At 39.0% G+C, this 144,179-nt stretch overlaps 1 long non-coding RNA gene across 1 annotated transcript; it reads right to left on the bottom strand.

Annotated features, from left to right (window-relative positions):
- Positions 1-77,162: 77,162 nt before the first annotated feature.
- LOC120596888 (uncharacterized) lies at positions 77,163-131,525 on the bottom strand. The gene is made up of 3 exons (XR_005651247.1): positions 131,439-131,525; positions 130,774-130,852; positions 77,163-77,308 (listed from the first exon to the last, which is right to left on the bottom strand). It is a non-coding gene; the product is annotated as an uncharacterized LOC120596888 (long non-coding RNA).
- Positions 131,526-144,179: the final 12,654 nt, after the last annotated feature.

The following is a 144,179-nucleotide window of genomic DNA, read 5'->3' as shown; positions in this document are numbered from 1 at the left end:
TTTAAACATTATCTCCAGCACATTATGAGAATGTCAATGTAGGCTCTTCACCTTGGAAAACAGTCGCCAGTACAGAAGACCAGAGAAGGATCTCAGGAGCTCTTAGATGTCAGTGAAAGTTACCAGTGGTACAATGTGCATCGGATACACTCCACTGCTTGGAAAGAAGAATGCTCCCTCCTGATCACTAGGCTTATGACTTGGTGCAAAGGAGAGAAACTGAAGGCTGTCAGCAACTCAGGAGAATCCCCAGAAAGGCAGGAACGTGGAGAGGGGAGGAAGGACACGTGCACAGCTGTGAGACACAGAGTGCGTGTCATTAGGAGCAGAATCCAATGGAGCTGTACTCAATAGCTACCAGATGTGCTCCTTTGTCAACAACTTTATCTGAAAGAGCTTTAAACTGAATATAATGAGGTCACTTTTTCAGTGCTGAGAGCTTCATACCAGTTGAACCAAAGAACTACTATTTGAGAGAAATCATTCATTCTCATGGGAGCAGTTCTTCTCAAGAGAAGTGTAGAAACCAAGTCTTTAGCCTAAGAGATGTGAGTATAAAGTGGAATAAGGAATGAATCTTGTTGGCAGGAGACTGGGGTGCCTGAGGCACAGGGGACAAGAGCAATGTGAGCACAGATCCGAAGTACGAGGGATACATTACCCCACAGATCCAAAGACCACAGACCCATGACATCTCTTCTTGTGAGAAATCAGGGAGCATGAATATTTTATTCCTTTAGCACTTGGAGAAGCAAAAATCACTGCCCTGAAAGACTTGTGGAGATGGAATTCCCATAAAACTGATTGAAGAGCTGATTGAAAACCAGGTCCCTATATTTTCCCCTCACTAATATAGTCTAGAAATCAAGGCCTACCAAAATTAAACAGTATTTTCTCTTCCTCAAAAAAAAAAAAAAAAACCTACAGAATGAAGTGCCAAATTATTATATTTTGGAAAAACTGTCATTTGCAACATATGGGTAAACAATTACAAACTCAAAAACTGATGTTAACTCTATCAACTGCAGTGCACGCACTTGGCAGGATCAACATCGGTATATATTTATTTGAATCTTTCAGCACCACTGTATAAATATACCCTGTCAGTGTTACCACACACTTCATGCTGAATACCATCTAAAGCCCGACCTTTAGTTTGCTGACTCCGTGAACCGTGAATGCACCGTCGTGTTCCAGAGGACATAAGGATGTTAAATCTCTCCTACATTTTAAGGTTTAGATGGATTTAACTTCCCCTTCAGCTTGTATTCATTCCAGCCATGCAGATTCTGCACAACCCGATGGAATGTGTGAGGAAAGAGGTCAGAGAGAGTGCGTCGCGGTGGAAAAGCAGAGTGAGCTGCACGTTTTGAGAACTAGATTTTACCTTTTCTGTTTCCATTTGGGTTCACTTGGGCAATCCCGGTTTCTGGGGCTTACTTTCTTTCTTGGTAAAGTGAGAAAGGGTAAACTCAACTAATGGGCTACGCTTTAAATTTAAAGGTCTAAATTCTCAAGAAAACACACGTGGGAATGTCCAAATGAAAGATCTGGAGGAGCCGGATTCTAAACGCTGCAGCCGAAGTGAGTCAGAAGAGATGTGAGTCATCAAGTATGTGCTCACTAGTTTGCGAAGTTATCTTTAGATCATCCTAAAGATTTTTTTAATCTACAATCCTATGACCACGATATGATATATTGCTAAGTCACTGCCTCATGAATTCTTCCAGTAACATAGGAACAGATCTTTACCACCAAAAGACTGTGTTCCTCATGTGTTGTTTGTTTGTTTGTTTTTGTTTAAATCCGTACATCCGATGCCTAAAATAACATCCAAAATTTGGAAGTGGCTCTTTGTAAAGGAAATTCTAAAAGTGGTCTCTCTTTTTTTTTTTTCCTATTTTCTTTTACTTAGAGAGGAAATCAAAGTGCACTACATCCTAACTAGTTTGCAGATGCCACTGAGATTGTCCCTTTTAGGTAGTTTACTTATAAATCAAGAGTTCTAATTTTATTTTAGCAATCTAAATGGTGTTTGATCTTGATTTGAAATTTATAGAAGAGCGGAAGACAATTCTATGTGTTTTAACATTACTAAATCGCGGATGGACCTAACATTCTCCTTCCTGTCCAGTCCACATTATCTTTGTCCTAGGGCAGGGGACCTTCACAATATCATTCTTTCTCCATTTGCCCATGATTTCAATACTTATTCATTCATTCCTTTAACATCTATTACTTAAGCACATACTGTGTGCCAGGCACTAGCCTTATACTGGAGATATGATGGGTCACAAATCTCTAAGAACAAGAATTCCAGTGAGCAAACCCAGAATCCGGGGAATGATACCAACATATGATAAGAATCGGGAAAGTAAAACCACATAGTGCTATGGGAACCCAGAGCAGATTCACCTGATCTTCTCTTAGCAGGCCTAAGTAGGTTTTCAAAGGAAGTGATTCATAAAATGAGAACCAAGAGACAAGTGGAAGTTTAATTCACTGGGAGTGGAAGGAGCTTTTCAAGGCAGCACAACCTAAGACACGAGACAAATAATATGGTATATCCAGTAATATAAGTACAGTATTTAGAGAGGCATAGTGCTTAAGATACAGGGGGAAAAGGGATTTGATGAGATAAGCAGGAACTAATTAAGGTAGAGCCACTTGTGTATGACATGATACAATCAGTCATACATTAGAAAGATTCTGCACAGGTTTCCACAAGACTGTTCATCTCATATTTAATATCAGCGATATTTTTCCACAATAACGCTGAGGAACAAACTGTCTCAACTCTCAGTGACTTAAAACATGAGTATTTATTTGGCTCATGAGTCTTTAGGTGGATGATTTAGGCTGGGCTATGCTGCAGATTCTCCTGATCAGAGCTGGACTCTCTCTTGGACATGCTTGGGGTCAGCTGGTCAATAATTAGCTTATCAGGATGGCTTTGGCTGGGGCAACTGAGGCAAGTGAACTCTGCTTAATGTGTCTCAGCTCTATCCAGGTATTTTCTCATGGGAAGGTAGATAAATAAGAGGAGAAGCAAAAATGTGTAAGAGCTTTTTAAAGTCTCTGCAAGAATCATATTTGCTAATGTTCTTTTGTCCAAAGCAAGACACAAAGCTAATTTATAATGAACAGGATGGGGAAACAGACGTCACCTTTATCATAAAAGACACTACAAGACACATGACAAAATAATGCTTACAGGGGTAACTGAAGAATCATAACCATTAATTGCCATTAACTGATCAAACATACAGTCCCTGGCGGGCACAGGATTCTGTACTTCCTGGGATGACATCTACTCTAAAAGATGACAGTATCAGTGAATGAGATCATTTCTTAAATAGTTTACGCACACACACTCCACAACCAGCACACACACACAGGACCCACGAAGCTATATGCTTTGTCTTCGACCTTTCTGAGACAGTGGCCTGCCTTCTTCCAAAAGAATGAGGATAATCATTGCACTTTGGAGTAAATTAGAGAAAGAGGAGAAAAGTAAGATCTAAGTGAAAGGGAAACATAGCCAAACAAATAGATTTGTTTTAGCAAATTTTAGAAAACCATTTCACAAAATTAAACCTAAATAAAAGTGTTAGCTGAGAATAAATAATGTGCCAAACACTGTGATAAGTACTTTTATGTCGCTCATCTCTCTCTCTCTCACACACACACACACATCAGATAAGTACTATTATCATATTATCTTCCCAATTTTACTCTTAAAAAAAACTGAAGCTTAGCATCTGAATTTGAATCCCAGCAGTTTGATTCCAGAACGAATTTGTTTAAATAATGTATGTCGAATTGTTTTATCCCAAATGTTCTAAATTCTGCCCTTAGAAAATAGTATGTTAAAAAAGACATTTCCAAAGACTATCTATCTATTATACACTTTTAAAAGTAAATGCCAAGACCCACGAACACTTTCTCTAAATGAATAATGCAGTGAAGACTTCAGAAATGTATAGACTGGTGTTGTGGAAAGTCTGCTTTCCTAACGAGTTTATCTTTGATTAGTGATTCATTCACACAGATCCTGTCTGTGTGTCAATCCTCATGATGTGTGGCGCTGCATATTTTAGAACTTGACATATGCATTCTTTTCACAAGCCACTTTACACGGCACCCTCCATTGTCTATGATAACGAAGAAATCACGTCGGTGATATAGAAAGTCAGTTTCCTCCCAAACTCCATTAGGACATTCAGGCAAGTCTAACACTAGCTCTACCCTCGTGTGTGTTCACCAACCTGCCATGTGGACTGTCCGTTTACCTGTGGATGAAATACTTATTCATTCCAAAGCGTATCGATCGAGCATCCATTCCGTGTCATGCCCTGTGCTAAGTATAAGAAATACAATGGGGAACGGGTCACAAATTTACAGTCAAGTGGAGAGAGAGACCAAAAAACAAGTAAACGAATAACTAAGAATAATTACTACTTAAAATAAGACCTACAGGGATCAACCTATACTATATACCTATACCTGTATACCTATAACCACTTAACTTTTATTAGCAGTTATAAATGCTTTCTAAGGAACTAGTATCAGGGCTCAGTCTCACAAGCTGAGAAAAATAAGCAGGCATGTGTAAAGAGTGTTCTTTCACCAAAATGCTCTACTCAAAATTAGAATCCAGGTTATTCAAATGTTCTGAAAATTGAGAGTTGACCAGGAAGCCACTTTTGTTTATTTTTAAAAAATATATTAGCCTTCTTTTCTTCCTTGCTTACACATACTCAAAAATCAAGATGAAGTGTGTTCTGGGTAGTCAGGAGCCCACAATGCCCAGTGTCATCATTCGCATCCTGGCTGGGCTTTATGATATCTCCAGGTCGAAGGAACCTTCAGAGTGACAGCTCCTTCCTCCTGCCCAATGCTGGGCTCTGGCACAGATTTAATGGCATAGTAGGCAGAGATGAACGGAGGCTCATCTTGGGCCAAGGCACGGAAACTGTCAGCATTTCCAAAATCAATTCTTAATATAGGACTTTTTAAAATAGCTTCAGTTACTTGAGTTTGGGTTCATTTTATATGTGATATAAATAATAATATAAATAATAAAATGAATCTAAACATGTACGCTGATCAAAATTTTAACTGATTTTTTAAAGTAACAAAAGGAGGTGTTTTGTTTTTGCACATTTACAAAAATACATTATAATTTTTAACAGATTCTTCTATTCACTGCAGTATAAATATAGTTACATATAGTAACAGAAAACATCAATTCAATGAAAACATAAGAGACAAGTAGCAGGAAGCATTTTACCCAATTTTTATTTGTCATCAAATTTTTAATTTATCTATAGGCTACTGTTAAAATTGTACCTAATTTCATTTAGTTCCAGAGTCTTATAACTTGTGCGACTAAGTCTCTGTAATCTGTATACTTTTTAAAATGAAGTTTAGTTGATAATAATGCGATACAACAAAGGGAAAGGAGAGAAATGCGGTATGCAGAACGTCACTGCTGAGCTGTGTGCAGGCTTGCTGGGGAGGAGGAGAGATTTATGTCGCTTTAGACGGCTTCTCTTCGAGCTTCCACATCCTCTCTTGACCACCCTCTCTTGCTCTCTGCCCAGGGGTTTCTCACCTGCACGGAATGGTGTCTGATTGGTTCCACCAGTCGGAGGCATCAGCATGAGGAGTGGTAGAGCAGGACAGTTGTCCCCGGGGTCGTCTTAGATTAGTTGCATCGCTTGGCCAAGGGGCGTGGCTACACTCGCGAAGCCCCCTTGCCTTCCTCCCTCCTTCCGGATGTCAGGCCAACACAGCTGGGGTTGCTCACCCCAGAACGCCGCACTATCTCTGATAGCTCCATCACACTTTGCCCATATTTTCCTAAATAGTCCTTCATAAAGCCCTACAAAAAATTATCTTAATGTGTGTCCATCTCTTGCTTAGTGGGTTCCTGCCATATGTATTATTAAATTTTTCAGACAGGTGCTTCCATTTTCTTCAAACATTTTGACAACCAAAATGCATAAAGTTAAAATAATACTAGCTTATAGTGGCAAGAAACTACGTTTTCAATTTACTTTCCTAGACATTCCCTTATGTGATTCTCAAAATGTCTCCTTCAGCTTGGTAGAAGACTTATCACTGGCTCCATTTTACAATTTAAAAAATTGAGTCTTGGAGAGATTAAGTAATTGGACTCTAGTTTATCTATGTGCCCTGGAACCTCTGAGTTTGATTTCTTCTCTAGGGCTCTCTTCTTTAAAACATGCTGGCAAGGCAAGCTATAAACAATTAAGCAACATTCGATAATGACCCCAAAATAACAACCATAAATTCTGTTTACACAGAATTTAAATAAACCAGGGGTCTGCGAACTATGGCCCATGGGCCAACCCACTTGCTGTCTGTTTTTGAAAAGTTTTATTGGAACACAGCCACATCCATTCTTTAATTATTGTCAATGGCAGGTTGTGCTGCCTTTTTGAGTAGTTATGATAAAGACCATATGACTTGAAAAGCCTAAAATTGTTGCTATCTGGCCACTTGTAGAAAATGTTTGCCAGTCTCCAATCTAAAAAATCAGAAAGTCCAAAATTTCTTCACAGCTGTCTTAACTATTATGCTCAAATTCAAGAATATACATGTGTCTAAATTTACTCCCAAATCACATACAAAAGGTTCAATTATTGAAGACCTCATGTTGATAAAGAGAATGAATGAGAATTGGCGAGTGGAATTTTTGGTAACTCCAAGTTAAGCAGAATATTAAATTAATCATAACATACCATTCTATAATTACTCTAGGAGACAGAAGCTTTTCTTACCTAGATGATATTTTTTTTAATGTCCCTTTAAATGATGTTCTGAAAATAAATTGATTCCAAAGGGATACTAGAAACAGGAATAGCTTAATTATTTTTCTACTGCCAGAAAACATACCAGATAAAATATGGGGCACTGAGCCCAAACACCAGGACTTCCTAAATTAAAAGCTGATAGCTTGAAGGAACCCAGAGAAAACTGATCTGGATGGTACTTTTTAGACAAACCATTACCGTATACTGCTTCAGTTTTTTTATTCTATAAAGATATTCATCAGTACTAAGCAGGGATAAACACTGTGGTTTATCGCTGCATGCAAATTAACATTATCTTTCATTCATGTTTTTCTTAAATTTATTTTTATTAAAACATTTTTAAATTAGTGAAAATAAATAACAGAGAGAGATTAGAAATATATTTCTGATTATGAAACTTCTAGAAGCCAAGGATTCCAACGAACAGCTTTGCTTTTTCCTCTGCCCCATTCTCACCCAGCAGTCCTTGAATCACGAAGCCCGGCCTTCCGCATCCAGAGAGGCCAGGGTGTCATTCCCAATGGCCAATCAGAATAACTCACTTCCCCAGCCATAGTGATTCACTGGGTGCCTGTTACCCTACAGATCAGAACCTTTTGTGGGTCTTGGATACTGATATGAACAAGATGAGAGTTTTTTTGTCTTCTGAGTTTTAACTCTTAAGGACCAGGTGTGTCTGAAATGTCCACTGGTCATTTTTACCATGTGACAAAAACTTGCCTGAGCATAAAGTCAATACAAAGGCAAGCAAAGTAGACAGACATGGAAAGAGACAGCATCCTGGTGGCCTCATCTAAGTATCTGAATCAAGGCCAAAATGGAAAATAGCCAGCCTGTATACTTCCCACGTATGTGAGTCACTACTTCTCCCTTCCTCCCTGTTATTTTTGATAAACGTATAGGAATTTGTCACCAATAACTGAAAGAATTTTAATAAGGCAGGAAAAGACAAGTGTATGAACATATTCATTCATTGAACAACTATGTATCCAATGCCTACTGTTCACATGGCCTGAAAATTATACCTGTCCACCAAGGCGAGTGCTTTGGGAAGGACGCAGAGGGAGGGCCCCTGCCAGACAGATGGAGCATGCTACCCAGAGATTATGACATGTGCTGAATGGCACTTTGTGTCAAAGAGGCTTATTCATTCAATTATTCAGCATATAGTTCTCAATACCCACTCTGTATTCTTGGCGTGAGGAGACTACAGGAGGCCATATGAGACATTGCTCCTTCCATCATGGACCTTCCTGTCTAAGAAGGAAGACAGATGTTAATCAAATAATCTCACTAGAATAAGTACAACGCAACTGGCGAGCTAGAAAGGAAAAGTGTGCATGCCATGAACATGTGAGCATGGCGATTTGACCAGGATCGGTCAGGAAAGGTTTACGGCCAATGACTAGGTGAAGACAAGTGTGAAGAGCATATGGGAAGAGAAAAGGAGTAGCAGGGGTGAAAGAAGGCTGGTATTTCTCAAGTATTGTGCAAGGGGCGGGGGGTGGTCTTGAGAGTGCGAGATGACAGGAAAGGCAGGAGGGTATCACCACCCAGGCATTGTAGATAGAGTGATCTGGAACGATCACATTGTACGCCTGCTTCCCATGGGTCACTATTAATAGTGTCCTCTTTCTCAAAAATATCCAAGATTGAATGTTAAATTCTGTAGTCCCCTTGGTCAAAAACGAAATTAGGCAAACTTCAATGTGATATATATACTGCATGGGATGTTGAAACAGAAAAGGGACATTAGTGGGAAAACTGATGACATCGTAACAAAGCCTGGTGTTTAGTTAATAGTAATGCGTCGATGCTAATTTGTCAATTTGTTGACAAGTGCACCACAGTAATGTAAGGTGTTAGCATGAAGGGAAACTGGGTGAAGAGTAGGGACCAGCGCGTTGCCCGTAGTTAGCAGACTTAGAAGTGAGAGCTTCTAAGACACACACATGGGGTGTGAGATTTTCTTCCTGTGGACAAGGCCTCAGGTGTGTCATTCACCACTCACCACGTGTCTCTGGCACTAGGTGCATTGCATGCTTCATAAGGAACTGACACGTGGTTTGTTTACTTAGTTCTTTCCTGTAGCCTACAGAGTGTCTCTCTTCAGTCTTCAGGAAAGTGACCACTGTCATTTTTTTGGTTGTGGGTTTTTTTTTTTTTTTTTTGGCCAGGCTGTTTTCTTCTCCAATTATAGTGAAAGTAAGTGGAAAGCACTGGGTGTCTCTGTGCCCAGAGGGATTCTCTTACTTCAATGTCATGGTCCATCAGTGACCAAAATGTGCCTTATAACTGCCACAGCTTTTCCCCAGCACAGTGAATAAATGAACTGTCCTTTGGGAGGGTTGTGTAAGAGCCGGCCTGTTCCAGGAATAGCCACATCCAGGAGAAGCAGCAGCAGCTGTGGGTGGCTCTCGGTCACTTGGCCTGGACAGTATGGAAGACTGAGAGGCATAAATTCTGAGCATGGATTTAGAGCCAGTTAAGCTCTGAAGGGGAAGCCCAGTGAGTGGAAGGAAAGGGCATTGATCTATTGCTGCCCAGAAGGAATATGAGTTGGGCTCCTCGGAAGCTGGAAGCCTGCTTAATTTACCTGTCAAATAGCCTGATAAATCTGTCCATCGAGTTTTTAAATAGAAGATAGAGTTCTCTACTCGGTGAGGCTCTGCCCGCAGTGGAGAACATGTGCATCGCTTGCCCAGATTGATGTGGCTAATTCAGGGCCTTTCAGCCCCATCCCACTGAGAGCTTTATCTCTCCTGTGTAACTATAATTATTTGGAGCGGAACATAAAGATTGCCCACTGTGTGCTCAGTTTGTTTTCCAATGGAGGCTCCAAGTCAACGGTCACCTCTAATGCTGGTCTGCTGGCGTGCCCCGTGGCAGCGGTCTGGCATGCCACCATCAAAGATGCCTAGCCTTAGAGACCCGGAAGGTCAGGGGAGCAAGGAGAGCTTACCCAGGTGGGAATACTCAGCCACAGCATGATTTCTCAGTATTTTTCCCACTTCCCTAAGGATTCTGTACATTCTTATTCTCTCATTAGAAATCATGCTTTGGGGCCAGGGGTTAAGAAATGGACAATTGCTAGGGATTCCTGGCCACTCCTCTCCGAGAAACATAAGGAAGAAGAAACATTATTAATTATAGGTGCAAAATATCTATTAATTTGTAACATGTGGATTATATCTTCTCTCATTTCTAGATTATCCAAAAAAGATACTGAAGAATCTAGTATAAAATCATTAATAGATTCTGAATGTGCCTGATTGATTCATGGTTTTATAGGAAGTATAAGCACTAATGTGAATTTATATAACATCTTCTTCATCCATCATTTGCCAGCAATAACGAATATTTCTATTCATCCCAGCAAGGTGAACTGAATGCAAAAATTTACACATTTAATAAAATATTATATTTGCCTCTTTTAAAAACTGCTTATTTTTTTTCAAAAATAGAAACAGATGATTGAATTCAGTTTCCTCTGACAGAAAAAATACTGAGAACGGAGCACTTATATCCATATGACTGATAATTTTTTTAAATATCGACACTACAAAATGAGAGAATTCAAAATAGTTTTTCTCCTCCTCAAAGAATAAAGAGGTGACAGAGTTCCCTGAAAACTGTTCAAATTTTAAAATTTCATTTCAATTAAAAATGAAAATATACCTGGTTCCAAGACGAGAATTTGAAGTCAACTGCTCACATAGTTAGCCCTCCCCAAAAAGCACTAGTATACTCCAAAACATACATATATGTTACTAAATACAACATAAATATGAACTAAGATGGAATTTTTCTTTTACTATATTTTAACATGACACTGATACCAGAAGTCATAATAGAAAAGACTACTACATTAAAATTAAAACTTTTATAGAAACAAAACAAACAAAAAAACACATAAAGACAAAAATCAAATGACACAAAAGAAAAAGCATTGGCAACTTATGATAGAGTGTTCATATCTTTAATACACAGTTAATTCATACATATCAGGAAGAAAACAAAAATCTAGAAATTATAACATGCAAATAGCACAGAAAGGTGAAAAGGCAAATCACCACAGGAGTGTAAATGGTTTATATATTCCTGAAAAGATGTTTATACTCACTGAAAATTAAAAATAATAAAAATAAAGTTCAGACACGCAAAATGTTAGAGAATGATATTAAACAATATTAGTACATGTGGGGGGTCGGTCACTTTTATGCATTGTTGATACAAGTTAGATTTGCTAGGTTTCTGGAGAGCGCTTTAGAAAACTGAACTAAAAACTTTACCTATCCATACTGACACAGCAATTTCAGTTGTAGGAATCTATTCTTAAAATAAACATTTAGACAAATAATATTCAAGGAAGTTCGGTAAAGTATTATTGAGTACATGATGAGAAACAATATAAATATTCATTAGCAGTGATTTGATTAATTAATTATGTTACTATATAATGATACAGGGGGATAATAGGTAGTAATTTGAAACGTCACGAATCTATAAATATTGAAACATATTTTGGTAGGGTTGTAATATAAAAAAGCAATTAAGGCAGCATGTATTGCTTTCAGTTTTAGAAATTAAAACTTCTACTTACCAAAAATATCCAAAACCTTCAAAGAACATAAAGAAAATGCCAAATCCAACTGATTTTTGTTTCTATTATAGCCCAACTTTGAATATACATGTATAGTTATTTACATATTTATATATGCAAGTTGTCTTCACGTTATCGATACCTTATTTAAAATATATTTACTCATCTTTTTGGCAAGGACATTTTTTACAATGAGGTTTTTATTTGCTGCTTGTTAAAATTTCACTTTTATTCCTAAGGACTGCTAATAACAGTGCCACGCTTTCCAGTTCAGAGTGACCCTCCCTCCCCCAAACGTTATCCTCAGGGAAGGAAAATCAGCACAGATGCAATTATTCTACTCGTAGATTAAAGTTGATTCACTCCCTTCTCTTAGACATACGCATACATGCATAGCTAAGTAAATGAATAGGGTAGCTAGGGTATAATAAGGTGATACATATTACGGAGAAAAAGACAGTGAAGAACGTGGAGACTCAGGGCATATAAAGGCAATATTTAAAAAGACGGGTTGATATATTCCCTAAAATATGTGAAGCTGAGAGGGCCTAAAAGCAACAATATCCCAGTAGCAACAAGCATATTCATAGCCAAGATCTGGGTTTCTCATCTCAGTTTTCAATTAAAGGAACCAAGGCTCCTTAGAGAAATGGCTGACTCTAGGGCCAGGGTAGGGAATACATAAAATAAGCTAGAGCATCCTTTTGTGTCAGAAAGTAAGGAAGTATTAAGCATTCTAACACACACACACACACACACACACACACACACACACACACACACACACACACACACACAATGAAGAACATATCTCAAAGGGATATGGAAGCCAACTGAAATAACTCCCAACCTCCACAGTGGGAACAATTTGAGCAACAAATAAGTAACACTATGACGGATGAGAAGCCATAAAATACAAACTAATGAGTCCACACTGATGTAAACATATGATTGTATAAGTTAACAAATAATAAATAGAGAGGTGAATACTCCCATGCAAAATTCTAAATAATTTATGTAGGAACTGCCTCCTTAAGAGGATAGAGCGTAACTCCCCACTCATTCGGTGTGAGCTGAGTGTAGTCGCTTCTCTCTGAAAAATAAAGTTTGGAAAGCATGAGAAAAGAGTCGTTTTACATTGGAGAAACCTGACAAACACTAGCTCAACCAGGTGTTCAAGGTCAACATGAGACACGACAAGCCATGTTGATAGTATGTGCCCTTGGTATGATGTGATAAAAAAAGAACTTTACATCTATGGTTTTCATCCCCAAAACACACTACTCCAGCCTAATCATGAGAAAAACAGCAAATACCAATTAGAAGACATTCTACAAAGTCCTTGACCAGTATGCCTCAAAACTGTCAAGGTCACTGAAAATAAAGAAAGTCTGAGGAACTCTCACAGCCAAGAAGAGCTTAAGGAGGCATGATGTCTACATGTCATATGGTATCCTGGAGGAGATTCTAAAACAGAAAAAGAGCCTTAAGTAAAAATTCAAAAATCTGAATAAAGTATGGACTTTAGTGAATAATAATATATCAATACTGGTTTGTTAGATGTGACAAATGCACCATACTAATATATTAACAACAGAGGAAATTGGGTGCAGGGTGTGTGGGAATTCTGTACTATCTTTGCAATTTTTCGGTTAATCTGAAACTATTCTGAAATAAAACAGTTATTTTGTGTTTAAAAAGAGTGCTCATTTAGGCATTCACACCGAGCCAAGACTTAAAAAGAGTGAGAGAGCCAGTCACGTGCGTACCTAGGGACCAAAATGGGCTGTGTAATGGGAGCGTGCCACTCAAGTTCAAGGAGGAGCAGAGAGCAGTGAAGCAGCAGTGGTCAGAGGTGCGGGGAGGTGGGGAGGCTAGTGAAGGAAGAGGTCAGAGTGGACCAGAGTGGGGGTGGATGGCTGGGTATGTACATGACCTGTAAGATATATAGACTTATGGGCCATTTTAAAGTCTTTGCCTTTCACTCGGAGTAAGATGAGTGGCCACTGGAAGGTTCTGAGCAGAGGAACATAATCTGCCTTCCTTTGGAAAGAATCACTCTGGCTGATGCGACTCTGAGAGACACAGGCAAAGGCTGCTTTGGTAATTCAGGTGAGGGGAAGGTGGCTGGGACAGGTTAGACCATGGAGGTGACAAGAAGCAGTAATATTCTGAGAAGACTTTGAAAACAAAGTTAACATGGTTTTCTATCAGATTAAATGCAGGGTAACAGGGAGAAGGAATCGAGATTAATTCAAAAAGGTGGTTGTCCTTTGTGTTACGTGTTTATAATTTAACACATCACAGTAGGTTTTGGGAGCTGACCGACGTCATGAATCGTTAATGCTGAAGCCCGTTAAGTAACTTGCTGGCAGCTGCACTCCCTCGGCTGCCCCACCTCACGGCGTGAGTTCTCCCACCTTGGTCTCAGGACCTTCTCCTGGACGGCTCTTTCTGTCCTACCACTTGTCATTTCAGCTCACTCCTCCAGGACTGCCACAGGCGGGCTGAAATCAACCTTCCCGCAGAGGAGAAAGCTCTGGGGGTGGGCGACGAGATCTTAGTGATGGGAAACTTCAGTTCCTAGCAAGGGAAAGCCCATGCAAAAGGCATGTTTTCTGCAAAATGTTTCCAAATAAAACCATAAATTCTGTTATTTTTTAAAATGCAAAAGACTTGTGTATGTGTAATTTCAATAAACTGCATTTACCCATTGAGCACACAGGTGAGGTTAATAACATCCATCCTTATCTCAATTACCATAACAGTAAATTCTCTATTATTATTATTATTAATATTATTATGATTAGCAATGGAACTTATGTTTTTCCAATTACTTTTTTGTAACATAAATTAAAATGAAGATGTTTCTGAAATTGAACTATAGATATACACTTGGCCCCACTGTATTATAGTTCAAAATGTTGACTGACCACTGAGAAATTCACGTCTGAACTTGACATATGAAAAATGATCTAAGGCATCAATGAAAAATGTAAAACAGTAGAGATTATACAAAAGGAAGATATGAGAAGTTGACGATCTCCTATATAAAACGCCGGAGAGAAGGTTATCTTTAATAACGCTAGGTGAAGCTTGGCTCCTTCCTCAGACATATTTGCTTCCCCTTGGGCGTGCCTGACAAATTTTGATTTGTCACATTTACACTTTCCAGGGTCACCTTAACATAAAGAGATTAATGTAACTTTTACTTTAGAAATAAATACAGGTAATAATACCCAGTTTTTAAATCATTGTAAGGATCAAGTGACTTAAAGCACTTAGCACCATGTCTGGCACATGTTTAACAAATGGTGACTATTATGAGTAGTAGTTATTATTTGTGAAATTTAGAGCACCTTGAGAAGTCCAAAAAAGACTTTCAAAACATACTGCATAGACAAGCGCAAACTCTTTCTAATTATAAAACAGTCCTAAAAGAAAAAAAAAAAAAGGACTGTCCCTAATATCAACTACCACCCCTTGTCCAGCTGTGAAGGACACAGGTTGGCTCCCATCATCACGGGAAGAGTCATATGAGACAAATGTTAAGATATTGTGAATATGGCCATCATTCCTATTTTTGAAAATCCTGATTTCAGGCATCCTCTTTGCTTGTTTCCAAATACCATATTTTAGTGTCAGACGACTCTCCCAGCTTGTCTCTGACACTAAATTTATATAAAACGTCTTTGTCAGATCATATACTCCAATGTCTAATTGTGCAACACGATATTGAGTTTAATGACTGCACACCAAGTCAAGTCACCTGACATATCTGTGTTCCAATCGACACCCCATTGTCTCTACAATGCAGAACTAGGCTCCAAGGAAGAAAGGCACTCAGCCCACATGGCTGAGCCACCAGTCCAAAGGCAGAGCAGGCAAGCAGGAAAGGTGGCAGCGTGTTACTCACAGCTTACAGTAGTCAATGCAAGTCTATGCCACAGTAGAGTGTTTTTATTCCAATAATACACATCCTGTGATTGATGACTCTTTCACGGCCCTTTCCATGTAGCTGCTTAATTTAAATCGGCTGGCAGAGGTGGCTGCATGCTGCCACCAGTTTCCAACTGCAGCGTCTTGTGCTCAGCCTCCAGCATGAAAGGGTAGCTAGGCTGTCAGCTGGGACACCTGAACGTTGGTGTGATGTCAGTGCCTGATATGATCAGACAAATTCCATCAGCTTATTAAAATCACCAGTCAAGTGACAAATAGAGAATGCGTTGGTGCCTCATTCTTTGGTCGTTTCTGTCTTCCCTTTGGCATGTCACCTAGAAATGCTTCCCCAGTGACCACAGATTAATCCTATGGAAAGGTCTTGTCAAGAACTTCAACTTCCTAGTCTTGGATGATGTTATGACCACATTCCCGGCAGATTCTGTTTTATTTTAAATGACTATTGTTTGCATGTAAATTTATTTAGGAACTGTCCTGTGCTTCAGATGAGAGAAAAATTTGGTACAGCCATTTTGAAAAACAAACTTGAAAATGCATATATATGCCTTGAGCCTTAGAAATTCCAAGTCTTGCTATCTATCCCAAAGAATCTAGTACAAGTTCACTGGGAAATGTACACAGTTGTTCGTTGGAGTATTATCTATACTGCAAACTTGATAGTAACAAAAATTTGGAAAGAATCCAAGTGCTTGTCATTGGAGGAATGGATAGGTAAAACTGTGGTCTAATTACACCATGGAATACTATTGCAGTTAAAAAAATCAAGCTCATCAAACTAAATTTATCGACATAGACAAATGCCAAAAGCATAATGCTAAATGAAAAAAATCAAGTTTTGTTATAGAGTCGATACCAAAAATTACCTGTATAAACATTAAAATTATATATTAAACAATATTTGTATGTTGATGGACAGTTACATATTTTAAGTCCCTGGCTGTAGGTGATTTCAAAGGGTATGCATTAGGCATTAATGCACAGGAAGGGGATGGAGCTGCAGGAAAAGTTTAAAGGGGACGACAAGAGTCATAGAGTGATGGCGTGAACAACCATAACACGGGGCTAGTAACGGGATATAACTGAGTTGGTCCAACTCTATGCACCTGAGGCCCAGCTTGGCCACTAAATGTTAATGAACGTTTTCTGAAGAGTGTGGCTTTAAGGACAAAAGCGACACAAGGAACGCGGGCTCTGCCTAGGCCATCCCAGCCACCTTCCCTCCTGTGCCTCCTGCAGTCTGAAAGGCAGCTGGTGGCTCAGACCTTATACATGGTTCGAACATCAGCCTCTCTGTGACATTGCAACGAGGACTAGTTTCATGGACAGTTACTTGTGTGCTGCAAAGGCATCAAAAAAATCTACTTACTACCTAACCTGCCAACACTGAAGACACCTCGGTGGCTATTAGACTGGACTCAGCCACTTCCTCCTAATTGATTATGCCATCCTGTCCTGTGTAATGCCCTCCCCTTTTGTCCTCTCCTCCTAAAAATAGGGAAAAAAATGCTTCGATGCAACTATTTCAAATTGAATAGTTCTTCTAAAAATGAAATAGTTTTTTTCTAAAAATGACTACAGTGGTTTAGCAGCTGGCTTTATTCACCTTTTCAGCAATGCAGACTTAATGCAACTGACATTCTCGTTGAGATAATTGGAGTGTAAATTACTTTCAAATACTTCTTTCTTAAAATAGAGAAGGGTCTGTCCTTCATATTTGAGCATGCCATTAATTGCAGTTATCCACAGACAGTGTGGTGAAGTAACTTTATAACACTTGTCATAGTTCTATTCCAATGTGTGTTTAACAGTTATGCTCTTGTAAAAAATTAAATGTTTTTAACTCTAGGTCCTTTCATGGAAACTTGTTTGCCTCCAAAATAAATTTGTAATGGGGAACAGTGAGAGTACTGACTGTGGACACTCGTGGGGGATCTCCGTGGAAAGGGCAGGGAGTTCAGAAGAGTAACCACGGGTCTGTAGCTTCTGTGTGTGTCTTCTGGGGTTCTGCGTGGTTTGGAGGGGGCTCTGCCATTTTACATCATGCATTCGGTAACGCTCAAGTTGGGGTTGCTCAGCACCACATGGAGCTTACCCAGAGGCACCTCCTCTTAGCTGGGAGGATATTTCTTAGAGCCTGCTCGCCCTCAATCGCTCGCAGCTGGCCCGCTCTCTTTTAACCGCTCCATGACTGCCAACTTAGCAGACTTTTCCTAAAAGGAGGCCGAGGAGATTCCTGCAGTAACTGGACGAGTAGAAACGTTTTCACAACAGTCGCTTCTCTTGCTTTCATTTTTGGCCCCTTCTGATTTTGGTAAAGTGCATGTAACCTCATGGTACAATCTCTATGACACCCGCGCTGCTAGTTTCCTGACCAAAACCGAGACCTTTTTCATTCCTCCAGGTTAATGCTAAGTCAGTCCAAATCGTGATGGTCTCAAATCATCCAGGTGAAGGAGCAGGATCAAGGCAGGCAGAGATGCAAGGGCCTTCGGGCATGTTCACCGCGGCTGCCAGTAGGAAGACAAGTTTCTATTGCAAACGAGAGCAGAACATTTACAGCAGGCAAAACGTCTCGGAAATGGTCAAATTAGCTCTGCACATTAAAAATAATAATGATAACGTCCAGTTAATCATTAGTTCTGAATGATAATCAAAATAACAAAGCATTATACAAATTAATACTAATTGTCTTTCAGAGTCATCAAATACATTTCAGTAAAAAGAACAGAAGGGCATTTGATGATGAAAAAGAGGAGAGTTTAGAGTATAAAACTTTTTCCAAAAATTGCTTCATGCAATCTTACTAAAATAACTTCGTGGAGTTCAAATTCTTGAGCAAAATCCGGGTGACTGACTCCCACTGACCACCAGTAAGCATGTACTTTGTATTTGAATAAACTAAAACGGTTTTCACACAGGATCAGGGACTCCCCGACCATTCCTAGTTAGGCTCCCAAAATTAAAAACCTCCTGAGATGAGTCATAACTTGCTCATTTATTTTAATCTTCTCTAAACAAAGAAATAGCTATAATTTTGTGTATATTCCAGAACTTTCCCATTTGCCACCTCTAAGACAGGCATACTATTAAATAGGTTAATATTCGTTAATGCATTATTAACAAGATTTAAGAATTTTAATAAAGGCCTTTTTAAATTACTGAACACATATAGCCCTTCGATATGTTTTGGGGAGTCTGGATGATGCTAACTAGAAGGCGAAGAAGGAAACCAACGAGGAGAGGTTAGCACTCCAGTTGAATGAGAAGAAATTTAAAATCAACCAAAATCAATGAATCCAATGTTTCCAAAAAAAAAAAAAAATTATGATCTACAACTCAGAATTTTGTTGCGCTGATGGTTATTGTGGTAAAGAGTTTACATCCCTTGCAAGGTTCATACTCCAAAGAATAAGATCTGGGTAATGAACAAATTTATTATGCAATCCACATTCCTCCTATAGGAACTGATTGTGACATGAAGAATGGCGAGAAGAAAACCCTTATACTTGGGAAGTATTAAATGTAATATATAGTATAGAATTTTTTGACATTTTATCTTTCCCAAGGAATGGCGGCAGGGGAGGGGGATTACAGGGCAGTATGGTAACCAAACTGTTGCTAAACCATTCATGAATTATTAGTCTTTGTCTCTATCTTTAGGAAGAGAGAAAATGCAGGTAAGATCAGTCATGCTATGTGCTACATAGCCACAGACATCTTGTCAGCCAGTTAACTCATTCTCAGTAAGAATATTCTCTCTGTAATCATCCCAAATATGAATGTCTTCTCTTTTCGAATCCATGGCTTTGCAATTCAAGAGTAAGAGTTGAAATAGGGAACAGGCACTTATAGAAGCTGAAACATATAATTCTGCCCCAAAGATATACAGGATGGTAATTCTACTAAGAAACACATATTTTAACTCATCACTTGAATTATAAAATAACAGAAAGAATTAGATTCCCCAGGAATGCACAAACTCAAATTGAAAATAAAATTGTAGAGGATAATGCAGATTTTAAAAAGAATATTATCCTAGCCCTCTAATCAATAGTGTGAACATTTTGATTTCTTTATGGCAGCTCAATATGGTGCTGCTTTAGAGAAGTGCTCTTATCTACAACAAGTACAAGCCCTAACCACCAACATATCCAACCACAAGTTAAACCTAATTATGGAATATTAATGAAGTACTCGTAGAAGGAGTTATTGAGTTTTCACACATTTCCATATTCAAAGCTGTCTCGATTTCAACAGAACTCTACCATCTGTCATGACATCAAACATGACTGATCATTAGATAAAGAAACGATTGAGGAATCCATCCAATTAATTCCTTCTGGGCTCCCACACTGTAAGAGGCAACCAAGCCAATGTTAGTTTGCCACAACCTCTAGCTTCCTATTGTTCTCACTGCAACTACGTTTCTGATAATTACATGTTCTCTTATCTTGTTAGATCTAATTTTGTGTTTATTAGTCATGAACTCTGAACTACAATTAAAGACATTCAAGGTCATTTAGAAGTGCCTCACACTGTGCGAATGGTGGATAAATCTGAAATGATAATTAAGTACTGGCTCTCAACTCCCCCCCAACACACACACACACACACACACAGAGGCACAGGCACATGCACATGCATTATAATTACTGACTACATTAAATAAAATACACAAGCTGGGTCAATTAAATTTAAATCTCTTATTCCTTTGGATGGAAACTCAGGAAAAAATCGTATGATAAAGGATGAATTTGAACCATGAGAATATCTTGCCTTGAGACCTCATATGAGGTGACCACGTCCACCAAATTACACTGGGTGTCAGGCCATGGGCCTCTTCCCAGGATACTCTTCATTTTTACCACTCTGTGTTGTTAAGAACATTTTTCATGATATTTCACAAAGGTCTCTCTGTGACGAATCACTGGAAAATCTTTCTCATTTTAAGTTCCAACGATAGTAGTGTTTCTTCTAAGTTACTAGCTTTTTTCTTACTCTATGAATGCTGTGAGTCGTAAAACTGAACATGTTTCCCTTTTGGTATTTACTGCTTCGAAATAAGTCCAGAGAAGTCCATGATCTGTATCTCCCAGAAGTGGCCTCAGGACCAGGGCGAGGGTGAGGACAGTGAGGCGCCTAGAACACGAGAAGCCACACGTCACTCGCCTGCCTCACTTGACCCCCTCCAACTCCAGCCCTGCAGAGCCTCACGGCATGCAGCGTGCGGCATGCAGGCTAACTTAACCCTTAGTTCACTTCATGTTTAATTAGTTCATCGTATCCTCACATACATGTATGTGTATCTTGTACGTGGTTTTAATGCAATATATCTACTTTAATATGAAGAGTAAAAATAGTCTAAAGTTATAGAAAACCTAATGCTCATCAAATTTGCCCAATAAATTGTATTTGCTATACTATCAGGACTTTCAGGGAGATGTGTGTGTCACTGGTATTTATACAACATTTGCAGGTTTGTGCACCTTTTGTGGTGTTTAGATGACAAAGAAGAGAGAAGGCATACAGCAACGTTTGACGAAGCAGGCTCTAGAAGCAGTCTACTGGGGCCACCTTCCAGCTCTGCCATTTACCAGCTGTGAGACCAGAGGCAAGTGACCTAACTTCCCTGTGCCTGAGTTTTCTTATCTGCAAAATGAGCATAAGTAGTAAAAACATGTTCATTACAATAAATGAATTAAAGGAGAATACTTAGCACACTGCCTGGTAGCTAGGAAATAATAAAAAGCATTTGTATCATCGGTGCACCAAATCTGAATTTTTCCTAAAACAACTTTTTAAAATTCTTGCCTTTTTATATATGCATCATGGTAGATATTTCAAAGATTTTAAGAAAGAAAACACAGCAAAAGTAACCTACAGATTTCTGTATTCAGTTCCAACATGGTAAAAACCTTGGAAATTGTCACCACCATTCTCAGAAGAAAAAAGCTGAACAAACTTAAAATCCACACCTGTGCTCAGATCCACCAGAAAACAGGCTGCAGAGCAAGCTTTCACTCCAAATCCTGGAGAGAAAGGTGAATCCAGAGTAAGAGCCGCTTCCTTACAGCAGAGAGATGGGACTGCCGGAGTCATAAACTAGTGGGAAGATACTTTGAATAAGGTGCTGAGGCTACATGGATGAGCATGAGAATGAGCAACTCCTGGGATAACAGTTAAGGGGATCCCCACACTTTGGTGGGTTCCTCCAGGAACCACACCAGGTATAGTACAAATCCAGAAAGATCACCTCCTGACGCTAGCAAGGGGAGGGAAAGAACAATCATTGTCAAATTCACCAAGAGAGTTCTCTGCAAAAAAGCCTACACTCCCAGAGGAGGGCTGGATGGAGGGGAATGCGCTTCCTGACTAGGATAAGGTTCTGGTAACTTCCACCCCCTCCCCAGCTCTCACTTGGTTCATCATCTGAAAATCAATCAATGTAATCCACCTCATTAATAAGCTAAAAATGAAAAATCATATGATTACACCAATTGATGCAGAAAAAAGCATGTAGCAAATCTCAACATCCATTTATTAAGTAAAACTTCTTAGCAAACACGGGGGGGATTTCCTCAAATTGATAAAAAGACATCTATTTAAAAATCATCTGCTCATACATATTTAGTGGTGAAAAACTGGACACTTTCTCCTTAAGACTGGGCAAGGATATTCTCTCTCACCACTCCTATTAAGTACCATATTAGAAGTTCTATATATTATAAGAGAATAAAGGAAATAAAAGTGCAAATTGGAAAGGAAGAAATGAATCTGTCTTTATTTGCAGATGACATGATTCTCTATGTAGAAAATCTGAAAAGATCAACAAAAATCTCCCGGAACTAATGAATGATGACAGCAAGGTCGTAAGATAAAAGGTTAATATAGAAACATTAATAGCAGTTCTATATACCAAGAAGAAACAATTTGAATTTGAAATTCAAAAAAAAACCACTCTTTAAAGTAATACTAAAAAAAATGAAATACTTAAATACAAATCTAATATATATATATATAGACAGATATAGGTATAGATATCTATATATAGATACATAAGACATATATATCTACATACATAGATATATATAGATGTAGGTATAGATATAGATAAGACCTATATAAGGCAAAGTACAAAACTATGATTAAAGAAATCGAAGATCTAAATAATTGGAGAGATAATCTATATTTATAGATTAGAAGACTCAATACGAGTAAGATGCCATTTCTTCCAATTTGATCTATAGATTCAATGCAATCTAAATCCAAATACCGGCAAGCTATTTCATATTTATTGACAAACTCATTCTAAAGTTTATATTGAAAGGCAAAAACCCCAACTAGCCAACACGAGACTGAAGAACAAAGCTGAAGGATCCACACCACCCAATTTCAAGACTTACAAAAAACTACAATAACCAAGACAGTGTAGTAGTAGTGAAACAGAATAGAGCTTGTAGAATGAGACCCTCACAAACATGGATCTTTGACAAAGAAATAAAAGTGAATCAATCGAGAAAAGAAAGTCTTTTCAACAAATGGTGCCCAAAAACTTCAGACAAATCCCAAGTGATGGGCATTCTACAAAATACCTGACTAGCACTCCTGAAAATTACCAAGGGCATCGAAAACAAGTGAAGTCTGAGAAACTTTCACAACCAAGAGAGGGCTAAGGAGACATGATAACCAAGTCTAATGGGCTGCCCTAGACAGAATCCTGGAACAGAAATGTGAACTTAGATAAAAACTAAGGAAGGCAAAATTAAGTGTGGATTTTAGTTAATAATGTATCGATATTGGTTTATGAATTGTAACAAATGAACTATACTAATATGTTAATAATAAGGAAAACTGATGTGGTGTTTATGAGGACTTTTTATAATATCTTAACAATTTTTCTGTAGTTAAAACTTCTAAAAGGAAAAGTTAGTTTAAAAAATATGATCTAAACATCAATAAAAATCACTTAACATTTTGGTATATGTATATTATTCATTTATTATTTTAGATGTGTGCACACTTTAAAAATAAGATTTGGCATAATTTTATATGTATGTCCATGTGTCTATGTTTATGCACATTAATATATTGACTATATAATGATTCTATCAGGAGCTACTTTCTTATTTGCTGCATATATTACTTGTGAGGTATATGTACTCTGCTAGGTGATTGAACTCAGGTGTTTAAAAGCCAGTTTGTCTTGGTTCATATCTTAGTCTCATTACTCAATAGTTATGTAATTAACTCCTGTAGTGTCAAGCTACTTCACTTTCCAACGCCTCATTTGCATAACCTATAAAATGGGGACATCCTTTCGTGATAAAAATTCTCAACAAGCTTGGTATAGAATGAACATGCCTCAACATAATAAAGGCTATCTATGGCAACAACACAGCTAACATCATGCTTAATCATGAAACACTGAAAGCTTTTCCTTGAAGATCAGAAACAAGGCAAGGATATCTATTATCAACACTTATTCAACATAGTACTAGAAATCCTGGCCAGAGAAATTGGCAAAAAAAGAAGTAAAAGTTATTCAATTCAAAAAGGCAGATTAAAACTTGATATATAGAGAGGAAACGATAGATTACATGATATATATATATATAGAAAGTGCTAAAGACTCTACCAAAAAACTGTTAGAATTAATAAACAAATTCATCAAAGTTGTAGGATATAAAATCAATATATAAAAAAGTAGTTGCCTTTCTATATGCCAAGAACAAACTATGAGAAAGAGAAATTTCAAAAAATTCCATTTACAGTTGCATCAAAAAGAATACCTAGGAATACATTTAACCAAGAAGCTGGAAAAATCTGTATACCAAAAACCATAAAACATTAATTAACAAAAGAAATTAAAGAAGATAAAAGTAAAAGGAAAGATATTTTATCCCCATGGATCTGAAGAATTAATATTGTTTAAAAGTCCATACTAGCCAAAGCATCTATATATTTAATGCAATCCCTATCAAAATTCTAATGGCATTTGTCACAGAAATACAAAAAGCAATTCTAAATTTGTATAGAATCACAAAAGACCTCAAATAGCGAAAGACATCTGAATAAGAACAAACCTGGAGGCATCATACTTTCTGATTTCAAACTATATTACAAAGCTTTTCTAATTAAAATAGTATGGTATTGGCATTAAAAAAAAAAAAAGACACATTGGTCAACAGAACATAAAAAGATCCCAGAAATAAACCCATGTATCTATGGTCAATTAATTTACAACAAAATAGCCAAGAATATACCATGGGAAAAGGATGATCTCTTTAATAAATGGTATTGAAAAAACTAGATCGTCACATGTGAAAGAATGAACCTGGACTCCTATTTTATGCTCTACACAAAATCAACTTGAAATTAACTAAATATTTGAACATAAGTCTTGAAACCGTAAAACTCCAAGAAGAAAATACAGGAGTAATCTCCCTGACTTTGGTCTTGTCAATAATTTGAACAAGATAGCAATAGCATGAGAAACAAAAGCCAAAAAAAAAAAAAAGTGGCACTACATCAAACAAAATATCTTCAGCAAAGGAAATGATCAACAAAATGAAAAGGCAACCTATGATATAGGAGAAAATACTTGCAAAACATATGTCTGAAAAGAGATTAATATCCAAAATATAGAAGGAATTCATGGAACTCAATGGCAAAAAAAAGAACAAAGAACAAATAATTTAAAAATGGACAGAGGAATGGAATAGACATTTTTTCCAAAGAAGACATACAGATGGCCAACAGGTACATGAAAAGATGCACAACATTACTAATTATCAGAGAAATGCAAATGAAAACCACTACGAAATATCACCTCCCATCTGTTGGGATGTCTGTCATCAAAAAGACAAGAAATAAAGGCTGGCAAGGATGTGGAGAAAAGAGAACCCTCGTACACTGCTGGAGGAGATATAAACTGGTACAGTCACTATGAAAAACAGCATGTAGGTTCCACAAGCAATTAAAAACAGAACCACCATATGATTCAGCAATCTCGCCTCTGGGTTATTATCTAAAGGAAACAGAATCATTATCTTGAAGAGATAGTTCTATTCTCATATTTATTGCAGCATTATTTGTAATAGCCAGTGCATGGAAATAACCTAAACATCTGCCAATACATTAATAAATAAAGAAAATGTAATATTTTCTGAAAGCATTACATTAAATGAAGTAAGCCAGAAAGAGAAAGACAAATACTGCATGGTACTACTTATATGAGGAATCTAAAATAAATAAAGAGTCAAACTCACAGAAACAAGGAGGAGAAAAGTTGGTGTGGTTGCCAGAGGCTGGAATGGGGGCAGGGAAATAGGAAGAGTTTAGTAAAAAGGTACAAACTTTAAGGTATGAGATGAACAAATTCTGAGACTCTAATGTATAACATGGAAACAACAGTAGCTAACAGTGTGTCATATAACTAAAATTTGCAAAGAGAGTAGAACTTAAATGTTCTCACACACACACTCACTCACACACACACACACACACACACACACACAAGTAAATATGTGACATAATGGATATTAGTTAACCTAATAGTGGGGGATGATTCTTTGACAATATATCTGTATATTAAATCACCACACTGTACACTTTAATTATATTTCAATTTTGTCAGTTACATCTCAATAAAGCTAAAAAAAAAGAAAAAGAAAAAGAAAAAAACGAACTCTGGCTGAATGGTGAAGTGTCCCACCCTCAAGTCTCATTATTTCTCTCTCCCTCACATTCTCTATCAGCATCTGGTGAATACAATGCTAATAAATGCAAAAGTGTTCCCTCTCTCTCTTCTGAGCTTGAAAGATCCAGGAAGGGCCCACATAATATCTGTTAGAACAAACCAGAATTTTCTATATTAAATGACTTTCAATATTAAATAAACACATAAAAAGACTTTAATTTAAAAGAAATGAACCAATCCAAAAAATCAGCCAAGTATTCCTCAACTTCAGCAGATTTACTGCAATAAAAGGAGACAGAGCTGGGGGGAAAAGTTATAAGAGGACATGAAATTAATGAGAGAAAAGATAAGACACACAAAAAAGGTGTCTCGGGCTCATGACACGCATGCAACAACACTTTCATAAGGAAAAATACGGGCGGCAACACTCAGAATAACATAAAAAACCTTTTCCGGAACTGAAGATGGTTTTGAGGCATCAGGTCAAAGTGGCCCTTGACGGCCAGACAAAACAAATGGAAAAAGCTATATATTCTTATGATATGTTTTTTACTTCAAAAATAAGGGAAACAACATTCTGCATGAATACAGACTGAATAATAAAGAGATTTTCTTTATTATTAATGAATAAGTATTTTTTTATATTAAAATTCTTTTCATAACACAAAATGACAGAAAGCAAGGAAGCAACGTCCACAGAGTTCGATGAAAAATGGCTGCGAAATGAGAAATTTACGGCGAGATGGAAAAAGAGAAACAGGAAGATATTGTTAAACATGGGAACTCTCAGAAGGTATTTTAACCAAATGCATTTTCTGGAAAAAAAAAATTATAACCTTATATAGTAAAAGAAAATACAAATACAAAACCTCAGGTGTTAAGATGTTCAGGCTGCCATAACGAAGTACCATAGACTTTCCGGCTTAAAGACAGAAGTTTATTTTCACACAATACTGGTGGCTAGAAGTCCAAGATTGAGGTGCCTGGCAGAGTTGTTTTCGTCTGAGACCCTTTCTCCTTGTTTTACAGATAGCTGTCTTTTCTCTGTTTTTCCATGGTTTTCCTCTGTGCATGTTTCTCTCCTAATGTCCTCTTATAAAGGCACCCGTCACACTGGGTTAAGACCCACCCTAATGACCTCACTTTAACTCAGTCACCTCATTAAAGACTTTATCTCTACATACAGTCACATTCTGAGGTACTAGACATTGGGACTTAGGATTTCGACATATGGATTTGGGAAACGATTCAGCCCATAATAGGCAAAAACAACTATACACAAGAGAGGAAGTTTAAGACTGCCATTTCGGTAATGAACAAATTTTTAAAGAAAATCTAAATTTTAACATTTGACTCAAAAAACCAGAAAACTCCAAGGAGGTTGGTTAATAATAATGTAAACATGTATCAGGTTATCAAAATATTTTAAAATGAAAATGGAGGACTTTATTGGTGCTTTTTGTTTTTTGACTTTTAAATCACAGGTAATTCTTAAATAACATAAACCGTTCCAGATTACAGAATTAATAAGAAAGCTGCAAACTTCATTCAATAAAATGAGCATAAACCATGTCCCAAACTGACCAGAATGTGCTAGTGGACCAGACTGTGCTGCCCCAGGCACAGCCATTCAGAGTGTAGGGTCTTCATGGCCATAGTGATTGGTTAGAAAAGGTTAGATGACCCAGTCAAGGCCAACCAAGCCTTCTAGGGGGGACTTTTACTGTAAGGATAGGAAAAAGCACTCTTATCCGACATCCAAGACAGTAAGGCAGATTAGAGCCTGGAATTAGCTGTCCAGAGCCAGGATACAATTTGTGGAGCTCAGTGTAAAGAGAAAATTATGAAGAATTTCAAGATAATGACGGTTATGGGTTGATTATGCCCCCCAAATTCATTATTAAAGTCCTAACCCCCAGGATCTCATAATGTCATCTTATTTGGAAATAGGGTCAGTGCAGATAGAATTAGTTAAGATGAGGTCATTAGTGTAGGCCCTGATTCAATATGACTAGTGTCCTTATAAAAAATGGAAAACTTGGACATGGAGACAGGGAACACCACGTGAACAGAAAGGCAGAGATCATGGTGACGCATCTACAAGCCAAGGGACACCAAGGACGACCAGCAAACCGACAGAGGCTAAGGAGGAGGCACAGAACAGTGCCTCACCTTGCAGAGGACTCTGCAACCAAGCTAGAATTGCAGCTCTGCCTTCAGTAGGCTATTCTAATGTGCTATCAGACTGTCTTTCAAGATGGTATGTGATATAATCAATGGATCCACGGTCACAGGCTTTCTCCTACATCCTCTTGGCTGGGATATCGGTGTGCTGGTTGGATTCTATGCTATGTGGCATCCCATATCTGTGGATCAGGCATTCATAAGTGCCACAAGTGATAAGGACAGAGATTCTGCGGGTGAGAAAGGCAAACTCATGCCAGAGGTACCTGTGCCTGTCAGAATTAACCACTGGCCCTCTAGAATAGGAAATATCCCATGAAGTCAACTTGCCACCAAGTAGCTAAGCAGGTCCTTGGAGGAAACTGATATTGGGTATCAACACTGGTCTCTGTTGCTAGTAGGTGGAATGATCAGAGACAGCTGTAGCTAGAGTGACTATGGGTAACTATGGGGAGTAAGAGTCCATGCACAGCTTCTATCAGCCGCTCAGTCCAGATGCCCACCCTGCCGGTTCTGGGCTGCCCAGTGACGGAGGCTGGCTAACATAAACTGGTTAAATCATCTGGCGCCTTCGTTTTTTAGTGCCTTTTCAGAGGTGGGTGCTTTGTGATGGGCTCACAGGAATCTTCACACTCCACGTGTACTCCTACCCACATGCTTCTGCCCAACCTCCCTCTTTCTAATTTTCCAATTCTCTTCCTTACAGACCCCGACCACCTTGACCTTCTTCTCATTTTTAGTTCTTTCCCTTTCCACACAGAGCGCTGCCCACAGCTCTGTCTTTGGCATACTCTTCTTCTCTGATGCTCAAGGTGACCCCTGATGATAGCTGTAATGCAACCTCCTTTCATTTAGCTTGCCTCACCCCACTCACACAGCTGTAAATCCAATTTGGATAGGAAACTCTCTCTACAGTGTAGCCACAGGGACAAACTGGGGGGACGGGGGGTACTGGTGCAGCTCTGATGGGAAAACGGGGATCTGACCCACTTGCTAACACCACTCACTCATACTGTCTGGTCCTGCTCAGCTTCTGCCTCTGATGTATGCTCTCCATTTTACACTGGATTGCTGCTGTGCACATCTGACTGTATTACTCAGTGGTCCAACAGGACCTCGCTCGTAATGGGTAGTCTTAGATGCATAATTATTTGGTGCCCCAGAGTAAAGTGTTTTGCCTCTTCTAGGGCCCAATAAAATACTGAGACCCGGCTTTCCAAAAGCATGCAATTCTTCTCAAGTGGATGTACTTGCTCTAGAATTTCAGGGGCTTTCACTGTAATTCTCCCTGTTAGGCTCGCCATTAGCTCCACTCTTCATCTTTCCCTGTCACTAACACTTCCGATGTCACGTCAGCTGGATACTATGGCCCAAACAGCAGAGCTGCTCACACCACAGCCTGACCTGCAATGGCAGAGGCCCCTACTTCAAGGCCACTCGAAGTCCGCAGCCTTCTACGTCATCCAGAGCATGGGACAGAGCTCTACAGCTAGGGCCACGGTGTAGGATGTGATGCTTACAGATCTGAAGGAGTTTAAAAGGAGTTGTGTTCCCTGCTTTCTTAGTAGCAGGAAGTGCAAGATGCAGCCATTTAGCTTTTTCTTTGGAGGTTATGTCTTGAAAATCTCCTGACAACTGGATTTCTAAGTATTTCCTGAAGAGATGGGTCCCCGATTCATCATTGAGTTTGCCTCTGCCCTCTGGAGTGCATGTAGCTTGCCAAGGTCTCCAGCACATTAACAACTTCTTGCTCAGCCCAGCAGAGCGACACGATACCACTGATATATAGTAGCAATGTGATGTATTTTAGAATATGCAGAGAGTCAAAATCTCTTTAGCATTGCTATCTGGATTTATTATGAAATAGACAGAGTTAACATAGATAGCCATGGGGCAAAACTATAATTATTGTTGTATAGTCTCATGGGGCAAAACTATAATTCATGAATGTGAACTGTTTTCACCCCTCATTTCTGATGGAAATAGAAAAGAATGCATTCACTAAATCAATGGCCACATGCCACGTACCTGAAAGCCTTATACATTTACTCTATCACGTTCAGCACAGCAGCTGTGATCAGAGTGACTTGATGGTTTCTGGCGGCCCACAGTCCTTCAGGATTCATCCAGGTTCTTCAGGGACCAGACTGGCGAATTAAACAACGATGTGATGGGAAGCACTACCCTGGCGTCTTCTAGATCTTTAATCGTGGCATTAGGTTCTGCCATTCCCCTGAGCTGCGAAATCATTCTGACTTACCCTCTTGGAGGTGGACGGGAAGGAGCAGAGTGGCCCAGCTCTAATCCACCTGCCATGCTCAGCGAGAACAGACCGAGAACAGACCAGAGAGAGCGTGGCCACAGCGTGAAGGCAGAGCTGGATCCCAAGTGGCAGCAGCTGAGGCTGTCTGCCAACTGCTCTTCCCAGCAGGGTCTCTCAATGGGAGAACTGAACTTCACCTGTATGGCCACCACAGCTAGATCAATCTACATTTTAGCAATCTCTCTGTCTCTTTCTATATCCAAATATGTAACTTTTCGCCATACACAGTAGAACTTATCCTAAGAATCCAAATATATGTGTTCATATTGTAAGGCGTTTTAGAAGAATTCACCAAATTGCCAACTTGGAGGTAGAGGGATATATAAGCAAATCAAAAGTTGGCAATAGTCTTAGTATTCTTGCATGTTTTTTCTATATATTCAGATATTTCAATATGCAAATCTTTTGCAAGTGCATAAGAAAAGATTTAACAGTTTTTCTGAAAGAGAATTAAGAGCCTTCTCTGCTGAATCTTGGCATCTAGAAATAATGTTTTCAGAACCTACTCATGATCATAAGCTGGATAACCTTTAGAGCTTTGGAAAATCATATCAATCAAGTCTCCCAGGTCTGTACAATTCTACCATTCTACCATGTCATGTGCACATGACATGCCCAGCACTGGGCTACTCACATCTGTTTTACTTTGCAGCATCCCAGGACCTCAGTGTGACCTCTGTCTCTCTGAGCAAGAATGGAAAGAGTCGTGATGTATAAGAAAGTAGTCATATACTTTGAATAGCCAGGAACTCTAGAATCTGGAACAATGCTGCCTTCACATAGACAATAAAAATACTTTATAGATTTAATTTATTGTTCCGGAGTGCAGCCAACTATTTCTCTTAGGATAGGATTTCTTCAAACAAGGCAACTCAGGCAATTTCATATATACAAACCAAGAGAGCCTGGAATGTTCGACGAGCTGAATATGAGCTGACCACAAGAACAAACTAGGCACATTTAAAAATAACAATAAGGATAATAAGGATAATAATGATAATCCCCCTGGTGAGATAAAAGGTCACTGTGACCATCAGATAGCAATGCTACATATCCTGCCTGGCATGGAACTTCCTTGGCCCTTGGCATTTGTAATTCCAGAGCTCAACTGAGGCAGCCACCAATCCCATTTCACTTGCTTACCCTCCAGTGACTGCCAATGGCTCAGATTGCAAAGTGTTTATATTTAGATGAACAGGTGCGTGACTCAGACACTAAATCAAGTCAGTGTCCTGCTGGTGTCATCTTGATGCATTTTATAGAGCTGGAATGATTTAATATGGAAAAGGGCAATGATCCTACCCTGACTTACTCACAGGGCTGCACCTAGGCTATGAGAATGTAGTCATGACTTTTATTCTCTTCAGATTCTGTTCACTATCTCCTCTTTGCATAAATCTGAAAGTTCTTGTACAAGTGGTGGTTTCCTTCGGGAAAAGGAGTCAGAAGCCCTGGATTCTAATGCTGCCTCATTAGAAAAGCAAGTTACCTCTTACCTGTGTGACCTGGGGATGCTTTATAATCACTGATCTTCAGTGGTTCCCTCCCTCTGCCCCACTTGAATACACCAAGATTGCTGCGAAACTCACATACCACCATGTAGGTGAATGCACTTCATAAACACTGAAGTACTCCACATACGTCAAAATATGAAGACGCATGTAAAAGAACTTTATGAAGCAATATATATCCTGAAAATGCAAACTAGTGGAATGGATGGAAGCATGTTGTGAGCAATGCTATAAATATCAGATATGTAACAGAATCTAAGATCAGGTGACTTTGAGGACGGCAGCTTTTAAGCCACCTCTTTCGATTGCTATTTCTATTAAGAATTCTGATGAAAACATGATGTATGAGGAAGTGGAGATGGTTACAGTTATCCTGCTAATGATTCTGACTGATACTTGTCCAGGCTTCCATCTTAATTCTGTTCAGGATATGGTGGGACAGTGACAGACTATGTATCATCTTGTGGCTACTCTGAATGAAGCAGGTACCAAACAGAAGGCTTTTCAGTGGGGAAGGAAAAGGGAACTTTGTTTCCATTTCACTTTTGTTTATACTATAATGGGGAGGATTATGTGCTATTAAAACCTATATGAACAATGATAACATATTTTACAGAAAAACAGTTCTTACTTTTCATAGAGTAGCTTCGTCAAAAGTACTTCTTAATAAAAAGGTTCCTGTCTACCAAGTGAATCTTTTTCTTCATTTTATTTATTCTGGACCTTCCACTAAATAAGTGAATAAAAATTAAACAACGTATACTTTCTCAAACACTGGGGATAGCATGAGCACTTACAATGTATTTGAGGTCTCCTTAGTTGCTCTGAAATATAGACAAGAAGAGAAAAAAGTGTCCCTCCAAATATGCTGATCTAAAAGACACAAGAATCCTACTATTATAAGCTAGAGAACATGCTGCGAGAGGGTCTCTATCCTCCTCCCCGTAGATAGGAATTTCCCCTGCCACATGCCTGGTTATGGCTGCCGTCCACCCTCCACTTGGTCTCAGTTCTGATCAGTGGCTGGAGCTGCCTGGGGCACATGGCTTCAGACCCCTGCACACCGCCCAACTTCCCGATTGCGTGTCTGAGTGACATTCAAACTGCAGGTGCTATAAGACCCTGTAGAAGCCCAAACATTTTTTTCCTCTCTCTCTCTCCCCGCCTCTCTCCCTCCATCCCTCTCTCTCTCTTTCATTTCAGGGCAAGGAAGTTATTGATGTTTTACCATGATGAAAGGGAAGAAAGCTTTGTTTGTTATTGCTCCACAAATCAAAATATCCAACCAGGGCAATGACATGCATAAAATAATTTGTTAGTTTTCAGGGGCCTTGTTTTTTTAAAAAAGTGAAACATTTTCCTTGCCTACTTGTTTCTTTAGAGTAGAGATATAAAGTTTTTAATTATTTAGAAATGGTAAGTAATGAAATGTATATCTTAAACAGATCATAACAAGCTGAGGAAGACACCAATGAATGAGATGGATGGGAAGGGAAGGAAGATGGGAAGAAAAAATAAGGGTGGGAAGACAAAGACAATGGAGAGGGCAGATGATGGAGAGAGAGAAAGCAAACAGAAAGAGACAGAATGATAAAGAGGAAAGAAGAGAGTGGGGGAGGGGAGGGAGGGAGGGGTCTGAGGTGAGTACACTGTTCAGAGGTAAATCACTCATTAGCATCCAAGCTGCCTGTGCCCTGTGACTGTACCAGCAATAATAATAGTTATTAATAAAAACATTTAGCGAATGTTTACTCTCTTCCAGTTACTATTCTAAGTCTTTTAGATGTGACCCTCATGATAATCCAATGAGTCCATTTCTATTATTATAATCATAGTCCTCACCCTCAGACAGCAGAAAGCTGCATGCCCCAACTCATGGGTAATGAAGGCTGGACCAGGATCCTGACTCAGATAGTCGCCACGCTCCCGGGCCACCTGCTTCCAAGCACCTGAGGTCGCCTCTTTTATACTCCATGTTGACATTAGCCAATTTCACCATTCGCTGAGATTTCTACTTGCCCTACAGAAGTTAAAAGTGATACTTTCTGCATCTAGAGACGTGTTATATTTCAGTACTATTAGCAAACTGAAAAAGTCCATTTTAGACTTAAAGTTTTTTTTTTTCTATGATGTTTCAAAACGCACTTTAGAAGTTTACAGATGTTTGGCAATTTTCTAACTGTGTTTCAAGCTCCTTTGACAGTTCTGAACATTTTAATTGCCTTATTGTTTTGTTTCAAGTGATCAAAGTTGCATTATTCCTTGTTAATCAGAGGTTTTAATTAAAACTAGCATTTATTTCTGCTTTTGAACAAATTGTTTTATAATCTAGTTGAGACTAAATAAGAATAAGAAAAACCTGTAAAATCTAGGAATATTAGATTGTATATAACTCCGTGCACATTTAACGAATAAATGGAATTAATTATTGCTTGATAACTTTTAAATTGCTTTTAGCATACCTCTGGAAGCCCCTTCTAAAAGTTCTCACCAGCAGAACAGTTTTTAAGTGACATCATTAAGATAAAAAAAAAATGCCATTATTTATTGAGTCTGCTGAAATGAAATGTGGGATCCATTCAGAAAAACTGAATATTTTAGGTACTTTAAACAGAGGGGCACTAATGCAAGAAATTCATTGTTTAAAGGGGTGTTGAGCAAATATGAGATAAAGGGGGAGAGAGATGGGTAAAAAGGAGACAGCGTTGATGGCCAGAGAACAGGAGCATACTGCAGCCCCTGGGCTGGTTTCGCAGACTCACTGGCTAGCTGCTGAGAAGCTGGAGGGGCTGTCAGGTGCCCTAGAGCAGGTATAGAAGGCGAGTGAGCCAAGTGGCCCTTAGATCTGATCTATACAGACAGTGCCTAAAAGAGGTGTTACTACAGCAGAAGACACCACTCTTGTCAACCGACGTGAAACCTTCTTGATCTGACTTTGTAAGCAGCCTACACAAACCAACTGTTCTACCAAACAAATAAAATAGAGGAATTTGGTTAGAGGCATTCTGTAACTCTCTAAGTATTGAAAAATAAAAATAGGACGCATTGTCCATTGTCTGTAGGAGTTTTTAAACATCCCTTTGTTCTTTTGTCTATGTTTGGTTTTTAACACTGTTTTCGACATTATTTTTTCTTTTGCTTTAACTCTTAACACTTTACATTCAGCAATTTGCAACATTTTCTTTTCATTATAAAGGTAATAGTATATGTTTGTCTGTTAAATAGACTGTGAAATTAATTATTGAGTGAGGGGTGTTAAGTTGTTGAGAAGAGTTTATTAAAGAACAATGCCAATTGTAAAGTGCCACCAAGACTCTTAAGAATATCATATTAAGTCACTTATGGAGAACAGCGATGATGTTCACAGGTTTTATTACAGCTCTTATAGATAGCAGTTCTTGCAAGAATATTGCTTTCTTCTGATCCCTGCAGTCAATTTTGAGGTTGATGGCATTTAATTTTATGTATGCATTCAGAAAGAAATGAGATGGCTTGGTGGTGGCATACATTTCAGGATTTTTCTTTTATTAGATTGAAAAAGCAAGTACTTAGGCTTACATTACTCGTTTGAAGCAAAAAAAAAAAAATCATGATTGGCCTGAGTTTCCGTTAGTTGTTGTAGCAACTTTTTTTTTTTGCCAGGGGGGGATTAGCAGATGTTATCTGGAAGTACAGTCGCATTGCATTAATTTTGATCAAATGCCGAATGTCATCAACAGCCAAGTTCATTACACGGAGGGTCAGGATGATGGTGCTACATGTAAATGGGAATAGTGGAGTGACTCTCGTCCATCAGCACAGTGGGGAATCGGCAGGCTCGTGGATTTAAAAATCCTCAAAATGACTTATCTCCTTAGAGGTTCTCCCAAGTACTCAGAGCCTCCTGGTGTAGGATTCACACTGACGTGCCTCCTCCATGGGTCCGGAAGGGTGTCTTCCCTCTCCCCTCCCTGGCAGTTCTCAATCTGTGTGTTCAAATACGTCCCACGTGAGGGCAAGGATTCCGTTAGCTCATGGAAGGCATTTAGGAGGAAGGATCGTCACCTGTGGAAAGTCAAGTTCGGGAATCGCCCTCCCGTGTGAGATAAGCATTGGCTAGCGGTCAGGAAGGAGGCCACCTTAGTAAGATTAGATTTACAACACAGCAACCTCGACAGTATACAATGGCGGCGACTCTCAATTCTCAAACTTTCCTTGAGAGCAGCATAAATCACCATTAAAAACATGGAATCTAAGGACAGGTATCAGGACTTTACAACCTGGCTTTATCAATCAGTAACTGTGAGATGTGGTGCAAGTTACTACTTATCGTAGAAAATGAAAATAATAATAGTGCCTATTTCACTGGGTTATTGCAAGTATTAAGTGAGTCAAAATGTGTAAAGAGCTTAGACTGGTGCTTGGCACACACTAATAACTACATATGTGTTTGTTAAGGAAATAAATTCTTTTCTTGAACCAGGAGCGTCACTCCAAGCTCTGGGCACACAACACACACAAGCTCCAATGCAAAAGCAATAAAACCTTCTAATAGAAAATCGCAGATGCCCAGAGCCTTATTTTCTGTACTGCTCATGTTGCTTCCAGACATTGGCTACTTCTTCCAGAACAACTATGGGAGAATTTATGCAAATAAACTTCTCCTTTTACAGAAGAGAATGCTGCTATGCAGGAAGATCGAGTGTTTTCCTTGAAACGACAGAAGGAACTCAATGCCTACCCCACATTTATTGCTCTTTGAGAGTCACTCATTATTACCCTTAATACTAAATTGATAGGAAATAAAAATTTAAAAATGTGTAATGTGAACCAGTTTAAGAAATAAGAGTACATAGAGAGAAATGAACCCACTGGTTAAAGTTTATCAACTTTAAGAACTGGACCTCTTCCTCTCACTGCTTCAGGAAACTAAAAAGTAAATACTGCTGAATGGACTTGATTTTCCATTCCAATTTCCTAAATGAACAGAGAGCTAAAATATGCAGCTGGCTTTTAAAAAAAATAACCAGTTGTGCATGTAAGTTATGTTTAAATTCCTATGAATATGATTTGACTCTGCCAGGCCAGAAAAGAAAAAAAATGTGATTAGGGTGAGTCTGGGAGAGTGGACAGCTGTGATGCCTCTCGTGGTGGTGGATGTCCCACCTGGTCAAGGTGCATAAAGGGAAGAAATAAATGTGAGAAGAGGCTCGGGTGGGATGATGGTCACTTTCAACCTCCATTCCCCTCCCCTGCCACCTGCTTCCTTATGAGTTTTAAAGAACAATCGCCTTTCCCTATAAAGGTTTCTTCATGCCGACACCTGTTTGTGCAATATTCTTTGGATTTACTTAGTTCAACAAAGTGTCTTACGTCTTAAGAGAAAGCAAAAGAGAGGGAGAAGACGACACAGAGGGAGCAAGAGAGATTTTCAGTTAATTCCAGGTTAAGCCATGACTTAAAAAAATTTGGTGACTTCTGGTATTTATATTGTTTTCCCTGATACCAAAACAATATACACTTATTGCACAAAATTAGGAAATTTAAAAAAAAAAATATATATATATATATATATATACACACATATACAGAAGAAAATAAAATTCACTATGTAATTACTCTTCTGTGTGTATCTAAGTATCTTGGCTATATCATTGGCCCTCTCCCAATGCCCTTATGCATATGAATTCACATCAATATTTTAAAATCGAATTAGCATCTAAGTTTATGGCTTTTTAGCTTAGTTTTACACTTTATTATGAGTCTTTTCCTATACCTATATTCTTTATAGATTTTGATTGTTTGGCTCTGCCATAATTTATCTAATGAATTATATAATTTATCTATTTAGTTACATACTAATGGATATTGTTTTTACTATTTTCCTAAAATAAATAACACATATATTTATGAATCTTTATGCACTTCTGTGATTATTTCCTCAGTAGAATTTTCTTTAAGTGGATGTTCTAGGTCAAAATATGTGAATATTTTAAAGCATTTAGTATATAATTTGTGTTTTGTGTGTTCTCCAGTTTCGGTTACATTTAAATACTAGGCATTTTTTTCCAATATAAAAATGCCTTGAGTTTACTAAGTCAAATGTTTTTCTGATAAATTCATAATCTTTGCTTTTGTCTGCATTATACCATTTCCCATGCTTTCCTTTGGGTTATTTTCTACTGTTTTATTTAAGAATTAAGTGGGGTTTTTTCATTCTTTCTATAGAAACACTGATAAGCACTTTAAATGACATTTCTCATTTAACCCTACCAAAAGTTCAGTAAATACCATTAATTAGCTCCATTTTACAGATGAGGAAGGAGAACCGAATAAGTTAAAATTTTTTCAAAGATCACAAAACCTGTGGATGATGAAATCTGTGCTTGGCCTCACCACATCATGGAGGTCTGGAGACCAGTGAGCCTCCTTTCCTGAGAGCACAAATCTGTGCACATCCCCAGAGGTGGGCAGGCCCTGATCTCTCTTCGGTGGAGGAATTTGCATGTTCTACACAAGACATTGTTTTCTGTTTTATTTGCTTTGAAGGGTCCAAGTGATAGCAAGCATTCATAGAAAATGGAATACCTATTCCTAATATTATTGTATGAGAAAATGTATCAAGGAGTTTTTAGTTGCATTTTACATTCTTATGAATGATTATTATGAATAGTAGAGGAATGTTTGGAAAGACTGCGCTTACTTTTGTCATTCCCTTTGTCTATAATGCCTTTGCTGCATTTTTTCACCTGGCTAACTTTTATTGCCTTTACCGAAATCATTCTCCTCTAAAAGATTTCTCTGAAATATCCTCTGAACCTTCTAGTGTGTTCTGATACAAGAGCACCCTGCATCCTTTTGCTGGGAGCTCTACCAGAAGGCTTTTTGCAAGAATAAGTTTATAAATTATAAACGAATGACTGCTGGGGAGTCCTCTGTTTAGAACTGCATTATTTTTTCATGAGAGATTTGGTAATTTACCAATAGATTTGTAGAGATTTCATTTAAGCAAAAAAAAAAAAAAAAAAAAGAAAAAAAGAAAAGCTGTTGTCATTTAGGCTTACAAACAAAATCTTTCTATCAATTCAGACAAGAGACATTATCACAGTAAAAACCGCAAACACAGCCCAGCAGAGAGAGACACTGACTTCTGTAGATGTATAGAGGACAGCATCTCCCATTCACCAGAATGGACTCACAAGTCCACCTGCCCGTTGAGACAATATATTGAGGTCCAGAAAGGCGATGTTTTGCATTATCCTCAAATAGCTCCAGTCCACTTAGTCACCGATCATTCTAACAGGCACTCGGCAGCTGTGTCAGAGGTGGGCAGCGAGAAATCACATCCATGCCAACATCTTGGCTCCAGGATAAACAAGGAAGCCCTGAGAAGCCCTTAACTTTTTCTTTCATAGTTCAGCCATGGCTCAGATTATGGCCTTAGCTTGGCAAATGACACTCCCAAAGCAGAGGCCAGGAACTGAAGCAAAAAGAACGGATGCTGCTGCTTCTTCACGAAAACCCTCCTTGTGACCCAGGCTGCTTCAGGCAGGTGCTGTCCGCACACAAGGGCAGGTACGCACGCTGAATGCTTTGACTTCTTTACAGCAAAAGTAAAATAGACCCTCACAAATCTCCACACCCCGAGGGAAACAATTTGAAGAGTCTCGCAACTTGGCAAGCAAGCTCAGAACACTGCTGTGTGCGCTGACAGATACCACCTTCATCTGCATGACTGCTACTCTTCAGAGCAACAGTGAGAAACATTTGCAGCTTTTGAGAGAGTGAGAGCAACTGTCAAAGCAAGCACAGAAAGAGTAGGAAAGCAGTTCAAGGGCCATATTAGAGGACACCCGAGATTGGACTCAATCAATCAGAGCTGGAGGGATCTCGAGGGGAATGGAAAACACTGGACACACCACATGCTCTCTGGACAGAAGGCAGAAGATAGCAGTCTGTATGCACCACAGCAAGGCTGGCATTTGCAGAGACCAGTCAGGGGACTCTGCTGTCCTCACTATTTATATGTGGAATTGTTTCTCCCTTGTTCCAACTTAGAATTCTTTGGATTGTAAGTGATAGAAACTGCTATTTAAACTTGTTCAAGCCAAAGGAAGGAAGGAAGGAAGGAAGGAAGGAAGGAAGGAAGGAAGGAAGGAAGGAAGGAAGGAAGGAAGGAAGGAAGGAGTGGAGGAGGAGGGAGGAGGGAGTGAGGGAGGGAGAGAGGGAGGAGGAGGGAGGAGGCAGGAGGAGGGAGGAGGAGGGTGGAGGAGGGAAGGAGGGAGGGAAGCTGAATGGGAAGGAGGTAAATACATTGAGGGAAGGAAGGAGGGAAGGAAGAAAAGAAAGAAAGAAGTAAGGAGGAAGAGGAGAAGAGGAAATTAAGGAGGGAGGGAAGGCTCATTCAAGTGACAAGTCTAGGATTTAGGTCAGACTGGAGACACAAATGACATCATTAGGGCTCCACTCTCAGCCAGGCTTTTCCCTTTATATGGAAATAAGCCTTTAAGAGTTACGCACCATATTCTTAGCAACCTCTAGAATACAAGAATACTTTTTCTCTGATACAACCAAGAGAAATCACAGACTATAAACTCCTTGGTGTAAACTGGCCTGGCCTGGGTCTCCTATGCATACCTGGGACTCCACTCACACCAAATGGAAGTACAGAGAGTTCCCCGAGGAACACTGATACCTGTGGGGAAAGTAGATTCTAGAAAGGCAAAAATAACAGTGCAAACTTGTGGTCACTGTGGTTTGAGGAAGTTACCCTGGTTGCCTGCCCAGTATCTCCTCCCTGTGTTTCGATAACACTACCATTTGTGGAATTACCTTACTCCGCATGGTTTAGTGGACTGGATGACAAGGATGAACATGTGATTCAAGGATGCCAATCATATCCACTCTCCTGGAACACGCAATCGTTAGCTCTGAGATACAAATGCTGGTTAGACATGCATCATCCATCCAGTGGCAAAGCCCTAAAAAGATGGCCGGGAGAGCCTGTTTCTAAGATACCCAAAGTACCCTTAGAGGTCTCGGTTGCTGTGCTTTTGGATGTCTAGCTGCTCAATTCTTCCTTCAATTCTGTGGTCTAATCAGTGTATACTTATAGTTTTTTATTTATTTGTTTGTTTGTTTATATTTATTTATTTTTTATTGCTTTCATTAGTCAGGGACAGTTTCTGTTGAATTCGGCCCCAGAGTCTGATTACAACTGGGCTAGTTCGGAGGCACTCCTAACAGTCCACGTCACCTTAGATGAGCAGAGGTAAAGTTAAGTTTTTGTCAAAATCTGTATCTGGCCATGAATGAAAATAACCCCAGAACACTGCTGTTCCTGTTGGAGGAGGAGGACTATGGCCCCCAGATACTCAGTATACTGGTGAACTTCGCACCTGGACTCGTGCTACATATTCCTTCTCAGACATTTCCTAGTGTGCCGAAAAGGAAAATTGACTAGTCAGAGGTAGGGAAAAATTCTCAGTCATTTTTCCATTTGTATAATTATATACTCATTAATTAAATGATGATTTATTTACTGAGTGCCTACTTTATGCCAGGCATTGGGAAAGGCACTGAATACACTGTGCTGGGCAAAAACAGACACATCCCTTAACTCGAGGGGCTTGACAGAGAGAGTACAACATTTTTTTAAATCAATAATCTTCTAATGCTTCCATAATAAATTAGCACAAACTAGGTGGCTTAAAACAATAGAAATTCATTCTCTCACAGTTCTGGAGGAGAGAAGACTGAAATCAAGATGCTGGCTGGGTCAAGCTCCCTCATAAAGTTCTAAGAGGGGGTCCTTCCTTGCCTCTTTCAAATTCTGGCATTCCTTGGCTTGTAGACGCCTCACTCAATCTCTGCCTCCATCTTGACATCGTCTCCTCCTCTGTATGTTCTGTGTCCTCTTCCCTTCTCATAAGGACAGTAGATACCGTATTTAGAGCCCACTCTAAATGCAGGATGATTTTATCTCAGGAACCTCAGCTAATTACACCTGCAATGGCCCTATTTCAAATAAGATCACACTCTGATGTTCCTAGTGTACACAAATATTTGGGAAACACTATTTAATTCACCACATGAATATATAATTAGAAACTAAATGAGACCAGTGAAAGGAAAGAATATCATCTTTCTTATGGGTGGAAAAGGAGCCTGAGGTAGGCCAAATGTGCAGGGGTAACAGTCAAAATATTTACTAAGTGATTAGACAGGGACAAGCCTTGATGTTGGGCCACTCTCCCTTCCACAGGCCCTGGTTGCTGGTTTGTAAGGAGGGGCAGGGGTTCTAAGGAGGTAACACCGGAGGATGCTTGGTGGGGTGACCAGATAATGTATCACTTAAACTGGAACAGTTTTGAACATGATAGAGGGCACTATATTGATTACAGTAGGATAACAGATATAAACCAGGACCATCTCAGCAAAGCAAGAATTATAGTCACCTTAGTCTTTTGGAACTCAAGGCAAAGAGTATTTACCAATGAAAAGAAAAAAAATTAAAGCATCTTAACAAAGTAAGGTCTCATCTGTGCCTACCGACTGCATATCAGCACTCAAGAGTTAATAGATTTGAATTCAGTAACTAATCTGACACTAATTGTCACTCTAGGAAATTGTTCTCATGCCTCAATTTCCCCTATTTTGGAAGTAATTTTATTGCTGTTTCTCCTTAATTCACTCCATGAGAATTCCATTTACATGGATTTATGGATATAAATGCATTTCTTTCTTCTTCAGTGAGTAAATTGCAAAATATTTCCTGTGGCTTTCCATTGTGATAGCACTGGGGAGGAATTTGATAAGAGAAATAAAAATTCCTGAATGAACAATACTCAGAATTGTGCTAAGACACGACAACAGGTCTGAGGGAGTTTAATCCCAAAGCGCAAAGCCCTGGGCCACATCTTCGATTCCTGTGCACAAAGGCCGTTCTCTGAGGAAGCCAACCAGCTGTCGCTCAGCTCTGCTCTCCGCAGGGAAGAGAACATCTCCACTCATGCCACCGGGGAGCGTTTGTTGCCCTTCTCCATTTATCATCATTTTCCCCATTCCTCGGAGCCCACCACCAATCCCACCACAAATCCCACCGTCCTTGGGAATTCTTGGCTCATGACACCAGCTGGTGACTCTTTCTCCCTCAAGTTACAGAATTTGTCTTTTGCAGGCATCGTATAAGTATTTTATCACATAACGCCCTGTTCAATAAGTGCCTATTTTTCACACTGTCACAATTTTATGTGACTTCTCACAATCAAATCCTAGAGTATAACGAATTGTGCTAATCAGCTTGAGCCCCTCACTTTGGGGGGGGAGGCGGGGGGCGCTCACTGCTGCTAGCTGGGACCAGGTGGCTAAAGTTTCACATGACAGGGATGAAGGGTAAGAGCTGCCAGCTGGTTGCAAAACAAATCTGAGGCTGATGCACACCCAGTCAGCAAATCGTAATGACCCCTCCGCATGCACCATTAGGGCTTTTCTTCTTTATACCTTCAAACCTACCCTTAAAGTTTAACTCAGCTTTAACATTTCCTAAATAACATGGGAAGAATCGCTCATTGTGGTGTCCTCTATGCCTAAAGGACTTTAGGAACACCTCCGAATATCGGAGCCTCTAAAGCAAGTGCTTTAAATGGAGAGTCAGTAAATAGTTTAGGCTTGCAGGCCATATTGTCTCTGTAGAAATTACTCGACACTGCCAATATGGTGCTGAAAGCACCACGGATAGACAATCCATAAACTGATGAGTATGGCTTTCTTCAGTAAAACTTCATTGACAAAAGAGTTGGCAGGCTAGTTTTGGCCCACGGGCCACAGTTTGCTGACTCCTAGTCGAAAGCCTAATTTAACATAGGATCCTACAATATGTAAGCATGTGAAGTACAAACTGCTTGATTCATAAAACACTTTGATGTTTTCACCTCTCTTCTCTATCCCCACATTAGACCATTAGTTTCTCAATGCTAATTCACTATAAATTTTATAGGGTGACCCATAAGTCCAGCCTTATCAGAAAAAAATGTATACTTTTCCACCCATGATTCATATTTTCCTATTTCTACAAACCTTAGTGAAGGACAAAAACAATTCAAATAACTTTTGTCTCTGGAGCCATTTGAAAATACAAACATATGTAGAGAAAACAGCGTTTTGAGTGTTTGTTGCAGCACTTTAGTGAGCGGGGGCTGTAACCTCACCGCTGCGACCTGCTTCCCCATGTGTTGGCTCTCTTATGATGTCAAAATCTGAGGGAATGAAACCTGGTTTCATTGTCTTTTTAACGGTATTGTTCCTATGATCCTAGACGTACAGGACAATCTGCATTTCTTTTCTATCAAATCGGCTAGCATGGTTTCTAGGTTTCAGTAAGTTCTTGTTATAGATTATAATAGAGAAATAAATGTCAGATATCTGCTAGGTCACCATGGAGTGAGAAAATGTTTACATTCTCTCTCCCTTCATGGGAGTCTGGGAATCAGTGTAAGTGAATTGCTAACTTTTATCAAAACCTCCAACGACTTGGTATCTTTCTCCAGCAGCCTGAATAACCCACATCTCAACCTTGGAGAGATTTGTTGACAAGGAAGTGAGGACTCCCAGCTTCCCTGTAAACCTAATGACTTTGTCCTCTTCACATGATGTTGTCCCGTGTTTACCCTCTACCATCTTAGCTGATTCAAATATTTTTGTCCTTTTATTCTTGTCTTGCATGTAGTTTCTTTTCCAACTTTCTGTTTCTAGACTTTTTCCCCTCTCATTTCTCAGTTCCTTAGAAGATGCCTTTCTCACCACCCAAAAGGAGCGCCCCTTCTCTTTAAGATCTTTCCTTAAAATCTTGGCTGCGCTTCCACCTTTTTAAATCATAATTATGCATATTTTAAAATTCTCTGTAATGACTAACAGTCAAGGCTGAACGGGATTTACGGGAGAGGAGCCTGAGTCTCTGAGCTACGTGTTGATGTAACAGCTGAAGAACAGAGAAGCAGCTAGTCACTGCATCGCTCACTAAATGGCCCCTCACTCCGAGCGCTGCTTGTCCCAGGGTCAAAGGTGAGACATCTGAGTCACCCTGCCTTTGACAATCTATGCATAAATCTTTCTTCCAGTGAGCAGACCAAGTACAGAACGTAAAATCAACACAGCAGCACCTTCAAATGTGAAGCACAAAGGCCAAAGCACTTTGAACTCCCTGTGGGAAGAGGTGTTACTGGGGCCAAATGGGTTTTCTTCTGAACCATAGAAACTTATGTTTTCTTGAAAGACATAGAAGAAGTTGTAATATGAAAAGAATTCCATAAATAAAGGTTATTAAAATGCCAGAAAATAGCTAAATGGTAGTCATACAAAATGTAGACCTTGTTTAAAACTTAAAACAAGTCGTCCTCACCTTAATAGGAAAAACATGTGTTTGTTAACCCCATGAGCCTAATTCTGCTTCCAGTAAAACCCAGGACTCCTTTTTAAGTCAATGAATTGTAGGGGGCGGGGGGTGCAGGGTAATGGGGAAGGCAGGGATGGACCAAGGACTAAGATAATGCTTCAGGCGAGGGTTAGAACCTGGAATGAGTACCAGCCTGTGTTCAACAACTACCCGCCACACCACTGGAACCACATTCCATCTGTTCAAGGCCAGTACCCATTCTGTTGGCCAACGGTTATTACTACAGTCAGTCATTACATATTTTTAATATTACATCCTAACAAGAGTCTCCTAAAATTTCTCAGACCCCTAAAGCTTAATTCATATACCCATTTAAATTTGCTAGAAAAGTTCTCAAAAGGGACTCATAGTTTAAAGAGGGTTCATAAACCATCAGGGACTATTTCCTTTATTCTCTTTATGAATCATATAGCCATTATCTTTCTTGCACATTGTCACTTGGTAGGGATCAACAAAAAACATTGAGTGTTGGATGGTTAAATATCAATGACATAAAAAAATTTACTTGTATAAGATCAAAGAAAGAAGACAGCTTGGAGCAGTCATTCGGTATTTCATTTAGGTATTAGTAGTAGTAGTATATCAATTCGTGCAATGAAAATTTACATTTTAAGCATTGAACTATTCTAAGAATGATCAACATCTGCTGTCATTCATCCTGAGTTGGTGCTATGAAGGTGCTAACTCTCTAAGTAGCTCAGTCAAAAAAGGGACTTGATGTCTAACACAGTCAGGTATTAGACAGGCAGCAGCATGACAAGGCATGCCCCTGAACTAAGGCAAGACAAGGTCTCAGGTCTGGAAAATAGTCCCTTTTCTCTTCAAATCTCAGCTGTGTCTTTCTGCAGGTTGTGTCTCTGCTCTCATGCTACTCCACTTGATGGGGACATGGCCACTGACAGCTCTGAAGCCACACCCTTACAGACTATGGCCAAAGAACCAGCAAAGATGGTTCTTTCATAGCTTCAGTTTTCAGGTTCCAAGGAAAGGATGTGAATTGGCCTTAATATTCTCTTATTTCAGGAGTTCCATTTAAGGAGAAATCGGAAGACAGCTTTCCATCTTAACATGGCATTAATCCATTATATCCACCAAGCCTTTGAACTTTGAAAGGTCTGGATTCATTGGCAAATATCAGTGACTTATCATTAAACAAATAGTCAACTATATTGGCTAAGGATGCAATGAAATAGACCTTTCTGGAGATGGATAATACAAGAATTAAGTATATGGCTCCGGGAGCCAGACTTCCTGGTTTGAACCTGGCTTTGCTACTCACTGCACAGGGACTCTGGGACAAGTGCTTAACCTCTCCAAGCCTCAGAGTCTTCAGATGGCAGATAGTGATGCTACTTATCCAAAAAGGGAGTTGTAAGTATTGAATTTCAGATCAGTACCTGATATTAAATCAGTGAGTCATAGAAATTTCACAGAGTTTATTCTCCTCTTTTATTATCCAACACAGTGTTAGATCATTCATCTAAAGGAGCTAGTCAAAGGCAGTAAGAATATTCCCTTCCAGGATAAAATTTAGCCATTTTTAGCAGGCATATAATTCCCACTGTATTCTGATCCCGTGTCCTCTCACCGGCCAACTCACATGACCACAGTGGATTACGAGGCTTTCTATGAACCAAACCTATGATGACTCCCAGCCCCCAGGGTTTTGCACACAGGGTTCTTCGACTAGCACTGTCCTCCCATGCCACTTTCCCAAGCACATCTCTATGCATCTTTGAAGTTCTAGCTGCTGTGACTTCCTCCAGCCTCTCTGAAGAAGTGTGGATTTCTTTCCCAGATTTATCTGCCTCAATCACAACAATCATCATCTTGCATTATAATTAAGAAAATTTTTTTTCATTCTACTAGACTGTAAAAGGAGGCAGTTTCTCACTTTTTTATTTTATTGCCAGAGCCAATAATGACCAACATATAGTATAATTTAATAAATACTGTTGAATAAAGGGGAAGATTCATGTTCTTTTATCTCTGACTTTGCAGTATTGAAGCATGAAGAATAATGGCATTTTTCTCAGGTAAGAAAAATATCACAAGATTGTTGGACCCATACTTATTCGAACACAGAAGTACTGCTGGGCATTTGATGTCACCGCGCAGTTACCCTCTCAAAGTCACAGCCTTTTCTAGCAGTTCACGTCTACGAGCTTAGTACAGAACCCCACTGGTCCAAAAGGCGATAAACTCTTTCATGTGAGAGGAACTTCTCTTGTTTTAACAAGAACGGCCGGCCCCCTGGAAACACTGGCAAATCCCAGTCAGAAGGGAGCGTGGTTCGGTACGCAGAAAAACTGCCGTGCGCGTGATACCACAGGCAGCACAAAGGGAACGCTATGGGGCTGACCGGCTCGAACATCTCTGCACTAACATCTCCAACAGATGCTGGGAGCCTTTCTCCTTTTCATAATGTGATCTGCTATTTCTTAGAATAAAAAGATGTTTTAAACTTTCAGAAGATATATGTATATATTTCCCCTGAGGAAGAAATAGGTTTATGTATAGGCTGTCTTGCATACAACAATTTTTACTAAGCAATAAAATGGTCTGATATTTGGACATGCCTACACTTCCTTGCTTTGTTTGCTTTTTGTCTGTCCACACTCATAATCTAGGATTAAAAGTGAGACCTTTCACATAATTGCTCTGAGAATACTTTTTCATTTATTCTAGGCAATTTGAGAAGTTAGCATCTTTATGAGGTAAGCTCCAGATCTTACTACATTTGCCTAATTGATCTGAAGCAGAGAGGAATAAACAGCCCATCGAAGTTCCAGCTTGTTTCAAAATGATTTTCCCCTAACCTCGTAGAGTATACATTATGTAAAAACCCTGAAGAGAAAAAGTTTTCAAAATAAAATATAGCAAAGAGACCATGTGTGATTTTTGTAGTTTGCGATACTGCATGATCATCCATTCTTCTAGACATGTGAGAATAAAACTATTTTCCTCTACAAATAAAGCTTTATTTCTAAAAGTAACATGATGTCATTTCCATGATCAATGAACTAAAATTTTAACTGGTTTTTTTACATATATACAAAAACGGTTTTAACCAAAATGCTTTGAGATACATTGTTTCATTCATTCAACTACTTGATTTTGTACAAAAATTACATATAAACTCTCATGACAGATGTTGCAGCTATGGCTAAAATATACAGTCTACTATATACAATCGTGGCACTCAAATATTTACAGTTAAAGAGCAAATATGACACATGCCCAAGAATAATAAGACAAAGGACTTTGTAAGAATCAGAGAAGAGGCACAGACCATACGCACTACAGGTGCTCAGAGGAAGCACAGACTGGAACAAGGGAGACTCCGTGATGGGCCTTGCAATGGACACTGAAAGACGGGGTAAGTTTCTGATACTATGAGATGACAACTGAGCATTCTAAGCAAAAAGATGAGCACAGTTAAAGGTACAAAGCTGGAGGAGCACAAGTAAAGTTCAGGAGTCCACAGACACTCTGAGACAAGAAATCTCAAAATGACACTTCATGCACCAGACCCAAACCATGGACATATTTTGTTTATTATCCTTCGTGTCATTCTTTTGAAATTAGTCGAAAACATTTAAAAATTGGTAAATTTACATAAAAATCCAAATGCCTAATTTCTTGGTTAAAACGTTAAAGATCCAGCAATAGTTAGCAAACATTTTCCCATGAGTACAAGTAGCTGGAGCTTAGCAGAACTATTTGGACACCTTCCAATTTACCACAGTTCCCAACCCTCTCTATCGTATCCCAGTAGTCAGGGTACTCATCTCCACTACACAAATGGCCTTATAGGTATAGTGTGAATAGATGACCTCATATATAGACCCATTCACTAGAAGAGAAGATAAATTCCAGGAAATAATGATAGATAATATCTGAAAGTAAGAAAGAATCCAAATTATGTAGAACATCTAATACCATGCTAAAGAATTTAGATTTAATTAACAGAAATCAAAAAGAAATCTTTAGAAGTAAAATGATCAAGATGGTGTTTTAAGGAATTCCATCGGAGGCAAGGGAAGATGTCTTATAGTATAGAAAGAGGAAGCCGGTAACCACCATTTACTGAGATCTACTGATGTTTTCAGAAACTATAAAAATTTAATACATATCATCCTCAAGGGTCAAACCCTAGCTCCACCTCTTACTAGCTGTGTGACTTCAGACAAATTATTTAACCTCTCATGACCTCAGTTTGCCAAGAAATAATGTCTAGCAATCAAATGTATATATTTTTTGATCATTAAATGAGTTAACCCATATAAAGTGCTAAGAACAGTACTTGGCCCATAGCAATGGCTCAGCAAATGGTAGGTATGAGTTTTTAAAATTTAATTTTCAAATCTGGAAAATACTAATTTTCCCATTTCATGGGACTGAAGACGTTGATGTTTAGTAATGTTAAATATTTGCTCAAGGGAACTAGTTATTACATGGAAGAGCCTTAGCCCAAAAGCAGGCTAGAATCTGGACTCCTCACTCTATTATGTTACTTCCTATTGGAGAGACTTTAGGGAAATGTCCTTGGCTTCTCTGAGTCTCGTTTCCAAAAAGGCTAGGTTGAACCAGTTCACTGAATGAGTCCTTCAGAACCCACCCTTTCGTCTGCAGAGCCCACTGCCTGGTTAGAGAAAACCTCCTCTTCTCTCCCTCCTGTCCCCACAACAGGTCAGCCAGGACAGGCTGTGTAGCTGAGGCACATACGAATAGCCCTTTACTTGCTCACCACGAGTTCGTGAGTATAGTAACAAAGAGGATCAAGTGCTAGTCATCCCTATTTCTTGAGAACTTTAGTACACTTGAGTGCACACACCCAGCATGCAATAACCTTGCTAAACTAAGTGACACGATCATGGGAATGCTGGATGCCATTAACCATAGGGTGGAAAAAGGAGTATTTCAGGGGATCAGAAGCGAAAAGACAATTCTCAAGTTATAAAGCTTTATCCCACTAACATTTAAGCATATATTTAAATGTGAATAGACTGAATAGACTTTTAATGTCATTAATAATCTATTTTTAACAACAACAAAGGAATAAGACCCAATTTAAAAAAAATCTTGTGATTTGCAAAATCGATTTCATTGTAGTGGAATCACAACATATCTACATGAGCTGGGGTGTGTGTGGATGTGTGTGTTTGCACAGCGACAGGTAAATTTTGTGTTATGGTTCACATGGAGAAGAGTTCATCCATGAGCAAATCGGGTCAGGAGCACAGAGAAATATTTTAAAAGGCATTTTCAACCCTGCCCTGAGCATTTATCAGCAGTCATCTAGCCTTCAAAACCAGTCCCAGGGTGGGATCAAGGAAAGAAGAAAAACAACCTTTCAGTAAATAAATGGAAAATTCAAAGTTCAATTTTGATTCCAAAGAGTCAAAATAGAATAAAAGGCCTATAGCATGGTTAAAATTAATCCTCTGATATTTATAACCACCTCATTTATCCCAGGTCATGTTGCAAAGGGTTATGAGTTTACAAAATGGGTGGTTTCATATATTCAGCCTTAAATCCAAATACTACATAGATCCTAAAAGAGTAAAGCTTTCTTAATGTGTGTATATATTTCAAAGTGGAAAAAACATGCATTTTGACTGATTTTAACAGAGCTCATGTTTCTTATATACGTGGAGCTTATTTTGACATACAAGCAAGGCAGTTGCCAAATCTGTCTTACCAAAATAGAATCTGTCTAAAATCTAACATGGCAGCGATTAACCCAAACTGCACATCGGATAATGCTGACTGGGAACAGGGAGACAAGAGACTGTAGTAATCCAGGAAAAGCAGGATGAAGACCCAAGTTGAAGCAGGGAAAGTTGGTATGAAGAAGAAGGGGGAGGTTCAAGTGGGATTTAAGGAGAACCAGCAGGATTTACTGACTAATTAGAAATAAAGGAAGTGGGTGAAAAGAACGTATCAAAGGTAGAAAAGAGTCAAAGATGACCCCACAGGCGAGACTGGCTACTTAATTTGTGGAGCCCATTGAAAAGTAAAATTGTTCAAAATTATTAAGAATTTTGAGAGAGCAAGAGCTGAGCACATGCAACCGTGAAGGTCATGTGTCCATGAAGCTGGTCCTGTTCCTAGGTTCTGACTAAAATGCTCAAGTGGATGGTGGGGTCATTACTTAGGACCAAGGACATGGGAGAAGGGGAGATGTATGAGGAATAAAATGAGATGTTTGGCCATTTTGATTTTGAAGTTCCAGGGGCACAGCTGAGTGGGACGTTAGTATAAGGTGGTGATTACAGCAAGCACGTTGGCATCAGACAGATCTGGGTTTAGGTCACAGCTGTTCCATTTATAAGCCATGAGATCTTCGATGAGTCACCTAGATTATTTACCGTGCCGTGGTTTCCTCCTCTGTAAGCCTCACACAGAGTTAAGAGAATCAAATGGAATCATGTTTTAAAGTTCTTAGCCTACTTCCTGATATACGGTATGTATAAGCCATTCATAAATCACATCCTTTATTATGATTAAATTATTATTGTTACTATTATTATTATATGCAGTCAACTTGGTTGAGTAAGTCTAGAGCAGTAAATAAGTTCTGGAGACTCATTGGCGCAGAGGTGCCCAAAACAACGGCAGTGCAAGAAAGTTCCTGGTAGTGAGAATAGAGAACCACGGTGTTTACGCCAAACGTGACATTTGTTTGGGGAGGGTGCGAGGGGAGAGAGAATGAGTTCTGGACCCTACGCAAGCACACAAAGCTTAAACAAAGAAATGAATTGCTAACGGTGGGGTTTCCCAATAGAGACAGACCTAAGACAAGCCTGTGGGGAAATATTTGGGGACAGGATCATCCAGTCAGGCAGTCATTTACTCCATCGAAAGATCTTTCAGAGCCTGCTCTCTAGACGTATGCTACAAAGGTTGCAGATGTTTCTTTTACTCCGCAAGTCATTTCTGTGAAATTATCCAGCATGTTTACTAAATTATAAAAATCTGACTCTGTTTCTTAGAGAAAATGGTATCTGATTCGTTTTACAGCACCTCGCAACTCCAACTCTTTAGGGGAAGCTGTCTACCTCTCATTTCATCAAGAGTATCAAGTGACAAATCTTTCATATTACGTGGAACAAGTATCAATATTTAAAGATCGGCTCCTTTTGTTGCCAATTTAACTTCTAATATAGTCTTCAAACTGAAAAATACATTTTTAATTTTTTTAATTTTTAATTTTTCTGAGTCACCTTAGTGGCTTATGAATATATTTTTTTCCTAAGTAAAAGACAATGGAACGAAAGTCTTGAAATGCTCTGCTAACTCCCTTAAATTTATTTAAGAACATAAGTTGGTACTCTATTCTGTAACTGAAATACCCTTTCTGCTTGAGTTCTTCAACTATGCAAGTTCATAGTCTTCTGGGTCTTTTAGCAATTTAGCATCTGGTTTTCAAGTTATGGGATTTTTTTTTCCACGAATAATAAAAAATTTTAAGTTAGGTGTAAGTTCACAGAATTCATAAACTTAACAGGCAAACTTCGAGAGAATGCTAGTAATATTTTCCACTCAGTGACTGGGTAAGTACGATCAAAAATAATATGCAAATTAAAAGCACAATGCGCCAGTGCGATCTTTAGGGCAGAACAGAAACAGATATTTTAATTGATTTTATTGACAGTAGTGTTCCCATTCTCTAAAGTGAGCTACCTCTCCTTCAAACCCACAGCTCAACCCCACTGCCATAGCCCTCATCCTCAGAACATGGTTTTGCCAAGACAACAAGTATAAAGAGACTCCATCGATTTCTCTCCCCGCACCCCCACGGTCATCTGATCGCCCCTCATCTCTAGTCCTTCCCCTTCAGCTTCACCTGGTGCCACTCTCACGGCCTGTCCTCCTCCCCTGCTTTATTTTTCTCCCTAGCAGTTATCATTCTGTAACGTGCTTTGTATTTTATTTATCGTGTTCATTGTCTGTCTCTACTACCAGAATACAAGCTTCATCAGATCAGTTATTCTATCTGTTGATTATTAAATTTTTAGCACCTAGAACAGTGCTGAAAACAGAGTAGGAACTCCAATACTCATGCTCTAGGTCCCAGGTTTTCACTCGGCCTCTGGAATGTGCCTTCGTGATGACTTTCATCCCTTCCCGTCTTTAATATTTTCCAGTGGAACTTCTCGTCATCCACAAATATACCACTCTCCTATCCTAAAGCAAAAAGATCCTTCTCTTAGCCCTACCCCTTTCCCATAGTCTAATCTTTTTTTCTTCCCGTTCCTTCTACTACATATATATGTGTGTGTGTATAAATGTAGACATACATAATATCTTCACATATATTTTTACGTATGTGAATATACAGCTTCATATATCCTCCATTCACATCTAATTTCTTGTAACGATTTGTGTTTTTTTCTATTACCTACTAGACCTCTTGTGGAAAGTTATCTCCAGGACCCACATCCTAGCACCCTGGCTTCCCTTCTCCTGTCTCTTACTCTTCTATCTCTTCTGAGCCTTGGTCAGTGACTCCTATGTCGTTTCTAAGTCCTTTTTTCCCCACGACTTCTTGATCTGTAATGCCAGAGCTGTCCAACTGACCTTTCTGCTATGATGGAAATTATCTATTTCTGTGCTTTCAAATAAGGTAGCTACACGTGTTAAATGAATGCCTGAACTATGGTTAGTGTGACTGAGCAATAAAATTTTTAATTGTATTTAAGTTTAATTATACTAATTTTGTTTAAATAGCCACACATGCTTAGGGCTACCATACTGATCAGCACAGCAGTACACAATATCACTGGTGATCTCACTGACTCTCACGGCTTCTGTCACCTAAAGTTACTAACTCTTCCTTTTTTCAGCAAGTCTGTGCTGAGCATAAGCACCATGCCAGTTGATGAGAAAACAGACATAAGCAAAGAACTCACAGTTTAGTGGAGCAGGTCACGCAGGTAAGAAAGCAATTATGAGATGTCATATTATAACTGATTGAATGTATGCAGGTAAGACCTGAGAAAGAGCATGGATGTCAGCCTGACAAAATTAGGGAAGGTATTGGTTATCCAGGTAGACAAGGAAAGAAAAATGTCAGAGATATAGGGCAGGATAATTCAAAGCACAAACACGAAAGAGCACAGCATATCCAAAGGCCAGAAACCAGTCTCCATCAGCTTCACGCATTCAATGATCCCCATCTTCAACCACAGTCTTCAAGTCTTCCAATTTATTTCCTTAGCTATCCTTACAGAAACCAGTGTCTGACCTCAATGAAACTCCCAATTTATCAATTCTTCCATTCTCTACCCCCGGCCCCACTTCTCCCTTTCTTCCTCATCTTGTTCAGATTAAATTCTACGGCCCATCATTATGATCCCCTTAGAACTACTATAATTCCCTTAACAACCTCACTTCTGCACACACTGGCATAACACACCTTTAACCTTAATTAACCCAATGATCCCCCTTCTCCAATACCTGCATTCTTCAGCAGATTGCTCTCATACATGTATTAGATGGGTATCAAACAAATTCACAATGGTCAATCAAAAGTGGGCACTTAAAAATTATACTAAGTTTCTATATAAAGCGATCTTTCCCTCTTCTTAAAAAGCTTATTTTATGTGTTTTTTTCATTGCCATATTAGAAAATATCTCTGTATTTCTCACCTCTCCTTCTCACAATATTCGACTAAGGGATTCCATTGGATAGGGGTCCCTTATCTCCCCTAAGCTCTTCTGTTAATGGACTGATTGCATCCACGGCCTCGATTTCTTATCAGCCTCCGCATTCACATTCTTTGCTTCGTAGCTTTGTTTGCCCTACATTCTGACTCAGACTTCAACTATGTGACTTACTTTGCCAATGGGATATGCACCAGTAAATATTATACAAGTGATATGCTTGCGTGAATGCCCTATTATTTGCTACCACTATGAGAAGATGCCTGCGCTGGCCTGCTAGAAAATGAGACACATGTTACCTAGCTGTCTCCATAACTTCATTCAAGAGCCAGTCAACCAGCAAACATGTGAGCCCTGTCGTGAGGAAAAACTGTACCCAGTGGAACCCAGCCTGTGTCTGCTCCCATCTTCTGCTTCCTCCCTCCTGTCTGAAGAGACAAGTGTTCCTTCGACTCCAGCCCTAGCAAGGACCTTGCCCGTTGGCCACCTCTTTTCTCTCTGAGTCAAGCACATCCTTCCTTTTGGATCATATACAAACATGTTTTACTTCCTTCACTATTAAAACAAAACAAAAAACTGTCCTTGAAACAACATACCTATAGATACACCTTTCTCCATTTCCTTTAAAGTCCACATTTCTTACCTCCTAAGGAGTATGGTCCATACTCTTTACCTCTTTCCAGTCTGATTTCACCCCATCACTCCTCTAAAACTGCTACTGTTAAGGTCTTCGATGGGTTATTTGTTGCCAAAATCAGAGAGCGCTCTTCTGTCCTCATCTTACTGTAATTCTGAGAAGCACTGGACGACACTGTCTTTCCTAGAACACTTTCCTCTCTGGCTTTTCTCCTACTTCCTAATTGCTGATTGATCTCATTCTCTTTGCCTGCTTCTTGCTTTCCCAATTCTGTACACTAAAATTACTTCTTTCCTTTATTCATTTATTCAACTAATATTTATTAAATGCCTAGTGTGTTCCAGGCCATTTGACAAGCACTTGGGACAGAATAGTGAACAAGCCAGGCAAAGTTCCCTGAATGGATGCAATGCAAATACTGAGGGGAGACAGGTAATAAATTAATAACAATAATAACAGTAATAATAAAATAATAATAATAATAATAACAACAACAACAACAACAACAATGAGTAAATTATACAGTATTATAAAAGGGTATAAGGGCAACAGGAAAAAAAACAAAGCAGATTCAGGAGGGGTTAGGAGTACCAAAGTGGAGAAATGGGGAGAGTTGCTTTTAAATAGGGTGGTTCAGGTCATTTTAAGTAGGACTTGAAGGTGGTGATGGATTAGCTAGACTATCTAAGGAAGCGTGCTCCAGGCAGAAGGGACAGCCAACTCGAACGCACTAAAATGGGAACATGGATTTTGTGTTCAAGGAACCCAGGATGCCAGGGCAGCTAGGACAAAATAAAAGATGAGGAGATTAGTAGAAAATGAGTTCTCAGAGGTGAGAGGTCAGGAGGGGACTTTCTAGGGCTTCTCAGGCCCTGGTAAGGGCTTCAGCTTTTATGCTTAATTACGTGAGAAGCCAACAGAAGCTTCACAGCAGAGGAGTGGCATGATCTGATTTACTTTTACAATGTCTATTTACTTGTTTACTTTTGGCTGTTTTATTAGATGATAGCCTTTTAACTCACCATTGAGAATTCAATGATGAACGCTGTACCTGGCACATGAATAAATACTTAAGCAAACAAATAAATGTATGACATTGCCATACAATGTCTGTCATGTTTGGAGAGCACAGAGTATATTTGAGAGAGAGAAGGGAGAAGGTACTGAAAGAGAATTGAGATATTTTAATGAGTACTGCATGTAAAATGAAATTACATAATTAACATCATGGGTGTGAATATATATATATATATATATATATATATATATATATATATATATATATATATATATATATAAAACATTATATATGCAACATATGTGGTAACGCAATTAAATATTTACCAAAGTATATTAGTTTGCAACAACCAGATAATATTGAAAAGCACATAAACAACATATATGTATATTTTCCATGTCAGCTAGATAATAGATTTAGTTGAGTAAAGAACACATTTCCTTGAATGCATGCATGTATGTGTATGTGTGTGTGCATGTGAGTGATGTGTGTGTTTGCCTATGTACACAAACATGAACCTTTGTTAAGTGCTTTTTATGTATAAAAAGTTCTGAGCCACATTACTCCCATTTAAACTTCTTAATAACTCTAAAAATTTGCCATTTTAATGCCCGTTTAACATATTAGGAAACTGAAACTTGGATAATTTAAATAATAAGTCTAAGGTCGTACATGTATAAAGAGGTAGAGATCAGATTTTAATCCAGTTTTATCAGACTCTAAATTCCTTTGCTCTATATTTTCAAATTCCTCTCACTCACATATCATTGGACTCTCCTAGTAGCAATGTGAGGCAGGTAAAAAACGAAAAATATTATTTATTCCATCTAAGTGTGTGTACACACACGAACACACACACACAGTCTCCCTTTGTCTGTCTGTCTGTCTCTGTCTCTGTCTCTGTCTCTCTCTCACACACATACACAAGAAGATAATTTTCAGACTTGATAAGCTTAAATACTCCAGACTTGATTTGAACTCAAGTCTTCTTAGTCCAAATGCATTTTGATTTTACTATCTACCTAAGAATTATATTCTTTTATAACAAAACCTATGCTAAGTGAAATCGATATTCATTGGAGCGAATATTTTTTATTCCTTTAGGCCATCTATGAACCAAGCATCTTTCCTATGTCCAAGATATATTCGTCTTTTGGGAAAGTCTACCTCCCAATACAGTATCTGAGAATGCCAGCCTCCCTCGAAGCTAGGTCACTGTTGCAAGATCCAGGATCCTCTCATCAGATGTACCTTCTTTGAACTTTAAATCTTAAGACAGGGAGGCAGGAAGGCAGTGTCCACATAGAAGAAATTAGCGTGAGGGGTAGAGGAGGGTGCAGGCAGCAGAATTAGCATCTACATCCAGTTTACCAGGGAGAAGTGCCCAGCAATGGTGTTGATAGTACTGGCCACTCTGGTTGTCCTGTGGTGACAGTTTATGGACAGTACTGGGGCTCGATTTGAGGTACTGTCCCTGGCTGCATTTCCCCAAGTCAGTTCTCTGATCTCCTCTGGAGACCCTATGCCTAATACATTTTTTTTACTACATAAATTAGTTTATTTCTGTTGCTTACAATTAATTACACTGTTTAATGAACCCACCATTGGTCTAAGTGACAGATGTTTTTTTCTGGGGATCATATTTGACTATTTAAACAGATGTATTTCCTGAAGCTAGATTTACTTAAGAGCATTTTTTTTTTTTCCAAAGAAAATACTTGTGTCACAAAGAAGTCCAGCAGGAGAAAGGAATAAACATACCATAAAGCAACCAAGGCTTTTAATCTCACAGATCTTCTGCAGATTTTTAATAGAACTTCCCTTCATTCCTTTTCTAATATTGTCCTGAAAAACATGTTATTTCAATGGGGAAAAATTTAGGCACGAAATGATTGGAACGACTGCAGGATTTCATGACATCTTGAAAAACATAATTGAAACCAAGAGTATTTTAAAGTCAGCAGTAACATTCAGTCACCCTTGGGGATATCTGTTTCCTTAATCTTCCACCTTCAAGAATGTGACATTCTGATGGTCTGCTTTCTATATGAGGGTATGTGTTCCTTTGATATTAGTATTTAATCAGCTTCAGGGATGCACTTCAATTGGAAATCTGGAATTTTCTCTCTTGAAGGCTTTTAGGCTTTTTATTGGATCTATTTTTAGGATGTCTAGGCCTAGAAAAACATCATTACAATAATTTGGCAGTAAAATTTAAATATTTCATGAGGGGCATTAACCTTTATTTTGTTAATAAAGTAATGTACACATACTGTTTTCCTTTAATGAATGAATTAGGAGGCTCCTGGAAATTTCATTCACTATAAATGACCTTCATTGTCTTGAATATTTTAACTCAAATCTTGGAAGATTAGATTTATTTGCTTTGTTTTTGTTCTGTTCTATTTTGTTTTATGTAGTAAAAGCGAAGAAAAAAATGACGAAAGAAAAAGAAAAAGAAATAAATGCAACCTGCCAGTCAGAGTAAACTTTCTCATAAAGGTGCTACCAGAGGTCCTGGGAAAGTCCCCATTTACCTTTTTGCTGGACTCTGATACCCACAAGCTCTTCCTTGTTACAACATCTTCCATATCTGTATCTTACTTACCTCCTCCTGTTCCCCACAGGATCTCTAATTTTGTTCTACTAATTTCTTTTTATTTTTGCCATGGCTTTTCAATCAAATTGATCTCCCAGTACCTAACACTCAGACTTGGCCTAGGGACCCACATTCTCCTCAACTTGTTTACCAAGAGGGACAGCTGTGTATTCATTCTTTGTTCAACAAAAGTTTCTCATCCATCCACAACGAGCCAGGCACTGTGCTAGCTGTCTTGTATGCAATGGTGAACAAAACAGACATGGTCTTTGCTTTCCCAGAAATTACAATTCGGTGAAGACAACTTTAAGTAAATATGTAAACAATTATACAAATATTGATAGTTCCTATGAAGGAAAAGAACAGGGAACAGAAAAAAAAAAGTTGAAAAAGATAGAGTAACAGAAGTAGCTCATTTCATGTTGAAAGATTAGTAAGGCCGAGCAAAATGAGTCAAATTGAAGCTAAAATCTGAAAGATGAGGAAGAGCCAGACGAGTTTTGTGGAGGTCTGTGCAGAGCCAAGAATCTGATGCTTGGGAATTAAAATAAAGCCAGTCGCTAGAACATCAAAAGAAAGGGCAGTTCACATTAAAGTTTTAGTGTAAAGCAAGAAACATACCACTTAGGGTCTGGGAGGCCAAAGGTAAGAGTATAAAATAATGCACAGTATAACAGTGAGCTACAGAAGGAATCTGAACAAGCAAGTGATATTATCTAATTATTATTTTAAAAACTATAATGTGGAGAATGTGTTTTGAAAGAAGCTGGCTCATCTATGAACTCAAAATTTGATAAGTATTATGTAAAATTCTACTGTCTGGGAGGATATCTCTTTCCCACTGTCCCTCAGGGCCACCCATGCAATATTGTAATGCTGGAGCTAGCATATCATGTACAGCCATTTTAAACTAAGCTCTTTCTCTCTCCATTGTCACTTGTTCATAGCAAACTGCTCTTGAAGCTATAATAGTATTTTGAGAGTAAAATGGCCATGTGGCAGAAGTAGGCATTTTGGGGATATTAACCATTTTGTGACATGGTTTGGGTCTTATCCTGTGAAATTAACTTCCACTTGATGAGGGTGTGCCTATAAGAATACTCGATTTCATGGCTCAATCAGAAGACTCTGAATTGATGTTAAAGATAGCTTACATGGCACAGAAACCCTGTATTTAGGTAACCCTGAGATCCCAGTAACAAGCTGGGGTTTCCTCCTCAAAATAAAAATTAAAAAAAAAAAATACTTACTGAGAAAACATAGCTTTGCTCTAAAGTCCTAATGGAGGAGTTTGCCACTGGCTCACAATGAAGACACCGTCCACAGATACTGTATTGGATAGGTAAGTCCACTGTTATGATTAACAGTCTCCAATTCTCACTAGCTTAACACAATAAAGATTTATTTTTATGTCCCTGTAATATGGGTCAGTTGGGGACATAAGGAGAGAGAGGCTCTGCTCTAAGTTTCTCCAATCTCGGGATTCCTCCAGATCCTCAGAGACTCCCTATCCAGACAAACCACAGGGAAAAAGGTTTTAGAGGGTTTTGTGGGCCAGACCCATAAAGGATATATCACTTCTATCAACCTCATTGGGTAGAATTCACTAATATGACCACACCTAGCCATAGGGAAGACTGGAAAATGCAGTCTAGATGTGTGACCAGGAAAAAGAGAATGTGGATACGGATGAGCCCTACCTACCAGTTGTTCGGAACATAGTTGGGCCCATTAGTTCCAATGGGTCATAAGAGATTGGTGATAACCCTTAAGGATGGGTGACAACCCTTAATAACTGAGTTCTAATTAAATTAACCCGTATATACAACTTTGAGGTTTCAGTGTCAAAGACATTATTTACCGAAGTTTTACTTGTAATAATAAGCAAACGCTACAGATTTCTGATCAGGCCACATACAGAATAAGGTCTTTCCTTGGATCCAGTGTTCCACTGGCACAAAAGCAATTTTACATCAGAGCTTTGTTTCAAACCCTTAGACAATTCAGTGCCACTACCTTTCCCTCATCCCTGCATTTTTGGCTCCTATCCAAAACACAAATCCTTTCATATTCCATTCCCTGCCAAACTCTCATTTGAACTCCATTTTTTCTAACCCATCATCCCCTTGAGGCCGTCCTTTGCCAATTCTTTGAAAGGTGCCCTCTGAAATGGATGTTCGAGTGTAAACTCTATTTCTATTACCCTCAGTATTTCACAAAATGTTCCCTCCACCTAAAATTGTCCCTTACTTCACATTTCCCTCTATTTCTCGAGATGATCAATTTTTCTCCTTAAGACTTTTCCCATTTTTCTTTCAGTTCACTCAGGTAGAAGCTGCACATTCTCTTATTCCACGTTCCTAAAGGCTAAGAGGTAGGAATGGGGGTGAAGAAGAAGAATCTGTAGAAATTATCCAATAATTTCTTGTTGCCCATTGCTATTTGTATAGCATTACTAATCCTACTCCCTGGAGTAACTATATATCTTTGGGACTCCTGGTATCTCCCCTCTTCACTGTCGTGGTCTTGTATTCTAGTTCCTTCTCCACGTTCACTAATGATTTTTTAGCAATAGACTTATAGTTTTCAATAAGGATAGAAAGGATAGAGCCATGGTTCTTCCATCATCTTAGATGGCATCCATGTCTATTTTGGTCATTCTATTACCTTGGACGAACTGCTTCTTGACCTCCTCCATTTCAGTAATTTTTGCCTTCATTCCATCGGTTCTCATAAATGTTGATGATATTTCATAAAGTTCCATGTATTGTTAAATTCCAATATTCCAATCTGCCACCACAAACTTATCATTCCAACTCTCTCTACTTTTTACTGTCATAGAGACTGTCTAGCTGTTACATCCATCAATGCTTTCTAATCACCTGCACTTTCCAGGTCTCTCTTTACCTCTTTCCTAGCCCATTTGCTTAGGCATGTCACATACACTTTCTTGTCCTTTCCCTAAACTCTTGTTTTCTCACCATCTTGTTTTCTTCTGCCTTGCCTGTCCTGAAATAGTTTAGACCTGGATAAATCTAATTGCCTAACTTCTCTGTTCTTTCTTCTAGATGACTAAACCCTGATGGAAAATATCGCCCAGATATCTTGAGGATGAGAGCCACATTAATTAATAATTTCCAAGATCATGCACTAATAATCCCTGTAGCTCTTCTGTATATCCTTAGCCCACTCGTCTTCCCTATGCTCTCAGCAGATGCTGTAAACTTCTCTTCTTTCCTCAAAACCTCCAACCCATTATCTGATAGCTCACTCATGGAAGCGTGAAATGTAGCTAGCCAGGAAAGGTGAAGGAAATCCACTGTCCGCACAGAGACATCATTCGCGTCCTTACTGAGAATGTGGGGACTATCAAGCCAAAAGGAAAACTTCTACCTCTCTATGTAAAACTTTATTTATCATTTCCTTCTGTCTCTGAAGGAAACATTGTAAATTAAAACTCCAACTCTACATCTCTAAGGGATGTTTCTCAAATATATTTAAATACAAGCTTTTTTTATACAAGCAGTTTTACAAGTCAGCGCATGCACAGTCTTTATCATGTGCCAGGCACTGTTCTTAGTACTTTATGTGTATCAACTCCTTTCACCCTCGCAATGACACTGTGAGAACGCATAATTACTATTCCTGTTTTACAGAAAAAGAAACGAAGGCATAGAATAGCTAAATTATGGATTCAAAACCACTCGCCTAATAGAGTTAGAATTGAGAATTTCTCCTTTTTAAAAAAATTGTCCCTAAATTCACATTTCCTTCTATTCCCTTTCTTCTTCTCATACAAAGCAACACATATTCTTAAAACGAGAGTACATAGTCATGCCCTCCGCTACTCTCTCTCATTCATTAACACACTGTTGTTAGTTTTTGCCCTCCATACATTAATAAAACTGTCTCTGCTAAGGTCGCTAATAACACTCATATTATTAGATGAGTCAGCATAACCTGTCCTTAGCGATCCTGCTTTCTCTTTGGTAGCTGGCACCGCTGACTGCTCCTTTCTTCTTAAACACCTCCTGTCCAATGGCTTCTATGTCATCACTCTCACTTACCATCATTTTACTTAATCCTTCTCAGTTGCTCTGGTGAATCCCTCTTTCTCCACTTACCTTTATGTTAATGTTCCTCAGGGTTTAGCTATAAACTTTTGCTCCCCTCATTCAATATTCTATCCCTCAGAAACCTCAGACAATTGTCACCTTCAAGTGTGTGTGTGACTGCTTGCTTAACATACACACATACCTATTTTTATGGGTATCTTTCTCTTTCTATGACTTTCACGAATGTATGCAAGTGTGTTCTTTTGGCTAAACTGAGCAGAAGGCCTCTTATCCAGGGAAACCAGTATAAACCAAACACCTTTATCCTAAAGGAAAGGATGAGGACTACCAACTGAGACATGATAAGTAACATGATTACATGTCATATACAAACCCTTGTCAGTTTAACTTACAACTGGGTTCAGTAAATGCCAAGACCAAATTAGATGTACAAGAGATTTACTAAGAGAAGTGCCAAGAAGAGTACAAACGAGGAAAGCAAGAGTAAACAGGAAGCACTTTCAGACCACAGTGCAGGTCAGACATTTGTGCAAAAAGAATGGAAAAAGAATTGGGTAGAAAGAGCCTCAGACCAAAGTGAAGTTTTGAAAGCCTTGGTTAGGCTAATAGAAAGAAAGCTCCTGACCAAAGGATGTCTGTGACTTGACTCACATTTATGTTAGGACTGGCCCAGATCTAGCACTACTGCCACGCTCAGCCATCGACTGTGACCAGCCTGGAGGAAGGGTGGTCTCGGTCTGAATGCCACAATGGAGCCCAAAGCTGTGATAGCAGGAGGCTGTTAGGCAACTCAGTTCCCCACAGAAATTCTCTTAAAGGGAGAACTGAGACATGCAACAGCATGGCCACCACATGGATCTTTCCAAATTTTGGTATTTTCTCTTTTTGTCTATAATAATGGTCAACACAAAATCTTGCTTCTACCTTATGCCTACCCCACATTAATTATGTCACATCTAAACTGCTTCTGATTCTATTCATGGTACCAGCTAAGACCAATGACCAAAGTCTTTTACCTGACACCCTCTCTAAGGTTGGCCAGTGAGGCATATCTCCACAAGTACCAGATCAGTCTTTTAGAATTAGAGAACAGTTGCCTCGATTGGTAGTTGTTTTGATTCTATCCTCAGGGGAGAATACAGCTGATACTAAACACCCCAGAGAGATCAGAATTGTGACTCAAGGGCACTGTCCATTTGAGGCTAAAGGAAAACAAGAAAGGAACAGTGAATTTAATGGGATATCTTCTCCTTGTCTAACTAAAGATTAGTTGAATAAGCTGTGAGACACTCTCAAAGCTATATCTAAATCCTAAACTACCACCTTGAATTCTAGACAGAAATATCTAAATCTTTCTGAGTGAGTCCACTTCTCTCTTCTTGTATTCTTTATCCTAATGATCCCACCATCCATTCCCAAGGAACCATTCAAGACTATTTTCCATCAAACAGTAACTAAATCAAATGGATTTCATTTTTCACATATCTTCTATCCATCCTCCTCTCAAACTCATCAAAATTCACCTGGATTAGCATAAAAGGCTTCTCTCCACCCTTACCTTCAGGATAGGTGGCTTTCCTTTATTGTACTGTCGGAGTGATATTTTCAAATTGCATATCTGGTCATGTGACTGCTATAAATCCTTAAATGGTTCCTCAGTTTTTAGGATCAAGTTCTAACAGCCTAGGTGAGTGCCCAAGGCTCTAAATGATCTAGACCTGCCTATACCTCTAATCTTGTTTCTTCCTGTTCCCTCTTAAGAATCTCTCATTCCAGGCATACTAAATTCTTTGGTTCCTTAAACACAACATGATGGTTCTTGTCTTCATTCCACTGTACATACTAAGTCTTTCAGCAGGACATCTTTCCACACCACCACTGCTGTGCTTTCTTACTCTTCTCTGAATCTCAAATCGAGTCTCACCTCCTCTCTGGGAAGCTTGGTTTGAAGATTCCTCTTTCCCTCAATATATGTATATATGGCGCCCACCTACCGTAACACTTGAATGTTATAAAAACCTCAAATGTCCATCTGTAAGCATGCTTAACTCTTGAGGGAGTTGTTTTACTCATCATTGTGTCACAATACTTACAAAAAAAAAAGGTCAGGTAGACATCCAATACCAAATAAATGTTTGAATAAGATTCTTTGTTTGAGCTGCCAGCACAATCCGTTCTGGTAAAATTGTCAGTGGTAAATTTTCCAAAATTTCTAAAGTTATCAAATATATAACAATAAGATATTTCATAAGTAGAAATGGATCCGATCAATTATTTTAGACAGGGCAAAAAGCCAAAATATTTATTATGGTCTAGTTGCTTTTAGAAAAGACAAATTTAATAATTACTTGGCGGTTCCTGAGTATCTCTGAGTTCTTTAAACCATTCCATCTTCACTTGGACATAGGGTTCTTAATGACCTCTACCATCAACAACAGCAGAAACAAGAAAGAAATGGACCTTTTAAATGCAGCAGAAACAGGATGCTAATGCCTTGTGTTTTGTGATAACTTTTGTGTCACAAAAGTCTCTTTGCATATTACAAATACTTAACCTCATGTTATCTTACTGAATCTTTAAAATCACCTTATGAAGAATATTATCATTATTTCTATTTTATAGATGAAGAAACCAAGACCAGAGAAATCAGATATGCACAAAGTGACAGAGCTATCAAGTGTAAGGTGGTACTGGTCATGTTTACCTCCTTTGACTTTTCCATTAATCATGACTCTATATATAATTTTCTGTCACTCGTTAACTTTTCCTCAAATACACAGCTAATTTTGTAGAAGGATTAATCTGACCGGATACCTAATTATTAAAAACAACAGAGTTTAGTAGTTACTATTGCTAACTCTCCAGAGAGCTGAGGTTGAAAGCCCCTTACTAGCTATATGGCCTGAACCCCAACAACTTCATGTCTAACTTTCCTGGGCTCCAGCTTCCTTATCTACAAAACAGGATGATTCATAGTACTTGCCTCATAGGGTTGTTCTGATTATCAAATAAGGTGATATATATAAAACATTTAGAATGATGCCTATACAAAGTAAACATAAACTATTATTGTTATATCAAAATTAGCAATTCTATGAATATGAGGACCTATGAAATTAAGTTACATCCCACAAAGAATTTTGCTCACAAGGTAATTTAATGCTTTTCCAACTAAACCCCACATAATACAACTATGCATCTCAAACTAATCAGTCTCATGTAATCATGTTTAAATATAAATTGCTTAAATACCCCATCTTAAATGTTATTGGTATCTACTAGTTTTACAAACATAAAGACTTTTAAAATCTTTATGCTTATATTTTGAGAAAGTTTCCTTTTTTTCTTTTCCTGGCTAAATTGGCAGTTAATATGTTGGCCGTATTCTGTTTCAAATAATTTAGGTCTGTGTAAGAAAAGTGAAAATACAAACGTTCCATTTATGGAAATAATTAATAATTTCAATGTTTGTGTTTAGATGTGACAAATATAAGTATAAAAATTAAAAGGCTCTGTAGAATAGTGTTTTTTTCTTTCCAATACCTATTTGTAAATATACACTCAAATCTATGTGTAAAGATTAATGTTGTTATAACAATTCGTAAAGATGGGATAAATCAATTGTGATATTATAAAATAACAGAAAATACTTATCATAAAAATTAGGAAGCATTATTACTTGCACACAATATATTACTTCTATGATAACCTTAAAACACAAATAATCATACATTTAAAGTATTAAGCCAGAATAATGAGATTTGGAATATTTAATTTTATAGTATACAATATTGAGTAAATGATAAGGATTAAGGAAAACGAATGTCAAGATCATGGTGTAAACAAGTGTTAATTCCTTTTACAGAGATGGGAAGAAGGTAATGAGAAAAGGGTGAAGGCAGCGAAGAAAGGAGGCAAGAGGTCAGAAGGAGTGAAGGGAGCAAACAAATATCTGTTTCAAAAGAATATATGAGCTGTCCTAACTGTACAAATATTTCTACCAAGCAACCGTTGAATTCCCACGAAGTCATGGCCAAAACACCCAGGAGGTAGAATGAAAAAAGTGAGAGATATTAATCAAGACATTCCATCACCAGTAATGGGGAAACAGCAGCACTTCACCCATAAGGAAACCGATCATTATGAATAGCTATCCTGGAAATGCTTGCATAACGTTTAGGCTATTTAACTGGCCAGTGAGTGAACACATTTCTTCACCATAGTGATTCAAACAAATGATTTCCATCGAAAATATTTCTCCCTGACACTCTGGTGTTAGTCATCTAAATTTGGTTGAGTTGAGTTGGGCTAAGCATAAAAAGCAGGTAAATAATTGTTAAAAGAAAATTTAATATTAGCATTCAGGAAAATGACCTAACAAGCTTTCTCATGAACCAAGCAAAACTTACACATTTTTTGATTTATTCTTTTTCATCTTGATAGCTTTCAAAAAGCCATTCCCTTTTGTTCGATATTTTCTTTCCATGTCCTACTAAAAAAGGCTCCTTATTCTTTAAAACACAGTTCAAACGTCACTCTCTGACAAAAGCTTTGCCTAAATTCTGTAGACAGAGTTAACCAAATTCTTCTCGGTACGTTGTTCACGCTTTTATTAGGAGATTTGTCATAGCACTGTAATTATTTCCAGGTTGGTCTATCTGGAAGATGATGGGTCCCTGGAATGAATGAACGAACGAGCGAGAAAACAGATGAGATGTGTTTCAGAAGGGGAAATTATTGCTTTTGGCTCATTTAACTCCAAAAAAAATAGCTTTCTATTATCTGGAATTCCTAACACTTCGGGTTTCTTCTTCTAAAAATAAAATAATTGGGAATAACAGGTGGTTTCAGTTTAACAAACTTTAAATTCACTCTTGCAAGTCCATCTATTCGTTTTTCTTTCTTGTTGGTGTCAAAAGCATGCTTTGGATCAGTGACCCTTTCCTCTAAGAAGGAAAGGTCATTCAGATTTTTATTAAGTCCTGGCAATTTGCACTTTAGCTCTCTTTGTTGTTCTGCTTCTAGAATCTTGTGAATAGCAGACGCCCTGTTCTTCTGGGAAAAAAAACGCTTCACAGAGCTCCCCGTCCTGCGTGAAATGTGAACAGTCTTTAATTTGATTTACTGGGAAGAAAAGGAAGCTGCTCACAACTCTCTTCCTCCTGAGTCAGTTAAAGATGAGAAGGGGAAGGGGTGCTTGGCACTCAAAAAGTTCAAATTATTCTGAAAAAAAAAAAAACCCTGAAATTTACGGAAATTTTAAATCACGCAAAGACCAAACCATTTCCTCCTACTTCATAGGCAAGATACGAAGACGTATGGTGATCAAGAAAATAGGGAAAATGCTTTTCTTCTTCTTTAAGGAAGATCTAAAAACACAGTAATCCTTTTATATGAGATCATTAAACTATATTCCCATGGAAGCATAATTAAAAAAAAAAATGCTCCCTTTCTTATTCATCAGAATCATAAGGTTGACTTTTGGCATCCAAGATAATTTAAGTATCTTCTTATAGATTTTTTCTTAATTCTTATTCCAAAAGAAAAATTGTAGTGTTTAACATATACAGTGTGTACTAAACAGTGACAAAATTGAGCTCTAAAACAGTGACTGCTTTTTTAAAGGATTTTTTGTTGTTGTTGAAATGCAATTTTGCTCACACATTCCCACACAATGGGAAATCAGAAGCAAGTCCTGGCTCTGTGTTTCTGGCAACAGTTTAAATTTTTTAATCTAGAAATCATGTATGTTCATTTATTCATTCAACAAATATATTTTATGTTTTTATTATGTGACAGTCACATAGTAGACACACAGGGAACAAAACAGACTAAAATGGAAAAGATATCTGATATGAAACTTAAATCATTGCCAAGGAGAAAATTAAAATGAGAAGGGAATAAGAAGGGCCAGGTTCCTTATGCTATTTTAAATATAATTATTAAAATAATTTATATATGAATTTGCACATAAAATATAGTTTGATCAAAAAGCAGGTGGTAAAAAAAAGCCAATTGTTGTCATCTACTTTGTCACTTGAAATTGAATTGTGTAAGAAACAAAGAGTAGATACTGATGAGTGCTTTCAAAGATCGCTAATCACAGACTGAACAGAAGATTCGGTGGCATCTCGTGAGCTTAACTTTAGTAGCACTAAGCCATGTTTGCTCAGGTCCTGACAACATACAGCCAGAGGTAAGTGTCCTCTTAAACAGATCTTTCTTTTACACCATGATGCAAAGTCAAAGTTCTAACAGAAAGAGAGCATCCACTAGAGGAAAAATATACATCAGGACAATTTTCTCTCAAAATCAAAGGAAAACAACAATTTAGCTAAAACATAATTACCGATGTCTATTAAAGCAGTGACACAATCCAATGCAATGGGCTTTCTTGGTGTAAACAATACTAATTAAGTAAAATTTTCAAAGTTAAAGCTCTAACACTTCTCAACCTTAACACCGCCTTTAAGTCATGATGCTCAACTCAATATTTTACAAAGGTAGAAATAAAACGAATGGGATTAAATAATATATTCAAGATTATACATACGGAAAGATGCAGGGGAAAACCTTTTTCTAACTCCCATTTCATTTACTTATCAAATTTATTCAAACATTTATTGGGTGTCTATTACATACTGAGTCCTGGAGGGCTCCAAGTTCTCTGCCCTCACAGGCATTTCCTTCCATTAAGTAGATACAGACATTAATAAAGAAAAGAGAAAATTAAGATGATTTTAGCCATTGACATAAAACAAAGTAATATGATAGAGAGTAACGGTGGGATGACTTCAGAAAGCACTGGAAGGGCTTGTTTGAGGAAATAACATTTGATGTGAACTATGAATGACAGGAAGGACCCTTGCAAGTAAAGACTTAAGACAAAGCATTCAGGGAGAGTTCTTAAAACAAAGAAGGGTGGTAACATAACTTTTAAAAGCAGTAGTTAGTGTGCTAACTTTTTAATTATTGAATAAAAGAAAATGAACTATTTATTGCCAAGATTTCAAAAAAACAGCAGTCTCTAAGTTAGGTGATTCCAATTCAAAATGACACCAAAGAGTTTTTTTGAAAGGTGAGGAAAGTGGTCAAGCACTATAAATTTGAAGCTCACCTACTTTCTAGTAACCTCTATATCAAATGATGTTTCTGGACTGTATTTCTTTTAAGAGAAATGATATGCGTCTAAGCATAGCATCAAGATTTCCTAATAAGGAAGCACAAAGAATACAAAAAAAAAAAAAAAAAAAAGCTTAAAGATTAGCAGATCTGGAGTCTTAGGTATCCAGACATGATTTATGTTACAAACAAAAGCAGTAAGCCTGGGCCACAATATGGAAGTGGAAGCCTGATGAACTCAGAGCATTGTAACTTTTCCCAATAAATCACAATTACCAAAACACCAATGATAAATAGCTAGAATCTCAGAGTCTTTAATAGCTCTCACCATTTGTTAGTTTGTTGACTATTTGATTCTTTTCTCTAGAAAATGGTGTTTGGTAGTTCAACACCAGTGCATGAATATTTAATTGTGAACCCTTGAAACATTAGTTATGAAATTTTTAAAGAATTTACTATTTTAAACGAGATTAGAGCACTGGGGAAAATTTTCTTTCCTGAATCTATCTTACAGCGAGAAGACAAAAAGGGTTCCAAGATAGCTGTAGCTCAAAGAAGAGATGTTTAAAAACTGAAAGAACTTACCTAAATAAAGGAACACTATTTGTTCAAATTTCAATCACAATGCCTCGAGAAAAGTAGATAAGTAAACTATTCATATGTCAAAGGAACATAACCCATAAGAACAGGTAAAAATTAGTCCAATAAATAATCTTTTAGCATAGAAATGTTTTTCCTAAAATTTTAATATTTCACTGTTGCAGAATGACTGCAATAACATTTTTTAAGTGGTTTCTTCTAATATCATCATAAAACAGCATCGGTCTCCCATTTCCGAGATAAGATTTCAGGCAATGAGGTTGTAAAGGATGGAAATAAAATGAAGGAAATTCCAGAATCAGGATTAAACTTTTGTTTTTAACATTTTCTTTATAATTGCTCAACTAAGGCATTTGTTTTCACAGTGTGAAAACATTTTGGTTGACCATAACCTTAGCATTGCTTTGGCACAGTAACAACTGAATATGTATCTATGCCCCCATAGAATTTCCAATTCTTCCAAAAGTTAAACCCAACACTTATTTTTAGTCAGTGTCACATCCACAACTTGAAGAAATCGTTTCTTCAGTCATACTGAATGAGATTTCATTCACAGTGAGAGTCTGCACACCATGAGTTTAAAACCGCCTTTCAATTTTGTCCCCAATGACTGCGATCAGAGCTACGGGCAGGAGAAAGGTTTATAATGGATTATGAATTGGTATCATAAGCTGTGATTTAATATATAAGTGTTTCAGGCAAACCTAGTCCTGGGCACAACTGTGAAGTACAAGTGTTCTTCATTATCACCATCATCTCTGTCTCCCTTTTCCGGTTTGTTTTGTTGGATTTAGTTGAGTTTGTGGGTTGATTAGTTTGTGTTTTTAAACCAAAACCTTGCTATCACCAAATAGGGGGGTGGGGGGAACCCACCTGCAATTAGGAAGAGCTCTACCACAAAGCCACTGCCACACGGAATAGACTTCACAGTTTCATACACCAGGAGTTTTTTCATCCCTTAGGTTTGTCCCAGAATTTTAACTATGCTGCTAAAGATAGCAAAAGAGAGTTGAAGATCCACTCAGCCCCCAAAGTGGGTGGTTTTGATTGATTTCTATTCTCCAAGGAAATGTGTCTTTAATCTAGACTCATTTCACACATTTGATCTGATTAAGGTTTTTAACTCACACATTAAACACAAATTATGGGTGATGTATATCAGAAACAACTTGTTAAAACTAAATGCTACCTTTCATCAACTGAGATGACTGCTCACCTCATTTTCCATCCTTTCTCAGAGTATAACCTCCTTTACTCTCGTATGAGATCCCCAAACGGCACACTCTCTTTAAAATGTACATCTTTAAGTTTTCCATAGGTCATATAATAATTGATAGGCATAAGTTAAAGTCTTCTGTACCCTCTATTTCTTTTTGCCCAGTTCCTCACCATCACCATTACCAATAATCAAGCAACCACTATTACAGAATCTTGTGGATTCTTCCAGAAGGTCTAAGGTAGGTAGGTAGGTAGGTAGATAGGTAGGTAGGTAGGTAGATAGATAAATAGATAGAAAGATAGCCAAGCACCTTTTATTTACACAATTGCTAGCATACTATTCCAAGTGCTATGTATTTCGTTTGTTTTGCTCTGTGTGATCATTCCGTATGCACACATGAAGAGCTTACTCATTCTTTTATATAGAATCAAGGTAACCCAACCTGACGACTGGTTCTTCTAACAAGAACCTGAGTGAAAACACTGAGTTCTCTCACATATCAAGGTCTTTCTTCCTGGCATTCTTCCTGCTTATATGCTGAGTTCTTACAATTTCCCCAGCCATTGGGCAAAGTTCCAGGCTTTTCTTTTTTTTTTTCCTCTCTCTCATGGTACAAACTACCATGTTGGATCTTGGCCACTGTCTGTTCTTGTCTCTGATGATTGCCTAAGTATCCAGTCACTGGGCTTTTTGATCTATGCCTGGATTTGATCTTCATCAACTACAGTGTTCTCTCAAATTACATGTTAGCTATCAGTGAGTTGGTGTCCTTTCTCCATCACCAGTTTTTCCTGTTTTCCGAAATATTAACCTGATATTAACTATATTTTAGCACTTACCTCAGTCATGTCTCCTGCACCCATTACCAGCTCCCTTCAGTGACTTCAGAACAAAAGCTAAGATACATATACACATATCTCCCTCCAATGAGCTTAGATTCACCACTTCCTCCTTTCCTTCTTCTTTTTATTATTATTTTTTTGGAGATTTTTCTATTTTTTTTCAATCACAGTTGACATTTAATATTATTTTACATTAGTTTCAGGTCTAAAGTGTAGAATATAATTTAGAAAGTGCCTCCCCCCGGCACCATACATAGTTATCATGTTATTGACTATATCCTTTCCCTATGCACCACTTTACATCCCTGTGACCGTTTTGTAACCACCAATTTGTACTTCTTAATCCCTCTATCATGTTCACCTAGTCTCCCAACCCCTCCCTCACCTGGCAACCATCAGTTTGTTCTCTGTATCTATGAGTCTGTTTCTGTTTTGTTTGTTCATTTACTTTGTTCTTTAGACTTCACATATAAGTAAAATTATATGGTATTTATATTTCTCTGTCTGACTTATTTCACTTACCATAATATCCTCTAGGTCCATCCACGCTGTCACATATGGTAAGATTTCATTCTTTTTTACAGCCAAGTAATATTTCATTGTATATATGTACCACATTTTCTTTACCAATCACCTGTTGATGGGTACTTAGGCTGCTTCCATTTCTTGGTTATTGTAAATAAGGCTGCAGTGAGCATAGGGGTGCATATATCTCTTCGTATTAGTGTTTGGGATTTCTTTGGATAAATACATAAGAGCAGAACTGCTGGGTCATATGGTAGTTCTATTTTTAATTTTTTTGAGGAACCTCCATATTGTTTTTTATAGTAGCTGCAACAATTTGCAATCTCACCAACAACACATGAGGATTCCTTCCTCTCCACATCCTCACCAACATTTGTTGTTTGTTATTGCAATGCTATAGTAATCAAAATGGCATGACACTAGCATAAAAACAGATACACAGGTCAATGAAACAGAACAGAAAGCCCAGACATGAACCCGCACCTATGTGGTCAGTTCACCTGTGACCAAGGAGCAAGAATATACAATGGGGTAAAGACAGTCTATTCAATAAATGGCAATGGGAAAACTGGACAGATACATCCAAAAAATAAGTGAAACTAGACTGCTTTCTCACACTATACAAAGATAAACTCAAAATTGATTAAAGACTTAAATGTAAGACCTGAACCTATGAAACTCCTAGAAGAAAACACAGGCAGTAAACTCCCTGCCACTGCTCTTATTAGTTTGTTTGGGTTTTTTTTGGTTTTTTTTTTGTTTTTTTTTTTTTGATATATCTCCTCAGGTAAGTGAAACAAAAAAATTAAATTAAATTAAATGAATGAGTGAATGAATGGGACTACAACAAACCAAAAAAGTTTTTGCACGGCAAAGGAAACCATTAACAAAACAAAAAGACATCCTACCGATTGGGAGAAGATATTCACCAATGATACATTCTTTATTTTTTTAAAATATGATTGTTGGCTATAAAGATGAGTCTCTTCTTTTTTTCCCATGTACTTAAAAACAATTCCCAGAGCCAAGGTTCTCTGAGAGTAATTTCTGACTGATGTCTTTCAAAAAATTTTTTTGACATAATTCTTCCAAAAGCTTTAAGCATCCCTTATAGATTTTTCTGAGGTCCTCTGAGTCACACAAAGGATGCCAAACAAGCAGCCATTTGTTCCAGGACTCCGAGTCTACTTCCTTCCTGAAGAATTCTACCTTCTGGTTTTTTATCTCTCTAAGAAAAGAGAAAGGGTGATTTTCATCCCTCCCTTTTTCTTTACACTGTAGTATGACTTGTTAATTAACTTACAGCTCTGCTTAGCTTTGAGGTAGCTTTAGGATACCAGCAGATTTTTTTAAGTCTACACTAAAACTGCAAAAGAACAGAAATCACGATGAGTTCTTCACTGCTTATCTCAGTAAATGGTGGCAGCGCCATCCCCCCAGTCGCTGGAGATGGGAATCTAATCATTATTGTCAACATTATTAAACCTCATTCCAATATCAGATCAGATTCTTCAATTGATTTTTTTTCATTTTATTTGTAACATTTTATTTCAGTTTTTTTTTTTTAATTTACTTGTTTATTTTAAGCAGTTTTAAGTATACATTGGTTAGACATCTATATAGTTCATAAAATGGTCCCAATTGCTCCCTCCTTCCCCTGGCCCTCCACGTTGTGGGGCTGGGAGAATGGGGTGAAGGGTTAAAGAAGTACAAATTGGTAGCTGATAGACAGTCACGGGGATGGGGAACATGGCACAGGGAATGCAGTTAGCAATAATATGTTGGCTAGGTGGAGATTCTTCAATTCCTTTGAAATCAAACCTTTTCAGTCCTATGAACACTGACCTAGCTCAAATTCTGTCTGCCTCTAAAAGTTCTCCTCTTTAAGCCATCTTCCAGGTAGATCTCTGAAAAGACAAACATCTACTTTCCCCTGTGCTTTTTCTTTTCTTTCTCTCTAGGAGGAGGGACACTCATTTAATGAGTCAGATTCCAAGCATGTGCCTGGGCTGCATTTACTAATGAGAAGGGTCACTGTGGATTAATAACCACACCCATAAGTATGACTCTTTCTTTTGCTTTCTCCTTTTATGGACCAGGAATGGCAAAGCGGCCCAGGACCTCTCCCACACAGGGAAGACTGAGTCATCCAGTTGTCTTGCCCATCAATTCTCTTTCATGTATATTTCAGTCCTCTAATCTCCAAAGCGCCTGTGGCTCCGTGAGGCTAGCAGCAGCACAGTGCCCAGGTTCGGGTCTAGGATTAGGAACAGCGAAGAGGTTCCTTACGCTCCTAGTCTGCATGCCACATTCCAAGTCCATCTTACCAGAGTTCTTGGGAGGTGAGAACAGAAGACTCAACTAATAATAAAATCTCGTTCTGCTGTTCTTTGTGTTTGACTCCCAACATGGTCATTTTCCTTGGCGATCTTACAAGAGTGTCTGTAGTCTTGTTAAGATTTGAACACCAGACCGCTAGTCCTAACATTCTCCAAATTCATAAGAGGCGCAGTTCTATAGTTCATATCCAATCATCCTGAATTCTTCTTTGAACTATCTGATGCTCTGCTTGTCTCCACTGGGTACCACAATAAAAAAATCTGTAGACTGTCATTCAAGACCATCTGATATCTAGGACTCAATTTATCTTTGTAACCCATGAATCCACCAGCCATGAACTTCCTAAACAAATCTTTGTCATGCCTCCATGTATGGCTTATCGTATTTCCCCTTCCAGGAAACTTTGCCTGAATACTCGACCTCCACCTGCCATACTCAGTCAACCTACATATATCCACTGAGCACCTTTTACGCAGCAGCCTCTGAGCCCGGCTCTGTGGAGATTTAAGGCAAATGACATAGCCCCACCACTTCTAGAAATCTTATCAGCCCCTTCCAGCTGTTAAGAATGCCTCTTCCCTTTGTGCTCTCACCTTACATGATTATGCCCTGGACTACAGACATGTGCATGCATTTTCTGTCTCTCCCGCTGACTGATAAGCTGCTGGTTTCTATTCATCCCTCATTCTTCCAGGTCCTTAAAAAGAGGTATATTTATAGATAATTTTAATAAAATCAATTATCCTATTGTCATATCAGAAAGCCAAGCCTGCACTCTAGAGCCGAAGGCAAATTTCTAATATTAACCAACATTTTCACTCCACTTATTTCGTTTCAAACACAGTTTGTTCCAAACACCTGCCACACATTAACTCAATTTTCACTCACAACAGCCCTTCAAGGTAGGGACTATTATTTCCATTTATACAAACGACGACACTAAGTCACTTGCCTCACGGTTGGTGAGTGGGAGAGCCGGGCCCTCCGCGCTTACGGTGGACGGATGAGTAGGAACATCCTGCATCCGGCTCCAGCCTGAGTTTCCCCCTTGCAGTTTTCTTAGAAGGGTGGACATCCAGAGTCATTCTAGACACATCGGCCACACTGTCAGAAGACGAAACACATTTGGAAAAAGAAAAAAGAATGAGTGCATTAAACTTATTGAGCTTCAAGGACTAAGAGCCCTTAACTAGAATTCACTGGCTTTCGCTCTGGTGTTGACACATGCAGAGGAGGTAATTCTGCATAGCTCACCCCATGATTCTCACCATTCTTACCAGAAAATGGGGATGATAATATCTGATTTACAGGATCTTTGGGAAGATCCAATGAGATACTAACCCAGAAAGCATTTGCCATTAGCAGATTATTTTGTAAGTTGAAGGAACTATTGTTGTTTCAGGGTTTAGCACAGGACTGCCTCTGGCTGGCAGGGTAATGACAGAGCGTTTGTTGAGTCGTCTCTGTGAGAAAGCTGTAAGGGTAAAGGTTTGGTGCAAGGCCTGAAGTCGCTTCAATGATCCGTGGGGATTTAGTTTTTGCTATGTCGAGACAGTAGAGGGGAGTGTGAACAGGGCTTATTTTAACTCCAGAAGTTTTGAGTGAAAATGTTACTCCTTCTTTCAGTACTGCTTGAGAACCTGTTCCAGTGAATAAAATGATTTTCAGCTAAGTTTAAAATCCAAGTCGATATTTTGGTCTTTTTTTAACTTGCAAGACTTGGAAATCACAGGCCAGAGCCAACAACATTCACCATTCTGAGCAAGGATCTTCAGAAATCTCCCTAGCAACTTCTTCCAGCTCCTCATATTAAACCCGAATCCTCGAGCTGCAGCCCGCTCCCCTGGCTTCCTTTAGAAGAGAACAGCTGGCCTGCAATCTCCATATAATATCCATTCATGGATTTATTAAATCATAATGCATATTAACTGTGTTACGTATTCCAAAAGTAGCAGGCTTTTAACATTACCAACAGGCATTTTTCAGTCCTGTGCAAAATATACCCCTGGGGGCTCTTAGCAGATGTTCGGTAAAATTATTGAAAAAAAGAAAAGAAACAAGACTTTCCCTGGTTTTGAATCCACAGCGAATAAATCGTTCAGAAACAGCCACAGGCATCTCAAAGGCTAAAAATTAGAAAAGATGCTTTTTCTGTGAATATCCTTGTGATATCTTATCACAGCAGCCATAGATTATGCGTGTTAAAACTAACATTTTATATATGCTTACTCCTAAAGAAACAAGTAGGATCAGACTTTATGGAACAACCCAAATCATGAAGCAGAGATAGAGAGACTGAGAGAATGAGAACAAGAGAGGAAGGAGGAACGGGAGGGATGGAGGAACAGAGGGAAGAAAAAAGAAATGTTTTCCTGTATTTCCTGTATTCTTAGAAAACATATGGCAATTTTACAGCATTTTATTTGTTGTCATTTATGTTCTATATCACACTCTGTAAAGCCGGTGCTGGGAGAAATCTTAGAAGGGGTGAATCAAAGCAAAAGCAATATATAGAACCAGATGAAAAAAACATTTTCCTTGGAGAAATACTAATCATTGCAACCTTGCATTCCATTCGGCACTGCCTGAGTTTCGGTTCATACATAGTTCCTAATAACTTCTTTTCTAATGCAGTAGATACAGAAACCAGGAACTCGCTATTGTTGTTTTTCTAGAAGTGGACATTTTCTCCTTCCCAGTGATGCTTAAATTCTTTTGTTACCAATATCCTCCAGGGCGTAAGTCAAAGTTCATGCCGCAGTAGTTGAGAAAGGCTACAAGCCACAAAATTCTGTGGTTGTCTTAAAAGCTTAACATGTTTGCTGTTTCTGAGAAAGAAGTTTCCAAATCATGGATAGTTAGGAATGAAGCATTTAAGTAAGTGATTATCAAACAATAACAAGAGAGATCGATTCCCATTGGCACCCTACAAAGGAAGAAATTGAGCTTTAATACTGTGCGCATAATATAAGCATGGCAAAAAAAAAAAAAGGCTGAAGACAGAAGATGGTGGGCACTTAGAGGAAATGAACCTCAGATCTGTCCACCCCTGCATTGCACTATGTGCATATGGAATGCTTTCTTCCTTACCACATGAAGACACCAGTGTTGTCACCAGAGACAGACATCCCTTGTATGAGAATACTTCTATTGTTCTTTCATAATTATAAGTAATACACAGCCAATGCAGAAAATTTTGAAAGTACAGAAATTATAAGGAAAAATTAAAACTCCCCTTAAATCTGCTTTCCCAAGAAAAACATTTTTCATACTTTGATGCATTTTCCTCTTGGAATAATTTTTTCCTTAAACAACAGAAATTTATTGTATTATAGTTCTAGAAACCAGAAGTCCAAGGTCAAGGTGTTGGAAAGGTTGGTTCACCCTGGAATTTTTTACACCAACATGGTTATTCCTTTCTTATAAAATCCAGATTATTCTGTGTATACAGTACTTATTTAATACGATGTCATAAGCATCTTCTATGTCATTAAATGTTCAAAATTTTGAATTGATACACATTATTTCATAGTACAACCATGATATCATTTATTTATCCCTCTATTGCCAGACATTGGGTTGGTTCTAAAATTTCATTATTATAAATAATATTCAGTAAGCATTCTTGTATATAAATCTTTGTCTCATCTCTGGTAATTTCCTCTAGGATAAATCCCTGAATATGGAACCAAGTATTTTGAGACTCTTGTCTCAAATTATCGAATTTCCTTTCTGAAAGACGTAGCCAATTTATAGCCCTGCGAGGTAAGTAAAAAGTGTCCAGTTTTTGAGCCCACAGAAATCATTGTATTTATCTTTGACAATTTAAGAGTCATGACATGGTGCATCATTGTTAGTTTATGTGCATTTTCTTAATAATTACCATAACTGAACATGGTTTTCTATTGATCAAGTTATCTCTTCTAGTGATAAAGCCAAACCCTTGTTATCTGAAATCATCTTGGCACTTGTCTTACTCATCTCACGGACAAATAGAAGGAAAGGAGTACCTGGATCCTGAATTTGGTTTGCTTTCTCTCCATAGTCACCCTTTATTTCATAACGTCTGCTTCATTCATGAAATCTCATTAATTAACCAGAAAGTGAGGTATTTACTTACAAATGTGGACTACAGTGAATCACTGAAGTGTGTGAACATTATACATTCTTGTGACCACTAGGAAAGATGTCTATATATCAAAATGTCAAAATATCAAAGGGAACCTAAGTTGGCCAACCGCGAGGAGAGGACTGTGAACTCCCACCAGTATGGTTGATATGGTCAACGGTGAGTTTCAAGCATCTAATGTTAATATTTATATTTCGAATTATGCATTTCATTATCTTCTGTGCTGGCTAGAATTAACAATTTCAATAACAAGGACAATGATAACATCACACAATTTTTGACACCCAACACACAGAACAGTGTATTAGCTCTTAGATTTTTAAAAAAAGAGAGATTGATGCTTTAACAGAATTTTGGAGGGTAAATGGATATCCACCACAATAAAGTGATAGATGTAGTAGGATTATGTTTTTGAAAAAATCATATTAACTGATATTTTACGGATATTTATAAATATTTGCTTCCATCACCCATCTTTTACTCTGTCCAATTCAACCATCGAAGCCTTCTTCACTCACTGCCTTAAGGGAGGGCTGCAATCAAACAAAACCAAATGTGTTGAAGACCACCATTGTTTCCTGTTTCAAAAGACTGTATCCTTACATAAGGAGAAAGGCTGACTTTAGTTACTCTGAGGGTGTGAGAAGTGATTTCTTCAACTAACACCCTTCCCCCAAGAGTTGAAGTCTTCTCCCTGTACAAAAGGAGAGAAGGGAGCAGACAGGAAGTGGTGAGCAGAGAAACATGCGTTGGGACTCCACATAGGGGCCAACTGGCCTTCCAAGAAGAGACTTCAGTATTAGAACAACTAAAAGCTGAGGCAGGCAGCAAAACCAAAGAAAGAGAGAGAGGATGAGAATGGCTGCACAGAGAACTTAGGCAGACCGGGTAAGAGACAGCTCTATGGGTTCCCACGTCCTGGAATGACACAGAAACAGCAGAATGACTCTCACGTGCTCTCACAGGACATTCCCAAACTTCAGGGTCCATGCAGAAGGGTGTAAGTGCATTTTCATGGTTATGTTAAGGGAGCTGTAACTGTGAACCAGACGAGATGATGCATGTCTGCTGATAGATGACATCAACCACTTAATGGCTTTATACATCCTTCAGTGAACGTATTTTGGAACATCTAAGGTCAGATTCTCTGGCAAAGGCAAATAAACTCTGAGAGGGATATTGATGCAATAACCGTATTGAGAAGAATATTTTCCCAATTGAAAAATGAGAGAAGCAGAACTGAATGGAGGGAGAAATTTTAAGTGCGATATAATTATAATAGAAGCCTTAGTCAATCGAGGCAAAAAGGCCAGGTCTTGGAAACTTCTCATCATTCAGTCTCAGGAAATGGACTGCCTCTGAGGTGGGGAGGGGTATTAGCGGCCAGTAGCAAACACTCCTGGTAACTTGGAGAACGAATGATTCCATCCCCTTCATGATTGTGAAAAATACAATGGAATTCACGACAGCCCACCCCTTCTGTCACACCAACCCATCTATTTCTTATAGTAAAGGCATTACTTCTGAGAAAACCTCTGAGATTCTGATTAGTCTTGCTCTTTAGGGAAACAGGTTAAGAGGGAGCTTAGTGAAATAAGCTTCTGAAGGCACGATTAAACATGCTGGTTTCCCTCCTCCACTACCCGTTTTAGATTCCTCTCATCCTTGGTTAGTAACTTTGCTGGTCTAGGAGGCTCATCTGGAAGAGTGGTACTGAGCCTGTTACCTGAGGGATCTGAGCATCTTTTGTCATTTCCGGGCAGTGGCTCATGCACTTGCCCATTTAACACCAAATTGGGCAAGAGAGTATACCAAAACTCACCCAAATGGATTACCTATGGTGTAACGGTAGCCTTGCTCCATCTTCATGATCAAGGTCAATTACCCCTGCCTAACCTTTCCTTATTTTCTGGTTTCTTAAACAAGTACAGTTTAATAAGACTTTAATAACTTAAAGTTTAATAAGACTCTAAATGTGGTCCCTGGTAAAAGCATTTTCCCTCTGGAAATCAGGACCTCTTGACATCCAAATTCTAAAGTTTTAGAAAAGAGAAGCATACGAACTCCCAGAATGGGCCACTGAATGTGACAGTTCGTGAGGCCATCCTTAAAACCAGCCATTGGTTCCCAGACCCATCCATCCTACCTACTGGGGGAAAGCATCATGTAGTGGTTGTAGATTTAGAGTGTACGACACATCCTGGAGAATGAAGTTACATTTCCACAAAGTATCATCTCCGAGAGGGCGCCTCAGCTGTGCTTCAAAAGCCCGATACGTCTGTCAGGATGACAGCTTCCTGGAGATGTGGAATGTGACATGACTAGCAGATTCCACAGCCACGGGACCACTACTGTACCCCATGTGCTGTTACGTACATTCCTCGTTCTAAGGCGACACTACGCAGGATCCTTTGTCAGCAGATGGAACGCTCTGTTAGCCCTCAGGGGTGGTGCTGGGGGAGGTGCTCTGGGTAGGAAAGGCAACTTACTGCCAGAATGTGTTGCGAACACGGTCAAGAGGAACTGCGACCCTTTCGGGGTGGAACAGTCCCACCGCATCGACTTGCACCCGAGTGGCAGGTCAGTCTCCCTGAGGGAGGGTGCAGATTCTGAAGCGCGTCTCTGGTCTCAGTGGCAGGATCAGCCTTGTTAAGTGGGAGCCCATGATGTCGAGCCCACGAACAGTCTCTGTCTTTACCACGGCTGCAACTGTGAGTCCACTGTGCCAAGACTAGAGCGCCTGATATGAGAGCTTGGCTGACATCAGCTGGATAAGTCATTCTGTTGCGTAGCTTAGGCTCTCTGGTACCAACATGCAATATAAAGATATTCACACTTTGTGATCAGTTTCATAGTCCTCTTTCTTCTGGAGGCTTCAGTCTTTTTCCTGCCAGGCCCTTCAAAAACTAGTCATATCGTTGTGCTCATAAAACCATGTATGTTTCTAACTCGACCCATTTTTCTTTCTTTACCATTGGGAGAGATGACCCTCCCTAGTGTCTTCCAGGATCACCTGAGCAGGGCTGTCATATAGCCTTCTACTTTCAACTTGTACCCAAAACCAAGTTGACCCACCTGTAAATCAAACATAATTTACAGATGACATCAGCTATCATAAGGGACTTCTCATGCATTCACAGGTGTGGGGAGAGGGAGAGGCAGCAGTGTAACCATGAAGGTAAAAGGGGAATTGTGGTAACAAGCTTACTTCTGTCCTCTGCCCCACCCTCATACAATCTTATAGGCGGCACTACGATTTTATGATGAGCGCTGCTAGGTTCGCCCAATCTTATCACCTGCAAGTTCTAAAACAGCCTAGATCTTGATGCATTCTGGCTACACAGTCATATGATATCCCAGTAATATGAGCTCAGCAGCATGACAGGGTCTGCTGCAACAAACAGAATACAGTCTTCTGCTGCAGACTTCATAGTCAGACTCTATGGGTCTATGTTGAGGTCCTGCGGGAAACTTCACAGTGTGTTTTTTCCCTCTGGTGCCATGGGGTCTGCTGGGTTGTATGGCTCAGGTGGCAGAGATGCTTGCATGGCAACCTGAACTTGCTGCAGGACTGTTCCCCTCTCTGGGCCCCACTCAGAGCTGCCAGTCTTCCATGTCACTCAGTAAATAGATCAGAACAGCATCTCCAAATGTGGTATATGCCGGAACCAGTTAATTATCTCATCAGTACACTGGACCCAGTTTCTACACAATGCCCAAATGGTCCGGTCTCTTTGAACTATATTATGACAAGTTGGGAGAATTAATTAGCTCAAAGAAAACAAAATAAACATCTACTGTTTTTTTCCCATATGCATGCAAATTTGCTTCTTATCCTACTTCCTAATAAGGATGAATATATATATTCCTTAGATTGATCACTGAACATCACGTACTGAGGCTGTTAATCTACTCTAGTAAAGTAACTGACCTGCCCCAGCAACTTGCACTATGACTAATCGGCACTATGACTTGGTTAAGTTTGCAATAGCCTACTCTTATCCACCAGGAATTCCCTGGTTTCTGTAGGGGCCAAACTGGTAGATAAAGTCTAGATATAATGCATGCTTTAAGTCTTCGAAAGTGACATTAGTACCTTCCATTCCTCCTGATATATGACACTTTTTTATTTACCTCTTGACTGGGGTAGTGGTGTGGGGCACTTTCGATAATTTCCACTTGGCCTTATACACTAAGACAGTTCTCATCTCTACCAGACGAGGTACCAATATGAGGATTACAGTCAAAAAACCGATTCAGGTCCAGAAATGGGTGAGGGATCATGCCTTTCATTGATGTAGCTGCTTTCAGCCTCCTGATCATTCATCCTAAACTTTTTTTATTTTTTTGGATATATAGATTCAGTGGTATCCTTGTTGGCCATTCATCTACCTTGCTCTTAGGAATGTTACGCCCTTTTAACCACCCAGCTCTCTGCATGTCAGGCTCCTTTGCTGCTACCCAAGTTTGACACTCATTACAAAAACTGAGCCCTCCTTCATTCAGATGGCTAATCCTCACTACTTGGTCATTATTATTTTGGAATCCTATAATCCCTATTGCTGTTAGAAAGCCAAGTCCTGTAACTTCTACCATTTGCCCCAGCCAACAGAGAACAACTACTACTAACGTTGCCAACAATGTGAGTTCTTTTACACCATCATATTTCTTATCATTTTTGTAAATAAAGTATCTTCCAGATCAACCACAGAGCAGAGCTAGCTGGTGGATTCTCTAGCCTTCCTTTTAATATCCATGATACATCTAGTAAACCAATTTCTCTATGCCTTTGGTCTATTACTTGGAAATTAATTATCTTCCATGGAAATTCTGATATTTATACTTCATTGTGCATGACCATTTTTTTTTCTTCTAAACTAGTAAAAGCCACCCTAGCAATATACTAGCACTGCTGCCCAGGATTCTTGCCAGGAGGTAAATTCTGTATCCTATAAGGACTATGAGTTCAAAGTCCTTATAAATATGATTCCTCCTACATTGATCAGTTTTTCTTTGTCCAACTTTATAATCCAGTGCTCCAAGAAATTATCCTATATTTACTCTCACAGACCCTCAGGTACACGTCAGCTGGGCCCTGTAGCAACTTCAACATGTAGTCTCTTTCCTTCCTTAGAAAGACTAATATTCCCTAGGTGGATTATATTATACCTTGACCTCAATCTGGTCATCAGGTGGGAAGGTGACATGGCTCTTAAGGCAGATGAAGTGCACGAAGTCTTATAAGTTAGAGGTTACTGAAATATCTTTAAGTAAGATGGGGCACTAGCCTCTAACAAAAATGAGAAGGCTAATTCGACGGGCCCAAACATCTTAGGAAGATCTGGGTTTGAAGATTCTTGAGTGCATCAACTTAGATGTCTCCATCCCTAGTCTCAACATTTTATGCATTCCTAGTCAGAACTTTGACCTTAGTACCATAGTACATTTGCCAGAGCTGAGAATCTGACCTTCTCTAAAGCTCTGCTACACTTATAATTAAGACCTGGTCCCGATCATCAGGTTTTTCTGTCTTCCGAATGCTAGAAATGAATGTCTCATTATATGGAGCCCTCTGAGTTTCACACATCACCTTCAGTTCGTGATTAATTGCTCTCAGCAGCAATCTGATTCCATAGTCCTTATAAATATGATTCCTCCTGTATTTCTCAAATGCCTGAGAAATAGTACCAGCCAGTACATTCCCTTCCACAGATATCACATTTTAGTTTAATCCCCAGTGAAAATGCTAACACTTGCATAGTCACAGCATGTCAGTGACTATTAATTCTCCCAGCTATGACTGAGTCCTCGTGGCAAGTAACCTAGTTCCTACATCCATTTAGAGTCAGCTTCCTAGCACTACTGCTGGTACCTACTGCCCTAGGTCAAGTCCCCTGAAAAAGAGAATTGTGTGCAGGAAGTTTATTGGAAAATGAATGTTTTGGGGAACAGTTGCAAGGAAGTGGATGAAGCAGACTTGGTCAGAGGAAGAACTGCAAGGCAACTATAATGGAGGTCCCAAACAATGTTTTAGGGAGCTGAGAGAGACTGAGAGGGATCCTCGGAATTGTCTCATATTGAAGCTAGGAGGCCAAGGCTTTGTACCCTCACTTCAACGGTCATCAGGTACGCACAGCCCCAGGAAGGGGATACTACCCTGGACACCTCCTTTCAGCCAATGGCAAGTCCCAGGGTAGACATCTGTGAGCTGTCAATAGACAATATTCTTGGCAACTGAGGGAATGGTCATCTGAAAGGAATCTGGGGATTGCAGCCCAGCGTTCATTTTCCCTGGTCAGGATCTTCACCTCACCCTCGAATGTGGCTACAATGTACGAGAAAAACACAGAAAAACCTATATTGGCTAAGATTGTTTTCCCACTTCTCTGGCAGGATGCAGACTACAAAGATAAGTAGAAAAATATTGATAACTATTCTGATATTGCTTTAAACTTCTTACACATGGCAAAATACAAAAACACTACCAAATTTATTTACACTTATAAATACCCTACTAATTTATTCAATAAAATTACTGAATGCCTTACCTTCTGTGTCCAAGCTAACTATAGTTCAAAATACAGAGAGGAGTAACACACACAGCCTGACTTCATAAATGTTAGTCCTACAAAGGAGATTCGGCAAAGAGGGAAGCATGAGATACACAATTGTCCAGTCAGAACGGTCAAGTTGGAACAACTGTCTTGTCTGGACCATGGCGAACCTAACGTTCAACGATGTGACATGATGTCGGATCACTTTTAATCACATAGCTTGGGTCCCGGAGTATCAGAGTGCCTCAGCTGAAATCTGAACTTCATCATAAGTACTTATGAAGTTATTTAACCTTTCTGGGCTAATTTCTACATGTATCAGTTGGAGACTATTATGGTATCTAAATCATAGTGTTGTTGTGAGGATCAACATCGGAAAGTTCATACAAAGTACTCAGCATTGTGCCTGGCAGATAGTAATCACTAAATAAATGTTAACCTTTATACATTTGTTTTGGCCCTCACAGAGTTAAATACATTTTTAGCTATCAACATACACACAGTTTTCTATTGTATAAAGCATATGAAATGACGGGCATCGGGCATACACTAGACCGGGGTGCAATCATGCAGAAATATGAGACAGGGTTAATTTTGATATCAAATCCACTATTGGTTACAAATTATTAATGTAATTTACAAATTGAATCCATAATTACTAAGTTAGAACATTTGCTTAGCTACTCACTGATATAAATTTCATGCCACTTGTAATAGTCAGGCTCTCCAGAGTTTAGAAATCATGCATATGAACTGACTTCCCAAATATTTCTTTTTCACCTCTAACATAAGGACTAACTGCTAACCCATTCAATTACCTATGTACCTGAACGGGCTTAGCACGTTTCTTCATCCAGAATGCCTTCTAGCACTGTGCTTTTCCTACCACAGCTATATGGGGAAAGAAATCAGATGAAGAAAATGGGACTTGCCCCAGCTCACCAGAGACAAGAGAAACTATTTATGCGACATCCTTGGGGACCACTTGGCCACTAAGCAACACCACCCTGCCCAGGCTGTGCTTCCTGCTTCTCTTGCTATCACTGGGACAGGCTCAGGGGAGACCCAGCAGAAGCAGATCATCAGCATTTCGCATTAACGTGATAGTCTTGCAATGAGCAAGACCCAGCGAGGAGGGCTGAGTGAGAGCTGCAGTCAGCCTCCTTGATCCTCTGAGGATGACAAAATGCCATCACACACCTAAAGCCAACACGCAGCGTGCAGAGTCCCCAGCTCACACATTTAGCGCCTGGCTGCGCTGTGAGCTTGTCCAGGCACTTACCATATTCTGTGCTGCAAAATCACAGGAAGGGCTGTTTATAAACCCGCGAAAGGAGGAAGCTTCATTCAAAAGAAAAGGCTTTAGAGGAAATCCAGCTGCCTGGCACATAATCTGTTTTCCCTGCCTTCGTCTTCCTGGGGACTGTGCAGTAAGTAACCCAAAAACGACCATTATAGGCAGAAAACACTACAGGGTGAGAGAGAGCATTCTTAAGAGGCAAGGTGCTTTCCCCAGTTTACCTGCAGCGTGGTTTGGGGAGTGGTGGATACATTTACTCCAGAATTGCTGAATATCTAGACTTTATGTGAAAGCGATCGGATAAATATCCTTAACCCCATTTTATGTGCAGTCCTCGGGCACTCTGCAGTGCTTAGTAAAACACGCCAGTTAAGGCAAAAGGAAAAGTCTACGCTGAATTTTCTAAGAAGGTCTAAGTCAAACAGTTACTGCAAATTCAGATAGATAATGCAGAACTCAATCATAGCGTCAACCCGCAACCTCAAATACCTTGTCAATTCCATGTAATTTACCAAGATGACAAAGATATGACACACTGCAGGATAACTCTTAACCATACAGAAAATCTAGTGAAACCACTGGGGAAATTCATTTGAATAATTACAGTTAGTAGCACCTAACTGTAAATTTTTCCATGGTGGGTCACAAATTTAATCTTTGGCTACATTCTGGTTTCTAGGTTTTTCTGTTGTTGTCTTTGTTTTGCCTTATAAAGCTTAAGATGTTGCTGTATTATTATCAGAAGTGATATGGTTTCCCAAATTAAACTATATACACACACACACACACACACACACACAATTTCATTGAAGCAAATAAGATAATTAGGCTTTTTTCTCCAAAGCGAGAGGCTGAGGGGGAGAGTGGGAGAGGGAGGGAAAGAGGAGAGGAGGAAGGGAGAGAGAGAGAGAGAGAGAGAGAGAAAAGGAGAGAGAGGGACAGAGGGAGAGGGAGGAAGGGAGAGAGGGAGGGAGGGAGAGAGGGAGAGAGAGAGAGAGAAGCAGAGAGAAGCATAGCACACAGAGCAGCTCCTGACAATCTGAGTTTCAATACGTTTTTCTCCCTACCCCCTTGTCTAAAGGGTTAGGATTATTATTTTGGAATGCTCTGGCAGGACTCGAAAAATTATCACCGCCATATTTCAGAATCGCACACAGAATTATAATTTTCATCCAAACTGAGTGCCAGCCCCTTCCCACTATTCCGGAAACTTCTACTGTGGACGTAGTTGCAGGTCTGAAAGAATCAAACACCATGCTGCACTGGCTTTCTCCTTTTAAATCCCTCCTTAAGAGTCATCTGGATCCAACTGGCTTTACCCACCTCAGCATCCTCCAGACAGCTTAATCCCAACCTATAATATTGAACATTCCTGACTCTTACATTCCACTGACCCCCTAATCCTTTAAACCCTCCCACTCCCCTTTTCCACATTCCTTGGATTTATCTAACTTTTGTAATTCAGGATTAGTTTGCCTATTTACCTTGGGTCACTCTGGGATACACAAAACTATTCTAGTACTAAGTGAGTTTGCACACCCTGAAGAAATAGGAGGTAGGTGACCTATAAACCCAGATATAGGACATTCTCAAGTGCCCTAAATGCTGAATTTAGGGTGCCCAACTTAGCGAATAAAAATATAGGGTATCCAATTAAATTTTAATTTCAGATAAACACTATCTTTTGTATGAGTAGAACCTTTGCAGTACTGGGGATATACTTACCCAAAAATACGTTTGTTGTTTACCTGACATTCAGAGGTATCTGCGTTTCCTGTATTTTTTCTGGCAACCTTAGCTGAATCAGGGCATGGCAAGGAGGAAGTCAAAGTTTAATTAATCAATAATATCCCAGAAGCATACCTTGGCAAAGTGACAGAGGACCTATGTCCTGCCCCAAGAGATTAGAAGAGAACCCACAGCAGGAAGGCATGCAGCTGCCCTGCCACTGCCATTGCCATGGCCAACGTTCTCAACCAATCAAGACACCCCTTTCCGGCATCGACACGGCCCCCACAGGCATCCATCACAAGTCAATCAAACTTCTCTTGTGAGATGAGACTTTTAGCGATCCCTGGCCTAAACAGGGCTGAGAGAGTATGGAAATATGTAGAATTATTAAGGCTTAGTTCCCAGGCAAACCTCAATGGGTTTCCTATATTCTCCAAAAAAATAAAATAATAAAAGTAAAATTCAAAAAAAAAAAAAAAAAAAGACTATTACCTTAAAAAGCCGTGAAAGTCCAGAGTTGTCACTGAATAGCTCAGTTGGGACCTTGATATTGAATGACTCTCTAATAGTAGTTCTGAAAATATAGATTATAATCCACATTGGGCCTCCTGATAATGCATATCCTTTCTTTGGTTCTTACAGCTAATGATGCATAATTCATATACTGTCATTTTTATATGCATTCAAAGATGACATATTGGCCACCTACGAAATGAATGAGTTCAAGTTCTTAAAATGGTGTATTCATAAAACCAGATTCTTGTTGTAGCAGTGCTTACTGGTGATTCCTATTCAGGGTCCTACACTGCCATATAATGCTGGCATGACTGCCTAACTCAAACCGAGCACAACTTGTGGAAGGCCAGCAGTTTTCAGGAAGCGTACTTGGTTATCGGTGTGGTCTTAACTTGCTCAGGGTTACTAGATACCTTCTACTTATGAATTACTTTCGACTTAGCTTCTTCATTTACACTGGACTTTGTTGTGGATTGTTTGGTTAACCCCAGAGTGTACAACGATATATGCTTCCATTAACGGTATTTGAGGACCATAATTTTGCAATCACTAGGCTTTAAGTCATATATACATTGTGATTCAAACACAAGTCATCTGTACCAGTATGCTAAGGCAAACCACAAAAATTTGCTTATACAGTGACACGTTCCCTCTTATTACTCTATTTTTTTTTTCCTTTGTATAGTGGGAATGAACAGAATAAGTGGATTGCAGGGTCTTTTGTCCCACCAAGCCACACGATGGTCAAAACTAGATTGAAAAATACTTTTCTGACTCTTAACTGTAATCAGGTGGTATAAAATCAGATTACTACGTGTAATATCAGATGGCCAAATCTTTTTCATATCAAGAAAATGTTACAGCAAAAAACATCAATTTTATGATACATAAAATTTCAAACAAAACCACGTTGCTAATATTTTTTTTAAATAATTGACTCTTTCCAATTCTTTTCCCATGAATATATGTTTCCTCTTCCTTTATTCTTTACGATATTTACTGACACTCAGTGACTAGCAATCAAGTAATGGCAAAAACCAGATATTTTTTAATATACAGGAAAAAGGATCCTTAAATTGACAAATAGTTTTCCATTTATTTTTTCTGCAAACTGGGAAAATATTGCCAATATTCTATTTTAAGGCTATGCTACTTTGGTTTCTTTAGGAGCACAAACCAAATATATCACAAATTTTAGTAAATTATGAAATCGATGGAGCAGGCATTGACCAGTATATATTTTTAGCATCGAATTGAATAGCATAGCATAGCATAGCATAGCATAGATCACATTTGTGCATGCAAGTGCCTATCTTCTAGGCCACAACGTGAAATGAATTTCTTGCTACGTGGGAGGATCTTGGTTAAAAGGTTTGAAAAATATTGCTCTAGGGTAGTGTTTCTCAAACTTTAATGTGTAAAACTTACCTGGGGTTCTTGTTAAAATGAGATTTCTGATTCTGTAGGTCTAGGATAGGGTGTTACATTTTACATTTTCATAAAACTCCAAAGTGATTCTGATGCTGCTAGTTCAAGGGATCAGTTTGACTAGCAACAGCCTAGAGAAAGCCTCACAAATGATGTGCCGAATATGGGCAGATGGAACTCCACATCTCTGTAAATCCCACTCAGGATGCCCGAGTAGCAGGAGGAGCCACCAGCCATAGACCTTGGCTACAGTAATTCTTTCTGCCTTCCCTTCCCTTCTGTCTCCTCTCCTTTGTTCTCTCTCCTCCTCATGTGTGTCAATAAGAAGTGGAAAAATATTATTGGCCACAAGTCACTGACATGAAATAGCTCCAAACAAGTATAGGAATCAGAGCTATACAATTGATGAGAACTCCCGACTAAAATCTCCCCAATATCTATTTTCCACCCTGCCATTCGTGTAATTCATTCAAAATGAATCTGACTATGTCTCCTTCCTCCTTAAACTCTTCAGTGGGTCCTCACTGTCTGCAGATTAAGTCCCATCTCTAGTTCTGTAGCCTTAGGACATACTCTGCTTCCCTCCAGCCTTATTTCCTTCTACTCCAGTTCCCAAAATCCAGAGTATCTTTTTGGAACATCTTTTGTTCTGGATGTTACAGTGTGAGTTCTCCATGTGGGTAACTCCTATTCTGCCCACATTCAGCTCCTTTAAAAACCTTCCTATTTTCTTCCTCTACATGCACTTGTTGCACAGCATACACACACACACACACACACACACACACACACACACACACACACACACACACACAGCCTGATTAGATTAGAGCAGTGGTTCCCAACCCTGGCTGCATAGTAGCAATATCAGTGCAACTTTTAAAAAGTATTTTGCCTGAGCCCTACTCTTATAGATTTACTGGGACCTAAAGAAATCTGATGTGTGAGAAAGGGATGGCTCTGTCCCTTGGTGATTCAGAATTCCAAGTTCCCACATTAATCATTAACTACCTCCATAGGGTTGACTCATGTCCTGGTACTCTAAATATACTTGCTACTCTAAGAGTTTCAGTTGAGGTCAAATTTTGGTCAATTATATTTCTATTATATTTCTTCCATCTTAGGATATATTTGATCCTCAAAACATTTTCCAGCTAAACATCAATGCCCTTTTCAGTGATTTGCCATAAGTAGAGTGTTATATATCCCCTTTAACTACTGTCCAAAGACATCTGGCCTCCAAGTATAATGTTATTGGTGTTTTTAAAGTCGTTCTTGAGTGCTTGGCTATATTTGGGTCAAGTGCAAAGATAGTCATTGAGACATTTCAATTTTTTACATTAAATAATTTTATAGTAAATATTTCCAAATCATAAGACATATTTCGTTTTATTAAATGAGAAATTCTAAACTTAACTGACGTTTCTCCATTGTGTGAGCATTATAACTGCCAATTTCTGTAATAAAAATGTAGCGTTTTGTTTGCTGTTGGCTTATTATTTTTTCTGCCATCTTTCCTTCCTCCATTAACTCCTCTTGTCAATGCATTTTCATATCTAGCAAAATGACACAGCCCTTAGAAGTGATAAGAGTGCAAGGCAGCAACAGGCTGGGAGTCACGAAGTCTAGATTCTAGTCCTGATCAATTATTAACCGACCGTATGAGCTTGGACAATCCCTCTCTTCTGGCTTCAGTTACCTGATGTAAAAGGTTTGTGGATGACATGATTTTAAAGGTCCCTTTCGGCCTTAGAAGTTCCTTTCTCTTTCCTTTCCCCATGAACAACCATCCTGCACTCTGTTCCCACACTTCCAATTTTCATACTCAACCCTGAGCCTGGAAAGTGCTTCCCCAGGACACTCAATATCTTGTCCCATTTTATTTTGTTGATCTGGTCTCAAGGGAGACAGCAACACCTCCTGGGTGCCTTCTTTGAATCTCTAAATTTGGGATTACATGCCTCTCCTGGGTACTCTCATAATATCCCTACCCTTTTTTTATATGATGTATGGAATTGTTTATCTCCCTTCACCACACTGGGTAGAGCTGAAGGAAAGAGACTTGTCTTCATGTCCCATAGTCCTAGCACAGATGCTGATATGCAAAATGGGATGGGGTACAGGGAAGAGGACTCAGTGAAAGAATCAGCACTTTCCATTATTCAGGAATCAGTAAACTCAACTGATCATTACGGAACTCCATTAAAGCACGATGCAAAAACTCAAAACACCAGCTTCCCTTCTAGCTTTGTTCTATCGGGACTATAATTGCTAGAAATATTCTCTGGATAAACTTCTTGCCTGAATAAGTTACTATAGTTAATGAAAACTTTCATTTTGTTGTAATACTTCCAAAAGCACAGGGTGAGGTTGATAGGTTTCTCTCCTTTCATTTCTATGCCTGAACTTTTTAAGGTGGAGTGTTCTGATTCATTGAGAGGTATGAATAGAAGTGACTTTACCATGGGTGGGATAAATCTTAACCTTAATACTCCTGCTAGACCCCGCCCTGACCCATCCCTTGATGCTTCTTCTCCCAGGCCAAAAGCCCTTCTCTACCCCTTTCCCCTTTAAAAGTAAAAGGAGAAGAAAACACCAAAAAAGTTCCCAATTTTCAGAACTCTGCCAATAACTCCAGGGCACTGGACTGAGCAGTATGGTCTTTTATGAGGATTTCTCATTTTACATTTACACCTTATTCAGATGTAGAAAAATGACTGGATTCATCTGCACAGAGTGAGGTGCATCCAGATCAGTTTCACTGCATGACAGACAAGTTATTCCTAAAGTGATTCTTTTAAGTTTTGTTTTTAGGCAGAGAGTATTTTTCTGGAAATTGGTAGTTTGAATACTGTTTCTCTTTTCTTAAAGTGCTTAGAGGTAGCTAAATGGTAAATTGTTATTAAGAGAACCTATATTCCATTAATTGACATTTTTTTAAAACATGCCACCTGAAATCTACCTTTTAATAATAGATGTGAGATTACCACACTTCCTCTTTGTCTACTAGTGTGCTTTGTTTTCTTTTTCCTTGGATTCTGGAGCTCACCAACTCTAAAATATTTTGCCTTAGGACGAGCTTAACTGCCAAGTAGAAGCTGCTCATTGTTTTTATGTCAAAGCTACATTTAGTTGTGATGAAAATCCTATCAATCAGTTTCCCTTATTATTCTATAAATATATATGAGAGAGTTTGATTTTGCCAAATTCTCAGTAATCATAGAATAGGATTTGTCATAAAAGCAAAAAATGGCTTAGGAAAGATTCCTCAGAGACCCACTAAATTCTCGTTGGGCGCCTCTGAGTTCTTGCTTTCACAACCAAAAGAGCTCGGAGGACTAAAATTGAAGAGAAAGAAAAATGAGGTTACAAAAGAAAGAAAGAAAGAAAGAAAATCCCTTCAAATTTTACTTTTAAGACAGATCAGGAACAACAAACATTGGAAAGACTCAGCTTTGTAGTCATTTGTTTTGTAAAAAAAACTATAAGAACTGATTTATTATTAGGTTTTGTTGCTATTGTCATCATTTTGTAAATAATGTTTCCACATATATGGAGACAAGTAGCTTTCTGTATTAAAATTGTGCAATTGTTCCTTCACTCCAGAAGCTTCACTGTTTATATATGCATGCTAATTAATATAGCCCAGAATTGTTATTAATGTCTGATTTACATATCTAGCCTGGGGAAATATTTAGCCCCATTCTTTTTGATACGCAATTGCGTATTTGTCCTTGTATCATAGGGAAGAAATGCAAAAGGAATTTGGGACTTCTGCCAAATTTTCTGAATTCTTGAATTCAAACATTTTCAGCAAGATGAAACAGAAAACTAAAGAGGAGTATCCTCTGAGCAGGAAAACACCTGCTAATCAAAGAAAGGCAATAAAACGCATCCTTACTTCAGGGCACATGATTGGGCTATGAGGAAGGCGGCATGCTGGACTGTTACAGAAAATTTCGTTGCAGAGCAACATGAGATGACTTTGAATATCAGTTTCCATCACATGGCTCAGCCAGGATGTTAGTTTGTCCAGAGAGTAGAACTAAGATGACCTTCTACCGAGGGACCTAGGTCAGCGCTATTCAAAGTTCGTTCTGAGACTGGTGCTGGTCTTCACTGTTTATTACTGATCCGTGGTGACATAAGAATGGAAATTGAGAGCATTTAAAAATGCTTTAGCGAACTGCCTTGGCTGATCAGCAGACTTGTGTCTGTAGGTCTCTTCTTTCCTTGGAAATGAAGAATAAAACCCGGTCTTCATCATATATAGTGTGAGAAGCCCTGATGTAGGTATTCCTTGAGGCGCTTCTAGACTGCAGCCATCAAGAGTGTCTCGGGTAAGAGACATGGCTCTGGAAAAGGGCTATTCAAACACAAAAGAGGTGGCTTCCTAAGGAGCCCCCACTGTCCCCACTGTTTGATGCTTTCCTTTCCAGAAGAGTCAGCCTTTAGGAAGGAGGGTTAAACACCACTCCTGCCCAGGAAACATCAGAGGAAAGGTTGGAGTTTTTTTTTTTTTTACAACTTTGTGAAAAAGAGAATATAATTTCTAACTAGGAAACAGTACCGGACCCCTCCAAATTACACAGGGGTTCAAGACAACTTTCAAAAAACTCTAACTTGGTGGCTGGCTCTTAGAGTTTCAGCTGAAAGGCAGTAGCACAGTAACAGTGCTTCGATTTACAGGTTCATTATTCAAAAGAGTTATATATAGAATTACGGAGATAATGGGTTAGAGTATTTGTTACTTCATCAAAAAGTTAGATGAATTTAGACTAAAGAATTTTCACAGATAATCACCCTCAGAGGATCTGGGGACTACCACAAAAAATTACTGCTTAGGAATATTCCTTCAAGACCCTGGACCCTTCTTGGTGATATAAGAGAAAATCCACAAAATAGAGTACGTATGAGCTAGAGGCATCCAAATCCACTAAGTTAGGCCATATCAGCACGGTCTGGGACTGCAGAGTCTGGACTGTTTGCTGAAAGCCAAGCAGTTTTCAATATTAACCTAATAGTGACTATTACAAGACATTGTCAGAGAAAACTAAGAAATGTTTCCATCTGGCATCTTGGGACAATTTCTAATTTGGAATGACACTCCAAGTGACTTTAAGCATATTGCAAAGTACATCTTATATCCATGAAAGTACATATTATGATGGTTTATTTTGATTCTCAGAATTAGTGTGACCCAAAGATAAACATTTTATACTTGGGGGTTCCCGTGGTATCTTTAAGCATCTGAGAAGGAAAATGATACTGAATGTCAGATCTGCTCAGACTTATTGGCCTTCATTGCCTGGAAATGTCAAAACTAACCATGGATAGAACTATTGAGAAGTCTGATGGGCACAGACTTTCTATTTCTCAAAGTAGAACATCAATAAATGAGCTATGTTTTAATGATTTTATCTGGATGTATACTTGAGATGTCCATGAATATGTTGCTGGGGTCTATGAGGAAAATACGTATTCTGTAACTTCCCACCCAGGTGGGACTTTTAAGAGACAATTTAGAGACCAAAGGGATGATTTCCAGAGGGAGTAGGGAGAAGGAATGTGTGAAAAAGGTGAAGGGGGATATGGTTAATAATATTGTGCTAAGTTTGCATGGTGACAGATGATTACTAGAATTAGTGGGGTGATCACACTGTAAGGTACGTAAACGTTAAATTACAATGTTTGCACATCTGAAATTAATATAACTAACATAATATTGTATATCAACTATGCTTAAATTTTAAAAAATGAATTTGAAAAAAAAGAGATACTATGAAACACTGATTCACTATTCGCATTGGATCCTCATTACAGCAGTTCAATAACACTACATAATATTTGCCAGAAGCATATCTATACCACCACCCAAAATAACATTTCAGAACGTACTCCCAATTTTTGACGTGTGACTGAGAACCTAGAGTGAGCACTGATGTGTGTTTTGGCATTAGCTGTGAAGGGTGGGATGGAGGCTGAGGAAATAAAGCACTACTTCTCCTTCTTATCTTTGTCTATACACATGGCAAGTGCTGAATAGAAAGAGCCACATAATGAAATGAGGGTGCACTGGCCAGAATGTTACAGAGGCATCTGTTAGCTTCACAAACTGGACACAGCTATAAAGCCTCAAATAGAAAACGAGTGGAAAGCTACTCCCTACCAAGTGATAGGAGAGAAACCCTGAGCCCCTGATAAACAACTGACAGTAACTTTTATCAGTCAAGAAACTGGTGAGACAAGTAACCAAAAAATGTCTAGCTTTATAGATGGGTTAATAAATTGGGCACTGGTAAAATTTTAGCCTACAAGAGGACAATTTCCTTTATCACAAATTCAAAAGCCCTGTGATATATGGCAGTGCAGGGACATCAATGAAAAAGAAGTCATCTTTGCTTAGATGATCTTACTACTGTCCACTAATATTGGAGAACCATTCTCCACCCCAGGTCAAAGCAGGTCACCTTCCATTATTGTGTTTATTTGTAAATGTAATTCAGTTTCGGTTTACCATTCGATTTACCATTATACAAATGCCCAGGTTTCCAAATGCATAAATGTTTTTGTATCCTAGAGGAAAAATGATAATAGAAAGGAACAAATGTCATGTTTCAATTTTACCAGATGTGTGTTCCTTTGGCAATAATTTAGGGAAAAGAAGATTTGTTTTCTCTTCATCTTCTTCCTGCTCCTCTCTCTCCCCTCCCCCCACACCACCTTCTCCTTCTTTTTGTTCTTCTATGTCATTCCCTCCTTAAGAGATGTCAGAGCCAGCAACAGCAGCCCTAGAAACCTCCAGGTGAGGGAGGGTCCTGCTGACAATATTACTTTTAGAAATAAAAGTGAATGTTCAATGTCCGTTGTGAATCGTTCCCCCTCCAACACCAAGCTTCCAGAATCCCCCCCGGCTGGACCGCCAGTGCTGATCATTGGTTCCAAGAAAAGTCTTTACAGCTCTCTCTATGCCAATGACTTTACGAACAATCATGGTGACTGACAGCCACAGACCATGGCAAGACTCTTCCTTTCTTCTCTTCCTTTCCCTCTGTTTAGTAATAAAAACCCGTCTCCCAAAAAAGATGAGGAAATCAGACAAATATTGTACTTGAACGTCATTTCCTTCGAGATATAGCAGATTTATATCCCAGAGAATGCATCTGATTCCAAAGAGGGCTAAGAGGCAGGCAGTAAGGGGAAGGCAATGAAGGCTTAGGTCCTAAATTCTGAACTTGAATAAGTTCACTTAACCTCCCTGCTTGCATTTTACCGCCCAGATCGGAGAGACTAATTCAAAACAGAACTAATCTGAGAACCCCACTGAGGTTAGTGTTTCTAAAATGCCTCACACTGTATAAAAGGGGGATCGAGGTGCCAAATGCTATTCCTGTCTACTCCTGCCATGTTTCAAATTGACCTCTAACCTTTGATACAACGGAGTGTGAAACCAGCGTTAAGATCTATGTAACGCCATACTGGCTACAAGGGAAAATAGAAAAAGCAAGCCTGGCTGAGTTGAGCTCCAGCATGCCACAATTTCACAGTCGAACCAAAAGTAGTACAAATGCAAATTGTAGGGTGTAGAGAACCTAACCTTTGAAGTCGATGCCCTGGAAAAGTGGAATGGGGAGCTTATTAACCCTTAGGTAGGGCGATACTGGGCAGCAGAACTCCAGCTCTTGCTCTAGGCATGTCTCTCGAGTTATTGGGTTCAGCTAACTATAATAATTGTAGCTCACTTTTAATGATCCCTACTACATATCCTGAAGTATGCTAATAATGTTTGGGACATATAACTTCAAATATGCTCAACACTACACAATAATGGAGACTGTATTATTATTCCCACTTTACACAGAAAATATAGAGAGGCTAAATACATTGTTTAGGGTCACTTGGAGCGTTATTACATAAGCCAGGATCCAAATTCATGCTGCCTGACCCCATAGAGCACAAACCACAACCAAACGTTTATTCTGGGGCAAAAAATATGTTTGGCTGGCAATCATCAGATGGCCAGCAGGAGGCTGCAGATACAGGGCTTCAGTCAACACGTGACTGGCTCTCGGAGACCATTTACCTTTCAACATTGTGACTGGGGCTGCAAGGTTTCTACAGGAATGTACGAGTTGAAGATGAATCTCTTGCCCTTGGTTTATCCTCTCTGTAAAATGCTAAGAAGTCTACCATCTTCTCAGCCAGGTCCCCTTCATATTGTTAAAGGTTTCTGACATCTGAGGCCCCCAGACCATATTTTCACTGTCTCTTCTCATCCCTGTTCTTGTCTTACAGGCAAAGGAGAGAGAGGATTTTTCTCCTGGGGAGAATGGCTGGCTTCAGAGTAACTGTGGCTACTGAGCTTCCAACAATCCCACCACGGGCACGGTGTTCCTCATTTCCTCTGGAAGACACGGTCGCCATACCTCCCTCTGTGTCCCCAAACTGCCCTTAACACTGTCGATGGTTTAGAAAAGATACCAAAGAAACACAACACTTTACCTTAGCTTTTCTTTTGGCTTTCAGCTACTTTTCCTTCAGAGGGTTTGTTTTGTTTCCAAAAGGTCCTGGAGAACACTACTCCGAGGTAATCAGAAATCTGGGAAAGGTTTTCATCTACAAGCCAAAGCCCCCCCCAAAAAACATTGATTAAAAAAATAACCACCTGTCAGATTAAAGACATTTTTTTATACAGTGACTCAAATTTCTGTAGCCAAAATCTTCCTTCCCAACTATGACAAAATCCCTACTCAGAGAAAAGTATTTATGGTTCCTTTCTTTTTCACAGCTCTGCTCTAGACGTGAAAATATGAGGGAATGGCTCTCCCTACTCTCGACTTCTTACAAAGTGCTGCTGAGAAATTACACGTATTGTGCTCTATCAGAAGTAGCCTTGTTCCTCCTCTTGTAAACTCTTCTTCTACATTAATGAGTCTTACCATTGTCTAAACGTCTGCTCAAATATGCAACAACAGAAGCAGAGGGCGGTGTGCTACAATGTGGGAAAGACCCAAAACCCCGTAGCTGGCTTTGAAAATTGAAGGGAGTCATAGGCAAGAAATGCCAGCAGGCTCCAGAAGCTGGACAAGACGAGGAAAATGATTCTCCCCTATCACTTCCGGAAAGAAACACAGACCTGCCAATACCTTGATTTTAGCCTAGTGAGATCCACATCAGACTTCTAGTCTGCAAAACTATAACATAATAAATCTATGTGATATTAAAGCACTAATTTGTTAAACTTCCATAGAAAACTAATATGAAGAACTTCCAAAAGGCACCAAATGGTCCTGAGCCACTAACCAAGCATTGAGATGCAGGGCAGGAGGGGTCTGCTATGCGGGGGGAACTTCCCATATTGAAGAGATCGCAACTGGTATCTTACCACATGTAAGGTGATAAGGCCAGAAATGCCCTTCCCAGTCTAAGGAGCATGTTGCTACGTAATATAATGGTGAAGAATGTAGGCTGAGAAGTCATAAAATTGTAGTGAACAAGCACTGCCAAAACATAATTATGCAAAAATGTTTATACGTGCTCTTTATTCTGGGGTGTGGATTGCTGGAGGAATGCAGCTTTTCTAGTCCTCCTTCCTGTTCACCTCTCAGCTATCGGAAGGGGGAAAAGGGGTCAAATTTTTTTTTCAACTCAGTAATTACACCTGTAAGCCTGTTAAGGAACAAAGAGGTCTAGCTGGAAAATGACGTCGTTTGCTGCTCCTTAAATTCACTCATTTCTTTGGCTCAAAGAGTCAGGTAACCCAAACCCTCCGAAACAGAGAAGAGTCATAATCCCAATCATTACATGCTACTTTTAATACTGGAGAGTACAACTTCTCATGCTCAAATATCTCATCTTACAGATGTCACTGTTTCATTTGTCAGTTCTGCAGATGGAGAGGGAAGAGGAGGTGGAGAAAGTCATTTTGAATCGGCTATGAGGGGGCCCACTGCCCTCTGCATGCTTCCTACCTACGGCATAAATTATTTGCAAGATATTTTCTCTTGGTGACCATTAATCAATTCTACCAAACCAAAGTTCTCTTTACATCAAAGTATTAAACCTCTTTCTTCCTAAGAAATGCGCAGCAAAAGAGGTAGAAATATATTCCACAAGAAAGCTGCGAAGAGAGTAGAAGAACATTCGTAGAGAAGCAGGATCACGGTGCCACGCAGGCTGCAGAAGGCCCTTCTGTATCCCAGGGGCATCTGAGGAAGCCGCATATGTATGTTGTAATGTAACTGCATCATCATTTCTCTGAATCTGAGGGGAGGGATTTGCTCTGCATAAATTGTGGTCGCAGAAGCCAACTGAGCTCACTTCTTTCACATTTGTGGCCAGGAGAAGAATTGCATGTAATTATGCATCTTTGTTGGCCATGCATGGAAACAAATCCTGGAAATAAAACCAACTAGTCTATCGAGTTCTCCAAGCACATAAATTTATGAGACCTCAAGAGTGTGAATTTGGAAACTCAAGAACGGTGCTTCTCCTTAAGTGATGCCCCGAGGCGTGTGGGTCAACAGAGAATGGACTCCTTCACAGTGTGACAGGGAGCCAGGAGAGAGTATCCGGGTATCCAATCATAAGTGAAGGCCTGCTTTAGTCACCTAATACATCCACAACAACTGTTCTGGCACCCAGTGATTGAGTCCACAAAGACTTAATTTAATAGTGCACATACACAACATGGTGTGTGTATCTGTGTATGTATTTAATGACCTACACACAAGCTACTATTTTATAGAGGCTTCCAGCAGAGAGAGGAAAAAACACGATTCAACTATAGAAGCTGTCTATATTTAATATTTCTGTTAGTTTTCTGTCTGCCGGTCTGGCAGATTGGCCCAATTGGAAAAACAACATCTATGATTGCTGAAACAGTTCCTGGCTACATTTGGCAGCCTTAATCACTGAACGACACTGAAATCCCTGTCTGCAAATCTAAGGCAAAAAAAAAAAAAGGCCAGCCTTTGTGTAGCACCAAGACTTATCTGTTTGTCTTTATTTCAAAGTCCAAATTCTAATGTCATTACTCAATTCAATAGCATAGCAGTCTGCAACATTTCACAAAAACAATGCAAACTCTATGTAAATCCTTGGGTTAACTGGATGTCATCAGTCACATGTCACCATAAAAAATAAATCTGTCTCCTGTTTTCTGTTTTGTTTTGTTTTTCTAGGTCAAAGGAAAAAAAAAACATCTAAACCTACATTCACTTCACTCGAACTCTTTAAACAGTAATAGGATTAAAATATTTTTTTCTATATATTGACATACAACAAATGTGAAAACTAAAATTGACATTGTATGCTTTTGATTACTGTTTTGCAATAAAACTCTTAAATGTGGTGAAAAATTTTTTTAAAGTACCGAACCTAAAACTGGAAATACCAACTCTGAAACTTGGTCCTGACTCTTAGCAGCTGTGTGAGATGTGACAACTCACTCAGGCTTCTGAGTCAGTCAGACTTACAGTATTAGAAGATCAAACAGGATTCCATGTGAAGAAGCTGCCTGTCAAACACAAAGTGCTATTCAAGTGTAACAAATTCTACTAGACAGATAACACATGAGTGCAGGTACTATTTAAATCAAAGCTTAATGTTGAATAAGTCTGTAATTCTTAAAAAGAAAAACGACCGAAAATCCTATTCCCAAGCTTCATCCATGTTCTTGTTGAGTGAAGAAACTGTAAAGTTTGGTCCCACTTCTAATTAGGTCCTGAAAATTCAGCAGGATGTGAATGGAAGTTTTGTTTCTGTGCAAGAAATCCTGGCAACTCCAACATCTTTTTCTGTCCACACGTCAACATTCCATCGCAGAAATAACTGGCATAGCCCGCCTGCAGAATCGGCTCCCTCGCCCTCGCCCTTTGGCTGCCAGTGATGGGAAGCACACAGTATCAGCAGAGGTGGGCCGGACTGGGGGCCGGTCCAGGGGAAGACCCACAACACCCTGAGCGAGGCTTGGAACTGGTTATCAGAATAAAGCATGCTCCTTGAAGTCAGACTGGGGTCCTTCCAGTCTTGGATACGCCGCTTCCCTCTTCCCTCCTGTAGCTTGGCATAACGATGATCTACAGGATGCCCACTTGGCTGTAAAGTTGAACGAGTTAATTTACGGAAAATGCCCCAGTGCCTAGTGTGCAGAAAACACCCAACAAATGGTTGCTATTCTTATTATTAACTGTGAGCTAATGGTTTAATGCTCACCCAAATTTTCTAGGCCTGAAAAACTGTTATGAAAAAAGAGAATACAAAAAGATATAATATTATTTTATTAATAGTATATTTTATGTTTTAGAATAAATATATTTTTGCAATAGAAAAGAACTTTACTCCTCCCCCTCACACATACACTGGCTCAAGTGGGAAAACTAACTCATTCTAACCTCATTCTCACCCCCTGCATGCAATCAGACTTCAAATCCCCACAGTCGAATCCCCAAAGCCCCTCCCCGCTCAGAGCCCCGATCTTCTCCCTGCCTCCTGCCTCCGCTCCGCTTGTGACTTCGTCACCACTTCCTTACAATAGCTTCTTGGTCTCTTGGTGCGTCTCCATTCCTCCAGTGTCTTTCTCCTTCAATCCATGATTTACACTGCCCCGTCTCTGGGTTAGAACGGTGATCTGCCCCACGAGTGCCGTGGAGACTAACCTTCCGATAGCATCGTATTAACCACAAAATTCACATTCCTCACTGCGGCACGCACTGACTCCGTTCCAGTCTCGCAGCCGGGCACTCCCACTATACACCATTCTGCGCCAAAGCATGTACGGCAGTGTATATCCCACTGGGCATTTCTCCTGCCACAGCAGACACCGGGTGCCACAGTGAGCACATGGCTGATGTGGGTTAGCAGAGAAAGGCAAAGGAAGTAACCAGCCTAAGCTTCGAAAACCACTTCCTCCACTTTGAGTAAAGAAAAATGGGCCTGACTGTGGAGAGAGGAGATCTGTGGAATAATTGTACTGGAGAGAGCTGCTGCCATGTAGCCTTACCCTTATCTTTTGGGAAAGGGGTGTGGGGGTCCTACCTTCTAAACCATCCCATCAAGAAAGTACATGTTACCCTAGGTACTAGGAGGGCTGGTGGCACATTGCTTTCAGGTGTCAGCCCCCGCAGACATTCTCTCAGGTCAGCAAAAAGCCTATCTCAAGATCACTTCCTTGTCAGGGTGGCCCACATCCAGTGAAGGATGCAGGGGCATAGAAGGCCAAGCTGCTTCAGCCTATCAGGTCAACTCCAATGGGCCTTGTTAGTGCCAGAGACCTCCCGCCGAGCCCATCTGCCCCTTCTGTCCGACCCTGTATCATTCCCTTCTCTTCAACAGGTGTTGATCCCAAGGACATTTTCCACTAAACATTTCACATATTAAACTTTGCCTCAGAGCCATCTGCCATGGGAATCAAACCTGCAATAGTGTGTTCTAGTTGTGTTCTAGCTGCTTGGTTTCAAATATAGCTACCTCCCAGGTTGTAAGTCCCTCGAGGGCAGAGATGGAGCTGAACACACTTTTGCATTGCTGACACCTGGCACCTAAGAAAAGGCACAGGACTTTCATGTAAGACGTCAAAACTAGAATGAGAAAGCAAAATGCAAGATTTCAAATCAGCACAGGAAGGATTTTTTCTGCCAGGGGCTCTTTAACATGGGAGTTTCTCATTGTAAAAGAGAAAGTTACTATTTTACTACTCTCACTTCCATGAGAAGAAATTTTTCCTAAATACTCCTGGCCTATGGCTCCAACCTCACTGCTAATTGTAGAAGTGGAGTTACTTACCTGGTTAACAGGTAACCATGTGACTCAAGGATGTTCACCTATTTTCATTTGCATATATTGGTTTTGGAGTCACAGTCCTGGCTCCTCTCAACCCTCGCTCTTCCCCAGTGGAGGAGAAACTCACTTATCAGCAGGTTAATTTGGTAAAAATAACTGGTCTTTCCTCTTCCTCAATCAAGTTGGAAACCACCTGCCTAACAAAAGCATATTGTCTTCTCTCTTCTACAAGCTACACAGGGCAGACCCCCGAGGAATGCGGTATATAGTTGCTCAGCACCATCAGAGAGTAAGTGGATGTATCTGTCTACTTTAGGGGTAGGATATTAGCAAGTCCACTCAGCAAACACACCTGTATTAGTTATCTACTGCTTAGGAAAATATTACCCCAAACTTAGCAGATTAGAGCAATTTATCTCATAGTTTCTGTGGGTCAGAAATTTTGACATGGCTTAGCTGGGTCTCTGTTTCAGGGCCTCTCATAAGGCTGCAACTAAGCTGTCATCCAGAGCTGAGGTTTCATCTGGAGGCTTAAGTGGAGAAATATCTGTTTCTAAGCTCACATGGTTGTTGACAGGATCAGTTTCTTGCAGGATATTGGACTGAGGGCCTCTGCTCCTCTCTGGCTATTGTCCAGAGGCCGCCCTCAGTTCCTTACCATTTGAGCATCTCCCACATGCTCCATCAAAGTCAGTAAGGGAAGAGTTGTAGAGAGGATCTGCTAGCAAGGTGGACATTTCAATCTTACGTATATAATCATCGCCGTTGTCATATTGGTTAGAGCAAGTTACCAGGTCTTGCCCACGCTCAAGAGGAGAGTTACACATGCATGTGAATCCAGGAGGTAATATCATTGCGGTCAAGTCAGAAGTTGTCTTCGACAACCCCTAAGGCCCACTGTCTGGCAGCTTTATCAAAAATTATAAAAGTCATATTTTTATCTCCATCTGTATGACCCTAGTGCCCGTTTATCCACTGGTTCCAATCTCAGGAGGGGAAGAAGTCATCAATAACCATTCTTGAGATTACTCAACTCACAGCCGAACAACCTGTCAGTGGCAAGGAGGCACTGGTTGATCTCCAAGTCCCTTTCCTGATTATGCATTTATCACAGTGTGAGGCAGAATCTTGCTGAGGATATTAACCTTCACCTGAAGCCAATATGCACTGCACTATCCTTACAGAAACTTGAGAGAATTGACCCCATGTCCTCATCCGGACCAGTGATCTCACATAACCACATGTTGAGGCCAAATGCATACTTGTCATGCCAGCTCTCAGGAGACAGAAATACTAAAGACTCTTATGACCGGAGGAATGGCACCGGAGACCGTGTGACGCCAAAATCCAAACCATGTCTCAGTGACAGAGAAGCATTAAGAAGTGTGCCACACACTTATCAGCACAAAGGTCCTGTCCATATTGAAGCAGATCCAAAAGATAAGACTGACTAAATTATACAAGTCCTCCTGTGCTCAGAAAGCATTCCCACATGCCACGTGTAAGGTAATGACATTTACATGCCGGAAAAGGGCTCCAGAGCTAAATTGAAAGCTCCTAAGCATCACTTGGGACGTTTGTATAAAATGCTCCTCTAAGATATTAAAAGTAATAGGCTTTAATAAAACAAGAGCTAATTGTGTGTAGAGTCAAAGCTACACAAGCCCACCATGAGAGCAGAGACTGAGTTATTCCCATATCACCAGGGCCTAGATAGCTGTGCACAGAGGACGGTTTCGAGGTGTGTGTTCAGTTGTTTGATTGCTAAGGGTCTGTTGTTTGGCTCTTTACAGCCATTTTCAATTCTTGGTTTTTATTTCTGGTACAATGCATGTGATTGTCACCTAAGAATTCTATATAGATAAAGAGGTACTCTACAGTTTTTAAACTATTTAATTAAAAATATGTATCAAGAGTACCATGATGAGAACTACAGCCAACAACTGAACCAAAGAGCTAAACTGTAAAACTGTACACATGGTCTTGATGAGGTGCTGGGCATTTCATGCACGAACAGGGAAAGAAGGTCTCGAGAGAGATCTCACACAGTTTGGATTTCCCCATGGCTTGGTAAATGGTAGACCTTTTGGTTATGTACCTTCTGAAAATACAGACTATTTCTCTAGGAAATAGTGCTACCTTGACATCTCAAGGAAAAGCCATGTCTTCTGTACAGCACTGTAGTCATTCTATAGTTGGACTACCTATATTCTAGAGCAAGGCTGTCCAATAGGTGTTTCAGAGATTATGGAAATGTTCTATTCTGTGCTGCCCAATACAACGGCTACGTGTGGCTATTGAGCCTTTAAAATGTGGCTACTGAGATTGAGGACTGATTTTTCAAATTTCACGTAATTTAAATTTAAATAGCCACATGTGGCTACCGGCTACTGTAACAGACAGCACAGTACTGGAGATTTGCTATTAAAAGTTTGATCTGGGGGACTAGCAGCTTTGGCATCCCTGTTGAAGCATCACCTGCCACATTTCTAATAAAAATCGGGATACAAACAGAAATAGACCTACAAACAGAAACTGCGTTTTTAGCAAGATTGCCAGGTGATTTGCATACACATCAGAATTTTTGAAATGCTACTCTAAAATATCGTTTTATAAAGCTGATTCATTACTGACTCCGTAAGGAGTAAAACCTCAGAGCTTATTTTTTCAAATCAGAAACTAGAGAATATTATTCCAGTATGCTTTTTGGAGAGAAACTAAGGTAGAGAGATGAGTCCAGAATTAAATTTTCTGGAGTCCTCTAAAATGTGATCTGTAAGTCAACCTTATTCAACCAAGACCCTTTCTTTCATATTAAGGCTGGCTTTATGTATCATAAGTATATTTGTTAAAAGATTTTTACTGACCTTAGGAAAAGGCCTCTGTCCTTCACATAAAGTGCCAGTAGACTTCTTGCCGTTGGAATCGGTTTGCCAATTCTTTCCCTAATAGCAATCAGTCTTCAAAAGTTTACGTCCTAAAAAGCTTATAGAAAATTTGCAGTAGCCTCATAGAAACCACAATGTTAGGCATCTGAGTACAGGATGTGATTAAGTAAGGGGTGAGAAAGGGTACTCCTCTAGAAACTTCAAACGGAAAGGAAGGGAGAGAGCAGAGGTGAAGGAAGAAGGAAGGAGGAGGAAGGAGGCTGCTGTTTTGTGGGGCGTGCTTTGCAGCTATGATTCTAGTCTCAGACAGCCATCGTGGCCCGGAATCATGTCTACAGAGTGTCAGCAGTCACTCTGGCAAACTAAATTCTAGGAATATTAGGTATGCACTGGAAGGCCTGCATGCCTCCCAGGGCACCTGAACATCAACATTCTTCAGGACGGTGATTCGTACCACAGCCTACACCGTCACTGGCGGAAACACTCACCTCCCCTTCTGCGGTGGACATTTTTGTGCTTGTTTGTTTGTTTTCAGGTTCTGCATGCACTCCTTTTTTCCCAACATTAGCTCCAGAATGTTATTTGGAGATTTACCTTCCAGTCACTTTTAGCCAACTATCATCACTACTTCCAGTCAAAATGCAAACCACTAGCCTGGTGACGCCTAGTGCTTCAGAGAAGTGAATGAAGTCAATCAAAACTAAGCAGAAACATGGACTGGGGCTGGAACTTCTGGGAAGAAGACTCTTGTTCTATTTCGATGGACTTGAAACTATAAAGCATCCAGCTAGGCAGCCGTTTTGATACTACAAGGAGGGAACCTGGATGAGAGCGGACTTAAGTGGAACCCGAGTCTAGACACTGAGAAGGGAGATGCCACCTTCCGAGTGCCTGCCTCAAGCCTCACTGGAAGCCAGTCCTGCAGACTGTGCATTGCCTAAGTCGATAAATTGCTCCATTTTTCTGAGAGCTTATGTTCAACTAGGTATCTATTGGAACCAAATGAGTCCTAGCAGATAAATCTACTCTCAAAAGAGTATTCCAAGAGGAAAAAGAAAAAAAAGTTGCCTGGAAGCACAATAAAGGAACAAATGGTGAATGCAGTGCTGAGTCTAATGCGGCATACGAGGGCTCTTGCGAATACCGAGCCTTCCCGCTTCCTTCCTTCTGTACTGCACACAGATTTCTGCAAATAAAAATACAGCCTAGAAATAAACCTCAGTAACAAGGTCTATAGTAAACACGTAAAAATTAACTTGTGAACATGAAACTCTTAGTTATTCCCATTCATTTAGGACAAGAATAACATTATCCATCACTTTGGTGAAAACTCTTAGTTATTCCCATTCATTTAGGACAAGAATAACATTATCCATCACTTTGGTCGAAAAGTCGCAAGATTTCCAAAGATACGGTTTAACTACTTATTATTTCTATTTTACAGATTCAGCAAAATTTAATTTAAATATACAAAGACCAACAGAAGTTAGAGTATACTCTCCCAGCTATCTTGTCCTATTATTAAAATATAACTTCTATAGGGAAAGCTATGAGAACAGAAGAAATAAAGAAAAATTTAAGTGGGGTTCTCTAAAATATTGGAAACATAAATTAATTATGCTGAATACAATCAGTCTATGTCTGGGTTGTTTCTTATTAATGAAACAATGTTTGGAATTGAGTTAAAGATATTAGATGGTGTAAAACACATAAGTAACAATAATAAATCAGTGTCAGAGCTTCTGACTGTGCATAATGTAATACCAGGCATAGAGTGGCATTCTATCTTGAGCCACTTGAGCCACTTACACCCCTGAAGGAAATGCCAGTCACGTGTTCTAACTAACAAGTTTCCACAACACCAGAGGCTTCCAGCATGCCATTGCTTTTTGGAGACTATATACAAAAAATGCATCTGTATATGGATTCATTTTAACATGGATTTTCTTAGAGGAAGCTAAGTGTTCTGTATCAAATCAGGAATGAGAATTGCAGCCAATGAAAAAAATAAAATAAAATAAAAAAGATAGCTTATCCCTTACTGCTGGCAAAGCCAATTAGGCATATCTTTGTTTCATGACAGCTATTTAAAGAATTGGGCATTTGATATGGATGTGCAAACTAATTCTTTCTGTTGGCTCACATAAACATTTAGTAGAATATCCAGAAGATGTTTTTTGGCCTCACTTCTCCAAATTATGTAAGGCAACATAATTTAATACAGGCAGTGGTTTTCTTGCTCCTATCCAAAAAAAATAAATAAATAAACATATACAAGAGCTTCTTCAAATAGAATATTTCAGATGTGTGGAGATATCAATCCTGATTCAATGGTTTACTCAATTTGAAACTAAAATCAAACTTACATCTGCATTGTTTTTGAAGACTGACTTTCTGTATTTCTGCCATGTACTAAGCAATACAGTAATTGTTCAGTATGCAAATTTGGCACCAACATGAATTTGGTAATTGCAATTTAATTTATTGTTTGGGCCTTTACAATTTATTTATTGGTCTGTCTCTTCTACTACATTGTGAGTGTCTGGAAAACAAGGGTTTCATTTGTGTCTGCTTTGCCAGCATTATATACACACTGGGAACTCGAATGAAATAAATTTAGTATTGGTTTCTACAGAGACGTATAGTAAGCATTTTGGTTAATATTTCATTAATGAAGTCCCACAAGTAAAGTTAAGTAGGATTCATCTGGCCAGCACTCATTTTCACTTAACAAACACATATTTTTTGAAGTTCTTTTGAGCACAAGCCCTATGGCTATAACAGCCAGCATTTCTTGACTGCTTGCTATGAGTCAGGTAAAATGCTAAGTACTCTCAATCTATTATATCTTCTTTCTTCACAACTATCCTACATGGCAATAATATTACAATCTAAATATCACAAATAAGGAGAGTGATGCTTTCTTGCTAATGAGAAGACTTCGTTCATACCCAAGGTCATACATTCTGACACTTGAGTCCTCATTCTTCACCATACTGTGTCCAACCCAATAGCTTCTGTATTTTGATGACCATAAGAAGTAGTAGGGCAATGCCAAGTCTGTGAGAACAGGTAGATGTGTAATTAACATTACTGTAAACTCTTCGTTTCTTAATTTCAGAAATGAGGTCAACCACACGAATTCTTTCAGCCCCAAGGATATATATGGAAATAGTTCATATGAGATTTTAAATCAGGAAATCATTTGGCTCTAGGTGGTTGACCTTCACCGATACCACTGAAAAGCACAGTCTGCTATGTGCTCAAAAAAACAGGTGTGCAGAGGAGGCCGTGAATCACGCAGCTGCCTGGGACTGGTTGGTCTGAAAAGGTAGGTTACCATGAGTCATCAGCAGCCCCTGTTATGTCAGCCACTCCTCCTACATGTCTCCAGAGACGTAAAAACAACAAAGGGAAAAACATAAGCATTTTCTTTGACAACTGGAGATGTTTGGCTGGAGAGCTGATACCCGAAACAGGCAAATAATTAATAGTAACTAATGTGGGTTTGGACACAAAATGTTATTGACTTGATATTCTCCTATAAATAATAGCTTTATTAATATTAAATAATTTTTTTGTAATGTAAAAGAGGAAAATGATTCCTCTAAACTGACACTAGGAAAAAACAACTTTTATGTAAGGATAAATCCATTTTATTTCTTTTACAAAGAATCTATACTAAATTCAAGAGTTAGCAAAAAGCATGTGAGACTAATAGGGGAATAACAAGAGGCCTGCATTATTGAAATATTTCACAAATTTCAGTCTATTTCCCTCAGGCCTCTTCAATATATCCAGGAAGGGAATAAATGAATATGTGAAACTATCTGTCAGAGCAGAAAGAAAATTGAGGTCAGTTTTCAAAAAGCCAACAGTAGGAGGCACCTCATCAAAATAACTCATTACTTAATTCGTTCTTGTAGGGTATGCAAGCCTTGTCTTCATGTTATAGAGCAAGAAACTGAGACAGAAAAGTTCAATAATTGCTACTGTCACACAGATAACATATAGGAGAGCCACAAGTCAAACCTTTCCATAATTGTTCACTCAGTTAGGCGATTTCTCAAACATGTTAACATGAAAATGCTCAGATATTTCTAAATTCTTTGGAATGTTTATGTTATGTGTATTCCATATTATTTTTCCTGTGTAAGCAATCCATATAGATAATTATTTCCCTTTTACACTTTCAAAATATTCTGGTGCCATTGTCAGGCGATCAAATCGGAACATGATTCACATTTTCAAACTGGTCAAAATACTTGAATTAATAAATATGTTTAAAATGTAAGTATATTACATAATAGTTAGCAAACACTGGAAGTGCTACACTTGGACCCTAAAAAAATTATAGGCTTTAAACAGGTTGTATTTCACATTAGGTGACCTAAGGCAAATCCTTGTGCTGCAAATATAAAAAGGAAAGTGATTGGTCTAGTCTACACCAGCCTGAAAGTCTCATTTATTTATTGTTGTTGCTCTTGTTATTTGTCATGGCTTTTCAAAGTAGTATAGACATTTGCAGATGATTACAAATCAAATTGTAAATAACTGTTTATAATAAAAGGTATATTAGTCATAGTGGGCAGCCATAACAAAATACCACAGACTGTGTGGCTTAAACAACAAAAATTTATTTTCTTACCTTTATTAAGGCCCCACCCTTATGACCTCATTTAGCCTTAATTACCTCCTGAAGACACTATCTCCAGAAACAGTCACATTGGAGGTTAAAGCTTTAACATACGAATTTGAGGAGAGACACAATTCAGTCCATTAAAAAAGGTAATAATTCCCTAACTTTGACACATTTATAAAAGCCAACTACTTTAAAAAGTGGCTTTATTCTTGGGACAGTCTCTCAAATGTACTGCATGTGTGCTGTGGGGTCTTTGGCTTGCAGGCTCTTTGCCTCTTTGAGGCAAGTGGCTCCATTCTGAGGGCTCAAATGACAAGATGTAGAAACTATGCTCTGGAGCATCAACCTCACTCATGCCACCTGCCATAAGATTGATGTTGATTAAATTTCTTTGACAAAAATCAGTTTTGGGGAGTGAGTTGCCCAACTGAATAAGAACAACTTACCTTTTTTTTTTTTTTTTTTTTTTTTTGATGGAGGGAGGTCGGAGAACAGGTATCATTAGAGCTGACTGATCTACGTACAGACTTGAAATCAGCCCCTCCATTTTCAACCCCCTTCTCATTCCCATGCTTCATCATCCCTGCAGCCTCTGAGACCTGCATTCCTTGTCGGCTACATGCTTCTCTTAGAGTGTTCAAGCCTACGACTGCTCTGCTAGTCGATGTCCTATATTTTCATTCAAGAATTGTTTTGAAATACTTTATCTGCCTATGTTTGCCCCAGCTACATTTTTTTCTAGGATTATACTTGATTATTATTCTTTTACTATCATTCTTATCCAGTGTGGAGACAGAAGAAATAAAGCCATGTGTTCAGTTCACCGTTTCAATGGGAAGCCTGTTTATACTTAATAATTGAGGATTTATTTAATCAGCCATTCATTCCACGTTCAATGAACATTTATTGAATATTTTCTAACTAACAAGCACTGTGCTAATAAAAGCCTAATAAAGACACTATGCATTCATTTAATGCTGTTTTAAATCAGGCTTCGTCTATGTGCCAGGTGCTGTAAAGAACTCCAGGGTTTAGTGTCTCAAGATAACATAGTAGACATGAGAAGCTCTAAATTCTGTTCTCAAAAAGCTAAATATTAAGATAGATATTTGTCTTTCTCAGAGACCTGAGTGTAATAGCTTCTAGGATCTCTTTTAACTCAAGAATTCTGAAAAATGCAATATAAATGGATGCCAATGGATTACCAGTAAGGAGGTGAAGATTGCTGCCTCTTTTTATCAACTCTCTTCTTCTTCCTTGTGGTAAGAGAGCTTCCTCCTTTAGTTTTGGCTGGAATCATGGGCAACCTGCTAGAAACTATATTTCCAGCCTCCTTTGCAATGGAATATGAGTGAAAACCATCTGTGCACAACTTTGAAGTTATCTATTTAAGAGAAAGCACCATGCCCCAGATCACTTCTCTTCCCCCTCAATATGAGTTCTACTGAGCTGTACATATAAAATTAATGCCCAACCTTGATCATCCAGAAAAGTACTATGACCCAGTCGGTGGAAGAATCAGATGGATGGAAATCAAGTCCCTTAATGACTTCAGGGAGCAGGGCTTCCCCACCAGGCTAGATCAGAGGGATGGTTACATAAGGAATCAAAACTCCTCCATTTTAAAATTACTGTATTTGGGGGTCTCTATAGAACATCTGAAACACTGTCCTAATAAAATAGCTTTATTTCACCAAATAACTGTCAACTCACTATTAATTTCCACATGTATTTTAAATTATAAAAGAATGGAGCCAACCATGGTTTCCAAATATTCGAATTATACCTAAATAAAATTTCAGGTGCCACATTTCTAAATAACAATTTAGCAGGCAGATGCCAAAGTAGCAATTACTCTAATATTGGGCAAAGAGAAAGAAAGAGCAGTGGAAGAACAATACAATGTCTCCTGGACTTTCTGTTCATATACAGTGACTTCTACTGACATTCCACTAGCTTAAGTGAGCCAATGACAAGTCAATGATGAAGCCTGACACAGGGGATGGGAACGCATTTCCTTCCCACAGAGAAGTACTCTGGTTCTTATTGCAATGGGGAGCAATGTACAGTCCTCTTACAAAGAGGGTGAAAAATAACTAGGAGCAATAACGGAATCTCTACCACAACCAAATAAAACAAACTTGAAATATCTCAGCTACAAACTAATTAATTTAAATGTGCTTAAATGTCATTTACATATTTTCCCCTTTTTTTAGTATTGGGGTCTCATAATAGAAGACAAGGACTATATTTATTTAAGACAGACTTTCAAAAACCTTTTGACAATAATGTCCTGGCCTTGTGAACTCCTATAAGCAGAATCTATGGTCAGATATTCAAACATTCATTGCCTTATTCCCTAATATTCTTACTTCCTTATATCTAAATTCTATGGAGCAAATAAAAAACTATTTGCTGTGGAAAGGATTCCTATCATTGTTTTAAATAAAATTTATCTTTGGCTATAACAAATGCAATCTTAACTAATTCACGAATTCTGTCTACAATAATCTAAAATGGTAATTTCGATTTATCATAAAATGAAGTTTAACTATAGGATTTGAAAAATAGTTCCATGCTATCCTAAGGAACTCTTTATCCTCCTGTTTTATTTTTATTAATATGCAGTTAATACAGCTTGTACTCAGAACTTTTCCTATCGGAAAAAGGTATACTATCGTTTCTCGTTTTCAACATTAACTATATTAGCAAAGTAGTATAAAATTTATCAGATTATTTTTATGAAATCATATATCTTGATTGGCTTTATACTTAGACAGCTACAAATGAAAATTCTACTTAAAACATAGAAAGACAAAAGGAAGTTCTATGTGAGTGAATGTAGGGCTTGTATCTTAAAAGAGCCCTCAAATTTGTACTTTTAAGAAACAGATAAATGGAAGAGTTCTGCTTTTGGTCCGAACATAAAAAGTCACAAGAAACCATTGCCCTTTCCCTAATAACCAAAACAAGCCATGTCAATAATAAAATCATAGTATTCTGAACCCACCAGTGATGAGGATGCAAAGATATCAAAGAGAACTCAATTCCAAAAAGCTATCAGCATTTTATAGAAGATCAGAAGACTGTGGCTGTTCTCAACCCTGGTAGATAAGCAATAAAGGAATCTACCATTTATGGTGGTAAAGAGAAAGCAACTAAAACTTCAACAACTTAGAGCAACTGTGTGTGGACTAGCAGGGAAAATTAGAATCCCAAAAAGCCTAAGCCACAGAGCAAGTTTACAGCCACACGTCAAACCTTTCCTGTGATTCTTCATTATCAAGTACTCAGGGATTCAAAGATTGGGGGCAAGGCAGAAGAGCGAAGACAAATCTCTAGATACATTTTGGGTGAAAGGATATGTCCCTAGGTGCAATTTTGAAATCCAGCAGGTTGGCTATTAAGCATAAAGAAGAATCGCACCAATGCTCAGATCGAAATTCCTAGAGAAGGAAAAAGTCTGACACTGTGTTCCAAATATCTGAGGCAAGTAATAAATTGAATCAAACTAAAGCTGCAATAAATACCAGACCAAGCTCAGCTACAGATGAGGTTGACTCAGACTCCAAATCTACCAATTTGCACATGAAGGGACATGTCTTTTTCTGGAGAAAAATATAACTTACTTCAGACTCTACTGTTATTATGTACAAAATGTTCTGTATAAAATCAAAAATTATAAAGCACACCAAGAATCATTGAAATGTGATTCATAATGAAGAGAAGTAGCAGCAAAATAGAGACTCAGAGATGGCACAGATGTTAATTATCAGACTTAAAAATAACTATAATAAAAATTTTAAAGAATCTAGAGGAAAAGGTGTATCATATGCATGTGTAGATACGGAATTTGAGCGGATGCACAGAAATTGTGGTAAAAGAATCACATGGAAATGGTAGAAATAAAAATTAAAGATTAAAAATGAAGAATTAGCTTAATGGCAAACTGGATCTCCAGAAGAAAGAATCAGCCGTTAAAAAATATACAAATGTGAACAGAGAAAACACAAGAAGAAGTCAAAAGAAAAGGGAAGAGAGAGGAATCAGAAGAGAGGGAAGAAGAGAGTGTTCAAGATTTATAAGACAGTATTAAATGTAGGTAATTATCTATGTTGCCTACCATACTAATTAGAGTGCCGGAAGGAAAGAAGAGATTAAACAGAAAGAATATTTGAAGACATGGTGGCTGGGACCGTTCTAAAACTGATAAAAGTTAATCCAACATCCAAGCAGCTCAGTAAACCCAAGCAGGATAAACATAAAGCAAACTACACCTGGAAACTTACAGTTCAACTCCTAGCTATTTCCTGCACTGCAAACTAGAGGCAGTAAACTTGGGCTAGTTGCCGTCAGACAAGGTGGGTGGGTATTGACCAGAAAGAGGCACAGTTGGCCTTTCACTGATGATAATAATCTTGTTTACAGTGACAGTTATTCAACCATAAAAAATTGTCAAAATTCCTCAACATGAACATTTAAGATCCACACATTGTATTGTATGTAATTATATCTCAATATTTTAAAAGGGCCATCAAAAGTAAGTTACTCTTGATACCACCCTTCAATTTAATTTCCTCAATTATTTACACATTGCTTTTGCAATGTGTATATTGCAGTATATTTTCCATATATATAAAAACAAGCTTTAAACATAATTATGATATCTCAAATACTACAGGGAAAATATTAAGACATGTAATTTTTTCTTTAAAGGACCTCATATACAATACCAGGACAAGCAAGGAAAGAAACAAACAAAAACAAGACAAACTTAAATCAAGTGATTCCCTAAAATAAAAACCCTCTCCAAGTTCAGCTTAGTTTTCTTCACGCTCAGAAAATTTTCTTAATTTCAGTTCATCTTGAGAAACTATACATTAATATGGATTTTTATAGCTATTTGAAAACAAATGTCTGCATCTGTGTTCTGAGGGTGCCATCGTCCCATTCAGCCAATTTAAACTCACCTTGTAGTTTCTGTGTTTTGGTGGTCATGAGACTATAAAATACACTTAAAAGGCAGGATTTTAAAATTATGAAAATTAAAGCCCCACTTTCCTTGCCAGTTCTAGGTCGTCATCAAACACTAGTCATAAACTTCCAAGAGCCATGCTCTCCAGCAGGTAATGCCATGCCCACAGAGAGGCGCTCATGGGGGTCACAGGATACACATGGCCTCACTGAAGGGATGGACCCAGTGCCATCCTGTCTGCTCCGTCAACTTCTCTTGTCTTCCACTGGAGCTACACTGAAAGTGAGTAACGTTGGGCATTTACAAATCTGTTTTAATAGGTGACGGTGTTTGGTCAAAAGATATATACAGCTAGGTGAAAAAAAGAGAGGAAAGGAAAGAGAGGGCAAGACTGGAAGGGGAAAAAAATGGCAGGGGAACAGATTTAATCCTTGTGAGCTGCTGTTTCTTCAGTTTCTAAAATGAGATAACCTCGTGGGATTGTTTGGTAGACTTTTTTGATTAAATAGCAAATATCAAAAAAGTATAGCCCTTTGCTTTTGTTTAATCTTTATTGGGAGAGATTTGTGATATTCTTTGAACTCTGAGAACTCTAATGATTCTACACATCAGAACTAATTCTCATTTGGGCACGGGGGATGTATGTATTGGGGTGGGGCGATATGACTGTACTTTTTCTCTTTACCCCAAGGGAGAGATAACACCCACAATTTTAAGCAGGCCAAGGTATCTTCTTTTTAGGAAAGAAATAATTTGAGCATATGTAAAGCCTACATACTTGTGGGCTTAGAATTGAAGAAATAAGTTTATTCCTTTGTGTCAATGAAGTTGACAAACCATTCTCCTTCCGAGGTACCAGATGTGGATGGCACTCCCTGGACATGTACAAGGCCCAACCTGCACAACCTCGCTTCCGGCCCTGCAGCCCCACCCCCAACCCTGTTCATTCATTAAAACATCCAGATTTGAATCTCATGATTCAGACTTTACGACCCAGCTCCCCTTCCTATGGCAGCCACCCCACTTCAGTTCCCAATGACTTTAGCGCCTGGACCTGCTGTTTCTCTCTGACATTTTCTAACTTCAAAGAGATAATTCTTCCAATATTCTGGCTTCTTAGGTTCTTGGATACATTTATTCTAATCATGTTCTTCCACCTACTCTAGTTATTTACTTAGCATGCTCATATGGCAGACTAGTGGTTCTCACAGGTTAGCCTTCCTATCACCTGGGAACTTGCTAGAAATGGAAATCTCACTCTGGCCCTATTGCATCAGGAAATGTGGTGTGGGGCCCAGCAATTCCCACTTAACCAGCCCTCTATGTGATTCTGGCACTTGCTCCAATTTGCTATTACCAAAAACTAAAACACCTTTATCATCCATTTCCAATAATCTCACACTCAATTTAATTACAGCTAACAACCCTTCAACCCTAACAGGGCCTCGTCTCTCCCTTGAAAATCCCTTAAACACCCTACTTCATATTACTCATATTCAGATTACTGCCATTTTACTCATTTGTCAAAAAACCTCAACTCCGAGTTCAGACCAAACTTCAACCTATGTCTGGCCTCTATTAGAAGAACTAGGTATGGTTAAAGAATATCTAATATCGCTTTACAACGGGGGCCACTATTGCAGCGACCCCTCCCTGCGGCAAGACAACTTGATTCTTTACTCTACCGTTCCTCCCACCCGCCTGAGTGACTATTAGGAAATTCCTCACTTCTTCCCTTGTCTTCACCCGTACCTATGACTTTGCTTCCTAGGCTAACAAGAAATAGCAACAACAGAACAGAACTTCCCCTCTCACTTCCATCTGCCTATCGGCACCCGCACCCTTCCACGCTGCCTGCCCTCTGGCTTCCCCAGCTTGTGTGCACTTGTAAGATCAACCTCTTCTGCTTGTGCACAAGTCTTTACCCTCTCCTGCCTACTCGAGGGTGTTTCCTACTAACGATCCACTCTTTTCTGCTTCATTGGCTTTTCCCTCTCTACTGGATCATTCATCTGCATAAAGCACGCTGTTATTCCTCCCATTAAAAAAACAAAAACAAAAAAAAACCCTCTCAATACTAATATAACCTTCCCCTCCAGCGACTGCCCCATATCTCCTATTTACACAATTTCTCATGCCCCATTTTCTCTTAAACCCACTCCTTCGGTTTCACTCCCACTGTCCCTGTAAAGGTCATCTCTGACGTCTTCCACTTGCTTGACCCGTCAGCAGTACCTGACATGCTCTTCCCTCCCTGCCAGCCCTTCCTTCCCGTGCCTCTCCTCCCGTTTCTGACACCTGACCAGTCCCTCCCTCCATGTCTCCATTCGCATCGACCTGGGCACTACACACTGCAATTCCGTAGTTCTCAGTCCTAACTCCTATTTTCTTCTCATTCTTCACTCACTCCCTTGGTAATTTCGTCAGTCTCAAGGCTTTAAATAACTCCTATCCTAATCATCTCTAATTTATAATTGCTGCCCAGGTCACTCGGCAAACTCCACACTGGTATATTCAAAAGCATATTCATCATCTCCACTGGTCTAACAGATGTTGAAAACTCAATGTGACAAAAATCGAATTTCTCTTCTTCCTCGGGGAACCAGCTCTAAATAGTTTTCCATCTCTGGTAAGGGTAATCACATGCTTCCAGATGTCAAGGTCAAAAACTTCCAAACCTCCTCTGCCTGATCTCTTTTTTCTCTCCCACATCTACTTCTAAAATGCTATGTAATTTGCAAGATTATGAGTTTTCTTCAGGTAGAATGGCCTGCTTTGTTTGTCTGTTTGTTTTGTTGTTGGATCTCAATTACGTGGAATGGAGTACTGGAAGAAAGAGTAAGTAAACCGCTTTCAAATGAATGAATGAATGAGCTGATCTCTAAAGGTGGACAATAAGCCAGATACCATGCTTTCTGCAGACCAGAATGGGTCACGAAAGCTCCTGTTGTACATCATTACTCATGCCTTTTCCAGAGCATTTTAAAGCAAATTTAAACCAATAATTGTTCCTTTAGCATGGGAGAGGGAATGAAAATTGTCTCACCTGGACCTGTTCTAAAATCAAAGATGTACAAAATAGATCACTTTTAACCTAGCAAATACAAAATAGTTTTCCCTAAATCGCACTGCAGAGGGTACCAACAGAGTGAACTACAGTAACAATTTCTCAAAACTTCAATGTATCTTCCCCATGCCTTAGCATCTGAGATGGCTCTCACCTACCCTCAAGATAAACATTAGTCTCCTTATCCTTTATATGAAAAAATTTAACTTCTAAAATTTAACTTATCTCTGTTTTATCATTACATCACATACACACAAACTATTTCCTAAAAAAGACAGATATTTGGGTCATGAATCCAAGGCCATATGAGAGTAGCTGAGTAGAACTAGGACAAAAAGCCAGATTTCTTTGATACCCTGTGTCAGGAACCTACAAACTTTTTCTGTAAAGGGCCAGATAATAAATATCGTAAGCTCTGTGAGCCATATGGTGTCTGCCACAACTACTAAAGTCTGCTACTGTAAGGCAAAAGCAACCATAGATAATATGTAAATGAATGAGTATGGCTGCATTCCAATAAAACTTTATTTACAAAAACAAGTGGTGGGCCAGATTGAGCAACTGGGCTGTTGTTTGCCAACTCCTGCCCTATGTCTTCTTTGTGTAGTTAATCATTGCTTTAAGGGTTTACATTGCTTCTTGAGTAAAAAAAAAAAACATATATATGTTTTATAATCACAATAATTTGTTGATAGTTACAATAATACCGTTCCGGAGTTTATGAGTTCTGAGTGGTACTTATATCATTTAATTCGCCTTCCCAAAGAAAGCACTGGAGAACATTAAGGCATAGCAAGTGAGAAAACAGAGAGAATTCTATTGAACAGCTTTTTAAAAAAATATATAATGAGTATACTTACACAAATATCCGCTATTCATATAAAGTTGGCTTTTTTTTTTTTTTTTTTTTTGCATTTGTAAAGTGGAGTGTTCAGGAATGTGTTTGCATGTCCTCACGTAATTTTCTATAAATACAATTATTGAGACTTGGCAGTTAGAAACACAAGGATCAAATTTACAACCATTATAAAGTTACAGAAAAAAATCACTGTCCTGGGTAGAAAAAAACAGTTAATGATTGCCTTTGGACATCAGAAGTGAGAATGAGTTAAAATAGATTTGAGAAATATGTAATACTTTTACATTCATTAACCTTTACCTCTTTAAGTTTCTCCAGAATAAGTGCCACGACACAAAGTGGCATGAAAGAAAATGTATCAGAACCAGACATGGAGAATATTCTGTCAGTTCAATGTAGTGGTTTCAAAAAATAACCTTTTTGTTGTTGTTGTTGATAGTGAGATAAGAATAAAAGAGAGAAAACACACTGATAAATTGAGGACTGATAACAATGTTAGATAACACTTACTCAACACTTACTCTGTGCCAGACAACATTCTAAGTATGTTATATATATTAACTCAATCTTTCAACAACTCTATGAGGCAAATACAACTATCATGGCCCAAATTTCCAAATGAAAACAACTGAAGAACAGATGTGGAAAGTAATTTGCCCAATGTATCCAGCTGGTAAGTAGGCAAGAAGGGATTTGAACTTGTAGGATGTGGTTCTATAGCTCGTGCATTTATTGACGACTATATTACCTCTAAAAATTAGAGGTTATTAGGATTTTTTTTGTTTTGTTTTGGAAAATGTTAACCCACTAGTAAGCCAAACAGACAGGCTAGTGGAAAAAGTCAAGAGAGGAGATTAAACAAAATCTCGAGAAAAGGTAAGAAAAAAAACTAAGGTGTAACCTTGGAAGACAGAAGACGCATTTTTCATTAAAATACAAAGAAAGACATGTTGGAATGAAGATCAGCCAATTGCAGTTGCTCACACCCAAATAAACATGAGGAAATCATTGACTGGCCGATGGACATAAGGGCAGGAGCCTGGAGGATGTGAATAGCTCAAAATATCTCCTGTGAAAAACTCAGCAGGGTCCCCACAGAGCTAAATGGGAGGATAAGCTCAGGGCCCAGCTGAGGCCAGGTAGCGAGGATGTGTAATGTGCCCAAACAATTATCATAGTCTGACTCCTGTAAAACACGCCAATTATAAATGAATTTTCTATTCATTAAGGCAATTGCTCTAGGGACCCATTAATCCATTTCAGTTCTTGTAACTCAAAAGTTTTATATCTCTTCTTAAAAGATTCTACAGGTCTGAGTCATCACTAATTCAGACTGGCCTACTCTCTAGTCCATACAAATATTTAGCATTTTCGCTACTTATATTTAATCCATTCTAAGACAGAGTTATTTCAGATTTTACCATCTCATGAATCAGGTTATGTCTTATACCTGATGATAAAATTGAGAGTATTTTTTCAGTGGTACATAAAATAATGCTGTATTTGACAATCTATGACCCACTGGATTAGATGAACCCCATTATTTACTTTGCCTTCAATTAACATTAACACTTCCAAGCCCAGGAAAGTCTGGAAACTTAACCTCAACACCACTCAGATTTCTGTAGCTTCTTATCCTAACAGATATCCACATGTGCTATTTTATAGTCACACGACACCTATGAGACAGGTATTTATTACCTATTCCTTTCACAGAGGAAGAGTCAGCGGTTCAGAGAAGTTGACTGTCCTGCACAAGGTTACTAACGTATGGAACCAGGAGTTGAATGCACATCTTCAGGCACCAGCTCTGCTCCTTCGACCACCCCAGATTTTTGCTCTGGATAAAAGTTCTAGCGTCCTACATTTTAATTAAGATGTAAACACTACCTGTACAACTGCGGGTGTACCTGACAACCTCTCACTCATCAGGGTAGAGGAAAAGCATACACAGTCATATCCTTTATCCACAGGAGGATACATTCCAACACCTCAGTGGGTGCATGAAACTGAGATGTTACGAAACCCTATATATACTGTGATTTTTCCTATACAAGCATACCTATCATAAAATTTAATTTATAAAGTAGACACGACGAGAGATTAACAACTAATAAAATAATTACAACAATATACTGTTGTAATAAAAGTTATGTGAATGTCATCTCTCTCAAAATACCTTATTGTACTATACTCACCTTTTCACTTAAAAGAAGCACTCCACAGCCTCTCTTTGGAATATCCGAATTCACTACTCTTGCACTTTGGGGCCGTTATTAAGTAAAATAAGGGCGCTTGAGCACAAGCACTGTGAAACCGCGACAGTCGATATGATAACTGAGACGGCCACGAAGGGACTAATGGCTGCGGAGCTTAGACAGCGTGGAGACGCTGGACAAAGGGATGATTTACCTAACGGTCGGCCTGAGATTTCATCAAACCACTTAGAGAAACACGCAATTTGATACTGATGAATTGTTTATTTGTGGAATTTTTCATTTAATATTTTGCACTGCTGTTGATCTCGGGTTACTGAAACCGTGGAAAGAGAAAATGTGGTTAAGCGGGAGACTTCTCTACGAGAACTTTACATAACATCGTTCTGTACTCGTGAACAGTAAGAGGCAGAGAAGCTGCCTGTGAAAGAGTTTCCCATCCTTTTTTAAGCTCTTCTAATTTCACAGGCCACAGTTACTGAAATCTCAATGTCTTTGTGCTAATAAACAGCTTTTTCTTTTTGTGTATGCAAGAAATAAATTTTTAAAAAGAGAGCATGAGAAAAACTACTCTGCAGAATTAGAGCAAAACTTTTGAGTTGATGAAATGGGTAAAGACAGCCAATGTCATTAAACAGCCAGTGGAAAAATGACCCTCAACTCCAGATTTATTTGAAGACTACCAGAAAGACAGAGTGAAACTTAACACGAAACTGACACAAGTCTGTTACTTACAGAGAACTCAATTAAATATGTCAATTGGCAATAAAAGTGTAATAGTCGACCCTTCTTTTCAGGCATCTCAAGATACTGTTTACCTTACATTACCCACAAAACAGGCTCCTTGCAGATGATGGTGAGCTACCCTCAGATTACCAGGCAGCCAAGCCAATTTGGACGTTCATGCAAACAAAACAGTCAAACTTCCAAATTACCAGCCTGGCTGAAGAACCAGATTTATTTTGAGAGTTTGGTGACTAAAATAAATAGACTTGAAGCCTGAGGATGGGCAGGGTCTACTTGGGATCAGGGGTGGATTGTAGCCAGAGGGAGGGAAAAGGCCAGGGGAGACACTACAGAGAGGACAATAAATGAGTTTCTGAATAAACTCTGCCACGTGGAGACTTACCCGAGCACTACATGTGGTCTCACGCTCTTAGGCACTAAAATGTATTGCTAAGGGGTGGTAAGTAAAACAGTGTGGCACCGAGGCAGGAAAAGACTCAACAATGGACAGAATATGGTAATTTAACCAAATCGGCAGGGGAAAGATGCATTAGTGAATAATTGGTTTTGGTACAATGGACCAGAAGTTTGGAAAATCAGGTAAAATTGGATCACTACTTCTTAAAAAATAATAATAAAATTCAAATAAAACAAATCGAAATGTAAAAAATGAAACTTTATAAAGAATACTAGGAAAACATATAGCAAAATATTTTTGTAATTTTGGAAAAAAGGCTAATAATCTCAAAAAGTTGTTCAAATCCATAATAGGAAAAAGCAATACATTTATCTCCATAAAACTGTATAGTTTCTACATAGCAAAACCACAAACCAGACTGAAGGATAAATGACAACCTAAAAAAATATTTTTAAGTCTATGTCCAAAAAGATTAAAATGCTTATTTTTTGTTCCTACGAAGCAATATTTTAAGAAATAGAAAGCAATAGACATTAAAAACCACTTTACAGAATAAAAACAAAAACAAATGACTCTACATGAGGGATGTTACTTGGGTGATGAAAAAATGTTCTAAAACTGATTTATGGTGATGGTGACACAACTTGGTAAACATACAAAAGAAGAAAAATATCACTGAATTGTACAGTTGATGTGAGTGAATTACATGTTAAACAAGCCTCAGTAAAGTTGTTCAGAAATGAATAAACATTAAAATAGATGTTTTTATTAGTATTCAAAGATATGCTAACAAAACAACACCTCCTGCGATGATCTCGCTAAACTTCCACAACATCGCATTGTCCCGTTATTTTTTTCCCCCCTTCCTTTCCCTCCGCAGTCTCCTTTGTTCATTCCTCCACTTTCATTCCTTCCGGTTCTCTGCTGAACTTTCTGCCACATTCCCTCCCTAGGAGTCAGAACTTGTCTGTATCAACAGTAGCAACAATGTAAAGCAGCACTGTAGACCTCTTTTCTAAACTCCAGGATCATGTATCCAGCTGTCTGCTCAGTGTCTCCCCCGAGGTTGAATCACCCATGTATCAAACTGAACACATCCAGAAGGCAACTCTTTAATCCCACAGCTCTCTCCCCCGCACAAAATTTCCCCCCTCCGGCACTCCCCTCCTCTGTACATGGTATTTCTATCCTGCCCGCCAAACTCTGAGATTTATCCTTGGTGTCTTTCCCTCCTTTACTTCCCTCATCCAATCCTATTCCTGTGTCAAAAATATCTTTGGATTCCATTTACTTCTCTGCCGTCCTGCAGTCCCCCTACAGTTTAAACTACCATCATCTTCCGTTTAACAATCCCAAGGGCACCTGCCTGGTTTCCCACTCAGACTCGTGCTCTTCTCTAACCTATTCTCCAACAAGGGCCAGCATGATTTTTTTAAATGCAAATAGAGTTATTTGTGGTGGACACTGAGCTGCATCACTCAGATTCTGCGTCAATGAAGGACTTGTTATCCAGAGGTTGAGAATGATATCGGACCCTTCGGGGTCGCCTTGGCTGCAAAGAACTGCCTTGCCCCAGGTCACACCACATCCAATGATGATTCAATGAATTCAGAGGTCTCTGTGCCCAACCATCTCAGCATCACTGGGACCACTCTGAACACTGCTCCCCGTAAGGTCAGCCAGGGCTGTCGTTGGGCCCAAATCCCAAATTGCCTTCTCGCTCTGCCTCATCCTTCATCTTTCCCTTCTTCCACAGATGCTAATCCTAAGAGCACTCCTTAAGAAACAATCTTTCTACTCAACTCTGTCTCAGACTGTATCCTCAGGAATACGGTCTGTAGCAGCCTTGTTTCCATGCTAGAAACCCGACGACGGTATTTTTGGGGTCCTACTGATCCAGACAGATTCCTCTCTTGACATTCACCTGCTCCAGTCACACTGAGTCTGTCTTCAAATACACCAAACTGTGGCAAGCTTCAGGATTTTTTTCAGGTTTCATTCTGTTAATGACGTCCAAACTACTACAGACGATAGGATGCAGATCACTCACAGATAACACATTTCATCAATTTATAAGCTTCTTACACAGAATAGCTCTGTCTTAAATGTGATATTCTCTATAATAGCTGACACAGAGCTCTGCTCACAGAAGACACCCAATAAATAAAAACATGTGTGGAACTGAATTATATGACTTAGCAACAAATACTAAATTGCAGGACCAAGCCACTACCCACAAGAGCATCCTCAAACAGTTCTACCAGACTAGGCAAACTCCAGTGAAAAAGGCAATGGAGAGACAGGAGACAATTGATATGTACAATGTACAACTGTCTTATAAAGTTGGGATCAGAAATTCTTTCATGACAAACTAATGCATAACCTCAGCAATGACTCATACCCAAGGTATTTAAGGCAGCAAGAAGTACATGGGGCTGTGCTTTTACAACTCCTGTTTATCACGTCTCAGAAACTCCCTTCAGGAAAATTTCTTCTTGAATAATTTCATACTAAGACCTTCTTTCTTCTCCCATTGAATCTCTGTAGGACCGGATCCAAAGCTAAGAACATTCTACCTATTTGCAGTATATTCTCTCTAATTCCAAAGACTGTTACTAAATGGCACCATTTTTCCCGTTCAGGATCCCTATCAACAAACTCCTATCATGTCTCCTTATTTGAAAGTGTGTAGCTAATTAAGATGAACTACGCACTCTTGAATCTAACAAGTGTGGCACCTTTAAAAAGAACCTCCTTCTTAGAAGGCATTATAATAAATAGAATGATTTAAATAACTAAAAATTTCCAGAAAAATAAATAATCTATTTGCATTCAAAGAATCTCCAGTAAAAGACTACCATGACTATACTGGCAAAATAATTCCTCCTTAATCACGAATAATATATTTGTCTTTGAATTTCAGAATTGGTTGATAAACAGATAGCTTATAATATCCTTGGAAAACAGCTCTTTAAAGACATGAAGAAACTGAACAAAACAAGGGTAATATAAATCGATGGAAGAAAAGGAATAACAGATTCCCCCTAAACGAGCCAGAAACTTAATTATCACCTTTACTGAAACCCAAACACCCAGGTTCTTGTTTCAAGGAGACCTACTCACAGAATATTTTCATGACTACCCTGTGTTTGCAACTGAAGATTAAAAACTAAATATTATTTGACAAGTTTTTATATGACGACATAAAGAGTGGCTAGAGCCTGGCTGTTGACTCAGACATTTCTGCCAACCTCCTTTGCCTGCCAAAATATAGCTTCAATAAGCACACATAAATTTTATTTTTAATAAATAACCACAAAACGGTTTCATAAACAGACTAAACTGTGGATAATTGTAGCTTACAATGACTATGTGTTACAGTTTCAGTAAACAGAAGCTACTCAGTCTGAAACTGGCACGCCCTATCTCCATCTTATGGATTGATGGCAAACCCGCTCATGTTGGAACAGCTCAGTGATTTTCTTGGTCAGAGGCCTACATCCCAACTACTTAGGCTTCTGCCTTCCTGCAGGAGCCCTCCTGTTCGTCTCTGCAGACATCAGGGTTTAGAGTTCTGAGAATTTAAAAGGATAGCTGAGGTCTCCGCTTGGTGTCCCAAAAGGGTCTTTGTGGTTCAGAACAGTTCTTTATGACTGACCAACATGTAGACACCTATGATGGTTTAGAATGAATAAATAAAGGGCATTTGGGGGGAATAAATACTGATTTGATGAGAAGGAACCAGTGAGAATAAACTGTTCTTTCTAACTAACTTTTCTTGGAATTTACGTGTTCCTTCTACTCAAAGGGTCCTTTTGGAAGAGTGCGCTGCCTTTTTTGGTAAGTAAATCGACTGATTCCTTAAGAAAAAAGCAGCTTATTGAAAGCTTCATGGATGTTTTTTTCTTTTTTGTCCTTTAGAAATCAGCTTTATTTTTAAGCCTCCCTGACCACATGTGTGCTCTGATGAACTTTCGTTCAAGTCAAGGAAAAGAGGCTCACATTTACCACGGCGCCTCCAAATTCTCCCGCACCTCACACTGGCCCCGGGAAACCCAGAAAGAGAAAAGGCAAAGGAGGAAATAGTTTTAAACATTTAGAGCTTCCTTTTGAAGGTGAAGAAAGAGAGTTTTATCTCTAGCAAACACACACACACACACACACACACACACACACACACACACACACAAGCCCCTTTGTGGAGAAAAAGCAGTGATGACTGATCAAACGGCTTTCGGAATTCCAGGCATGCCAAGATATCTCTGGGTTAAATGGTGGCGAAGACCCCGAAGACCCCCATGCTGTTTAAAAATAAATAACTCCAGCAACACGATCCACATTCCATTTGTACTAGACCATCTTACATGTTTTACATTCTACCTGTGGTGACCTTTCATTTCTTAGCTCATGGTTGGATGTATTCAGCCACAATTTACATCTTACCAGATGTACGAACCTAGGATGGACAGGGCAGAGCCTGTGGTCAGGAGGGGAGATAGGGTAAGACAGTGGCACTGACACCAAGAAGCGCCCAGCCCGAGGACACAGAATAGAACAGAGCTATGGATTAAGTGCCATATGAGCTCAGGGAGAGAGTGACTCACGCTGCCTGAGGTTGGTCTCCACTAGGAGGAATGCCTTGTGGTGTTTTGTGACCTATGAAACATTGGCAGCCTGCGATGCCGCCTCACTATTCTGTTATGCTCCTCAGCTCTGCCAAGGTTAGATTTCTCATCTTAACCTCAGTCCTCCTCCCGTCTGCATCCTTTACAACCCTACACAACCCCCAGTGATTTTTTTTTCTAAGCAAATCCTCACTTGACTCCAGTTAGCCAGTTTTTCTATTCCTTATTCCAAATGAAATTTAACTCGCTCTATATATTTCTTATTAAGAAGCTATAAGTAGCTAACTATTGAGGATACAGACATGCAGGGTCTCATTTTCTTCAAAAAGTTTATAACTCAGCAAGAGAGTTAGATGTAAAAACGTAATGGGAAAAATGTTTTAATAGAGGTGTAAGTAAAATGCTGTGAGCTCTTAAAAAAGGAAGTTTGTTTGATGGGATTACAGATGTTTTCACAAAGGTTCTGTCGTAAATTGAACCAAGAGGCACAGACATTTTTCATGGTGCTCAAGGGACAGTGTGAGCAAAGGACTTTAGATGCTTGGGTAAGTGGCTGAGTGCCACCAGAGCACAGACTACATAGAAGAAGAGAGTAAGATCTGCTGTTGTCCAACAGGTTGAACCCATCCCAAGAAGAAAAGGTACTCTGTGAATAAGGAGAAACATTCAAAGTTCTCTTAGAAGAAAAAAAAAAAAAGAAACTTAAGACTGACCTGTGATTTAGAATGGCAGGTCCCGAAGCAGTGAGAAAGATGAACTGGAGAGACTCAAGGCGAGAGCTGGAATGGACCCCTATCAGCAAGAATAGAAGACAGTACGATAAAAGGCCTGTAGAGGCTAAAATAAATGTTTTCTCAGTGTGAACGAGGCTCCACTGTCACATTTCAACCTCCCTGCCACGCTTCATTTTCAACAATCAGACAAGTGACCAACGAAATCAGATATTAACCAAATAAAATGTTCTCTATTGAGAAAAGTGCTGTCTAATAGAAACTTCGCAGTAATGGATACTGAGCACTTGAAATGTGGCCACTATGACTCAAGAACTGAATTTTTACTTTATTTAGTTTTAATTAATTATAATTTACATGGCTCCATGTGGTTAGTGCCACCATACTGGACATTGGCAACTAAAGAGAATAAAATTTTCCTGAGTCAAGGGATTCAAAGCATTTCTAAAATTTTTACATTAGTCTACTAATCATCAGACTTCAGTGGCTCTGCTAGATTTCAGATTGTGTCTGCCAACCTATCAAAAGATCCACATTAATGAATAATAAGATAAGGTACTTATATTTAGCTCGGGCATGACAAAACTCCAAATATATTTTCAGTTCCAGAAAGGATCCCTTTTAGTTACTCAGAAGGACCATCTAACCTCCAGGTCTGCTTGCATAGCCTATCAATGATGGGTAAGATCGTGGAAGTCAGAAGAGGCTGACAGGTTCTCTGACTTAACAAAGAGAAGGATCTGCATCCTGATGACACACACACTTTCCAGTGAAAGCTGCCCAGCGAGTCACTGCCCCGTTGTGGCCGAAGTGCGGCAAGATGGCTGGGGTGTGGAGTTAAACGTTTTCTAAGTTGATTTGTGGTGTTAACTTTCCAGATCATAGAAATGATTTAGTTCAATATGTTTTCTCTTTTGGCTTTGGAGTCAAGAATTATAATCGGTTCCTAAGACTTTAACTTTGAGTTTTCCATGCAGTTATCTCAAAAACATCCTTTTGCAGTTTTCTTGGAAACTGGTTTCTTGTTCCATGAATTCAAATACGCTATATGTCATGGCTACTGGTCAGCTATCAGGATACATGGCCATTTTGGCACTTCGCTCTTTAGAACCTCTTATGAAACACTAGAAGACTAAATAAAACCATATTAGATAACTTTTCACTTGCTAATTTCTCTAGCAAAATATATTAGAGAAGCATAGGAAGAAATTAAGTAATAAGATTTTGAAACAACATTTAATTTACATGTTAATTATCTCCAGTGGAACAAGTATTTAGAACATGTCTATAATAATATGAATCTCTGATAACTTTTAAAAACCTTTAAACAGATTAATCTTTTAAAGCAGATTGCCTTGAAACCATAATGAAAGATATAAATGTGCCTAAAGTCACAATGAAATTGTGCTTTTCAAACTGTGGATCACAACCAAGTAGGTCAGGAAATCAATTCAGTGGATTAATCTAGGATAAATCAATTGATTTAGAATAAAGTTAATAACAGAATAGAAATAGGAATAGAAAATAGTGTATATCAGACATAGAAGGAAAGGAAATTGCTATATCGTAAAACTCTCTATCAATCCTGTTTGTGTTCTGAGTCATGGTGAAAGTATTTTTTACAGAGAATTACCGTACAGAGAGCTGGAAAACTGCTGGTTATCCGATGGCAGGACAGAGAGAAAGGCATTCCAAGGAGACCACCTTACACAAAAGTAGAGATGTGATGTCTGCTGTGCTTATTGTCTGAGTTGGCACTCAAATTGCGGTGCAGGGTTTAATAATTTAATATGGCCTTCAAACCTAGAGGTACAGTGAAAGTTGAGATATTTTATTTTCATTACTTTTGAATTGTTAATAACACAGTGGTGCTTGATTTAGATCTTAAAACCGTAAGAGCAAAGTTTTTCAGAAGGAAGAGCTCATCTCAGATGGGTCAAATTTTCTTTCTGAGGAAGAAAACAAAAATTACTTGTATAATGACAGGATTTAGAAAGTCATACATAGCTTAAACCACCCCCTCCTTTTGGCGGTTTAAAAAACAACAACAAATATTTATTAGAAAACAAAATACTACATTATAAGAAAATCAAGAAAATTAGGTCATGCTTTTGCATACTTATAACTATTATAGGATATACATCATTTAACTTAATCTTACACTTATAAAATTTACATTATATTGGAGGTTGGGTAGAAATTGGGGTCCATAACCAGGCACATGTGCCATGAACAATCACAAAAGGCTTTTGGGGCCAATTTAGACAATATGGGAGTGCTTTTTAAGCATAAAATGATAATGAGTTGGAAGCACTAGTTCAAAATAAAGCTTTTGTTAATGTGTTTTGTTCTTGCTATCATTTACATTTAAGTGTGAATATATTTGGTATTCCTTTCTTCTTCCTTTGATTTTCCAGAATATAACAGAGAGCTTTTCAAACAGCATCTCAACTCACAGGCATCGAATGATGCAGCAGAATCTAAATGGAACTTTACACATTTATCAAGGCAACTGCTAAAGAGAGATAATCAATACATTGTAACAGACTAGGTAAATCACATCTTAATCATTCTAAATAGTGTGTGTGTGTATTCTTTCTTTAAGATGGAAAAAAAAAACTTTCAGTTATTTTTCAAATAATCTCAAACAATGAAAATGACCCTGGTATTTTAGATTTCATAAATTCTATGGGAATTACCATTGTAAAGATTTTGACACGGCCTTGAATCTTACTCTCCAAAAAATTACTGTTTTCAAATAATGAATTTGATTTGAAATGAGAAAATAAATAATAACATTACCAAGATTTTCCATAGTAGTTTTCAAACAAAATTAAATCTTCTCGTTCAGGTACCCATTAGATTTTTCAGGTCTTGGAAGGGAGAGGCACAGTAATTACAACTGCAATCTCTACCGAAGACTTAAAAGTCAAACCTCAAAGAATCATAACTTTTTAAAGCAGTTCATAAGGGTTTTCCAGAATAAGAAAAGTGATTATGAGTTAGCTTGTGTTATTTTTGGTTTCGATCCTGTGGGAGTGAACACTAAACCAAATACATATATACATACATATGTGCTATATATATATACATCTTGGAATGAAAGCTGCAGCTCCCTTCTCTGATTGCCTGACTGCTGTAATGTCAGATTTTTCAAATTCTTCTCTACTTTGGAGGAATCACCAGGATGGGGCCTTTCTTTTCAGCAGGACTTCCATTGTCTACCTGTTCACATAGCAGAAGCTCTGTAATTTAATCCCCACCACAAAAGACAATCACTGTGTTTAAATCAGGTGCTGGTTTAACAAGATACACCTAATAAGCAGTTCTGCTCATCAGACCTTGCACAAACAACATTCTTTCACTATGCGGCATGTAAAATCATTCAACTTTTGCATTCTGTTGCAGACTCTGACACTAGGCACAACGTGCTCTCTCTTAACTGATTTTTCAATGGAAAGCAGGAGAGACACCACTCTGTCCCACAGACTGTGATGTCAGGGACACTAGCCTATACGAAAGCAGGAAAGGAGAACATTTTTTTCCACTGTTTATACTGCAGGTTTTCGGTATACCACGTGACTAAGGACATGTCTCTTAAAGCATGTAAAAAGAATGTGCCTCAGAGAACATAACTTTTTCCAAACTTGACTGGGTCCCTCAATTTTTAAAGTGTCCCCCCTTATCTTCTTTTGCAGACTGACACATGAAAATACTCACTTGTTCACACGTGCCTGCACATGCAGGCACATACACAACACACAGTTTAAAGAAAGCAAGAGAAAACCAGACAGGTCTCATAAAGCACAAATGAAAATAAGACAAAGCTTTAAAAAGAGAGAAATACTTGTTAGAAGTGAACACAACCCAGGATAAGAAAGAAGCCTGGAGAAAAGGTAAACAACATATTTCTTAGCTGTGTAAAAAGGGAAATACTTCAAAAGAGTGAAAAAAACACCCAGCAGAATTGCAGTGCATGAGCGGATTTATGAACTAACATTTCAAGCCCAAAGGGAGAACACGTGGATCAGCTTCTATCTCTATCCAGTGTCTTGGCTGTTTCTGGAATTTTGTCACCGTATCTCATATTTTTTTTTTCTTTTTATATTTTTCTCTCTCTCTCCTTCTCAGGAGGTGAATAGAAGGTAGCCCTCCATAAATGACTATTATATCTGCTCGGCTGAGGAATGTATAAGAATATTTCAAGAATCCTAAGCAGGGGTGAAGCAGCATTAGGCATGGGCAGGGCTGTCGCTTGTAGGAGAGAACATGAGTGAGCCTGGCCACAGGAACGATGGAGCTAATGTCCTCAAATTATCACAGTTTATGTTTTCCATGTAGGGGCAGCTCACACTTAAAAAACACACCAACAGAGTCATGAAGACACAATAAGAGTTTCTAGTCTGTTGCTTATGTACAGAACTTTTGATGCATTTCTTCCATCCGTTTCAGGCTTTGGGACAGGAGAAGCAGACCTCTCCCTGAGTTTTGTTTTTCTCACATCCTGCCTTTTGCAGCCAATCTCACAGCTGCAGCCACCCCTTATTAGATACTCATACAGTAGCTCACAGTAGAAAGAAATTATGTATAAAGATATAGCAGAGATCCCTCAAATTTACATTAGAAAAGAGAAACCAGAACAAAGCTGCATATATATGAATAGATATATAGAGATGTTATATGTATGCTGATATATGTATGCATATATATTACAGGTCTAATTAGAAATATAATCTAATTATAATTGTACATCTAATTATATCTAATTATAATTAGATATATAATATATATTATTAACCTTCTTGTTTCCCCATCTTGCCTTTTTAAAGCTTTGTGGCTATTTTTGTATGCATTTGTCTTCTCACATAAAGGTAATATTTATGATTCGCCATCAAATAGTTACACATAAAAAGTTACAGGTTTTCATCCATCAATACATAGTCTAACTTTTAGCCTGATCACTAGGACCACATCTAGGTGGCCACTCATCAAGGAGAAGCACATACATCCACAGAAGCCGAGATCCTCACCTCATTTGCATGCAGTCTCCAACTTTCAGAGATCATTTACACTCACATGAGATCTCCTCTTATTCCTTCCTCCAATTCCAAAACTCCCTCCTCTGGCCCAATTATCAGAACATCTGTCCTGCATGAGATGATCGTAATGCTGATGCTGATAATAATGGAGATGACGGTGGTGGTAATGACGGCAATGATGAGAACCCACAACTACTGAGAGTTGCTATTTGGCAAGCAGTAAGCTAAGCATTTTTCATGGATTATCTTATTCGATCTTTACAACTTCATGAAGACGTATCCCCATTTAACAAGTGAGGAAACTGAAGCACAGAAATGTTAGGCAAATATTGTACCCAAGGCCACATGCTAGTAAGTGACAGAACCTGAGCTTGAACCCAGATAACTGAGCTCCAGAATTTGTGCTATTAACCCCTACACCCTCCTGTTTCCCAAGATGTCCGTGCAGGGTGCCCAAGCCAGGCACAGCGGGGACGGGGTTACGAGTGCCTAAGTGTGCCTATGTATTCGGCTGACTACATTTGGTCAAATTTAGAGCCAATTGCTACACAATTGATTGGGCTTTGGAGTGATCCAAAAAATGTAAGGAGCCAAAACAAGCAAACTGTTTCACAGTCTGGCTATTCTCTTCACACAGACAAAGCCAAGAACAAGAACAGCTCCACAACAATGCGGAGAACACAGGCACCTCCTGGGTGTATTCTTCACCACCCCCTGAAACCAAGGCACCCAAAACACTGCCAGCAAAGACCCTCAATGCTCCACCTGAGATCTGAAAGAAGACGTAGATACAATACACAAACCCATGATCGCACAGGAAACGGAGGAAAGAGGAAGAAATATTTTGATATTAAAGAGTTCTAGAAGATACAAAGTTAACAGTACCCCAAGTCCCCCACTTACGCCACACACACACACACACACACACACATTTACACATCCTATAATGAGCCATCCAAACGGCAGCAAAAACAGAAAGCAGTCGGCAAAATTAGTAGGAAGCACTTCAAATGAGAAATGAAAATAAGAGGAGAAAATGTCATTCATTCCATACTGTAATCATTCATTCAATAAATATTGAGAATCAAGTCTTTTGGATATAAGTTAAGGAGCTGCCAGTCTAGCGCAACAGACAGACATGAAAACGAAGGAGTAGAGAAAATCCACCATCATTTTAAAGCAGTCTTTTTGGCAAATGACTGTGTGTATCTACATGTAAGTTTTGAGTGGGTTTGAAACAAAGCCTATCTTATACAGGGATTAGCTGTTGTTCAGGTGTTCTACATACGTCTCTTCCCCTTTATTTGTGGATGGGCAACTATTAATTAGGGCTGATTTCAAGTATCAATAAATCTTGGCTTCACATTTAATCTCTTTACCTAATTTCAGGGCTCACTTCCTGAATTTCAGATATCCGTAACCTGGCTTCACACATGCTTTCAGGTAACTTCAATTGATGTATTCTGATGTGGGAGGAGAGGACTCTGTTACAAAATGCACAATGCCTGTCCTTCCTCAAAAGCATCTTAAAATTAGCTATGGTGATGAGAAAGACAGAAAAAATAAGTCTTCCCCAAAAAGTGATCCAAATTACTAAGAGAGTTAGAAAGATACAACAGGTTACATTTAGTTGAACGAATTCAGAAAGATAGTTTTTCTTTTAATGTTATTTAAAATCTTTACAATGAGTGTTTTTAAAAAATAAAAACAAAAATCAAATTCATGAGAGTTAACAAATCTTTAAAAAGATAGTATTTACTATCCTTTACGTCTGAAAAACCTCTGCATTTGCTGGTGTTTAAGTTGAAGCGGCTGACTGGCCTAACCACAACCTTTTTGGTGGACACGTTTGTCATCGGCATCGCCCACACTTGCGGCACATGTGGGGATGAGTTCAAGTCTCGGGTATGGTTTGATTCAGAGACTCAAATGATGACCTGAAATTTGATTCAGAGACTCAAATGAAGAACCGAAATTTCTTCATCTCTTGACTCTGCTTCCTACCGTATCTTCATTTTCAGATTCCATGTGTTGACTCCCAACACCTCTAGGCTCATATGCTCCCAAGTTCAGTCCAGTAGAAAAGAGAAAATGATTTTTTTTTTCCTGCAGCTCCTGCACATTCTCTGGATTCACTCATTCCCATCACTCATTCCCAATCACAGAGACTTTGGTGCTCTGACGACACACGTGGGTCACAGACTCCACTTCTGGTGTCAGACATGACAGCCTACCTGAATCACACGGACAGAGAGTGGAAGGGGATGGTCCACAAAAAAGGAAGGAGGATCTGATGCTGCATATTTCAAACACATATCCTCCACACACACCTTATTCTTCTGAGGAAAAGCCCGTACACGAACCTTACATTCCAGTTACACACGAAGCAGCATCAATGAAGAACACAGGAAAACAGAAACGTAACTTCAGTTTTTGAACTAAAATCTTTGTACAAACAATTAATTCTAAAATCTGTGTTTCATTTTCAGAGAGTGGCTCCCCCACCCCTTGAATCTGTGTTCTTCTCTGACGTTGATTCTGGATCTGTAATCCCACCTCCTGAGCGTAGTCTTGCATTCTGCTCTTTCACAAGGCTCCCCTGCCACTGATGTGGGAGGGCTTCTGAAGAGAAAGTAAATGATGACTCTTCAATCAAATGTGTGTTGAAAAATGGAGAGAAATTGTATCCCTTGAACTTACTGACAAATCGAAGCTAAACAGGAGAAATACATGCACAAGTAAGAAAGAACTAGGCTACGCTGGGTGCACATCCATCAGCCCTCCCCTGTTCTCGTGACTTGCTACTCAACTGTGGAAGATGTAAAATGGCAATCACCGTTCAGCTCCAGGGGTGGGGAGAAGGAGGAAGGACCTTAATGAATTTATCCCAGGGCTCATCATGCTGTTTGCTAATGACGTCATAGTAAACCATGACCAACACTCTGCAACCACAACCACTACACATACTCAAACGCCCTGCCAAAACCTACTTCTCCTCATCTCTCTTTTCAGATAATTTATGCTTTTAGAACAAGTTTGTTTGTCTAAGCTTTTTATTTTAGGTTGCTTCAAATGCTCTTCAGAAGTGGGGTTATACATACACCAAAGCTTATTGTCTGAAAATATATGAGGTCCTTAATGTTTTATTGGTTGAATTAATAATAATGGCTAAAGGGGGGCATGTTGCTCCACTTGAGTGGGGCACATCGTCATTTTAACAGGCCTTGTAGGAGCCTTTGTGGAGACAATGCCGTGACTCAAAGGAATGACTATTAGGAATTCCAGACATTATGGTAGATGCCAAGGGGAAAACTGTCATAGCTTAAGTTCTATTCAAGGACTTCCCGATTTCACCATTTATCTTGCCAACAAGTAGAATAGGTTTCAGCTACATTAAATCTACTTATACTAAAGTAACAACCTCTGAAATAAGTCTCATCAAATTCACTAGCCTCGTCCAAATTAGATTTATTTTCTAAGTACAATCGGTTTTCTGGCAAAACGATTTCACTCATAAAAAAAGTGATACGTAAGAAATCATATGTGAGTAAAAGGTTTTAAAATAATCTTAAAACACGCCTGATGAAGTTACACATTTATACGATGACAGCTCTGACATATTCTAATACCAGCACTACCTTGGAACAACTCCAGGGTGTTCCCGTTCGCCTTGTCCGTCAGGTGAATAGTGGCCCCTGGAGAGGTACAATGCAACGGCCCAGTATGTGTGCCATTCCTTAAAATGTAGTGCGTGTGTGTGTGTGTGTGTGTGTACACACAATCTACAGCTGTATTTGCATCTATATATCTGAAACTTAGTTTAGTCTTTCAGAAAATTTTCCTCTACTCAACAGACAGTAAATTGGCTTAGAATCTCCCAATGCATTAGTAATGTGAAAGATACCTTAAGCCATTAATATAACCCATCATCATTCTAATTTTAATGAGCTATAAATTATGACTGATTTTTCCAGATATATATGCCTTTTTCATAATTTTAAGTAATACTAAGGCTTGGGGTGGGCAAGGGCGGCGGGGAGCACGCACAAACCAGGTGAAAGCATCTTTTTTATGACTTAGTGCTATGGTCTGAATATGGTCAAGCATCCATTTATCTCGAAACCGTGGCAATGATGAACAAAATTCTTCATAAATCAGGAGAAGTGTCCTGTCCATATCAGGAACTAACTGTGTAAGCCTATGAAAATCACTTCCACTTTCCAAGTCTTACCATAATTTTTAAATTGCACACTTAATTTTATTAAACAGGGTGAGAATTTATTAGATGGTGACGATCCAGAGTAGGTTCAAAAAGACACAGAATCTGTCCTCAGTGGATTCAGTAGCAAAACAAGGTATGTACTACTGTCAAAACTAAAAGGTCTCAAGCTTGAGAGAAAATTGGGAAATCTGACAGTTGGTGTAATATTTTTTCTTAGCTGAAGTGAATGGCAATTAATTGTATAAAACTACTCGATTCCAAAAAAGAAAACCAAGCTGGATTGTAACTGGAATAACACTTAGCTAATCTATTCAAACTGGATTGCAACCAAGTTTCCAGAGTAGAAAAGACTTATGACTGGTCACTAGTTCCCAGTACAAATCTCAGTTTTCAAAATATTTCCTTTAAAAGAAAAAAATAAAAGGGCAGAACACCAGTATTGAACTTTAAAAGAAAGAAACCTTTGCCGCATATATTCCTGGAATCCTGCTTAGTGCTGTCTCATTTTTTCCCCTTACCTTAACATTTTTGTAAAAAGGGACATTGTCTAAGATGGTCCTTTCTTTGTTGCAGGGCCACCCTGGAGAAATGAGACTGAGCATCTGTAACAATGTAGCCTTTCACGTACTAATTTTTACCACTGAAGAAATCCATTTGTTCTTCCCTTATTTCCTCCTATATAGATTTTCCTATAAATGTATATTCACACTCTCTGATTTATATTTACGGGAAATCAATGTCTTTCTTAATGCTTCAGAGACTTAAAAGAACCCATTCTCAGCAGCAACAAGGTTTAGTCACAGAGATGACCTGCCTGTGAAATATTACCTAGTGGTCTTTTCAACCTGTTACCATCACTTTGCTCTGTGATGCTTTTTGTCTTTCCTAATTAGACAGTGTTTGTAAATAAAATATTTCAACTAGCAAACGAGACAAGGAAGCAATCTGGCTACTTGCTAAGACAGTGACAACCAGAAACAGACCATGCGTTTGTGTCAAATTCGACTCCTTCCTACCGCTCTGAAAATCTTTGTAGATGTGCAAGTTGATGTCTAACGCCAAGTCAGCCGGGAGCCTTGTCCCTGTTCTTAGGGTCTCAGAGATCATTGCATGGGGGACATTAAGCCTGGAAGTTCCCACCAGATATAACCTAGTATGGATACCAACACTGGCATCCAAAGTGGTTAAGGGACGTATCCAGACATAGTCAACATCTCACAGGTGGTTCGCGTCAATATTAGAATGATAATCCTCTTAAGTCTTAGGCCAGTGTTTTTGGTTTTCAAATTATCCAGTAACGTATTGGCATGTAAATAATTTCATAATGGCTATGTTGCTCATTTTTCTATACACTCAGGATAAAATTTCATTTTAGAGGGAAGTCTGATAAAGTCAGCAGCTTACCCTCTGCCCTGGAACATTATCTCCTGCACATAACCTCGCAGAGCTGGCTATCTCATCGCTCGGAGCAAGCGGGGAGCTGCTCTGTACCTATCAGTAGTACTTTACTCCAAGTCTTTCTCAGCAGGGCCACCTCGGAGAGGAGGCAGTCCCCTCTGTGTGGCTCTTCTACAAGGACAGCAGAGAAACCGTCAGAGGTGCTCCGAGAAGAGCTCCCCTAAAAGCCATCCTGAGGCCCCTTCCAATCCTATGAACCAAATCATCCTGGCCCGTAAAGCTGGCTCTTTTGCCACCCCCTCCACCCCTCCCAAGAAAGGGCCCAGGAAGAAGCTACTGCCTCTCTCCCTGCTGCCCATTCTCTCATCTCAAATGGGAAGGAAGATGATGAGAACTCCTCCTGGAGTGGGCATAGAGGGTGGATAGGCATTGCGTCCTCAGCCATCAATCTCTCTGGAAGCAACCTGCCTTTGAGGCAAGCTTCTTCCTTCTCTCCACCCACTGCCCTGCAGGAATGCTTCCTGCCCTAACTGTGCAGCCTGGAGTGGGGTAGGCAGACAGTCAGAACTGAATTTTGGCATTGACTCCCAGCCACATCCTTTCTTATATCCATAAATAAAACTCATTCCTCTCTCCTGGCCCCCAGAGATGATTTCTGGATTGGTTCGGGGTCTGGTGGGGAGAAACATGGAGATGGGATCAACTGTCCCCTTTAAAGCTAACATGGGGAGCAGAAGGCCATGCGACACATCTTACAGAAGCTCAGCATCAATCTGGCATGTTAATAAGAGAAGTTAAACCAGGGCCAGTCTTGATCTTATTTGTCTCGGGCCAAGGCTATACGGACATTTCATTAAATTTCAGCAGGGAGGAAATGGTGTTATTGGCCTGTGTGATTAAGCCATGAATAGATTCATGGAAGAGGTAAAAATGGTTAGTTACTTGGAGAGAAGCCAAGAGAGACTGTTACGGAGTTGGTGAGGGGAAGCCGGGCTTGAGGCAAAGTGGGGTGGTGCACGGAGCCCCAGAAGCAGGGACATACGTCTGGCTTCTAACTTTGGCATTGCCTCTTACTTGCTCTGTGCCCTTGAGAAATTCTGTTTTTTCTGTGAGGTGGGGATCATTTTTGCATAAGATTATTTCTAAGAAAATGTATGGGAAAGCCCACAGAAAACAGTGAAGAATAATAAAAAATCTAAAAGGATTATGTGAATAAACAACAACTGAGAAACGATGAAAAGATCTAGGTAACTGAGCACCCTACTGTTTTCGGGCTGAAGAGTCTGAGGTGAACCCTGCAAGGACCTTGATGTGGGCAGGAAAGCGGAAGAAATGGGAGAGCACCGAGAGACCCACGTTCAGCTCAAGTCCATGCTGGCCTTTACATCTGTCCCCTGCAAACTAGGAAAGGGCTCCCCTGCCTCTAGGCAGACAAGCCCTAGCAAGCTGCGTGGCGTGGTGACGCGAACAGGGTTTGCTCTCAGCCCCCATTTGTCCTCTCAGCCGGCAGCCCCTGCACTGCACACCCTGCACAACCACACATGGCAGGCAGCCTTGGGACAACCCCTGGCCATGTGTGAGCGTGGGTACCCGAGTTCCTCTGCTTTCTGGTTTCTGCCCCTGGAAAGCTGGCATGGTAACCATGCTCGCCTTTCTCATCTCGTTTTAAAGATTATGTGACACACGTGAAAGCACTTAGAGAAGAGATCATCACACAGCAGCCTACCCCAGATCTCTTCGGTTGGGCAGGAGGGAGCGGGGAGACCACAAGACGCAGTTGATCTTGACTTAGCTTGATGATACACTGCATTTACACAGAGGAACAGTGGGTAACAGGAGAAACGTGCTCACTAGCAGCGTGCGAAATGCAGTGGCTTTCCTCTCGTTATTCTTCTAGCTGTGGGAGTTCACTGTTTGTATTCATGTTTTGTACAATTGCCCAGAGGCTATGGTGACAATTCTGCATATTTAATCAATCTAATAACCAAAACCTGAAACTGTGTGCACATCACCTATATTAAATCTCTCTTCTCACGTCGATTCACTTATCCTCCCTATCACAAGTCTCTCATGCCTTCATTTCTCACACATTCCTGTAATTTATTCATATCAAGATGCAATTCTGTCTCATTTAATCATTTAAACAGACCTTTGGTGCCTATTAATTGATTCTTCCTGGGTTTTAATTTGCATCTTTGACTTTGCCATCCTGCTTTCTTTGACTATCCTCTCTCTGCGTGACACATGTTTATGCTTTAACAGGTTTCCAATATTCTGGAAGACTTCAGAGGCCAAGGTTGAAAAAAAAATGCTATCTTAAACAGAATTCTATTTCATTTGTCAGGCGACTGAGCAAAACCAAGAATAAACATTCTGGCTGCAGAAAACACACAACCAAGGTCATTCTTTTATGCCCAGCTGTCCAGAGCCAACATGACTAGCTCCTAGGCTGGCCAAGGACTGACAGAATGGTGAGTGGGGTCTACTGATGAGAAAAAAATCAAGGTTCCCTATGAGATGTTTCAATTTGATTTTGCCTCTACATGAATTTAGGAACTGTTTGTTTCCCCCCGTCTTTGGATTTGCTTTTTGTTGGGGGTGCGGTGTTAGAATGGGGAAAGCACAAATGAATTAATCAACTGGTATGTTTAGGAAACCAAGGAACAGCCAAGTGGTTCAGCAACAGAGAATTCTATATTGCCCCCTGGGAACAAGATTTGCATTTTTAA

This window comes from Pteropus medius, unplaced genomic scaffold, assembly GCF_902729225.1.
Source record: "Pteropus medius unplaced genomic scaffold, Ma_sr-lr_union100, whole genome shotgun sequence".
NCBI lineage: Eukaryota > Metazoa > Chordata > Mammalia > Chiroptera > Pteropodidae > Pteropus > Pteropus medius.
Note: the sequence above shows the minus strand (reverse complement) of the source record. Positions and strands in the feature narration are given on the sequence as shown.